Source organism: Bactrocera neohumeralis, chromosome 6 (genome assembly GCF_024586455.1).
Source record: "Bactrocera neohumeralis isolate Rockhampton chromosome 6, APGP_CSIRO_Bneo_wtdbg2-racon-allhic-juicebox.fasta_v2, whole genome shotgun sequence".
In the NCBI taxonomy this organism is placed as follows: domain Eukaryota; kingdom Metazoa; phylum Arthropoda; class Insecta; order Diptera; family Tephritidae; genus Bactrocera; species Bactrocera neohumeralis.
In genome coordinates, this window is record NC_065923.1 from 10,926,016 (window position 1) to 11,070,194 (window position 144,179).

Genomic DNA, 144,179 nt, shown 5'->3' on the forward strand with positions numbered 1-144,179 from the left:
AGGAATTTGAATATAGATCTTTACTATCACCTACAAAATTTCTTTAATTTAAGGTTAATTTAATTCTTCATGCAACCGAAAAAACCCGAAAAAGGCCAACTCAACCGGGACATCTGGTTTCGGCTCGCTTCGTCAGTTTGTTAAACAGTTTCGACGTCATATTCTAAAACCTAATTGATGAATGTAGAACCCTCGGAATCTAATTTTTCAGTATCAAAAACAGAAAAAAGTTACAGGGGACCAAATCTGGTGAATGCGAGGCTGAGTGTTGACTCTTCTTTCGTTTTTGACCAAGATCCAATCACAATCATGCTATAATGGTCCTTTACAACGAATAACTTCATATATACACCTCAAAATGGTCAAGTAGTATCTCTTACTGATCATTTAATTCTATGGAATGAATCCTTGGTGATGCCTGCCGATGAGTATTACCTTAATTTTTTACCGTCTTTGACGTGTTTTTTTCGGTCTCCGCCCTTTTTGTAGTTCGGTTCTGGCATTGACAAGTTTCATATCCAAATTTTATCCAAAATGTGTTGAGTCTGTACAAAACAATAGAAATTCTCAATACCCCAATAATATTTGTTTATTTTATAGAGATTTTTTAAATTTCACAGACGTTCGTTCCCACGTATGGAAGCAAGACAGAGTCTTGGGAACCTTATTTATAAATTGAAATATAATTTCATCTTCTGTTTAATCAATGTCACAGCAAAAACCTCAAATTCAAGCAGTTTTCAACGACACTTTCTTTTTTCCTTGCAAAGATTTTGGATGGGAAGGCCCACTCAGGCATATTTGAAGACTTTCGTTATGAATGGTTCTATTTCCAGTTACTACACTTAAAATTCGACAATACAGTGAGTCAATCGGAAGCTGAATTATATGTTTATGGTTTTCGCCAGGTGAATGGCAAATATGAAGATCTTAGAATAACGTTAGTTTTACTTTTCTTTATCTAGCAAAATAAAAATAGTCTCACTTCTACTTTATTGACCTCGGTCCACATTCTTTAAGGGGTTATCTACAGTAAGGAGCCGAAAAAAGCGTATTTTTCATAATTTTTTCTGAGAAAACTTTTAAATTTACTCATCCAAAATTGTGTACAAATATTATGCTATTTTTAACTGTATTTTAAGACTTAGTATTAGGAAAAATATTTATTTGGAAAGGAAATACAGCTGATCTCTGAGAGCTCCTCTCATCGCATTTTGCGGTGATCACTATATCTCTGAACTGGACGCTCTGAAAGAAAAAAACCAAACAGATTTCGTTAAAGTAATATTATATCTGGTAAAGCAAGTCGAAGTAATAAGCGAAATAGTTTTTTTAATGGCAGTTTCTCAAAATAAAATCGATTTTTGGCCAAAATTTCGGCTTTTAATTGTTTATAAAAAAAAAATCGGCGAGAATAAATCGCGATTAATTACTAAAAAATGTATTTAAAAAGCTCGTCTTAAAATTTGAGACAAAACGATTTAGCCGTTTTCGAGTAATGTTGGTCGCCGACTTTGAAAACACCATTTTGAGAAAAACGCGTAAAGTGTGGCCTTGTACTTCCCAGCACTCTGAAACGCCTTTTCAAATTTGCGTGTAACTCTGAAAATATTCACCGGAACGATATGCAATTTTTTTTGTGTATTTTTAAATATACGCACATTTAAAAAATGATTTTTTGAAAATTCTAACTGTATATAACCCCTTACTATCTAACTTACATGATAATACATAAGCGCTGTAAACAATAGCATTCAAAATTAAAGTTGTTTTGTTACTTTAAATGGATTAGTTGGACAAAACATTGCCACAAATCAACAATTTTGAATTCGCAAAATAAAATTTTCGTAGATTTATTCATAAGCCCAGCAGCTTAGCTCACTTCAGTGTAAATTCGAGAGTAGCTCAAATAAATGTTATATTTTATCAGAGATAACAGTATTTTAGGCAACTTCGAAATCAAAATGTAACATGCAACACACACACATGCAAATTTTTCAATTAAAAATATTTTTAAATCCATTTTCTGTTTCGCAAAATAAACCAAGGCGCTTGTGCGTGCGTGTATATTTCCCTGGCATATCAATGATCAGTTCATTTGCTGGATATGCGGAATTAAGTGCAAAGCAAATAAATAAAATGCAAATTTCAACAAAACAAGCTCTGCTTCTTCTTATTTTGCAGCAATGTGTAGTTTTCATAGAAGTTTCAAAAACTACAAACACACATACTAACACACATGCATGTATCATTGCGACGGTAATGCGCCGCTTTGGGGAGCAACAGAAACTACAAAAGTTTATCTAAATGGCTGATATGCTAAATGGGATTCTCACATTACAAGCGAGCGCATTTCACTCCACATTTTTGCACGTTTGCACTACTTTTTGCGCAAGCTCCTGTGTCCGTGTCAGTGTGTGTGTGCGTTTGTGTGTTTCTATTATTTCATTTAAATGCGAATGAAAAATGCGAGATGCGAAATTGATTTATTTCGATTTTCCAAGTTTTTGTTTATTTCATTTTATACCGTTACTTTGTATCGCATGAATGTGGAGCAAAATAAAAAACGAAAATAAATTTACTCATATGCAAATACAAACACACACACATAGCTGTTTTTGCATTTACTTGCATGTATTTGTGCATAAAAAGCTTATCTCGCTGCCAGCGAGCGCATGAGTGAGCAGGCGTGAACTCGACTCTCGTCGGGGTATGCATGTGTGTGTGTGTGTTTAACATATTTATAAAGGGCAACTCGACTTTGTTGCTGCACTGGCAGACGCTTAAAAGGCTTTGTTGTATCTCCTGGATAATTGAATGATTTGAATTTTTATATTCAATTTATTTGCAACTTTCTGCTACCGCTGATCAGCAGCGCTCTACTTACGACTCAGACTTGAGAACCCAAGTAGAGGGTGTATTTTTTGGAGATGTGGAATTGGTGGTCAATATTTTGTCTTTCTTAGCACACAAATTTTACGAAATTAAGTGTTTGAGCTGGGCTTTGAGCATATGACTTCACGAATGCATTATCGAAAATAATTCGCCGACTGTCGGTTACTAACTGGTTAGTAATAACTGATTCCTTAGCTTAAACTGAAAAAAGCCTGTAAAACGACAACAAACGTAGTATAATCAAAAGGTCTAAGCGACTTAAAATTTTGTCCATTAGTTTAAGCTTCACCTACTTAATGGTTTGTCGATTCATTCTACAGCAAGTAATTAGCACTTAACATCGGTTGCACTGATGCTATAATACCCTTAACAAATGAAAAAGTGTCTATACAACGACTTGGTTTTGATCGTTCAGTTTGTATGACAGCTACATACATATATACTATATTCGACAAACGTTCTCACGCAAATGATTCAGTACGGCCAAGTAGAACTCCTTAGTAACCGGAACAAATTCATTATGCACCAAACCACGAATATCGAAAGAAACAATAAGCATCACTTCGATATTTGAGCGGCTTTGGCTTCCAATTTTTTCTTGTCACAATGTATACCTACATATATATAGTATGTACACTTCAGGGCTGTAACGTAACCTTCTCGATATTACAAACTTCGTGGCAAGCTTAAATACCCTGCTGAGAGTTTGACGATTTTCGTACTCAATTAAACCATGAATTCTCACTGCCAGGCAAAAATGTTAACAAACAATATTATTTGAGCGTTATGTGTCATAACGTTAAACTATTTGTTTGCAACTACCGGAATGAAAGGCAAACAACTCTTGGTTTCCTGATCACGACAGTGCACTATGTCGTACTGAGTTCGTTTTTCGCGACTCTTTTTCCAAAAAACACGACTCAGATCGTACCGCAAGCATCGTTTTCAAAAAAATTAAGAAGCAGATTTATGGACGACTTTTTATCACGATTGAGGAGATAAAAATCGAATAGAAGAAGGGTTTGAAGGCTATACCGTAAAAAGCATACTTGTTTTCCAAAATTTTCGAGAACTGGAGAAAGCATAAATCAAAGTTCGTTTAATAAAACTTGAATTACTTTGAAGGGGATGAAATTGATTTGGAGGAACTTACTTTGTGACCAATGCATTTCAATCATCAGTTGTAGAAAATTAGAGCCATCGTAGAATCGAAAAGCAGATTGTGATGAGCAAGTAGCGAAGGATATTATGCACTCAGCATTAGAATGGACTTCGCAGTGCAATATAAATTAAGAAATGCGTACGAAAACTTACAGAAGAACACTTTTCAAGGAAATCGGCTTATCAGAACTGAAGACGTTGGCACGAAACAGAGAAGTTTGGGAAGTTTTTGTGTATAGACTAAGTTCGTAATTTGCATTTTCGGTTAAAGAAAAGGTGTTATTAATAATAAAGAAAATGACGAAAAAGGTTTTGAATTTCCCTTGAAAATTTGTTTCAAGTCTTTTTTCGCTAAAATTATTCGGTTGTAACCTAAAATGTTAATAACGTAACAACAAAAAAGTGGTTTGAATTTCCCTTGATTTTTAAACTTGTTTCAAGTCTTTTTTCGCTAAAATATAAGTAATACTATATTGTAACCTAAAATGCAAAATAACGTAACAACAAAAAAGTGGAAATTGAGTTTTTATTGCTTACGATTCAGTACTTTTTGAGGGAAAACTTCGGAGAACACCCGTATATATTTAACGCCTTTAGACTATTTTTTGAGCAACTATAAGAAGAAATTCAAAATGCAAAAAAGTTGCCCAAAATTGAGTTCAAATGTATGTCCGTTGGCATGAGATTTTCAAATTTTATCGGCTATCAGATATAACATATATGTAGAATAAGATTTTCAGCGTCCGTTGGCAGATATAACCAATATATAACCATTGCATAACCAATATATAACCATTTTATAACCTATATATATAACCATTTTATAACCAATACATAACCAATTTATAACCAAAACTCAAATTTTCTTTGAATATGAGTTGCTTCTATTATATCGTTTTTCCTCGCCTTTGAACTTATGAAAATTGATGTTACTTTATTTTGCATTTAAGGTGACGATATGCTAAAGACTGTCGTTACTTTGATAGATAGTTTGACAGTCATCATTTTAAGAAACTCTATAACTAAAAAAGCACCCTATTTAAACATAGCGTAGTGTATGAACATCAGTCTGCCTCAGCTTCTGTTTATCATAAATTTCTTTTTATTCGCCTTCTACTTTTACTATTTAAATGGAAATGTAGGTGAATTGGAAAATTCTTATCCTGGCACACAACCTGCTATATGGTGTATATATACATACATATATCTATCAAATGTATATGTGTGTGGTGAAATGCAATGCGATTGATTTAAGGCTTAAAATGTCGAATAAATGTAAAACTCAAGCGATGCAAAAATAAAATACGCGAATGTGTGTGTTCAAGTGAATGAATTCGTTTAGTGTGCGAAAATCTTCCAGCTGCCAGCTCGCTTTAAAATGAAGCATATGCAGGCATTATTTGAAGCTATTTGCCGCATTAAAGCATATTGGCTCGCAAACATTTGATAAACCATTTATGTTTCTGTGAGTATGTATGTGTGTGTGTGTGTGTGAGTGCATTAGGCAGATCTCTTTTGAGTGTGGCGCCCTGTTGTTGTCTGCGCTTTGTAATTAACTGAAATTTAATTAAATTTCAACACCACTCAGTTACTTACATAATTGCAACTCGTCACGGCTAATGTGTGTGGCAAATGGTTTTTGCTCTGCCGCCACACACCGATACAGTTGTTGCTTTCCGGTCGTCGTCTCTTGCTCAGTGAAAGAAGCAGCAGAATGTGTAGTGTTATTAAGTAAGATAAGCGTAACAAAGAGCTGTGGGAAAATTTACAATAAGTCTTGGCTCATTTAACAGCGGTTTCACTTTCCTTTCGATTTGAGCTATCTTACAAAAACAACAACTGACTCGAAACCACATGCGTGTAAACTTTGAAGAAATACTTTCATTATTGCTGTATAAATATTGTTTGAAAGTGGTTCGGATATGTTATTATGTAGTGTCTTATATATGATGGATGAATGGAGTTATAGTTGAAGCGACTCATGAAAATTCGATTAAAGTTTTTTTTAGTTGGAATTGAATTTGTATGTTTCTTATTTATCATTTGCAAACCAATTTTACATTTTATTGCAGCCAAACATAGAAAACCCTACTCACAAGACGAAGATTTCATAATTTGTTTCTTAAAAAGCTTTATTGGTATTTAAAACTTACTTTTAGTATAGATCTTTGCAGTTTTGTTGTTGTTAGAAACATGAAGTTACTATTTTTTTCTGTACCTTCACAACTTTGGCCTTATTTCGGCAAAGTCCATATTCCGTCAAATATCAAATATACTAGTCTGAAGAACTTGAATAAACATATGTAGATCTGCAAGTGAATATTATCGAAGCTACAAGAATTATCTACTATTTCATCGATTAATTGTTAAATTAGTTAGGTTTATTAAAGAAAAACATGTCCATCCGAAGCTATAATATTTTCCCATCTTTCTCACAGTTTGTGGGTTTCATCACAAATGGCGCAGAACTAATCCAGCAGATTTTTGAATACCCTGTTTTGATGTGAGCCGTATTCCATTGTGAGTATTTTGTATCGAGAGGAATGAATGGTGTCCAGAAGGAGCAAGGTCTGGGCTATTAGTCGAGTAAGGCATGAAATCCCAGCCGCTGTTTTTCAAATAGTATTTAATCAGTCTTGCAACTGAAGCCGAGCGTTAACATGACAGAAAATATAATGACTTTTGCTTGATATTTTGTCTTAACTACATATATTAAAGCAATGAAGAGGAACTCCCCGTAAAAACTGAACTCTTTTGAACTATGAACTTGCCCTTAGCAAAGTTCATCTTAAAGCAATAGTAGGGATTCTTACTAAATATTGTTCAATAGGCATTCATGCGGTAAGGCTAAATATCTTGACAGACACAAGTTATCAAAATTATTTGGAGGAATGTGAAGTGGACACATTCAAGCACGTTTTACAACAGAAGATATGGCCGGAATTGATATTAGCCGTCGCAAAAAATTTGTGAGCGACTCAAAGTGCTTTGTCTATTTGAAGGGTCTTATAATCTATTATATAGGAATTGCAGGTAACAAAACGGACCGACGTTCTTAGCTGTCCAAGTGAAATTCTTTTAAGGATCGACCTCTTAACCTAACCTAGCACTCCAACAACACTAATTCTGGTTGAAAATTTAAGAAAATATAGTTATAGATGCAATAAATTCATGACACAGGGCACATTGCCGGCATCAAAGCTCGACTTACGCATATATGTTGGCTCATTCGCTGAGTAATTTCGCTTTTTAGTGCAATTTAAATACAATATATTTATTTATTGTGACGTTAGAAAAGTTTAATTTTTCAGCAATCTCTCTAGTTATTATTCGCCAATTTGTATCGACAACCGACTTTACTTTACTCACATGGGCTTCAAGAAGCCTTCCAGGCTGTGGTCCATCGCCAATATTGAAATTTACGGAATTTTGCAAACCCATTTTGGCATTGGTGTTCGGTCAACACATCTTCTTGGTGCATATCACCTATTTCACGTTGATAGTAAAACAGTAAAAAATGCCAAAAATGCTTATTTCGTTCTTCCATCTTCGATAGAGCACCAGATTAGCTGTTGTCATCAAACGAAATTACTTAGCGAACGACTAAATTCTTCTAAACTTAGTAGAATCTATTACTTTGCAGAGAACGCAGGTCAAAATATGAATTTTTAATTTATGTTTCGCGTGTTTTCGAATTGGTAATTTTTTGTCTGTAAGTTGGTAGTACTGTAAGTGCCATCTATGCTAAATTTCACGTCAAAATATTCATTAGCATTTGATATATGCGTCGTTTTGTAAGGCTCTAAAGGTGAATACTTCGATTTTTACTATGTCTGTATTTATTGCACAAAGAAGTGCGATAATGCACCATCTCATACTCCATTGGCTATTTGTGATCATTTCGCCACATTTTTAACTAATATCGTGCCGCAACCACCGCTATCGCCTGATTTACTTTCGTGTAACTTCTGCCTTTTCAGCAAATTCACATGACCACTCCGAGAACACCGTTTTGACTCAATTGAGTACATAAAAGCTGAATCGAAGAAGGCTCTGATGGCCATCACGACGGAGGATTTTTCCAAGTGCTATGATGCACTAGAAAACTCGTTGGCATAAGTGTATTGCAGCAGGAGGGGATTACTTTAAAGGAGATGAGATGGACAAAATTCACCTTTCAATTTGATCACAATAGTATTTCATATTCACCTGAGTTCTTGGGCTTGCAATGGGAAGCTCTTAAAAAAGTATCATTAAGAAATTGAAGAAATTGTTGTATTGTAAAACATTTAGATGTTTTTATACTATAAGGAATTAATTCTAAAGCCCTTACCAAGGAATGCCTAATATATTAAATCAGGTTATGTTTTAGATAATAACTAGTTATGAATATAAGCGAGATGTAACTCTTTGAAAAAAGCTGGCGACGATTATTTATATTCGTACGAACTTTTTGTTAAAATGAAAGTGTTTTGTCATAAGTCTTCAGCATATAGTATCTGGCAAAGAAGCTTTCAATACTAAAACATTAACGAAGGTCAAGGAAGTGGTCTTCAAAAATCAGCACTATGTTTGGATCAAAAACCTTGACAAAAACTCAAAAAAGGTCATTTGTGTCGTATAACAATATTCGATTGAAATAAATGGTTCATTCGAGAGAATTCTTTTCAATAACAGCCGCTTTATAGTAGCATCAAAGTGAATGACCTGCTCGCACCACAAATTTTTCCGTAACATTGCATCATTATTATAATATACTATATATAATCAAAATTATCAAAACATAACTACAAGACATTTTGTTAGTTGAGCTTTAATCTTTGTCTGAGCAATTAGATATTTATTACTGAATATACTCAACAAGCATAATATGATGAAAACCCTTTTAAAACTCTATTTCCTGCACAAATAGTTATATAAATGATGAATAATAACATAAATTTAACAATACCTTATGCAATGCGTAAATAAGGCGACTCTGTCCTGCGTAATGCAACTTGAGATCCTTGAGTGTAACTCTCGCGCCCCACAGCTACTGCAACACCGCAAAGCAGCTTTGCGAAATGCTCTTAACACACACAGATACAAATCAGCGCGCACGAGGTGGCACAATTTAATGCACTTTCCATGGCAGTGTTGCATGCGGTAAGCGGCAAGTCTTTGAAATCTTTCACCTACTTTCCTTACAGCCACCAGACGCATTGTTGACAGCAGGGGCGGCAACAGGAACAGCAACGGCAAATCCGCTTAGCGATGTCCAAACTGAACTGATGCTCAGCATCTTTGATGTCTCTCTGTTCACTGTCATAGCGAATGGTCACTAGTTGCCGTTGCATGCCTCCTACTTCAGGATTTACCGGCAACGCATTGTTTGCTTATTAGTGGCATGCACCTGGTGTGCTGAGTGTGGCACACAATAAGAACGTTAAGCAACTCGAAGGATGTTTGTCCTTTTGTGTATCTGACGGTATCTCTACAGCAGAGATTTATCAGTATACACACTCACATTTACAGGCATTTATCCGCTCAATATTGACTCATGCAACTCAGTTGCATTGTGTTGCAACTTCATTGTCTATTCTGTCACATTACACTCAGGACGCAAATCTGCTTTGAATCTTTAGTCTTTGCCGCTTATTTGCTTGTTTGTTTGTGTGCTTTGCAGGATTTTCATTAGCGTTTACCTTGTTCGGCTGCTTGAGAAGTCATTCGAGCGTGATTTTGTTGAGAAATAAAAAATTCAATGCTTCGAAATCATTAAGAATCTTTTAAGTAGTGAAACTCGAATTTCACTTTGCCTTTTGTTGCAAATTTTTAAAGCGATTTTGGTCGATTAGCTGTTTGGAGCGGCAGTTGCATTTATTTACCAATACTTGATTGAATTTTCAAACAACAACAAGCGAGAGAACTTTTATAATTTTTTATGCAATTTAATTAATTTTTTTCTGGCTTTCATTTCATTTTCAAATCCACACAAATTAATCACTAGTTTGCGTTGTTTTCGCACGACATTTCGTCACTAAATATTGGATTAACAGTTACATTTTATTGCAATTTCGACATTTGTTTATTTGCTGTCAGTCTGCTGGCCCTTTTGGTTTTTGCTTAGTTAGCCTTGTATATGAAAATGCTGAATGCATTTAAAATATAAGGTGATTCAGATGATAATGGAACACTAGTCGTTCCATCTAAAGTGCTCACTGAGTTGCTGGAACCTTAAGTTAAATTTCAACCGTGATTCCTCCATAAATGTCAGCGGATCACAAATTTTGACGGTGGATATATCTGTCCCCTAAGATACGAGAAAAAGTCTACGTCGATTACATTAGGAACTCATGATACTTAAGCTACCATACAAACACTTTCAGGGGAAATATTTTACTTGAAAGAACTGGAGAAGTCCGATGTAGTTTCTGTAATTTCAATGCAACAATTAACTAATAAAGCAGCGAACGCGCAAAGAACCATAAATCTTCCGCAGAACTATTCTCTCGAAAACTCGTAACATCGACTCACCGGATGTTGTCATCGTCCATTGCTCTGCACCATATATCAGGACGTTAATAATAAGTGTCTTATAGAGTTTGGTTTTTGTTCGTCGAGGAGGACTTTACTTGTCAATTTAAGTTTTAAGTAGAACCTGTTAGCTGGATTTATTCTGCGCTGATTTAAGACGAAGTCGAAGTTATGAAGTCGAAGTTATGACCGTCAACAGTCGCGAGTGTGACGACTGTTTGTTTGAAGATGAAAGATATTTCGTCTTGGTTTCGATTAAGCTTTACAGCTCGAATTATTTTCTCCATGCAGCTCGATTGAAGAAGTCACACGAGAGGGAGTCGCCTTGTCTGAAAACTCGTATGGTATCGAACGGCTCGGAGAGGTTCTTCACGATCCTGACGGAGCTTTTAGTATTGCTCAAAGTCAGTTTACGCAGCTGTATTTATTTTCGGGGATGCCAAAGGCAGCTCATTTTCGTGCTGTCAAAAGTAGCTTTAAAATCGACGAAGTGATGGTGTGTGTCGATTCTTTTTTAACGGATTGTTTCCAAGATTTGGCGCATGATGAATATCTGGTCAGTTGTTCGTTTTCCTATAGTCGCACTGATAAGCTCCGATCAGTTTGTTGACGGTGGGCTTTAATCTTTCACACAATATGCTCGATAGAACCTTATATGCGAAGTTGAGGACGCTTATCCCACGGTAGTTCGCGCAGATTGTGGGATCTCCCTTTTTGTGTATTGTGCAGATTCTACATAGAAGCTGATGCATACCCCTTATCAGTTCTTCATCCCCGTGTTTAAATAGCTCGGCCGGCAACCCATCGGCCCCCGCCGCTTTGTAGTTCTTGAAATGGATAATCTCAAAATCATCGGCTAAATAAGTCGACTTCTTTACTAGTGAGGATTCCGACGTAGAAGGGTACAACTCGTGTGAAAATTAAAAAAAAAAATAAATCAATCCATTCAATAGTGTCTCCTTTTACATTCCCAAGAATAGACGTTTTTTTAGGCTGACACGGTAGGTGATTAAGAATATATGTATATGAAAATGAATGGAGTATTACTTGAAGAGTCCAAAAATGTGAGATATACTCGAAGTAATCAAGAAAAATCTAAGGTTGGTTTGAAAAAATAATTTTCGAAATCACAAAATAATCCCATCCGTCATCGGACAAGTTCGGAGCAGTAAATGCTGTTACAGGGCACTCGAAGTGTAACCCACTTCAGACCGTTCACGCAGCTGTCGCACAGGAATAAGCTGTTTATGAATTTGCTGAATGACAGTTCGGAGTATTATTCACAACTGTACAAAAGCGTTTTGCCAAAAGCTTTCCAAAAAAGTGATCAGCAATGGAATTCAAATTGTGATTGCTTTATATTTAGCTTGAAAATCACAGCCAGCATAAAATAAAATAATAAATAAAAATAATTATCCAAACCGAATTAATGCCTTCTTTAATTGGTTACACTTCGAGTGCTGGACCATGTAGCACATAACAAAATAAATGGTCTTTGGGTATTCGTTTCAGAAATAAAATTCAGAGATATTCCGAAGTTATAAACCAAGTTTTTAGAGTAAGAAAAAAATATAATATTCACAGGGCTTTAAAGTGATTATCGGCATAATCTCTCTTGAACGCAGAATAATCCGAATATGTCATTCGCAGAACTTAATTTACTGGGAACTTTTGTAGCCTCTATGGCTTTAAGTTGTGATAGTAAAAAATAAAAACTTGCATGAAATAAAACTAGGATTGTTATTTGATATATAAAAAAATATATTTTATTTGAATTTTTTAGTTTTTCATTTTACTGTACACCGTTTTCGTGACTGGCACGTGTTTGTTGTGCTCAGTTGACAGACAAATAGTTTTTCGTTGCGCTCGAATTGCCACAGTTACACTTTGTTTGTTTTGAATTTCATTTATTTACTTAGTATGTGATGCAGACATGCCACTGCCGTTATGTAAATAAACACACATGCCTGGATATCGTATACCTGTAAATAAAACAAAATCGATTGGCGTAAAAATTAAAGACAGAATATTTTGATAGTAAGTTTTTTAAAGATAGAGTCAGATTTTTAACAAGAAACTGTGGGGGAAATTTTGTGAGGTTAATAATCTAAAAGAATGGAAATTATTAGAAAGAAGCCATAATAAATATAAGTATGAAATATTTTTTGGAATAAAATTATCTGGAAAAATCTGTAACCAAACGATGTATCAGAGACTTAATTGTGGAAGCAAAGCTCGTTAATATGATTTTTAGTAATATCTCGGCTATACAAAATTTCAGAAATGAAATCTGTTATTAACATTTTCTGTGGTTTTTCGTTAATATAATATATCAAGGATACTGGTTCCCGCGATTTTAATTTTTTGTTTTGCAGGAAACCACTACGCAATTTCGGAAATTTTTCAAAAGAAGGCAAAATATTGTGATCACATCAAAATGTTTGCTGTTAGCAAAAGAAGCTAAAAAACAAAAAAAAAAAAAACAAATATATTGAAAACACATAAAAGCACTTACCCAACATTATTTAATTTAAATTTCCCTCTGGTGAGAATATCGAATAACTTATTTAAAAGTGCTGGGCAACACACCCCCCACCGTAGCAGCTTAAAGAAACTCGATAGTTAAATAAAATTAGAATCAATGACACGTAAGGGAATAACGCCGGTGAAAAAAGTATGCCACGAAACGGAAAGCAAACTTTTGTAATAAAACACCAGCCATTAAATAAGGGAAATAATTCGCAACGCAGCAGCAGAACCAACAAGTAAGCTAATATCTAGAGGGCAACTCGCACAACCGTAGAAAAAGTTGCGTTGGCGGCGGAGAAAGAAGGTGGATAAGCAATAAACAAATATTGATAAATCATTAAAAATTCATTGACAACAACATTTTGCTACCAAAATGATAATACATTTGATGATAATCCAATTACTGCGCAGCAGAGAAAGAAATTTGAAAGAAGGAAATGAAGCTAAGCCAAATTTTGGCGGCAAGTTTTAGTTGAGAGAATAGCTTTCAACATCTACTTATATTAAGACATCAATGAAGGGCTTTTATAAGCTTTTAACTGTTGTGGAATAAATGTGCTCAAAATTAGGCGTGGATAAGCCTCGTTGTTCGTAAGAGTCTAAGGAAACGTTTACATTTTGAGGATGTCAACGACGTTTTTAAAAAAGAATAATACTTTTTGAATGATATGAATATACACATTATTACTCAAAACTTTAGTATCCTTCAGAAAAATATCGATTTCAACGACCGATGGTACATTCCAATGTCACCACTTATATTCTCGTATATCATACACAATTTGTATGCTGCTGGTTGAGTCGGTACACCTCAGTAGTGCGTTGCGATTTTTTCAATGCATAAAAAGATCGAACAAAGAATTTGTCTCAAATTTTGTGTATCTAACCAAATTTCGTATGCAAATCGTTGCGAATGTTGGAAAAGGCTAACGGTGATCCACTTTTATCAAAAGCACAAGCCTACGAATGGTACAAAACCTTCAAAAGCGGTCGAGAAATCGTTGAAGACATGCTTCGTTATGGCCGCCCAACCTCCTCAACTGATGAAAATATTAAGAAAGTGAAGGATGTGATGCTTGAAAATCGTCAGGCAAGTGGTAGAGAAATGACAAAAGAGCTCGATATCTCTTTCGAGTTCGTTCGAATAATTTTGTTGGATATTTGGGTATTGAGCTTCTAATTAAACGTTTTTTCTCGATTCGTCCCGATAAAGTAGAATATTTTCTTCAAAAAGAGTACCGTATACAGGTCTCTTTGGACATACTTGATCGTTCGATTTTCGATCCCACATTCACGGAAAGCATTATTAATGCCGATGAGACATGGGTTTTTGAGCTTGACATGCAAACAAGTGAACAATCATTGGAATGAGGGGAAAAACCGAGCCGAAACCAAAAAAAAAAAAAAAAAACCACGCCAAAAATCAAGGTGATCTCATTGTTTTTTTTGATAGTCGTGGTTTGGTGCATGGTGGACTTATTCCGGAGCGACATGGTTAATAAGGCCGTATTGAGTCGTTTGCGAGAGAACATCTGTCGGAAATGATTGAAACTGTGGAAGAACAATTCATGAATTTTACTCTATGATAATTCAACATGCACCATCGGACCGAGTTTAAGGTGAAAAACGCAATGAATACCATCGTTCAACCACCAGATTTGACTCTGTGTTTTTTTCTTGTTTCAAAAAGAGATAAAACAAAATGCGCAAAGGACTGTAAAAAAAAAGGTTGGCATAAGGGTATTACCACTGGCGGGGATTACGTTGAAGGGGACAAAATAAATATTGATAAATAAATTAATATTATATTTTGCGTTTAATTCATAATTTCCGGGTACTTTTTTGTCACAATGTAGTTGTTTTTTTACCTTACATATCGGCCAATCTATGAAATCTAGGTTTGAAATTTTTTGTTATGTTATGTATTATTTGTCTTTATAGGAGGAATGGGTAAAATCGGGTTAATACTTCTATTAGCTTTCACATGTCTGATATAAATAGTTTCGAAGTTCCGCTTTACTTTATATTGAATTTGGAAGTCAATATGTAAGAAATCTTAATGAAATTCAGAAAAAGTCTCTTTCTAATAAAAATATATCCTCCTTTTCTAAAATGTATGAAAAAAATAGCCATACTTCCATTGGTCCTCATATACCTAATATACGGCTTTTCAAACATCATTGGTTGTAGACCTTATATGTATTGGTCAGTCTGTAAGGTTTGCTTATTTGCAAATTGCGAGAGTATGTAGTTCAAATAGCTTTTTATTTTTACTTCTGTGTCCTCGTTATGAGGTTACAGCTCTTTGTGTAAAACTGCTCCCTGCTGTTCATTTCAAAGAGGCAGCGTTACCACTCTCGTTCTTTTCGCTCTAAGTTTTGAGCTTCAGTAATTATAGTTATTTTCTTCCAAATAAAAACAAAAAACATTATTAATTTCACTGAAAGCATTATTCAATATCCTTATAGTATATAAGAAGTCCAAAGCATTTGTGACCCACAAACTTATGCTGAGCTGATTTCACAATATTAGCACAACTGATAAGCGTCTGTGGTTATCAAACACAATAACTGTGTCCTTTGAACAGCGCAACCACCAGTTGCATTCAACAGCTTAGAGTAGCAAAACCACACAATCAGCTGAGAGTTATCTACAATCCCAACACAGGGGCTCCGACATTATCTATTATTGAAATATACACGCAGAGAGCGCGCTTTGTGTATCCTGGAAGTTTAGCGCCTGCGCAGCACGCAAACACATTCAAAAGTGCAGTGGAAGCCGAGTCTTGTAACTTGGCATTGCGATCCACAAGCTTCAGCATAGTCTCATAAGCGCCACACCAAGTTTCGCATAGGCAGCATGCCACCAGTGAAATGTGCTGCTGGTGTTTATAAAACGTTGTCCTGGCGCAAATTGGCGAAACAGTTCCTTACGTGCCGCGAAGTGAAGCAGTCCGACGAGCTGAGTGCATTCGTGTTCAAGAGAAATTTTGGCAGTTACCGTTAACTTACGACAGTTACTGTAAAGAGCGCTACTTGCAAGGGGTATTAAATAATAAAAAAAATAATTGGCCGCGAATTTCCACTTGTTTTTGTTGTGTTTTTTCAATATTTTCAATTTTGTGTTTCCATTGGCGCTTATTTTTAGCTTTTCCCGCTTTTGTTGACAATGTAAACTTCCATAAGCGTAAATGCAACGGCAGCTGTTTGCCGAAGCGTTTGTGTGATAAAAATAAACATAAAACGCGTGTGGGTGTGCGTGTGTGTGTAATCAAATAAATAAAGTGACAAGAAAAAAGAAACAAAAGCGCGCCACACAAATCGCTTGGCGTGAATTTATTGTCGTTTGTGCAGCAATTGTTATCGCCTGCTACGCGCGTGAAGCTCCTCTGTGTGTTGCCCCAAATTTTATAGCCTACATTCGGGCGCGCAGCTGCTGATTTGCCAACTGTGCGCTTATCCTTGCGAGCGTGTGTGTGAGTTTCGTAAATTTTGGCGCGCAAAGCAAACGTTTTTGCATTGTTATTGTTGTTGTGATTTATTATATGTGACTGTTGTTGCGCTGCAATGTTTATTGCCATTTCGACGCGTTCAATTGATAAGCCAATAAAACGGCTGCCGAACATTCCGATTTGCGTGCGGAGACTGTGAAATTTAACGGAAAATAAAAACAACACACTGCTGTGCTGCTGTTGTTGTTGTTTTCGCTGTGTGATCGCATCAGCGCAAATGCTTTGCATTCCTTAGCATTTTTCCCCATGAGTGCGTTGACTTGCCTTCAGGGCTGAAGGCTTTCGGGCAGCGAGTGAAAGTGAAATATCAACAATAAAACCGAAATCGTTTGTTTGATAAGTTTCAATTACTCTCGGCAGCCAGTGCTGACGGCAGTGTGTGTTTAAATGCGCACATGCACACATACACACATGCAATCCGTGTAGCAGTTAACTCAATGGCGCTGCCAAAACATCAGTGACTCAATCAATTTAATGGAAAGCAATCAAGTAAGTGTTGGAATAATAGCGCAGCAAGCTCAATTGAATTTGTTCGGAAAATTGTTCTTGTTGTTGGCTTAGAAGTAATTAATATGTACAAAGAACAAAAAAGTATGTGTGCGGGTTTCTGACGTATACTTCCAAAATTTTTAGATTTTCAGATATTCTTGCTATTCTTCTAATGAAAAAAAAATTTGTTTTTGAAGAAAATGCTGACGCGAAATAAAGAAAAGCTATTTATATATTACAGAAAAGCATTCCGTTCAAAACTCGTTGTTTCTTTTGGCATAAAATTACTCAAAATAAATCTTATTCTTATAGAGTACAAGTAAGGAAGATCTAAGTTTGGGTATAACCGAACATTTCATACTCTTGCAATGGACCAGGATAGTACCTTTACAAACATAAGGCTTATTAGTTATATAGGATGTAGGGCGAGTTTCCAACCGATTTTATACTCGCTAAGCCAGGAGCGCATTCAGAAATAGCTCTTGCGAGGCAGTAACAACTACTTGAAACATGAATTTTACTGTATTAAATATAGTAGTCTTTATACAGCTTAATATCATTGTGGAAAAATTTCCGGTCTTCAGCAACACCTACCTGAACGGCAGCAATATTTTGCTCATACTCTCTTTATCAATTTTTGTTTGTAAATTTTGCAATTTTTTAGAATCGTACGTACTTTACTACTAAGTTGTATATACATACATATGTAGATTAGGTATATACTATATATAGGTTGGATGACAACGTACCTAGGCTTTTAGGAAGTCCATCTGCTTCACAGTTACCAGGAAAATCACTATATCCTGGAAACCATTGGAGGTATACATACATTGGGTAGTTAGTATTTTGTCAATTGATGTCGTTGAAGTCGTATATCTCCAGTGCTACCAATCTCGCAAAGTTGAAAAAAAGTTATAGCTGTTAAAAAATGAGTGAAAATAATGAGGAAATTCTCTATATTTTGAAATTTTTGATAAAAAATGGAAGACTGCCACGTAAGCCACCAATGAAATTTGTGAAATTTACGGAGGCGATGCTGTATCAGTTCGTGTAGCAAAACAAGGGTTTGCTCGCTTCCGTTCTGGAAATTTCGAAATCTCGATTTACATTGTTGGAATAATGTCTCCAGAAAAATGGCAAAAAGCGGACGACTAAAATGGTACACATGTATTTGTTTATTTGTTTTTATTTATTAATACAATATTTAAATTGTTTTTTTAAGAAAAATAACTTTTTTTTAAAAAAAAACGCATAAAATTTGCAAACTCTCATCGGTTCTTTATTTGAAACGTTAGATTGGTTCATGACATTTACTTTTTGAAGATAATTTCATTTAAATGTTGACCGCGGCTGCGTCTTAGGGGGTCCATTCGGAAAGTCCAATTTTGGGCAACTTTTTCGAGCATTTCGATTGGAATAGCCCGAATTTCTTCAATTGTCTTATAGTTGATTAAATTACTTTAGACTTGACGTAGCCCCACAAAAAATAGTTAAAGGCGTTAAATCGCATGATCTTGGTAAAACTTACGGGTCCATTTCTTGAGATGAATTGTTCTCCGAAGTTTCCCTCAAAATGGCCATAGAAGCGCGAGCTGTGTGGCATGTAGCGCCATCTTGTTGAAACCACATGTCAACCAAGTTCAGTTCTTCCATTTTTGGCAACAAATTCCTGAGCATCAAGATTGCGATTGATGTCGCCATTCACCGTAACGTTTTCCGTGTGGACAAAACAAGGGTTTGCTCTAAGACGCAGCCGCGGTCAAATTTAAATGAAATTATCTTACGTCCAACAGCATCTTTGAAAATACGGTCCAATATTCCACCATGCGTTTGATTAAACCATGCCAAAAGTGCATTTTTCGGGATGCATGGGCAATATATTAAGATAAATTGGTTTTATGCCTGTAAAATGAGTTCGTAGAATCAGCATCGGCCGTCTATGTTCTCTCGAAAAAGTGTTTTTGACAATTTGTCAAATAAATTTAAATTGTCGAATATAACTTTTCTCACAAAGGTCCGCTTAATTAAGCCAGAATGAAGAGAGAAATTTTATTCGCTTATTCTTACTCACGCAAAATATTGTTAAAATTCGGTATTTTTTCATTGTTCTAATATTTTAAGTACAGTACAAATGTTATTTTGTTACTCAATATTACTTGAATTGAACATATTATTAAATTTCGGCCACTATAACGGGTGATGATTATTATTATAGGCAATAGAATAAATTGGTCGAAATTTTTGTTATACTAATGAGCAAAAATAGTAAGAATAGGTTTGCGCCAACATTTTTTCCAATCCTCGAAACAGTTGCTAAAGTCAATTTCCGGAATAGCCTTCTCCTCTATTGTTTTCAGTTGACTCAAAACGGTTTCCCCGGAGTGATTGTTTGACTTTGCTGAATTGCCAGAAGTAACAAAGAGGTAAATCAGGCGAATGCGATGGTTGCGGGCAATATTGGTTGAAAGTTTGCCAAAAGCTCACGATGAATCAATGCAGTATCAACAGCAGAAGAAATTAGGAATGCACAACACCTAGATAATGGAAGTAAACTGTCAACATAACCTTAACCTGATTCGAAGTGGTTTTTTCGGCTTCCGCTCACCTTTGTCACGATATTCGGCTGACTGATTTTCTGTTTCCAGGTCATTAACATAGATCCAAGGCTCGTCCCCTTGTCGTCATGACATCCTGTTAGTCGGAAAGCATTGTTTCACAGAACTTAACGCGACGTTGTTTTTTGAAAAAATTTAGTGATTTTAGAACCAATCGTGCTTTTACTTTTCTTAGGGCCAAATGATCTTTCAAAATGATTTTCACCGATCCTTCCGATATTCCAACGATTGCTGGACCTCTGACTGTTAGTTGGCGATTCTCAAGCGCCAATTCATTTATTTTATTGACGTGTTGCTCATCAGTTAATGCTGATGGTCGACATGAACATGGTTCGTCGTAAACGCGTCCTTGCGTCCTCTTGTACCAATCAAAAACAGTTTATCGCGACAAACAATTACCACTGAAGACCTTTTCTAACATTCCGAACGTTTCGACGCCAGTAATTTGGTTCCTCACACAAAATTCAATGGAACTTCTTTCATCATCGTAAAAATCGCCGAATGTACTTTATGAACTTCAGAACGACAAGTATATAATCAACACCAATGATTATTTTGATGTAACATTTGCACAGATATCACTGACAGTCATACAAGCCTAGAAAAAAAATATTTCGAAGAATGGGTTTTTGGCGGTAAATTTAAGTTAAGAAGTCTTACCACTCTTTACCCACATTGGTACTGAAACCATTTCAAGGATATGCTTCCAAATGCATATATATTTAATAAACTGGAGTTTTTAATTTCGAAATATATAAACGCGAAAACACCTTTAAAAGTATAATAAAACCTACAAACCTCTAACGCCTATAAAACACCAACAAGGATATGGCTAAGATATGCAGAAGTCATACTGCAGTGGCGCCACAACGCACATACACACCGCGAGAAAGAGTACCGTGAAGCACCACGAAGCATGTCAACACCGCAGATATTTAAATAAGCAAGCGTACATACTTTTAGACGCCTGCAAATTGCGTTGAGCGGCAGAAAGTTGCAAATAAAATGAAATAAAACTTTATAAAAAGCGCAAGAGCGACAAGTTGAATGCCACAGTGGCAACTGCAGCGCAACAATGCGGCTGAAAGTGACTGTCACACGTCTGGTGGCGCCCCCGGTCCCAACGGCGTGGATGTGTGGCATTTTGCAAACAGAAAATGGAAGAAAAAACTCAAATATAAATTTCTCACAGCAACGGCACCCACACACCGACACATACATGCGCACATACATACGTACTGCTTAACAGCTCATTTCTTTAGTTGCGCACAAATAATTTCATACCCCAGTTTAAGGTGAGGAGCAGCGCCCACGCAGCGTGGGGGCCAGGCTAATCAACTTCGCACACGGTTCGCACTGTGGTTTCCGCCGTCGCTGCTGTTTTCGCCGCGCAGCCACTTGCTGTTGTTGACAGTTTGTTGGCGTTGGCGTTGACGTTCCACCGCACCGTCGCGCCTTGATTTCCCCGGCAACAAACTTTCTTCCCTGTTGCTGTTGTTGTTATTGTTCATTTTCTATTTACCTTGGCAGCGCGGCGTCTCCGTGTAACTCGTTTTATTTACAATCTTCTGTTATTATTTTTGTTGTCATTGTCAACTTGTTGTTGCTGTTGGTAAATGCATTGCTGTTATTGTTGTGTGTGCTGTCGTTGCAAGTAATGACAGCGGCATAGCCTTCACGCAGCTCATTGACAAGCAGTTTCAGTTTTGGAGCGATATACGCGCTTATTAAATTGTGATCTCTAAAGCTAAACATTGAAGGGTTGCGCTGAAAGCCTTTAAAGTTTAGAAGTAATAAGTTTGCTTTGAAGTGCAGAATTTAAATCGAAATTTCTTTGAAGATATTGTAAACAAAGTATAATTCTGTCCGGAGAAATCAAATCGGGTTTCAGTTTTTCAAAGATTCACTGAAATTATATAGTCAATTTGCTTTCCTTTTCGTTCCTACCTTTGTTGAATATTGTTATTACCTATTGTTATTATTCGTGAAGTTCGTCCAAATAAAGTATTTCAGCTGTCCAAAAATATAATGTTTAAACCAGAAACGATTTTTAATCATTTTTACTGACGAAAATGTATTAACTATTTCAAAAATATGGAATGACTCATAGCTTCACCTTATACATCATACTCATTTTGTTCTTCTACTAATATTTACACTTCAAAAATAATCTTTGAGAAGAAATGAGTGTTCTTTCACTGAGAACTTTGAATTCAGTCTTTCAGATTTTTCACTCTCGATTTCTCATATTTTAAACAAGAAACGTTAGACACATCCACATTGTAGATTGAAACTAAAATTTACTGTTTCTCTAATATTCACGATGAACAAAACACTTCGAAACACTTAGTCTAGTCAAAACAAAAACACATGCTTTAGAATGCATCAATCGTTTCTAGATCGTGATTTTCTTTAAAGTATTTTGTAGTTAAAACATTTCTGTGTCGATGCAAATTATTATGTAATTTCCAAGGTTTCTTATATACACATATTCAACGAAATAGTACAGGAATTTTGCGAGCGCTCTAAAATAATGTAGAAACCAACAGAAGACTTGTTTTCAACACAAAAGAATCATGCAAAATTATACTAATGTTTGTGTAGTATTAAGCTCTAAGATATATATACTATATATCTTAAGAAGTGTAATACTATTATTTTACTTGATAGAAATCTGCCCTAGACGTTCTGTAAAGATCCTGTAATAGGTGTAGATCTGATCTGAGTATGTTTATGGTAAATTAAGCTATGTTTATTGACCTTAAATGGTGCCTGAAAAATTAGTTAGTGTTTCATTATGGACCCAATTTATTGGAGAACACACATCACTGAATTTACGATATTGGGAGGAGCTGCAAATACTCTGTGCCCAAAAAATAAGGTGACATTGTATTTATTTTGAAAATTCTTTATTTATTCTTCCAAATCAATTTCATCCCCTTCCATTTCCAATCTTCGAAACACTGGTTGTAGTCACTTTCCGGGATGGCCTTCAGTTCCGTCTTCGCTGCGGCTTGAATCTCCTCTATCGTATAAAAACGGTGTCCCCGAAGCGGTCTTTTGAGCTTGGTGAACAGCCAGAAGTCGCACGGAAATATATGGGTTGAGTTTTTGGCGAAATGATGACGAATTACGAGGGCAGTATGGGATGGTGCATTATCATTGCGTAAAAACCAAGAATTGTCTTTTTACAATTCCGGCCTTTTTAGACGGATAGCGTTACGCAAACGACGCATAACGTTCAAATAATATTCCTTGTTCACTGTTTGACCGGTTGGAAGGAATTCATAATGTACAATACCACGATAATCGAAGAAAACCGTCAACATGACCTTGATCGGTTGTTTCGGGGTCGTAAGCATAGATCCAAGTCTCATCGCCAGTTATAATGCGTTTCATGACACCCTGGTAGTCGGAAAGCATCGTTTCACACATTTCAACGCGACGCCTTTTTTCCAAAAAATTTCAATGTTTTCGGTACCAGTCGAGATTTGACGCGCTTGAGGCCCAAAACATCCTTCAAAATGGTGTTGGCTGAGCCTTTCGATTTATCAGCAAGGTCTCTAATTGTTAATCGACGGTTTTTCAACACCAAATCTTTGATTTGTTGAACGTGAGCTTCGTCGGTTGAGGTTGATGGTCGCCTTGGACGCTCTTCGTCTTCGACACGTTCACGGCCGGCTTGGAACTCACTATACCACTTGTAAACATTTTTTTTAGACATAGCCTCATCACCAAAGGCTTTCTGTACCATCCTCAACGTATCCGCAGCAGAAAATAGATTCCGTAAGCAAAATTTAAATTTTTTAAATTCTTTACTCAACAAATTTCGACATCGCAAAAAACGAAAAACTCACTTTTATCAGCTCACAAGACGACACGTATCTCAAACACTAATGAATATTTTGACATGAATTTTGACATAAATGTGACTGAAGTACTTCAAATGTCACCTTATTTTTTGGGCACAGCAGTATGTGTTGATCGAAAAGCCGTCGCTCAGGATCTATCGAATATAGCACGCTTAATCGCTTTGTTATAATTGTGTAATCAAATGAAGTTGAGATCGGTGATTAAATATTTTCTTGCTTGGATGTTGGGGAGTATCGGGCGTGGTGGTATACTGTATTGTGTTATGGAGGTGTTCTTGAGTGCAGCGTGTTGTATTAGGGTACGCCAGTTATTACGGATGGATAGTGTGCAAAGGGTTTTTCAATACGGCGCTACAAAAATAGACCGACAGGTTCAGCGAATAATGCCATATTTTTTTCGTTCTTTTGAGATTTCTCTTCAGTAAAGTTTGCCATTTCATCATGGAAAGATACAGGATCCAACAACAAGTCAAAACTATTAAAATTTACCATCAAAATTCGTAGTCAGTGGCCTCAACTTTAAGAGCGGGTTTTTCAATAAGGGCGCTTACTAAAACAAAAACGGTTTGCGATATCTATGAAATTATTTGTTCTAGTGAAAGCACATTCGTAGCTACTCCATGAGTCACCATTGGATTCCGAAAAAATTGCGGTTTGGTGCGGTTTATGGGCCGGCGACGTCGTTGGGACATGATTCTTCCGTAATGATCAAGATTCGTACATTACTGTGTGAATGAGAATCGCTACCGCTCAATGAAAACCGAATATTTTTGGCCCGAATTAGATGATATCGGTTTGGATAATATGTAGTTCGAACAAGACGGGGCCACAAGTCACACAGGGAATGCCACAATCGATTTTTTCAAAACCAAGTTTGCTGAACGTGTTATCTCACGAAATGGCTTAGTCAATTGGCCGCCTCGGTCATGGGATTTGACGCCGTTAGATTATTTTCTGTGGAGCTACATAAAGTCTATGGTCTACGGCAACAAGCCAATGTCGATTGATGAACTTCGTACGAATATCGAACGTGGAATTGAAAAGCGTCGAAAATTGGGTTCAGCGTCTGGACTTCAGCAAGCGTTCCCGTGGTGGCCATGCAAAAGAAATCGAGTTCCATGCACAATGGCATCGAATGTACTTTTGTAGCGCTCTTATTGAAAACCCCTATACATGGAGGGCGACACTCAGCTCATTTGAACAGTCAGTTAGACCTATATACTATGAATATATTGGGACTATAACTATATTCGTTTTTTTTTTTCAAAATTTGAACGTTTAATTAAAAATAACTTGTATTATGGTATTATTCAAAGCACATATTGCCCTTCGGAAGCTATAACAGTTTGTAGATCTTTCTGTAATTTTTTTTGGAGTCCATCTTAAAAGAACTGTGCCGACTTGACGATGAGTAATGAATCAAGTCAGTTTTTATTACTCTGTTCTGATGAGTTATAAGGCGGATGAGGAAAGTGTTTTCAAAATAGTTTTAACATGAGGCTGTGTGTTGTAATGATGAAAAATTATTGTCTTGTGACTAGTTGTGATTTCGAGCTGCTTTCGACAACCACTTGTTACAATTTGATAAGTCGTTGTCGGTAACCTTCACCATTTATCGTTTTACGTGATTTTAGAAGTTCATAATACAATACCTATTGCGGATCCTACCAAAAACATACTCGTAGCATTACATTGACGTCATTGATATTCGGATTTTCCGTTGATTTCGCTGTTTGATCAGGTTTCAAACATGATTTTTTGTACTAAAATACATTTATTTTTAATCAGCAATCATCACAATCCGATGCAAATATTCTGCGCGTCCTTTTCGTGTTTGACAACAATCATCATCTTCCCTTAAAGACCAAGCTCTTAAACTCTTCAATTAGTTGCTCTCAATACCAAAGAGTTGAGTACTACGATTTTTAAACTCTTTAGAAATTTAAATCGAAGTATGTTTTATAAAAAAAATAATCAAAATCCCTCAAATTAAATTATGTGTTACAAATTGTGGAAGGGCCACAATACCAATTAATTTGAAAAATATGTTTCTTTATAATTTTGGGGATAATTTTTGCTAAGTCCACATTTTTAACTCAAAATTTATGAAACATTTTAATATGCGGACTTGCCTTAGTAAAGAGAATTATAAAATTATATGCCAAGTTTCTAATTAACAATTTGCTGTTTATTATTAAACATTTTCAAAACTTCAAATTTAATACCTTAACACTCGTCTATGTGCACTAATCCCAGCGACTATTGGTTGCATGCTACATTTTCATTACTCATTTCATTCAAAATACTCATTCACTCAGCATTCGTGCTCATTTCAACAATGTCGTTGTTTTGGATAATAACGGTTGGTATGCAAATCTCACTTTCAAAAGCAGATTTAGCCGCTTTATTTCACTTTCCCCACCCACCAATCCACATATACACACATATGTGCATTTGTGTGCGTGATAACCCCTTTACATCTCGAGCCGCGTGTGCGCTTTCACTTTGCCATTGTTTTGCTGTGCTTATGCCACAGCTATCTAGAGTTAGCGCGTATGTAATGACGCTGGCATATGAGTAGCAATCCCTGCACGTTGCTGCCACGTGCAATAATTCACTGTTATCCCGCTGACATACGTTTCGAACTCTTTTGTCGAAGCCCAAACCAAAGCCATAGCTAAAACTGAATCTGAAGCTTCTGCTTTCCCAGAAATACGGCGGTGTACTTTCCTTATTATTGCTGTGTTGCCATCGCCGCCACCCGCTACACGACCGTTATATTTGAACTGCGTTGCGTCGAGCGCCCGCAGCAGCGAGCGAAGTCTTACAGCGAGCTTGCTACTCGTATTATTGCAGATTCACGAGCTCACCGTTGACATTTCCATTCATCGTCGTGGCAACCGTAATTAAAATCGCTTTAATTTACTTCTACTCAATACACACTCAGCGGTGTACTTGGCTGTTTATGTGTGTGTGTGCGTGTTTGTGTGGGTATCAGCAACATTCCCTTGCCATCAGGCCAAATCCTCGCTGTTGCTCGTCGATACAACTTTTTTCATTATACAACTGCTTGTTTGTGTGCCTGTCTGTCTGTATGTGTGTGTGTGTGTGTGTTGGTGGCATCAGCACCCATACCAATGTTTTGTTTTGTGTTATTTGCGTATGTTTGCTTTGCTGGCAGTCAACATTGGTTGTCACGACGTTTACATTTTGAATTGATAGCGCCAACTCAGCTGGCGGGCTGCCGTGGCAAGGTGCAAGGTTGCACGGCAGCTGAACGAGTTCACCTCGCAACCGTAGCCTAGCAAACAGAAGCAGATTTCGAGCACACAACATGCACACATACAAACGCAAATGCGTTGATGGTTGCTTGGCGGATGGATGTCGGTGCCGCCAATGCGCCTGGCGCCGCGCCGCTTTTGCCGGTTTAGTAGCTGCTGAGCATTTAATAGCGCAAACTCTGACGTAAGTTGCGTTAATGAAGTATCGTCATGGCGATGATGTCATAACCACCAACGACAGCACCGCTCATCCCGCTGTGGCAACTCCATCGATGAGTGCCATATTTTCTACCTGCGTTGCCATTGCTACAAATCCGTTGCAGTGCTTGCCGCCGTTACTCACCCTCCATCTTGTTGTTGTTGGCTGCTTTCATCATGTGACTGCTGCGGGTTGTTGTTTGCCGTTGTTGCAGCTCTGATTGCGTTGGTATTTGCTCTGGCCATGCGGCAGGAAATGTCGATTGCAGTGCGAAATCGAAATGGCAAGCGCTGTGGGTGGCTGGTCACGTGGGTGCATGTGAGTATATGTTGTGCTTATACCGTTGTGTTTTTGTATTTCTATGCGCTTACATAAGGAAGTCTGTTTGCGGAGTAGTAATCTGCCAGCGGTGTGGTAAAGAGGATACAAATGTAATCCTTCAAGTAATAGAACGGATTACAACAACGGTGAACGGAAAGCAGTGTTATAATTGAACAGATCGCCAGCATGGACGCACGCTATACACGATGAGTTTCATATATGGTGATGATAAGTTGGAATGGACATGACGTTTCGATTTTTCAAGTTACTAGAGCATCCGACTACTAAATTTATCAAATAATTTAATAATAATAATAAATATTTAGCACTGCTACTGAAATTCAAAATCACCCGGACTGAAAAAAATTACAACATTTTCCCGTTTTAATAAACAATTTTACAATCGCATTCACTATCCGTTTCCCTTGAGCCAATAAAATCTAATTTCCCCAACAAGTGTTATAAGACTCGGTTGGGATGGCATTCAGCGAGTGGCGTTTAAAGGCTTCAATAATTCATTACGCTTTCCAAGAAACGGATTCTTCAGTTTCGAAAACTGAAAAAATCAAAAGGCGCCAAATCGATCAAACACGCTGGCCGAGCAATGTGCCTCGATTTGTATCTGACCAAAAGTTAGTCATAATCATATTGAAATGGGTTGGTACACTTAAGTCTTCTAAAGTGAGTCTAGCATCGACACGCTTCATACTCAAAACATTAACAGAGCTGATCGTTTCAGAAGAGTTTCAAGCATGGTTTTTGTTGTAATTACATGGGATAGATGGAAGCCTTTGAAGCGGCAATTTTTCGAAGACTTCACGACTTGGCCCTAATGCCTTGTGGCACTCAGTTAGTTGTCTTTATAATAAAATGGACTTCACAAAACATTTCTGCGACATTTTCAGCGTTTCTGTAGCCGTGAATCCATTGAAATGCAAAATTTCAAGCAAACTCTTTCTTCAAAATTTTTTCTATTGTAAAAATACCCAAACAAACAGCTGCCAAACACACGCCAATTGACATTTGGAGTTCAAACGTTAGACGAATATAAAAAGGCTGTAAACAGCAAACAAAGAATTTGTATCGTTTCGGTTTGTGTAAGCAATTTAAATGGACCTTCCTGATGCATTCGAATGTAAAATAAAGAACTTCTGGTTTTAGTGAGATTTGGTTCCATACCATAAAATACCAAGAATTGAAAGTTTAGTAGAAATATGTCTAGTATGTAGGTAATTTTGTAATCAGTTGTCTCAAAGTTTCTGAAATGGTCTTTAATGTCATTGATATCATCGATGTCTTAGTAGAAGCAGGTCCAAAATCGATTTTTCGATTTTGAAACATTTCGTTCTCAGAAACTTTTCAGCAATTATGTCAACATACTCACAACCCTTTATGCTCATTCAGTTATTGGATTTCCAATCATGAATAAAGCTTGGGATCAAGAGTATATAAGTCACAACTTGTATGCAATATTTTGCTGAAACAAAGCTTCATTATACCCTCTAAGACATGATGAGCTCTCCAAAAATGTTATTCATAACATACATATGTATATGTGTTAAGTCTTTCCCAGGTTTGTCTATCAAGAACTAGTTCTTAGGAGCACTTTTTTATCATCCGAAATTTCTCACAGTTATAACCCCAAAGAAGCTGGCATAAGCGAGATTGAAAAGTTATCGGACTCTATAGTCTATGAACAAACTGAACGATCAAAATCGTGTTCAACTTGCAGTTGGGAAACTTTTGCTGGAGGGCAATTATAACATTTTCCATGGTTTCTAGGTAATTTATCTCAACCAAAATAACGAAGTTAACATTTTCAATGAATCACTTGTCTTGTTTAAATCAAACGAAAATCATTTCATATACCGGTGCTCATAATAAGGTTCAGCTTATGTTATGAAATTAACTAAAATTGGTTAATGTCGAACTGAATATTATTTCGCTATAAATGCAACATAAGAGCCACTTGGTAGCCAATACTTATTGATAAATTTTACTATCTTCATACTAATAACAGAGTAAAAAACTGTATGAATTAACCGATACACATTTTTTAACTTAGCCCTCCTTGATACTATTTCTTTAAGTATTGTTTAAATAATTGCTGAAGAAAAATTTGTAAACCTTCGAATAAAGCTGCTGTATTATTTCAGATCATCGAAAGACTTTTTTAACTTAGCCCTTGTACACAAAAAATTTGAAATTATTTGTATTTTTAAAAGTACGAGCATATAAGATATTTACTCCTTGTACACAAAATTGTATCAAACAAAAATTTGACCCATATTCTAGCTATAATATCTATGAATTTATATGTACATATATATATATACATTCATATATGTATGTATGAGTACTTCTGTTTGCAAACTGCGTGACAACGTCATCATCACTGATGGCAACACCCACACAATTGCAGTTTTCGGCACCAGGCAAGCAGCAAAGAGCAGAAAGTGAAGCCCAAAACGCAAATGAGGGAGAGCAAATCGGCAAAAACAACGCTGGAGACTGTGCGAAAATCCGCACTTCTGCGTGCATACTTGTGCAAGTGTGTGTGTGTGTGTATGTTTGAGTTTCACGGACAAATATAACTAAATGGGGCAGTAATAGCCTTGTACCTGCTACAAATATGCGCTTTAATACAATAATATAGCTGACGACGAAATTCAGCAGCCTGTTGAGAAATTTAGTTCTAGGTATTATAAAAAGCATTATAGACACTACTGGAGAATGTGTCAATAAACATGGTGCACTGTAGCACACAATTTTCCAATACGATTTTATTTAGTTTTTTTTAATTTTTTTTATCAATAATTAATATAACAAAATTGCCTACATTTGGGCGTAATTGAAGAATAATCAGTTTTCACACAAAAATAGACTAACTGGCCGACAGGCTCTTCGGGCCTTAAAGTATCTGTCCATGGGCTGTAATAAATAGTTTTGTAATTTGGAAAGATTTCGAGCAATTTAGAGATTTGTCCCCATATCTATCTGATTAAAAATGGCGAGTCGGCAATTAAGGCAATAATCTTACATCGTATTAAGTCAGAGAATGTCCTTAGAAAGAAGGAGGATGTAGATGTGGTGGCTATCGGAAAGTGGCTGAATGTACGTGTACCGGAATCCAGGCCATTAAAGTCCCATAAAGTAATACTTTGTCCCGTGAGAGAAACATGAGATGGGAGTAGATTAGGTTTAGCGGATTAATGTCCGACATTCAGGCTTTCAATGCTTCCTTCTAATTTAAATAAAAAAAATGCCACTAAGGTATGAGGGGAAGCAAAATTGCTGATGAGATTGCCGAAGTTCGTTTGACTACCGAATCCGTTGAGAAAATACGCACGTCGCTGAAAACTGTAAGTAATGACTTTTACGAAAGACAGAGGGACGGATACAGGTGAAATGGAATGTCTTAAGAACATGCCAGATTGCCAAGATCAGGAGCCGCGGAGTAGAATGTTTTTAACTCACGAAGTCTCGAAAGAACTGTAAGACGATTGTCAACCTTAAAACTAACACAACCTATTGGCGTCAATTGCGAGTTGAATAAGCAGAAGTAACGACCATATATGCAGAAAGTGCAGAGAGGTAGGCTTATGAGAGACGCTGGAATACTTCTAATGTTTCTGTACAGTCTTATCTACAACTCCTCTAAGATATCTACGAGCTTCGCAATGCAGTCAAGTCGCTCTTAAAGTTCGCAAAAAGTTGACATCCTGTATACCGAATGCTTTAGCTTCCATTAAACCAGACTTCCATCTGGCATTACCACGGACCAGTAGGTCTATGTACGGCGCCAGTATAATCTAGCCCAACCTAACCTGTCTGATTAAGGTTCAAGTCGATCGGGATTTTTATTTAACGCATTTTCACTAATACCTTCACAATTGACGACCAAAAACCCTTGAATCCCTCAAAATGGTTCCAACCAAGCACCTCATTAAAAATATACGTTTGTATGCTCCAACAGGGTCACTGCAAGTGCGAGTTAACGACCAGCTCCACAGCGTGCGAATTTTGGGCAAAACAAGCGATATCAAGTTTGTTGCGGCGCAAAGGATATGTGGCAAGAGGACTGTGTAGGTGTAACGGAAGGATATACGCATGAATATGAACTGGCATGCGAGTGAAACAAAACGCAAACACGCACGGGTATAATCACATACATATGGAATGTGTGTGTGTTGGTTTGAATGTGGCAATGTAACAGGCAAAATTTTACTGTTGCTTTTAATGTTGCCATTATGCCTGTTACCCTTGCGACAATTTCAATATGAGCGCACGCATAACTGCACACACACACACACACAAACACACACATTTATATATTAAGTGTATGCGTGCGTGTAATTTGGCTCTCGTACGAGTGGAAAATGTGTTTAATCTTCCATTTAGGCGCGAATAATGAAGTTGCGCCTCCACGCTCCTCCGTGACTGCCGTTGTTGGGCTGTTGGGTTGTTGGCCTTACAGGCGCCTGCTTTAACAACAACAACAAAATAAATTAACACACGTACATACTCTCATGCAGTCATTTAAAGTAGCGACTATGTTAAAATCCGATTTACACGACATGAACATAATACCGTTACTCATGTGTTTCCTTGCTTCACCACACACACATACACACATATGTTGAAATATACTTGCTTTTTGGCATACTTTTAGACAACATTTTGCTGAAATGGACAGCGTTCGCAGTCATTGTTGTCGCTTTAATTTTCTCGTGTTGTTTTTGGTTGGGTTTTCAGTTTCCTCCACAAGTTTATTACTTTAGATAAACATTTGTTGTGCTTATGCGAAAAGCATGTTGAGTTAATTTTCAAGCTTCGCTGGCTTAGAAATTGATTGTGATCTTTATGCGACAGCACACAAAGTTCTCACTAACTGCTCCTTTTGTTTGTTGTAAATTATATTCATGTGTTTTATATAACAACGATATGTTTAATAAAGCGATTCTATTGCCACAAGTGGTAATTAAGTTTCAAAACACTCATACAAATGCATATATATAATATAAGAGTATATGCACTTGTGTGTATGTAAAGCCATGGCAGTATTCTTATGACACTTATTGTGTTGTTAACATTTTATCTGGAATAACAAATGTTTAAATGAGAAATTATAAATTTATTGGCTCACAATTTCGATTTAAGCAACATTAGAGTGACTCAGTATAAACTATTTATCAAATTTTAGGATTCAAGGATTCCAAGGCAGACGTTTAAGTTTAAAAGTAAAAGATGTCGAAGAACATGAAAACGTTCCAGTTCAAACAATACGTAAAAAAATCCGTTTTCTTTCAAATATATTATAACTCTTCAAGAGTTTGTGGAGCATAAAATTTCCACCTGCATTTACCTTAAACGTTTTCAATTGAAAAACCTATATATTTGAAAGCTTTAAAAATGAAAAATAATCAGAATATGCAATTAAAGTATTTTGGATTAATAACGTTTTTTTCTAAGGCCATTTTAATGCATAAATTCATTGTTACTTAATTTTTTCTTGGCTGACCCTAATGCAGAATTAACATAATTGATTCAAGTTGATTCTACAATGAAGATAAAAGCTAATTTGCTATAAAATTGTTTCTATTAAATCAGAACTCTAATATGCTCTGATACTTGTATATATTATAGAAAAGTAGTTCACATTATTATACTCCAAAATGCCTTTGAGTTATGGGCAGAAAATAGTAAGACTTTTCTACTTTAAACCATTTGTCGAATTTTATTTCTAAGTTGGTATGATTGTCAGTGACATCTGTGTCAAACGTCACATCAAATAATCATTGGTGTTTAGTATACGCTTGTCTTTCTAAAAAGTAAAATTATTCAACAAAGAAGTTTCATTAAATTTTGTGCGTGGAATCAAATTTCTGGTGCCGACACGTTCCGAATGTTGGAAAAGGCCTTCGGTGATAATTTTTTGTCGCGAATAAGTGTTTTCGATTCGTAACAAATTATTCAAAGAGGGTCGAGAACGCATGGACGACGAACCACCGGCAGAACGGCCATCAACATCAACTGATGATCAATACTTCAATAAAGTAAAGGAATTGGTGCTTGAGAATCGACGATTAACAGTCAGTGATGTTACTGGTATCATTGGAATATCGAGAGGATCAGTGACAACCCTTTTTAAAGATCATTTGGGCCTAAGAAAAGTGAAAGCTCGATTGGTTCCAAAATCAATACATTTTTTCGAAGAGCAGCGTCTCTTTAACGTCTGTGAAACAATGCTTTTCGACTAGCAAATGTCATGAATTTTATAAGTTTTGGATATATACATACTTACGACCCGGAAACAGGCGATCAATCGGCCGAATATCGTGCTAAAAGTGTGCCGTAGCGAAAGGCAGGTGGAAAATCGAGGTTATGTTAACAGTTTTCTTCGATTATCGAGTTCTGGTGCAGTCCGAATTGCTTTCGACCGGCCAAACTGGTAACAAGAATACTATTTGAGTGTTGCGATTCGTTTGCGCGAAGCTATTCGTAAAAGAAATCGGAATTATGGGCCGACAAATCCTGCTTTTTGCACCTCGATAATAATGGGTTGTCAAAAAAGTCTTGCGGTATTTTTATTGATTTTTTTTTATTGAAATAGAAATGAATTTTTGATGACTCATGCCCAGCTCTTGACCGATGCTACGGCTGCTACTATGCCGGTCTCTTTCGACCAATTCAGCGATTTTATCGCAATTTTCGACGACAGGCCTTCCGGAGGGTGGCGCATCTTCGACCACCTCTATACCAGAACGAAAACGTTGAAACTATCGTTGTGCGGTGGAAATGGAAACTGTATCGGGTCCATAAGCTGCACAAACTTTATTGGCGGCTTGAGATGCATTTTTGCCTTTATCGTAGTAGTACTGTAAAATACGCCGTATTTTCTCTTTATTTTGCTCCATGTTTGTGACGCTATAACTACCGAACGACTTAAAAGAAACGACAATCAATCAAACACGTGTTAGCGCGTGAGATACCGCAAGACTTTTTTGACAACCCATTACATCTTAGCATACTTCCTTGCTTCTTCGTGAGTTTTTCGCCAAATTTTCAACCAACATCGTGCTCAACCAATTGATTTAACTCCGTGTGCCTTCTTACTATTCGAATAGTCGACAACGAATGGTTAACCGGATAGTCGTAAGTTGCCTCTGCTCCAGCTGCTGGTGCTGGCGCTGCGGCCGACAAGAAGGAAAAAGCCGAAAAGAAGGTGTCGGAGTCAGAGAAAGACGACGACATGGCTTTCGGTATCTTCGACTAAACAGCTCCACCGAATTTAATATTATTTGAATAAGGCACTATCCGGTTAGTCGATTAACAAGAGCTCTAACATGGACAATACGTATGTATATTTAAACTTATGTTCGATTGCTTTAAAATTTAATTTTTAAACGATTTACTGCTCCTATAATAAGGTTATCGAAATGGAAATTAAAATATTAAAAAGTAATTACCTCTATTTTATTTAATTATTCCAGGAATTTAAATTAATTTTAAGCTGATTTAACTGATGTGTTGAACTTTGTGAATATGCACTCATAGGGTTAGTTTGATAAGTCAGGAGCATATTAAACAGTTTTTGCAAACACTAATAATTTCTTTAAAGTATGCCACCTTAAAATTAAAAATTGTCCAAATCCAACCAGTGTGTGGACTTCATTATCTATCGTTGGCTTTTGACAGAAAATATCGGTCAATGTATGAGATACACAATTCAATTTCAGACATAATCTTTTCCTGACAATAGCTATTCTGTGTGTCAAAAATGGGTTGAATCGGGTCAATATTTCCCTTAGTTCCCATATAGCTAATATCAGGATTTTCGAACTTCCAGGTGATTTGACATATGTATGTATATCGGCCAATATTCGAGTTATCTCAATGAAAATTACAGAACATGTTTTGCTCACAACAATATATCTCTGTGCCTAAAATAAAAAAAAATTAGCGAAAACTTGACTTTGCCCCCATAAAACTATTACCAGGATTTTCGAACATCCGGCTGACTATGCTCCATATGATTGGTGAATGTATGTGAGGTACTAGACAAGTATTAGACTAAAGTAATCTCGACATTTTTACATATCATCAAGTTCTTAATTGCACTGAACGACCCATCAATTAAATAAATTTTCGGGTAGCACTCGTAGTTGGAATTACAATATTATATTTAAATAAAATTTTTCTCACCATTCATATTATTCCCCATCCAACGCCGAGTTCATGGAGCGTTTATAGTGTCATGTTCTCATTCAAGCCATTCTTTTTAATTTCATTTTCCAGCAGAGAAGTCAGAAAGTCATTGCAACATTTACTCGACAATGTTGGCTGCCGCAGCTGTTGCTGTTGTTGTTGGTGGTGCATGCATGCATACATATACATAAATATTACAACTGTCATTACGCCAGTTGCTGGCAATCACAAACACAGTTACGTGTTTTACCATATGTATGTATATGCATGTGTGTATGTGTGCCTTTGCTACTGTGTAAGTGTGCGCATAATTGCAGCAGTGGCAGCAGCGACATTGGATATTATTGCATAGCATTAAGTTGCATTGTTGCCGTCGGATGTTGTGGTTATTCTATTTGCATTTTGTTGCAGTTGTTTCTGTTGTTGCCGTTTGCTTCAATGGTGAATATTACAAAAGCAGCGCTGCTTGTTAAACGACATTTTCTACGTCACACTGGGTGTTGTTGGTGCACTGCAAATGTGTTGTTGTTATTGTTGTTGTTGTTAGCAAGTAATTTCACAGCAGTTTTTGTTGTTGTTGTTGCTGATACTCTTGTCGACGCCACTGTTTGCACTAGCTTATGGCTGTTGATGTCTGTCGCCAGTGTATTTGTTGTTGCTGCTATTGTTGTTGTTCGCGTAGCCGTCGGTGTTGTTGAAAGTTTTTAATTCATGTTGTGAAGTGAAGCCGACAAAGTCAGATTTATAACGTGTTGAAATGTTGCTCGCAATTTTGCGCCCCTTTAGCGCTTTCACATGCACTTCGCCCTCCACCAACACGCCAACCCACCGGAGCCGCAACCCTCACTGTTGTCGACTAGAAGCCGGCGCATTTTCTCTTGGTCGGGTGTGTGTGTGTGTGCGCACTGATGTTCGCTTAACCAACGCGGTTGTTGACTTTCTGCACTTTCAAGTCACTTCAACGATGAACTTTACGCAACTCGTCTTCTGAATTTAATAATTTCATTGCGAAAACAAAGTTGATCACTTGAATGCAGTTTACGGGCAAAACTGATAAATGTTTTCATTTAGACAGGACACTTGCGGAACAAGGAAGTCATGCAAGTTCGCATTTTGACTACAGAATATTTGTTTGCGGTAGTAGAAATATGTCTTTAAGCTTTGGAAAGCACAAATGGTTGCCTCAGTAGACCTCATGCACCTAAACTCATCGTAAAACTTTTACGAGATTGGTATATTGATATATCGTGGTGTTTTTAAGGCTTATATAAGAGAGATGACCCTACTATAAATATAAATGGCCGGCTGAAAACCTGGAAACCACATTTAGGCGCTTTTATTATCCAAAACAGCGAGTTAATTAAAGTATTTCCTTATCTTTCATTTCTTTGCAACAGGGATTCTCTTCAAGACTGAGAAAAGGAAAAACCGCTGTGGGTCACTTGCACTTAGCTGCATTTTACTCAAATTTTCATGAAATATATATCCGACACGTTTCAGTGCTATCTACATAATATAAGCTATCTCAATAAATATCATTTTACGGCCAGCCGAAAGCTGTTTTTGGGTTATATAGGGTAGTCGAAAAGTCTTTTCATATTTCTAATCAAATTTCAACTTTCTTTTTTTATATCGGGTGATTTTTTAAGAGCTTGATAACTTTTTTTTTAAAAAAAACGCATAAAATTTGCAAAATCTCATCGGTTCTTTATTTGAAACGTTAGATTGGTTCATGACATTTACTTTTTGAAGATAATTTCATTTAAATGTTGACCGCGGCTGCGTCTTAGGTGGTCCATTCGGAAAGTCCAATTTTGGGCAACTTTTTCGAGCATTTCGGCCGGAATAGCCCGAATTTCTTCGGAAATGTTGTCTTCCAAAGCTGGAATAGTTGCTGGCTTATTTCTGTAGACTTTAGACTTGACGTAGCCCCACAAAAAATAGTCTAAAGGCGTTAAATCGCATGATCTTGGTGGCCAACTGCCCATGCATCCCGAAAAATGCACTGTTTGGTGTGGTTTGTACGCTGGTGGAATCATTGGACCGTATTTTTTCAAAGATGCTGTTGGACGCAACGTTACGGTGACTGGCGATCGCTATCGTTCGATGCTAACAAACTTTTTGTTGCCAAAAATGGAAGAACTGAACTTGGTTGACATGTGGTTTCAACAAGATGGCGCTACATGCCACACAGCTCGCGATTCTATGGCCATTTTGAGGGAAAACTTCGGAGAACAATTCATCTCAAGAAATGGACCCGTAAGTTGGCCACCAAGATCATGCGATTTAACGCCTTTAGACTATTTTTTGTGGGGCTACGTCAAGTCTAAAGTCTACAGAAATAAGCCAGCAACTATTCCAGCTTTGGAAGACAACATTTCCGAAGAAATTCGGGCTATTCCGGCCGAAATGCTCGAAAAGTTGCCCAAAATTGGACTTTCCGAATGGACCACCTAAGACGCAGCCGCGGTCAACATTTAAATGAAATTATCTTCAAAAAGTAAATGTCATGAACCAATCTAACGTTTCAAATAAAGAACCGATGAGATTTTGCAAATTTTATGCGTTTTTTTTTTAAAAAAAAGTTATCAAGCTCTTAAAAAATCACCCGATATTTATAATAAACTTTAATGAACCAAATATGTGCCATTTTGGTCGACCACTTTTTGCCATTTTACCGCTAGAGATATTATTCCATCAGTGTAAAACTTTTCTAATTTCTCGGCGAAAAACTGGGACAAGTAATTTTCACAGGCTTCTCTTGAAGCCAACTTTACTCCATTAAGGGAATTCAGCATTGACTGAAACAAACGGTAGTCCGATGGTACAAGGTCAGGGCTATATGGTGGATGCATCGAAACTTTCCAGCCAAGCTCTCCCAGTGTTTGCCGAGTCATCAGAGACGTGTGTGGTCTAGCGTTGTTCTGATGGAAGACGAAGCTCTTTCTGTTGAGCAGTTATGGCCAGTTTTCCCTTTGCTTGCTTCAATCTCATCAGTTGTTGATAGTAAAATGTGGGATCAATCGTTCGACCAGGCTGGAGCAGCTCATTCCTTTTCAATACCACCAAACAAACACTCAGCATAACATTTCGAGTGATCAAACCTGGCTTTGCGTTTGGTTGCTCAAGATAATTAAATCTCTGCCGTGTTGCTTCAGAGTCATTCCATAAATTTACACAGGATATTAAGAGTACCAAATAATATTAAATCCTTCCTTCTCTAACCCAAATATCGAGGTTCACTCTTTCTATAACTTGAAGAAATCATACTTACTCGACTGCCGAACTTTACATTTTATCGCTTGCTTTTTAGTTAGCTTTTAAAATATAAAGTTTATACATATTAGGTTCGGCGAGATTATTGTGGCTAGCAATCACGTCTTATCACAGAATCTTTTGTAGTTTGAGGTTCATCTTAATAACAGCTGATGCCATGCAGGAAGCTAATGATTTTTGCGAAGTTTACTAACGACTTTACATCTAATCTTGATACATCATCTAATCCCTTGAACTGCGAAGCTCTTAGATATCTAAGCCGAGTTCTAAACATAGCTAGGCAGAACCAGCGCAGGTGTTCCAGCATCTTTCTCATACCTACTTCTCAGTACTTTCTACTTGTGTTATCGTTAATATTGCATTTGTTGCCAGTTATTTGTGACCTGTGACTAGACCAGTAACGGTCGGTTCTTTTCGAAACCGAGCGATTGTTCGTTCCGCTGATCTTGACGATTTTGTACACACCTAAGGCATTCTATCTTACTCTATTTTTAAAAGAGTGGTAGCACTGATATGTTTGTTAGCCTTTTCCAGAATTTTGTTGTGTGTCGATTTTAGAAACTTGCTTCAAACACGTTATTTTCAAGGCTTAACTGATGGATATAAGTAACAACTTCAGCAAAAAGAAGTACTTTAACTGGTGTGATGCGGACCTTAAATCTCTATTAAAGGTCCATTATGCTTTAGAGCTCGATTTAAAGATTATATTATTGAAATTTTATATATTGCTTACAATATTGTAACCTTGCTTTTTTATATACGGTCTCAACATTTTTAGAAATAAGTAAAGCTTCTTTTCATTAGATTAAGAAAGCTCTAAAATTTACTCACCTATATTTAACAATATTGTCGCTTTATTAATAAAACTTGGAACATATCGAGCTATTACATGCCATATCAGTAAACTATGTATAATGCCTTCAGCGATTTTTTCGTTTTTTTTTCGGTTTCAGTTCATTTTTGATGTGCCATTCGCTGGATTTTTAGACAGTTCCGAAGTCATATTCATAAACCCAAGTCTCGTCACCAATAATGGTGCGTTTTAGGAATGTAGAGTTCTCACTTTCGTTGTTAAGCATCACTTCTTCGACCTCTGCTCGGCGTCCTTTGAGGTTGGTTGGTACGAGACCAGAATTTACATGTTACTTACCCAAAACAATAACCAAAATGTGTTGAGTCGATACATAAGAGATATTGGAATCTTCTGCTGTTTCTCTTATACCCACACGAGTGATTTCTAAACACTGTTTCTTCAACTTTTTTAATGTTGTCTTCCCTGAATGCTTTTTGTCACTCAAAAACTTGTCTTCGTGACAAATAATATTACTTAAAATACTTCTGTAACAGTTTGAACAATTTTACCGATTTATTTAGGAACACAAAACTTCAAGTGAATTATTTTTTCTGTGCTAAAAATCGGCAGACAACCCATCTGATTCGCAAACAAACGGGTCATTGACCTATGGTAATAAAGCTTTAAAGGAACATAAAATAAGGTTATACCAATTTGGGATTTCTTTTATGGAGTCAGTTTGCGTGCGCAGTTTATATGGACTAGTCCGGATCAAATTGTTTCCGTTGGTACGGGGCTCTGCGATTATCGGCATGAATTAGACGCAGTGTTAAAGCTTGACTACTTTTTATATAAAGCAATGTCAAAAGATCTTAATGACTTCCATCGAATATACTCCAATGAACAGCTTCTAAAGCACACACACACACAAAGTTCGAAAGTTGGCAACTCTGCCAAACTGAAATTTATTCATGACCATATTTAAACTGCAGATGCACCGAGCTTTTGCAATGCAAAGCGCATCCTTTGGTCTGTCATGCCAGAGCCGCAAGTGAATGCAGCAATTAATTTTTAATTAAGCATTCAATTTGGTGCAATTACAAGACTGAATTCACAACGCTCCTGTGCATTGTTGACTAACTGCCGTCACTTTGAGAGTTACGCAATGCAAAGCAATAAGGCAACTATTAATGAAATGCAGTTGCGAAATGTCGTAAATACAATAATTATCCTGATATTTACTACATAGCGCTGACATAATAAAGGGTGACGCTTAAACGAACTAATTGCGACATTTAATTTGTGTGGCATCTCTTAAAATTTTATTATGCAAATAAAACAGAATGGCGAATTGGTGCAACATTGCGTTTTTTACTTTTTTGTATTTTCATTGTTGTTGCGCAATAGTCAGTTAGCCTGCTGGTGGCAAGAAATCGCAGTGACTTGCTGGCGTGTGGCAGCGACCGTGCCACGGCCATCAACTTGAGTAGCGGCCAAAGTGTCAAAGTGTCATAAAATGCATAAAATGACGTTAAAATTACTCGCACTTGCTGTTGACGCGTCTTGGTTGTGCAACGCGTGACGGCTGCTGCTGTTTGTTGCCACATACCGGCGGCACCGCAGTCGCGCCACAAACTTCGCCCGACAACTTTGTGCCACTTGCAGGACTTGTGGATTGCCGTCGTAACGGTTTGTGCAACTTGCAGTGTGTTTGTTGTTGTTACAATTTTTGTTGTTGTTACAGCTGTTGCGCTGTGCATAGGGACACATGCAGCAATTTGGCTCGTAGCCGCGCAAGTTCGAGTGCGTTGACGCTGCTCCACTGCCCCGCCCACAACAATGATGTAGAGGGTGCAATGGAGGGAGGGGGAACTCTGCAGCAAAGGTATGTGGCATTACATTTGTTGCTTGAAGACAGTTTTTAACTTGCTGTTGCTGCATCATGCCAACGAACGCCTGTTGACCTACTTAAAACACACACTTCGTTGACCTGACAGACTGCGCAACAACAACAAACACATATTTGGTGTGTGGGTTCTGCATTTAGACAGAGCGGAGTGGTAAGGTAAGGAGGGCAGAGGTGGAGAGACACCATACATTTTAAGATTATTACATACATATGTAAGTTTGTTGTTGGAACCAAATGTTGTTGTGCAACTGTTTACAAATAAGCTGACATCTCACTTTGGTGGTGCGGTGCAGTCGACTGCAGCGATTGGGGTCAATGTATGCATTTAGTGTGTTGCTCTTGAATTCACATATGTACATACCTGCACACACATATGTATTTGTATGTAAATAGTGTTGTTGACTTGACCTAAGCACTTCGCCACAAAACCACAATAACAACAATGTTAAGTGGCAGCACAATGGAAGGGTGTTGACTCGCTAATTATTAAAAAAAAATATATAAATATATTTGTTTATTAAAGACGTATTTTAGTATAAGTATCACGGGGCGTATGAGTAACATTACGTGCTATGTGTTGGCAGAGGCAACTTGTATCAGATAAAAATGAGAAAATTGAATGCAATTCGAAAAGAATTTAAAAGAAAGCAAATATTCAGAAAAATTTAAAATTAAAATTAAAATGCTGCCACCTTTTTGAAAAAATTTAAATTATTTTAAAATTATTAAAATTATTTTTAAATTATTTTAAAATTATTAAAATTATTTTTAAATTATTTTAAAATTATTAAAATTATTTTTAAACTATTTTAAAATTTTAAATTTTAAACTTTTTTACAAACTGAAGCCTTTTAAGAAAGTTCAAGTTTGAACATATTTTTCAAGCATAGTCGCCACCTATTTGCAAAATTTAAATCAATAAAATTGAGCAGCAGATCATATTACTATAGCATTAGTATAGACCCAAGATAGTTAAGAAAAAATTGTTGAAAATATTATTTCAGAAGTGTTGCCAGCTCTCAAAAAAATTTTTTTCGAGCAAAAGTATAAATTAGAAGCTAGATTAGATAATATGGACAACAAACTTAGCAAATAGTAGTAAGATTTTTGTGAAAAATATTTTTAAAAGAGTGGTAAAAAAGTGGCAACATCAAAAATATAGAACAAAAGTAAAATAAAGTTAGCGGTAGTTACAAAGTATTTCATATACGCTCAAAAATTTCCACTTTCTATTAAGTATTTTTGAGAGAAAAAAAATGTGGTCAGTGTTGCCACCTATTTAAAAACTTAATTCAATAAAATTTAGAGCCGAACGAATTATTACACGTTGCGTATAAAATCAAAGCAGTTTAAAGCGACCAATAATTTAAAATACATAAATTGCACGAATGTTGCCATCTGTTTAATAATTTGGTTAAATAAAAATGTGTAATTTAGTAGGTACATTAGGAAATGAACAACACACTAAGCAAACTTCAGTAAGACTTTTGTGAAAATATTTTTGAAAAAGTGGCAGCACGGAATTTTTATATATAATATTTAGTAATAAAATAAATGTAAAATAAAGTTAAAGAAATTTTAAAGATTTTCGATGTACGCATAAATATTGCCACTAGAGAGAGCAATCAATAGATCGAACTTGCTACAAAATTATGAAAATTCTTTATGAACTACCCTAATGCAGATACAGTTTAATATAAACATATGTGTATATCTCACACAACTCTAAGGAACTTACAACGCACACCTAAAATACTGCTAAAACAACAAAATTCGCGCTAGAACAAGCTAGCGATTCCTAAAAAGTAATTTAACGCAGTGACACGCCTGCAACAAAAACTAAAAATAACTGTTTAAACAACAGATAGAGTATATGAAGTGCCATGCGTGACACACATTTCTATTTTTTGTTTTTTATAAAGTATTTCCGTTACAAGCCAAACAACAAATTGTGCTGGCGTTGCCTACTTCAAGGCGCACATGCACAGCGAATATATAAGTGTGTACACAATCACGTTGCCTTTTGCAATTTTCGCGCACCACACACCACATAAATGCGCTTGCATGTGCGTGCGTGTAAACAGGCGTTTTTTCGCCGCATTTTTCGTGCAACATTAACTGCTGCCGCCAGCAAACACCAACTGGCAACTTGCAGCGCGCAGCTCGCACTGCAAGAGTTGCGCAATTTGCCGTTAGTGAGTGCATGTTTTTGGGCACTTCATGCAGTGCTGCCCTATTGCTTAGCACTTTTGTACACGCTCGCACTATTCAAAGTGTTTATTTTCGCCGCTGCTATAACAACTGTGGCTAATGCTGCCGCAGCACGTACTCCATTTTAGTGTGGCTTCGTTTTTTCTTTGTTTTTGTTCCTTTTTTGGTGGCATGAACACATGTATCAGCGTTTTTTCGCATTCTGGCTGTGCGTCTGCATATATCAAACATCTCAGCTGTCAGTTTGGCTTGCCATTGCATGCCATTGCCGTTGCCAACTGTGGTACTTCTACATTTGCAACAACTGCAGCCACTATTAGTCTGCCTTAGGTACACTAATATTTGGGGTAAATGTGTGTGTGCACGTGCCTGTGTGTGGTGCATGCACGCCGCGAGACATTTGAAATTTCGCACAATATTCCACATTGCACAGCTGATGCATGGTTGCTCGTCTGTTGCGCGAGCTGGTGCATGCGTCATCGTGGCAGGTTCGTACATATTTCGCAAATATATATATAGATATATATATAACTTTACATACATACAGCTTGTAACACTCTGGCGTGCCTTCCGGCATGTTATTGCAACCGCAAGTGGAGTTGCGTATCTGCTCTGCATATCTGTTATTATTCTTTTAGTGTTACTGTAATGTTTTCCACTTTTTTGGCGGGTAAGGACCGTTAGCATACAGCGTTAGCGTTATAAATTTTGTGATAGGGCCAAACGCTACCAGTAGCTTCAAATTACTAGTGTTATTATAGCGTATATATTATCTTCACATTTTCTTACAAGGATATTTTATATAATTTTTCTTTTAGTTGGGACCTGAACCCGTAACATTCCTTAGCTAAGCTAACCACGTTTTTATCTCAAATCTATTAGAAATAAATAAACAAGATTTAATGACTTCTGATCTTCCGTATATGTATATGTCTGCCTACTTCCTAACAACTTTTCAACCCAATTTTTTAGCAATTTCAAAATTTTTATAAACCTCCGTTAGAGCAGCCTCTATGCAGGTGACAGAAAGTAGCAGCTATATTCAATTGTTTTCTAACAGTAAATACGAGTAGTTTGTCGTGAAATACTGTGATACTAATAAGGTCGAGGTCAGCGGTCACTAAGCCTGAAGAACCTATATAAAAGCACAGTTCTAGTGAGTTTCCAGAGTGAGGTAATGGTTGCAATGAGAATTTTTCTTCCAATTCTCAATTATGCATCAATATTGCATCTATAATAGACTGCAAATCCAAGTTCTTGGCTAATTCTGGCTCTAAGCCCAGCGTAGCTAGTCCGGAAATCCTTTCTTGAGAAGAGCATGTCGATAAAACCTTCTGATACTTGTTAAAGCACAAAAATAATATTAACCACTTGAAATAGAAACACAATAGAAAACAGAAAAAAGTGAAATATATTCTCAAAGCGATGCAAATATTTGAGAAAGGGCTTTCTATATTTCAAACAACAGCGTCGATGGTAGCATTGATGTCTTGAAGAACCAAGAAAGGAACGATTTTAAACCATATGGAGGCCATCAAAACGACATCAACTGTGCCCATATATTTCAAGTCTCCCAAGAACATCTCGACGAGTTTCTGTTTTAAAGATAAGATTTTTAAATTCTTTCAAAGCGATTTTGTGCATATGGCTTGACGGCATCGATATTGGCAGACCACCTCGGTATTAGAAGAACACTGAGGTGAATTGGTATTGTGGTTCTCAGAATTTCCCAAGATTGTGAGCTGCTACCGAAAATATTGAAACATTTTTGAAAGATCCGAAAAAAGTTATTGTTCAAGAACAGCATTCAGCGAGTCGACTCCAAGGAAATTCCGCGTGTTGGCACTATAGGGCGGAAAAGTTGCTCATATTACATTAAAAGCATTCTAATTTTTAACTATTCACTTAATTTTTTGGAAAACACGGACCCCTTTGACAACTCCAGGTCCGTGGGAATCACCCCCGAGCTATCTCCATGTCGTCTATCTCTTTTACTCAGATACAGATGAGAGTATTTTTTATATTCCAAAGGTACTTAAAACTAAAATTCTTTAGCCTTAAATTGCTAAGAGCGATTTAAGTCAGATAATGCAAGAAATATTTCCATAGAATTATTAGTCAGTTAAAAATTCATTACATTGTAGAAATATACCTAATAAGGCAGTGGTAGTCTGATTTCTTCTTCATATATTGCTTCTAAAAGGAATTATTCGACAAGTAAGCATATATTTTCGAAGTTACCAAATAAATATTCGAAAATGTTGACATTCTATTAAATCATAAAAATTCCGTCATACCATAAGGTGAAAATCCATGACTTCTTGCCTAAGAGTGAGCTACAGAAAACTTTTAGATCACTGTTTCGATCGAACTCCCGATTATAAGTTGATTGAATCCACAGCTTCAACAGTCTGTCGGCCATTGTATACATACATATATAATCACACTTATATACAATTATACATACATGCATTTGCAGTGTTTAACATTTGTTCACATGTTTTTGCAAGTGTTAGCTACCTAAATATGCGCAAAGCTGTGTGTGCCTAACTAAGCTTAGTCAATCTGCTAACCGCCCAATCAAACTGTCTAGCAACAAAGCAATGATTGCCTTTGGTTACTTAACTTAGTTTGCCGGCGGTTATTCAATATTCATGCTACTGCGAATTTCTTGTCCAGCTAAGCAACGCAAAGCCTCAACCAGTCCGTTAGCAAACTTTTTTGCCCTCAGCGTGCTTTCCTTCTTAAGTTCACTCACAATTTGGGTTGCTTTGCTGCTGGCAATATTCGCTTTTCTATTAAGTTCCACTGTAATGCATCCATCAATGCGACTTTTTTTTGGTTGTTGAGCGGGTGTGGGTGTGTTTGCGGCAAAAAAGTTTGGGTGTGCTTTACTTTTATGGTTTATTGCGTATTGTTGAATAATTGGATTAGATTACCTGCTGGCTTAGTGGGTGGTTCATATATATGTATGTATGTCTAACTCGTACATTTGTAATGCAGTGTGGGAGGGTAATATTACTTAAAATGGTTCAAATGTTACGCTGTTACCCGGCCTGCTTGTTTGGTAGGTGTGTTTTGGAGTTAATATGGCCAGTGGCTTTGTTGTCAACATTGATGGATGATGTTGTCACCCCAAATGTCTGCGCCTCCGGCTACTACAAATAACTCACACCATTTCAGTGAAATATATAATTTTGTTTGGTGTAAAAGTAAGAGAGTAAAAACTTGTACGTGGATATTCTTGAATACTTTAATTTCCATGCTCACATATAGTAAAAAAAGCATGAGCTAGAAATGACTTAAAGAAGACAGTAATTTATTTGCCGACATTTTATCTATAAAATAAAAAAGAAAAAAGTTATATAAATCGTTATATATTTGCCATAAACCTCTACTGAAATGACCTCTTTTGTCGCCATTGAATTTTAGTTTTCTCGGTTTGGACACATACTATTTGGAGCGCCATTAGATAAAGTGATATACAGCGTCGACGATATTTTCATAAACTCATGTACTGTCATTAAAATGATGCGTTTGATGAATGTAGAATCTTCAGCAATCTTGTCAAGCAACTCTTTTGCGACCTCTGTTCGGTGCGGTTTTTGAAAAATACACGCTTCAAATCGAAAACATTAACCAAAATGTGTTGCATCGATCCACAAGAGATGTTGAGATCCTCTGAAATCTGATGCCAATACGACGATTTTCAAACACTGTTTCTTTTTAACTTTTTCGATGTTATCGTCAGCACAGGATGGATGACACGTATGAGGCAATTTTTCAATGATTTCATGATTTTAACTGAATGCTTTGTTCCAACCAAATTCTTGAGTTCATGATGAAGTAGACTCCCCAAAATACTTCTGCAACAAACAAAATTTCAAGAAAACTCATTATTATTAGAAAAGTAATAAAATAAACACTTGCAACTCTTCTTAAGTACACCATAGCTTATTGACTAGAAATTGTTCCAATGTTCCCTTCTTGATAATTCCATCCACAAACCCACAATTATATAATAGACGTTTATGCTGCGCCACAAACTCAGGTTTATTAAACATTTTGGTGTTTATAGTTAGGCACAAGTCTTTAAAGCTGAGTTTATAGCACAATGTAAATGAGATTTCAATGAAAATGATTTTTTTTTTCTATTTCTTCAGGCAACAAACTGAATTTATCTAAAACGTGCTTGTTAACTTAGAACTATATTTCAAGCTAAATAAGCCGAGTAATTGAATTGAAAAATTTTGTAAGAAAAATGTATTCAATTGAGATATTTTTTAAGGCAAACCCATTCATAGTCTATATCGTTACATATATAATCAACTTCTGCATCGGTATCTATGAATTATTCTTATTTTAATTCAACATCTTCAACTGATGAAAATGTTAAAAAATTAAGGATATGGTGCTTGGGAATCGGTAAGATCGACCAAGTAGAGCTTTTTTCAAAAGGGGTAACGCAAACAACTGTCTTTGGATATGGTTGGTGCGAATTCATGGAGCGTATTATAATTGCCGATGAGACATGGGTTTATGAGTTTGACATGCAAACACGCTAACAATCATCGGAATGGAGGAAAAAAGAGTCGAACCAAGAAAATCACCCCAAATCCACTCAAAAATTAAGGTGAAGTTCATTGTTTTTTTTTTTCGATATTAGTGGCTTGATGCATCCTGAATTTGTTCCGAAGGAATAGACGATCAATAGGTGTTTTATTTGAATGTTTTGAGGAGTTTACGTGAGAAAATTCGTCGAAAACGGCCGGAATTGTGGGAGAACAATTAAAACGACGGAATTAACGACGGAATTTGAAGTCAAAAACGCACTAAAAACCATTGATCAACTACCGTATTTACCAGACCTGGCTCCGCGTGATTTTTTTTGTTCCCCAAACTGACTGGATCGAAGAGGCAAAACGAAATTCGACGAAGGAACTGAAGGCCACCCAAAAAGTGCTTGTCAAAAGTGTTTCGAGGACTGGAAAAATCGTTGGCATAAGTGTATATCTTCTGGTGGGGATTACTTTAGAGGCAACAAAATTGATGAATAATTAAAAATTTTTCTTTTGTTTACATTTTCTATGTACTTTTTTGTCACAATGTAGCATAAATATAACCATTGATGCTTGTACATATGAGAAATCTTCAGCTGCGATTTTTCTTGTATACAAGTATGATTCCGGGTTAAGCCAGTTTGGAAGCCTCGAAAACGGTTTTTTTTTATTCTGGGAATATGAAGAAAGCAATCATATTTGTCTGCTTAAAGTTTTTTTTAACACGTCAGATTATAAAATTGTTTATATTAATATTTCGACTGAAGTCCCTTGGCCATGAGCCAATCTTCGGTATTACATTTTTCAAGAGCAGTAATTTTTTTATTATTTTATACAACTAAAAAAAAACAACAAATATTTAGAGCCCTAAAGTGTACTTTAGAACTTTCTTTTAAGTTTTTTAAGTGACTTAACGCCAATTTCTAATATATGACAAAAAATAAAATTCTTCTCAACACAATATTCTATCTGAAGATTCTTAAAATCGTTTACTTAAATGCAAAAGTAAAATTATCGAAGGTCACCGCAACCCTTTCCCCATATTAAAAGGCGAGAAAACCCAACACTCATTTTTCCGTGTTTGTTATTTCAATATATTTCCGCATTTAATTCTGCCCGAGCGTGAAATCTTTTATAATTTTAACGCATTACCCACCGCCGCGGAGTGGCCAACGTGCCAACGCATACATTTTATAAACGAAAGCAGAGATTTAATTTTTTGTTTGCCATTTTCTCTTCTGCCAGCCGCAAACAATCATTTTAAGCCGGTCAAAAGAACCGAAAATCACTGCGCTGTCCATTAGGACAAGCAAACGGCATGCGCCCACAACAACGAGAAAAAGCAAAACCAAAAAATAAATTAAAATAAAAAGCGTCGAATAAAGCGTCGTTCTGATGGCCGCCGCAAAATGACGCAGTCACGTGTGTGACCCTTTAAATTACGACTACGCATCGACGCCTTAAAAGCGCCATCCATTGTCCTGCGATTCATGCGAATCAACAACAACAACAGCGACATTGTTGTCGCCTGTCTGCTGTGTGTGTGCGTTGCGGTTTTGCACTTTTATTGCGTTAATGTGTGCGTTCATTTGTTGCCATTGTTTTTATCATGAAAGCGCGTGAAAATCGTGATTGTACGAAGGCCTTGCCGAAAGGTCCAGGCAGCATTCACAAACCCAAAACCCCACACCCGCAGACAACCTTTAAACATTCGTAATTTTGACCGCAGTTTACACATAAAGCCAGGCTACTCGATCCAACGCCTCCGCACACTTTGCCAGCTTTGCTGCTCCCCGCTGACGCCTCATCCTGCATGCATTGTAGTGCGGCATTGTCATTCTCTGCGCGGGTTCAGGTATCACTCGTTGCCTTTGTTGTCCGTTTTGTCCCATTATGGGTTGGTTGCCTGTGTGGTTGTTTTAATTGCCGCTTTTTGTTGTTGTACTATTTACCGCCCAGTGTTTGTGGGCGCGTGGTGAGCTTATTTTGACTGTCAACATTGGTCGCTGTGCCCTCACATATATTCATACTCATATTTATTCGTGTATGAAGCAAGTTGTGGCGCCGTAAAATTTCAAGCCTTTCACCGTTCGCACCGTTCGAACTATTAAAAGCATCCATTTAGTTCGAAGGCAACCCATCGCATTGTCCACCATTGTTTGTGCTGCATAATTTCGTTGGTTAATCTTTGGTTTTAAGGCTGGTGCACGCACACGCTTGTGTCTTTATTTGCTGGGAGCAGCGGGGAAAGTGACAATTTCGTAGCCAATATTGAGGGAGCTTATAAACGCAAACGAATACAAACAAAAGCCAACTAAAAGCTGTGTAGGTGTGAAATACTCCCCACACATTTCTTCTTCATTAGTTTAGAGAATTGTGCCGTGAGTAATACCAATAAAAATAACTATCAAATATTTGAAAATATCGATAGAATAAAGTGTGTGGTCAGATTTCTGAATATTTGAGTTTATGTGCATTTTTATAAGTGAAAGTAATTTAGGGACTCAAGTGTTCTCTTTCATCCAAACAACATGACCTAGACAGCACATCCGCTGTCTCTTGATTCGCTGAACTATGTCGTATATTCCGTACAGATCATCGTTTCAATGTCTGCGGTACTGTTACCAATGCGCAAAGAACCATAAATCTTCCCCAAAACCTTTCTCTCGAACTCTCCTAAGATCGACTAATCAGATGTTGTCGTCGTCTATACCTCTGAACCATATAGCAGGACGAGAGTAATGTGTGAAATATAGAGTTTGGTCGTTTTCCGTCGAGAGAGGACTTTACATTTCAATTGCCTACTTAGTCCGAAGTAGCACCTGTCGGCAAGAGTTATTCTGCGTTGGATTTTGAGGCTAACGTTATTATTGCTGTTCCAAGATGGACGAAATTATCTACGACTTCGAATTATCTACGATGACTGTTTGTTTGATGACAGGAGGATTTGATTTTAAATCCATTCGCTACTCTTACTAACCAAATAAGTGAGGCAAGCTTTGCACATAATTTTACAAAACCATTTCGAACATCCAAATAATTAGATTGTTATTTACTAAGATCAACCCCAGCAAGCTTTCTAGATCAATATGCATATACTAGCTTCTATACAAACTGGCCCGTCAACATCTTAATATATTATAACATAAGTGTTTAAATATTTGATTGAATTGAAAATATCTGTGTTTTTGGTTTTTATTTAGTTGCTTGGATCGTGGTCGAATTGCATAATCCGGAAGAGTAGCGAAACAGTATCCGGCTGAAATGCTGCGCGCGGGATTGGTGTCGCAAAACAAATGTTGATGTGATGTTGATAAGATGTGTAATAAAATGTGTCTGGTCATGGTGAGTTGTGTTGCGCTGTTCTCAGCTGTGGTGAACTAAGCTGTCTTATTAGCGTGCGCCAGTTTTTCCCGGGTAGAGTGGGTGGATGCTTAACTCATTTAAACAATAAGGATCTTAACGAAGTTTTAGTCCAAAAAAAGGTATCTTTTTCTTAAGCTTAACTATTCAAGAATTAGCTTTCCAGAAGTTTTTTCAAAATTCATAGTATTGTTGAAGTTATGGATATTTTACTCACCCGGTATACAAAAAAAAATAATTGTCGAATATTTCCTGTAATTTTGTAATATTAACAAGAAAAAACGTTAACTTCGGCTACACCAAAGCTAATATACCCTTCACAGGTGCATTTCATTTAGTAACTATGTGTCCAGTTTGTATGGCAGCTATATGCTATAGTTAACCGATCTGAACAATTTCTTCGGAGATTATGTTATTACCTTAAGCAGTAATCCATGTCAAATTTCGTGAAGATACCACGTCAAATGCGAAAGTTTTCCATACAAGACCCTTGATTCCGATCGTTCAGATTGTATGGCAGCTATATGTTATAGTGGTCCGATATGGCAGTTCCGACAAATGAGCAGGTTCTTGAAGAGAAAATGACGTTTGCAAAATTTCAAAACGATATCTTAGAAACTGAGGGACTAGTTCGTATATATACAGACAGTAGGATAGACAGACGGACATGGCTAAATCGACTCAGCTCAACATGCTGATCATTATTATATAGTACATGTATGTATAGGGTCTCCGACGCTTCACTCTGGGTGTTACAAACTTCGTGACAACCTTAATATACCCTGTTCAGGGTACTTACATACTTGAATTGTCTTCATACTAGCACAACTGTTTATAATTCAGATACATAATTTTTATGAAAAATCTTCAAAACTCAGAAATGATCTAAGTCCAGGAATTTTAACTCATCCAGTACTTAACAGAATAATATTGATCCGAATGAACGAACAAGAGAAAAAAAGTAACTAAACCTAAATCAAAATTTAAAAATTGGTGAAATTTCAATATAAAACAAATTTGCATTAGTTTTGCGACTTCAATACTAGAAGCTGTAGCTTACTAATTTTCTTAACCCGTAAATAATAGTAAGCATTTCCTAGCACGTGGAATTTTTTGGTTTGTAGTCAAGTGGTGTAGAGTCCCAAATTTTTCTTACGGAATTATAGTACAAATAAAAAAAAACTTTATCCAAAACTGATAATCCAGAAAATATTTAAAGGGTTAAAGAGTTTAACTTTGATTGCCTTAGACAGACATTTATAACATATAACTTCACAGAAGTGTGCTAAAACTTCAGCCATTTAATGATAATACGAGTACGAGCACCTAGCTGAGCAAATATAGCCGAGCTTAAGTTGAGCAAAAGGTAAACAAACAAGAAATACCAAAGAAAAATAAAAATAAATCCGTCTAACGAAATGACAGAGCAAATAGCTGAAATTAAATAAAGCAGAAAATTCCAGGCAATCCAAGAAGATGAGTAAAAGGCATAAAGCAGAAAATGACTTGATTAGAAAACATTGATAAAGCCGATCAGGCGTGCGAGCTAACAAGATAAGTAGAAGAAAATGTGGAGCAACCTAAAAATTTGCTGTGCCACACAAAGGCAACAAATGACGGACTAACGAGCAGCCCAACAAGTTAGCTCAGAGCCACCGAAGGGCAGTGATGGGTAAAACAAATGTGTGTGTGTATATTGTAAATAAAAGTTTGTGTGTATATTGGTGCAAAATAGATAACAACATTAACTGTTGGCGTATAGTGTGTTTGTGTGTGTGGTATTTGTACGCAAGGGTAAACGGCTGCATGTGTTTGTAATGTTTACACTGTAGATGGGCTGTTGATGTTGCTTTTTGTTTTTTTTTTTGATATTTTTGGGTGTCAGAGCTTTGTTGTGACAGTCAAGTGTCAAAAGTCCTTGCGTCGTTTACAATGTTTCTCTCTTTTTGTAGATAAGCCGAAGTGCCTTAAGATAGGACATGGTCGCCAAAAATAACAGAAACAGCATTGGAGAGCACAAAAACAATGTCACGTACAATTATGTTATATTAATACAAACATATGTTTTTCAGTAAATATGTATGATTTATAGAAACTTGCATATAGAAGTTTTGAGAATTGCAAACCAATTTTGTCAAGTGATACTGCTGTGCCACAAATTTGTACTGGAATTTAAGAAAATTTTATTTTGTCAAAAGAAAAGTTTATTTTAGGCGGGATTTGATTCGAAAATGTTCAGTTATATGGAATAAATCGTAATGTTTGTAAAAACAAAAAATCTAAATTTTTTCGCTTGGAAAAGTATTTTTGTGACTAAAACCTTAAATATTAGCATTCCGTCTGTTGGATTTTCCTTTTAAAATACAGCATTTTGAGCGATTTTATGTGGGTAGTAAATATTAACAATATCTGAATGAAAAGTATCAATGTTCGTTCAACTTTTTAGATTATCAAAATCCCTTTACCAAATTCTTTTGAAGCAACTGCAGCTTAGCTAAAGCAAGTTATGTATTTATGGTAAAGAATTTTGTATTTTTTGATATTTGAAAGAAAGCAAAAATTACTTCAGTTTACGATTAAATTTCGCACATCTTCTCTTCTCCTCAAGAAGTCACTCGTTTGTCAGAATTGCCGTCATCAGATCACTTTAGCATATAGCTGCCATAAAAACTGATCGATCCCAATCAAGTCTTTGTATATAAAGTATATTTATCGGATAAGTTGTCATCAGGAAATTTGGTATAGATTTTTTTCAAAGGCCCCGTTATAATCTTCGTAAATACTGTTCAGAACACACTACTATTAAATGTAGCTGCCATACAAGCTGAGCAATCAAACTAAATGCCTTGTATGCAAAACTTCTTTGTTTAACAAGATATTTTTGAAAAATGTTGGCACAAATTATTGTCCAAGGCAACTGGACAATATTAGAATATATTGCTCAGTTTGGAACACTATAACATATAGCTGCCAAGCAAACTGACCGATCGAAATCGAATTGAAGATCTTTTTATACACTTTTATGCTATACAAAAAATTAATTTTGTAAGGTATTATAGATTCAAATCAGTTGGTGTTAATTTTTCTTTACAAATATCTTGCCTACAAAGTTTATACGAGCTATAAACTAACTTTATTTCACTTTATTTTAAAATGAACTAAAATTATTCAACAAACTAAGACTTGATTTTTAATTGTTACGAGTTTTGTTGAAATATTTTATTCATCAGTTTTCAATAATATTATTACTAAACGTAAGTACAATCAAAAAAATTATGTTTAAGTTTAAATTTTCTAACTCTGCTCACACATATCAATATTTTTCACACCTACAAAAATATTACCGCTTTTACTCAACGACAAAACACGCCAATAACAACAATTTTGTCATATGGACTTTTATTGATTAATAAATAAACGTAACGAGACTCATTACACCGTTATTAAATGTGCCTACACACCTGCGTGTTCATGCAGTGCACCTCACATTAGGTTACGTATACGCAACGTCAACCAGCAAATTAATATTCACTTCACCAGCACATGTGCGTTGCTCATACTGAACTCGCCTTTTCAAGGACGCAGCTGACATAAATGTGTGTTTAATATGAGCAGCTACAAACCGCTTGCTCTCATGTATGTTCTATATACATACATATATGTATGTATGTTTTAAGGTAAATAAGCGCTTATTCAAAATGCGTGCCACGAAGCCATCTGTGTGAGCGCGGCAAACACTAAGTGGCACGACTGGCTGATGCGCTGTAGTAAACAAAGTCATAAATAATATTGGCTATAAAATAAACAGAATGTTAGGCGCACGCACACACATACATACATATATATATACATATTAAATTATATTTGTATATGTGGAATATTAGTATTATATATAGAAATACTTTTCGTTGCGATTTTCGTCATATACACCAAAGTGTAGCTTGTATACGCTTTAATACGACGGCCACTGACCTAATTTACTTAGCTGGTGTTTAAGTGGTGCAAAACTTTACTTAACAGCAGTGCTTTAGTTGGCGTTGCCTGTGTTGTGCTTGTGGTGTTTTGTATTTTGGCTTATATTTTCTGCTATTTTTTTTGCAATTTGCTCTATTTTTGTTATCTGTCTAACCACTTGACCACTGAGTGCCACTCAGTAGCATGTTTTATGCGTTCATATACTATATATTTATATATATGTATCATTATAAGTATAACAACAATTGCTTGTGTGTGCACTTGTATTCGCTCGAGAGAGTGACCAACTGCAGCCATTTGCAGCACATGTGGTTTATATATACACATATACATATGTAAGACACTTATATTGGTCAGTTATTTGCTCGAAGCGCCCAACAGCACCTTGGGGAGCCAGCAAGCAAGCAATAATCTATGAATGTGTGTAAAATAAGTTAGTACATCTCTGCAGTTATAAACGATATAACTACATATATTCATACAATTTCTGAACGAGTCTTGGTTGCTGTGCTAATTGCCTTCAATCTTCTTATACTCTTATATACTTGTATATACACAAATAAATATATTCTGTATTATATAGTATATGAGAACGTAGACACTCATGTACAAGTGTTTACTTTATTGCAAACATGCTTATCTATTTTTACTGCAAAATTCCTCCTTACTAGCAATTATATATAATCATAGAAGCAGAAGTAATTACTTACGCCAATGTGTGGCACTTGCCCATACATATGCATGAACAAGAGAAGTTGTGTGAACACCACCTTGAAACACACGTCATACAAAAGTGTTGAGTGCCCAAATGTTGCAATAATTGTTTACGGCACTGCAACTAAATGCTGTTGTTATGGCAACCTTGTGCAGCATTGATGTTAAGGCTGCTTAATACTATTTTAATTATGTTTACATAAATAATCGTTAAACATATTTAATATCCAATTAAATAGCTGTTGTGCTGCTATATTACAAAATATTTCAATTTCTCGGTGGAAACAACAATAAATATAGCTTCGTGATTAACAACGTTCAATTGAACTAGTTTTTCCAAGTATACCACAGAATTGTGAAGAAAACTGTAGAAAGTTTGCCATTATACCCGTTTGGGTTTTGGACCTAAATATACTATTACGTGTGATTAAGTCATAAGAGAAAAGGTAATTTCTACGTTTTTCGATGCTTCCCTCAACATTTGAGTTTGTCAATAATTACACCAACTGCTGAAAACTGACCCGGACGCACAAAAAAATTACATTTTTACGTTTTCTAATGCAGACTTTTGTTATTGTCTCACAAATATTGATTAATTAAATGTTTCGTACATTTGTTATAATCCTCGGTTGGGATAACCAATGACTGTGACTTTTCGGTTTGAATGATTTTTCGTTTTAATTTACATTTTTATAGCGCCCTTCACTACTTCACTAGATTGTTGTTCCATTTCGATATCAAGTTAAAAAAAACTACGCCATTTCATAAATAACGATACGTTTGGTGCATGAAGGGTCCCCAGCTACGTTGTCAAGCAACACTTTTACAAACTTCAACCGATGTCATTTTTGCATTGAGGTCTTTTGGTACGTGTCCAGCAAAAATACGCACTGTAACAAAAACATTAATCAAAATTTGTTGAATCGATTCATAAGATATCTCTATAATACCAACACTATGATTTTCAAGCACTGTTTCTTTAATTCTTCCGTTATCGTCATAAGCAGAAGTGGATGGATAACTCATATGAGACAAGATTTCGATGATTTCACGACCTTCACTGAATACGCTGAACCTTTCAAATAAATATGTTTGGAATAAAACTGGATCCTCAAAACACTTCTGCAATATTTTAAATGTTATATGATTATACATATATTGCAATTCCTTTCTTTGGAAATATAAAACATAAAGCAACCTAGTCGTTATATTTAATTCAATCGAAACTGTTTGCATCGTAAACAAACATCTGCAAACATACAAATATTGGCATATGGAGATAAAAGTTCACACAAATATAAACGATTGTAATATCATTCTTAAAACCGAAATCATTTTTTTCTTCAATAAATTTAATAGACCAGTCCGGGTCAAATTTGAACAGATAGTTAATTCGAAATATAATAAAAATTTAAGCCTTATATGCATTTTTCTCTTACAATATTGTTGTATAAAATGTTTTGGTCAAGCTTTCACGACAGATGCTACCTTGTAGTGTGGACCAATATTTTGTAAATAAAAATTTTAAATTTTTTTTGTTTTACCGCTTGAAAAGATCAAACGTTGAAATCTTTATCTTTCAAGTCCTCACGTTTTCAGAGTACTACTGATTCAGGGCTATTAATAATGGGCGGTTGGATTTCTTTAAAAAAAATTCTTAAAATTAAAAAACAGATTCAGCATCAAAAACAGAAGCCTGCTAGTGGTACAAAGCTTTCAAAGACGGTCGACATATTTATGAGTTTGACATACAAACAAGTCAGCAATTATTGGAGTGAAGAAAATCAAGGTGATGCTCATCATTTTTTTCGATATTCGTGGTTTGGTGCATCATGAATTTGTTTCGTTGTGACAGACGGTCAATAAGAATTTCTATTTGGGCGTATTAAGGCGTATGGGCGAGAACATCCGTCGAAAACGGCCGGAATTGTGGATGAACAATTCATGGATTTTAGACGTTGATAATGCACCATAGCATCGAGCCACGATTATGACCATCGATCAGCCATCATATTCACCAGATTTCGCTCCGGCATATGTTATTAATATGAAGGCGACAAAGTAAATATTGATGAATAATTAAATATTTTGTGTTTAATAAATTTTCGGTTACTTTACTGTCACAAAGTATGTTCATTGACGAACTTAAGGGGTAATATCCAACTGTGAATTTCAAAATCAATTTTTGTATTAGTTGATAAGTAGACAAATCGCTCCCACGACCAGGCACTTTTTTCCGAAGGTCCTTCTGGATATCGGCTACGTAATCAAGGGAATCCAAAATTTTCCAAAATGAATCACCGATTGTCAAAGTACACTAAATTCAGTAAATGCACTTTTATTTCATTTATTTATTAAACAAAACTATCTTCAAAATAAAAAAGAAATTAACAAAAAAGGCGCATGTTCTGATTTGCAAGTGGATATAAGCCTTTAAACTGAGCACATTGTCCCGCTAAGTTTGATAAATGCATATTTTATAGCCTTTACAAGCATTCTGTTTTCAAAAAGTATTATTTTTTAATATTTATGAATTTTTATATTTTCCACAATGGGACCACCCTGTCGCATCATATCAATTGGTTATTTAAATAATTAATTCGCTTTGTCATTAAATTCAATGAGTCACATTAATTGCTTCAATTATGCATAGTGTTTAATTATGTAAACACGCTCAATAATATCAATTAAAAAGTACAATTCAATTATCAAGCGGCTTGCGTCAAAGTATTATTGTGTGTAATTTGATAATGACATAAGCGCGCGAGCACACTGAGAAATTGATATGCGTGGAAAAAATGTGGAATTATTTGAATTATATGCGTGCGTCATATTTGCATTATTCATTCGAAATGGTAAATATTTTTTTCGAAATTACGACGAAATTAATACTTATTTTAAATAATTGTAAAAAATTTAAATTATGAGATTTACTATTGGTTTTTTTCAACTTAAGGGGAATATACTACTTTTGTGTTTTTATAAAAAAAATATTAAATTATAAAAAATATTTTTTTTATTTTCCGCAAATACTTTTAATTATATTTCGAGTGAACCTTAAGATATTCTTTGCTGTGCAATAAAATTAAATTTTTAACCGCTCTTTGCATTCGTTGCTCAACATTGCCTTCATTTTCGCACGCGTGGAAGTGAAACTTGTATTATAAACATACGAGCGTATATACGAATACATACATACCATATATGTATATATGTACAATATGAACATAATATAAGTGCATATACATACATATATATTGTGTTGCATTTCCGCAATTTGCTCGCATTTTCACGGCGCTGACTGTTGTCAACTCACTTTAATTGCTTAATTGCAGAGCGTTTTTAAAGTTTTATGGCATGATAAATGCATTCAATTAGCCGCACTTATACATGTGTACACACGCACACATGTTTGCATGCTTGTTCAGGCGGTTCAGGCGGTTAAATGCATTTATTTAAGAAAACAATGCAATTATTTCACGAAAACAAATAAGCAATTTGTGTGGATATTTCCTTTTAAACACGCATTCACGCATCACTCTTGTCGCTTTGTTGACCTTTTAATAAATACATTTAAAATAAATGAAATAATATTTAAATTTTAATGGACTTACAAGCAAACGTTTGTTTAATGAATTATGAAAATTTGCGATTTTAAGTTGTAACCGCTCACGCCGAGCTGCGTAGTGCTGCGTTATGCAACAAGAATTATAAATTTTAATCTCATAAGCGGATAATAATGGAAAAAATTTAATAAAAGCTGTGAAAATTACCAGGAAAAGTATGTTAAATTCTCATACGGTTATTGAAAGCAATATACATTTAATATACAGCTGTGTTCATTGAAGTAGCAGTGCAGATGACCTGTATGTTTTATATTGATAAATTCTGTTGTAAAGATGATTTAGAAGTGATAAGTTGTTTATTTTTACATGACTTAAAAATTCTTTTGTGTTAATTTATTCAATATTTTTTAAGTATGAATGAATAATAAATAACCTACTAAGTCCTGAGCGCAACTTAAGAGCTAAAAATTGTTAAAAACAAAAACTTTTTTCATGCTTTACATACGTTCATTTGAAGAAAAAGTTTGTTCCAGGACATAAAGGATAACAGGACTCAAAGATAATGCATGTGCAGGCGGCTGGACACTTGTAACTAACTTAAATAAAACACATTATAATACAAGAACATTAATAATATATTTATGCTTCAAATTACATTAGAAATTAGATGCTTTTAAATTAAAAATTTTTGACAGAAATAGCGCATGTTGATTTCTCGATACACCTTGACCTTTTTGTTCTCTTTTGCAAGGGTTCAACTTTTTTCTCTGATGGATATTGTGTTCGTTTTCCTGGTACTGCATCAGCATAACAGTTAAACAATTAGCAAAATACAATTTAAATTCGAGCAGTTTCATAAATATTTTTTGTTTTCACTGCAAGCATATTTTTTTTTTGTACATTACACATGAGTTGCATGCCGCAAGATCGACAAAGTGCCAAAATACCTTCAAATGCCGTTCTTTCTTGCGAATAGAAATTCTGTAGTATGATCTGTCCGCTAAGTCCACTCCTCCCATGCATTGAATGTAGCGTGTACTCGCATTTGGACAATCAACAGTAATATATGTTTTATGCACTTTATCCCATCGCCTAGCGGATCGGAGAGGAAGAGATGCAGCCGATGTTGAGGCTATTAATACGGAACGGCTATTCATCCACTTGACTAAACAAATTTTGTCATCCTCTCTAACAAATTCTTCGTAGCTTCCTCTTCATTTTTTAGTAATGTTTTGTCGCTTGAGAGCTTTGAGGCAAGCTGCTTTGGCACTCTGTTCAGTTGAATCGTACCTGTCGCAAATACCCCTTTATCTAACAAATGCTCCAGGATATTTATTGATGTAAAATAGCGGTCAATAAAAACCTCACTACCTTCAATAAGGTCTGCAGCTAGTTTCTGTACAACAGTACCACCAATTCCCAAGTGCTTATTTGACTTTCCATATGGCCATGTGTTTGCTCCTTGGTATATAAAAAAGTCCAATATTAAGTCATCAGTGGACGCTAAAACAAGGTTTTTCAATCTTATTGGATTCAGTTTGCCTTTTACGAACATTTGCTCGTCGATGCAATGCAATTAGGAATCAATTTGCATCTTTTCAACAAAACGGGTCTTTCAGATTCCTCTTCCTCTAAAATTTTTGCAGCTGTTTGTTTTTCTACTATTTATATACATTTTTGGCTCCAATAGACTCAACTCTTCATGCTGAATATTTATATATATAATTTATAGGGTCTCCGACATTCCCTCTCAGGTGTTATAAGCTTCATGACAAACTTATTACACCCTGTGCAGCCATTCGATTTGAAAAATTTTGAGTTCGCTTCATCCCGTGGCCGGCCTCTAGGCGGAGCCCTGAACGAAGGTTTGATGAGAAAATTTTCTCTACCAAAAATATAATTTGATCCAGAAATCAAAAATCTTTGTGCATTAGATGAATACAGATAATAATTTAAGAACTAAACAGAATCTAGATTTTTGGTAAAAAAGTGTCGTTTCGAAAATTTTGGACATCGAGTGACGTAAAAAATGAAAATCGAAACAAAACTAAATGATTGTCAAAATTGTATTCTTTTGATCATTACATGAGAAATATATCTAGGAAGATTTGTAAAAATTTCAAGCCGACCCATACAGCCGTTTGGGAGAAATGCTTACTTACTCTTAAAAGCGATTCAAGAATAACATACCTAAAGCTTTTTACACGCTCCTATCTCAGAAACTATTTGTTGTATACAATTCCAATTTTCGGTGAATATTTTAAAATATATGTACATTCGATATACATACTTACATGCAAACAACGTTTTTTTAATACCACCAGAGGGATTCTCTAACTCGGTTATAATGAAGAAAAACAGTAATTTCTGCTCAAAAAAGGTAATACCATGATTCACACGAAACTTAGTCGAGGCTAAATTTAATGTTAATTGCTTATTGTATAGATATTGATGTTAATTTCTTCAAAGAATTCCTAAAAAGAAAAAAATTTTAAGATTTCTCAATATTCACGAGGTCTTTTCAACTCACACCTCGCACATGCAAATCTCGCTAATTAAATCTACAATTCACCTTTAAACTAAATTCTAAGCTTGAACACCACAAGCAAATGCAAAAACTTACTTTGCATATAAAATAGGTGAGCAAACAGACTAACGGAAAGAAAATCACCAATCAATTGGGCCAAAATCGCTGCAGAAGACTAATCCGCTCACATTTTATGGCATGCCTGCGTCGCTGACAGTCATAAAATTTGTCGCACAGATTTTTACACATTCACTCATTTGAACACACAACAACAATAACGACAATGTACAAGGCACATTCACAGCATCGAAGCAAAATCTGAGTTCCTGACAATAAATTCCCCCCGACCCCACGAACAACATGACAATTTCAAGTTCGGCAAAGCCCCAAAGTATCCGCATTGCAAGTGAAACAAACCTAATAGATAAGCCACACCAACACAAACACAAATTTAGATGGGTAGTAGTGGCAGTTTATTTACATTTCCCACCCAAGCCAACGATTACCGAGAGCAATAAATGCCCAAATCAATTGAAATGTTTTGGAAATTCACAATTCTTTGTATGCAAATGGAAATGTAGTGTCACCGCTTGTAAGTATGTAGACAAACTTGTATTTGCATGTTTCGAACAATCGAAACATTTGCTAACATAGAGCTGGTGTAGGCAAGTGATAGTGAAACGTAGACATAGTTAGTCGCAAATACACACATCTTTCCTGAAATAGAATATACATACATATATGTTTGTATATGTATAGTTATTGAAGGATGTTTGTTGAATGCGAGGCGAAAAAATATATATCGAGTAAAAAGTGTTGCTGAAAATCAATATTGCCAACGAAAAATGCTTGCAGGCAAGCAAACGTAAAATTTGAAAACATATTCATGCATATAGGTGAGAGCAGGGAACGCGGACACTTAGGTAAAGCATAAATCGGCAATGAAAAATTTGCTGTGTCGGGGAGAAAATTGCTCAATACCTATGTCGTAGGTAAAGGCATTTTCATGTCACACTAAAAAAAATTGGGAAAAACAAGTAACTTAAAGGTATGTGGTAACAACAGAGAATTCCTGCATAGAGTAAATACCAGGATGTTGTTATTTTATTAGGAGAGTTAATGGGAGATGAATCCTATTTCGTTTCATAGCTAGAAAGTAGTATTGAAATTATTTGAAAAAATATAAAAATTTTATTTTTTTTGTGTAGAACTATTTATAATCAGTTGATTTTTGAGCTTTGTTCCATTGCTTGTTGTTGAAAAAAATACATTATTGTATTCAATGATTTACGAACCAATATCCAACCAACACTCATCTGCACTGGAGATCTAATATAATTTATGGAAGCAATAAACAAAACTATTGCTTACAGAAGGATAAAAAAGATTAGCGCGTATAGTAACTCGCTTAAAGAAACATCGAAAATATAAGCTGAGACTTGGTATAAATATATCACAGCAGTTTCCAGTCAGACCAGTCTTTGCCCACTGCATTGAGATTACTTTTATTAAAATCCCCAATAACTATAACAATAACCATTCACATATGAAAAGTCGAAGTTAGACATCACATCGCATGATAAGTGTAAGAGATTTTATAACTGCCACAAGTTTATCCCGCTTATTTCTTTTCTGAGGGTTTAAGTATTGCTTCGGAAAATTAAGCAATATATCTCACTAAGCTAATAAATAGATACCCTTGTTGGGTTCTGAATGTGATATTTTTTACTAAGTGTTCAAACATAACATACTCTTTGAAATTATTATCGAAATTCTAAACAATCTTTTTTTAATAGACAACAACACTAATAGAAATGTCCTTAAAAGGGAACTAAAGGAAGAACTAAATCGCTAACTAAACTAAAGTTCTTCTTTTTTATTGGCGTAGACACTGCTTTCGCTGTTATAGCCAAGTTGAGGATGGAGTCATGTATAGAAGTTCACGCAAGTAAGAAAAGTTCTTTGTGCGCCATTCACTTGAAAGTGGCCAGAACTGATTCTTTTACATATGGCTCAAGAAGATCACGACTTCCGGTCTTAGACCAAGTCTCCTCTGGGTAGCCAAAAAACATCGGTTTGAAGGCGAGCTATAGGAAAAGGGCCCGCCACGTAAAACAGCACACCCAATAAAAAAAATTCGGAAATTACTCACAACTAAATGTCTGGGTTAGATCTGAGGCTTGAACTTCAAATAAAAATTGAAATTTTGTTAAGCATTTTCAGAGAACTGAAAGCTAAACTGAACGATCTCCTAAAATGCTATATGGCGCAGAACATAGTTTTTTAAGCATTTTTAGAAACTACTAAATTTAAGAGAGTTGAAATTAGCTTATGTTGACCCAGCAAATGATTTCGAAGATGTAAACACTCTATTTGAAAAAAGTGTATTTATTTAAATTTCTGTATATTAATTTTTAAAATGAAATGTGTAGTGGCTATTTGTTGCCAAAAAATTGTTTTTAGCTCTGCAAATTGTTGCTCTTGAAATTCGTTTTTGCTGAAACACTTTTTTCAATGTTGTAAGTCGGTGAAGAATTTTTATCCGAAATGGATGAACCGATCGACAAGGAATGTTCACACGATCTTTTTATATGTATTTGCCAGATAATTTTCGATAATACTTTCGTTTTTTCAAAGGAACTCTGAAATGTTCATAGTTTTTTTCCACAAAAAAACTACTTTTTAATTGGAGAAGATGGCATTTGTGTAAAATTTAAATTTTATCTAGTCCCTCGGTCATGCCCGGAATCGTCAAATTTGATAATATTTTTTTGATATCTGGGTTTGAGCTAATTTTATGCAGAAAAATCTTTCTAACCCCACACATCTTTTTCGAAGCTCAAAAATTCAGAATTTGTTAAAATTTCATTTATAGGAAACATTAAATACTGAAATTGTACATTAATTATATTTATTTATTAAATCAAATATGTCACAAAAACACAAATAAAAATATTTTTATTCCGACTTGCAACTGGATCTAACCCTTTAGGGGTTCAGGAGTGGTTCTGCAAAAAGTGGCTATTTTGTTTCATTTTAGACTTGATTGGATTCTGTATTTTCAGTCGGTGTTAAGATGGCAGGCGCAACAGAAAATCGCCTCGTACCTCATAGTCAACGACGCATTGAATATCTGATTGAAAAGTTTGTGTCCATGAATATTTGTATGTAAAATTCTATGTTCGTGCAAAAAATAATAGAAAGAAGTCGCAATTTTCTCGGTAGAATTTGAGAGCTGCGAAAAGATCGTAATTGGTCGATTAAATTAATGGAATTAGCAAAATTGCTGCATCGCAGGCAATGAGAATGCATTTAAATAACAAAAATATCTTAATTTTTTATACAAAAACTTTGAAAGTCAAAAATCAATGCGTTGTTATATACATATGTACATATATACTACAACTATTTATTATGTACAACAACTTGACCTACATTTGGTATGTCAGCCAGAACTGTACAACAACAGAGCGGATAGAAAAATTGCCAACAAGCAAAGGGCTTTAATAAAGAAGAACTGATAAATATGGCAAAAACAAAGGATAAAAAGCATAAAAATGTTTGTAAAACTGCCTTGCAGACGGCTGTGTCCAGCTTAAGCAATTTTATTGCTGCAATATAAACAACAAAGCGCGGCAGCAGGAGGGGGCAGCTTCAACGGTGAGTGCCAGCACAGACAAAACGAGCCACTGACATGGCAGAAAATGTAATAAACTGCAATTCGGTCGTAAAACTCACACGAGACACAGACGAATGGACGGCCAAGTGTTTAGCACGACTGTGCACACCAACACACATGCAAACATATGTAGCTATGTACGTGCAAATGCATGTGTGAATGCAAGGAAGCACACATGTATATATTTATGTATGTATGTGTCCTTGCCAGTGTTGGTGCTTCAGCTAGACAGTTGAAAGTTGGCATGCAAAAGTAATGGCAATTTCAGTTAGCCGCTGAGACATTTGGACATATGAAATGCCAAAGCGCTCCTATTTATAAAGAGCAGTTGGCAGCATTTCGAAATACTTGCGCTAGGCGAGTGTGTGTGCGTGTGCATGTGCGAGCATATATCAGTATTGCTTTAGCATAAAGTGAAATTTTGGCTTCTGTGCTTGCTGCAGGTATCTTTGTTGTTTTTGACATTGTTTTTTGTGCATTAAAGTTTGGCCGGCACCTTTTGAACTTGCAGTTGCTACTATGCAGTTGTCCAAAACATATTTATTAAGTATTTTGTGTAACCGCATTTTGATGTGTCTATTACGATGTTTGTTGTAGTAAACTCATTTCCGCTTGGTTAAAGTTGACTGGCCACCAGTTTCACACTAACGCTTGGGTTAAGCCAAATTGAAAATGTAAGTAATTTTAGAATTTTGACTATTACCTGAAAATTAATATTCATAAATGAAATCAAATGTATATAAGTATGCTTGAGAATATATTAAATGTTGGATTTATAATCAGAAAATAAAATATTTAACCTTTGTGGGAGATTATCTGTTAGTAGTTGAGTCTGTGTGGGCTTAGTATGATGCGATTTCTTTATGATATTCGCACACAAGTATCTGGTGTACGGTGGTTACGTCATATCTGCTCAAACAAAATATTAATGGGCAATAAAATTATAATTTTGAAGCAAAAAAATATCATAAATTGATGATTTTTTATGCCATACTTGGAATATACGCCGTTAGACATAAGTACTTTCAAATGTTGAACAAAGGATTGTAGAATGATAATTATTTTTCCTTCAAAAAATAAAAAAAAAAAAATATTAATAAATAATAAATCACTAATATCCAACCCTAAAATCTGTTCCTTTTATGAAAAACTCACGGTCAGAGTTGACAGATGTCTCCATCTATATTTCTGTTATCTACCGAACATAAGTGAACGAGGGCAAGACGAAATATCTCCTGTCATCAAACAAACAGTCGGCGCATCGCGACTTGGATGGGCGAAAACACTCCAGCTCTGAAAGTATTCGACGCAGTACTCGCCGGGGAAAGCAGAGGAAGAGAAAGACCTCCACTCCATTGGAAGGACCAAGTGGAGAAGGACCTGGCTTCGCTTGGAATATCCACGTAGAGAAAAGAAGAAACGACTGGCGCGCTGTTCTTAACTCGGCTATAATCGCGTAAGCGGTGTCTACGCTAGTAAAGAAGAAGAAGAACATGGAAAACTTTAACTTCTGCTGCCTCGAATCTATAATACTTCATGGTATGCATTTCTATAACCTAAAAGGATATAAAAAGATCTTTATACCCTTCATGTGTGCATTTCTAAAGCGTAAAATGGTATAAAAAGATCTTTAGCTTGATTTTGAGTAGTCATTTTGTACAGCAGCTACATGCTATAGTGATCGGATATCGATGTCCCGAAGAAATGAACAACTTCTTGTTTCCAAAATTTCAGATCGATAGCTAAGAAACTGAGGGATTTGCTGGCGTGTATACTGGCTGAGAAGAGGCTATGACAAACGACTCAGCAGATATTGCTGATATTTATACTTAAGCTTTTAGAGTCTACGATGCCAACAAATTTCGTAGCAATACTTAGGATACCCTGTTCAACGTATAAAAATTACAAAATTCTACATTTTCACAAACTCTATGCATAGTTAAAAAGCCGCATTTCTATAATTTTTCAACAACAAACCTTTATTCAAAGTATAATCTGCAAGCAAACACCTCCCACTTATCGATTTTTTCCTTTCAGTACAAACCCTTACAGATTATTTCTTATTGAATTTCAGCAATTTTATCATTTTGCCAGTCAATTTAATACAGGCAATTCGATTTCCTTACATAATGCTCATCGTCACTGAGGATAAATTTGGCAAGCATGTAATATACATAAATAAATACCTACAGCACCCCTTCCGACTCAAACGGAATGAATCAAGCAAAGGCAAACAGATTCCAATCGAATTATGTCAACTCAATTCCACCTCGACGCTGCAGCTTAACGACGCACAGTTGAACTGCCAAATGCCGAATAGGCTCCCGACGAAGCGTCAATAACTGCCTAACGAAATTGTGTTGTCAGTTTTGAGGCGGGCACACATGTACAAGTATGTATGTATTCTATATAGAAGGTAGCAGACGGAGAAAATTCGTACAACAGGAAGTTGGAAGAAGGTTGAGAAAATATAAAATGCTGAAAAATAATGCCTGGGATGGGCGCATAAAAGTAAAAGAACTTACATACAATTGTATATTATGTATATGTATACAGATGTGTCTATAGTTAGCATGCAGGAATCAAATATGACGAAAAGGGTATATGAAGTAAACTTTCGAGCTTGAAATACCTAAGAAATAAGCTGTAGTTTAGTGAATATGTGAATATTTTTGAATGAAAAATGGAGAACGACACAATTTGTGAAGCGAACTAAGAGCAGAGATTTTTCTTAATTGCATTTTACTTGATAAAATGAAATAATAGCGTACATGGAGTATTCCAGTCCTCAGGCTAAATCCATTCTTACCACAAAAAAAGTTTCTTTAGAAGCAAGCGTACTAATAGATATCTTCTCAATAGTTTTCAGGCCAATTCAAAACCCAAAAGAGAATAATTTTCATTCTTATTGTAACTACCACATTTTGTCTAAGTTTGAGCTTATAAATATAACAGATGTAGATAATAATTTTCTTTCTCCTAACTCTAAGCTTTTTGTTCAGGCTTTTCCTTACTTTTAATCGTTTTTTAAATCTAGATAGCCTAAAAACGATTCATGAAAATTTCCTAAATATTCGCAAAAATAAGTTTTGCATAAACCCATAAAAATTTCAACCAAAAAAGTAAAACTAAACGCCCAAAAAATGTGGTTCTAAAAGAGAGTTCAAGTTGGCACTCAGACTTCCTTTTTATACATTTCAAGTGGCGGGGGAAATTTGAAGTGGGATTCAGGCGAGCAAACACTAATGAAATTTTAATCAGTTAGCAAAGGCTGTAAAGTAAAGCTTCAAGCGAAGTGCAGGTAGGCGCACAGAAAGAAAAAAACTGCGAGGCAAACCACCAAGGAACGCCGATTGCAGCTACGCCGCTGAACTTGCGGCAAAGTCTATGAATATATTACTGCATAGTTTTAGGTGCTGTCAGCAGGCAATAGCATGTCATTGGGCAAATAAGCGCAAGTTAACTTAAGTAAAATACCTGCGAGGTTCATTAGCAGCGAGCACTGAATGAGCACAGCCAGCGGCAAACGCCAAAGGTTGAAGAGCAACAACAAACATAATAAGCAGTGAAGATATGGCGGGAATTACAAGGTGAAAGATGAGTAAAGGCTTGCGCGTCGCGGCACAGTTCGTGCGGTGGTTGACGCTTCGGCTGTTAATTAGAAAGTTTCATAGCAGGCGAAGCGCGTGCGCCCGACGTGGCGTATAAGTAACCAGGCATTCATATGCAGAACTTCCCAGCAGGCAGCAGTGAGTATGGAAGTGTGGAATAATTTAATGCCAGCGACTTCAAAGGAAACTAAAAGTATGCAAAGCAGCTTACTCTTACATTGTGTTGTTGCTTTTGTTGTTGTGCTCGCCAAATCGCTGCTATTTATGCCAGCTGCCTTGCATTAAATCACATTTACTGAGTTTAAACGCTCATTCAACGCTGACATTTATCACTTTTTATGAGTGCGCGGAAATTCCTTTTCAACTTTTTTCGGTGTGCTGTGTTGTTTTTCAGCTTAATTTGCTGGCTTATGTTGTCTTTACATATACATTGCATGTACATATGTGTGTATAAGCACACAAGCGACAGCTGCCGCATAGACCACATACGTTAAATTCTCATTTAATTTTCATAAGCAATTTGTGCCAGACAAAAACAACATAAATGCTTTATAAATTAATCGCAGACATGCAAATCGTAAGAAAGTGCCGGTCTAAGCTGCGCCTGTCAGTCGGTGCGCCCTCAAATAGCTTTTCTTTAAAGACACTGGTGAAGAAGTGGCGCGAAAAAATGGGTGAGTTTAAGTGCCGAAGCGAGTGACTTAGGCGGCGTAATGCCTGTGGTGTGGTAAACGTAAATTAAGCGAGATATGTTTGTATGCAAAATATGTGGTTATTATGGCCGGCACTCTAGTTTAAGCCTCGCGTGCCGGAAATTTTGATTATGGATTTTTTTTCACCATTAACTTAATGAGAAATTATTTGCTAAAATGGCGTTCAAAATATATTTAAGCAATTTTTAGGTCAAAAATTTTGAAGACTGATTAATTTTATCAAAATGTTAATATTTACGATATTATTGTCAAAGCAATTTTCAAAAAATTTTCAAGTTAGTGGCGTTGATATAACTTAAATCACAAACGAAATCATAAAAAAAACCTAAGTAAAATTTTACGATTATTTACAACATTTAGTAGCTTTAAAATTTCAAAATTTGACGAAGAGATCTGAATTATGTAAAATTCAAAGAATATATTTTTAGAAAATGCCCTTCAGAAATATCTTATTTTACTTAACAGGACTAAAAATACATCAAGCATACATATACAAGCTGAAAAAATATCCTACAAACAACAAAAATTGCAAACATTTCCTGTAACACTCAATTCGCTGGCACTGCCTGCACCGCTACAACACTCACACACGCACACATATTCTAGCTTAACCTTTATTATTGCTGTGTTTGTTTTGATTTTTTCTAAGCACCTTCCTCCGCATTCACTTCCTTTTGGCGCTTAGCCCTCTTCGCAGGTGGAGTGAATAATGTTTGCTCTGCACGACAAATAATTATTTTTCCACGCGCCGCCGGAAGTCGCGCACACCCAATATCCCCAAATGAGGGAAAGAGGCGCCTTGCCAACCGATCCTAAAGCTTCTGCCAATTTCAATGCCTAAAAGGAGTGTCAGGCGGTGCCAAATAGTGCCACAGCACGCCATTTGCGTACGAAAGCCATTCGTAGTACTTCCTTCGTGCACATGCACACGCACACACAGACACAGCGGCACAGCGTGAATTAAATAATGTCGGCAGCGCTGCTGTGCCGTGACTCCCAAAACTGGACTATTAAATTTCGCAAACTGCTTTCGGCACTACTTGGCCCCGGGCTGCCTTTAGTCATTCTTATGTTTTACTTCGAAACGCTCTGTAATCTTTCTTGCTCGCACTGTTGATATTTGTTGTTGTTGTTAGGGTTTGTCGATGTTTAGGAAATGTTTTAAATGGGTTTTGGCAGCCAAGCAACACAGTGCTGTCGAAAACGTTTTAGGCCATTCTGCATTTTAGCACGTTTCGAAGTGAACTCACCCACACTCTTCCAATAGCTAGGAACGAAGGCGGAAGCGAGCGGTGGGAGTAGCGCTTTGGTAGGGGTTCATAAGCTCTACACCCACGAACAAAATAAATTATTGGTACGTGTTTATGAAATTTAAGGCATTTTTAGGATTAGTCTAAAAAAAATCAGGAAATTTTGAGTAAAGGTGATGCAAGGATATTTTTAATAAACTTTCGGATTAAACTTTGAAATGTTGCTGTTGCATCAAATGAATTTAATGGTGTTAGGTTGTATCAATCAATGCAAAGAACTATTAGTCGATATACCCTGTGATCAAATATGACCCGGACTGAAGTAATTGAATCGCACGCAAACCGAATCGATGAAAATGATTAGTAAAGTATTTTGAGAGGTCTACTCTACCACGAACACAGGTACTTGAGTGGCACAAAACACTCAGTGAAGAACGGGAAGCCATCGAAAACTTGTCTCATATGAGTCAATGGCCCAGCTCTATTCACTATGTTCGAGAATATCCAAAAAGTTAATGAAGCAGTAATTAAAATGATCCTGTTGGCATTAGAGAGATAATAGAAAATCTCAATAGCTCTTATGGTGACCCACATTTTGTGCCGCTGAAGGCACTGAAAGGCATCCTATGTAGTCGAGGCTTATTACAAGTTTACGGAAAATTATATTAAGCGTTGGCTTTGCTCGTCTTAGATATTTGTATTACAAATGCGTGAAAATGTAGCTTTTTTGTCAGTCCAAGGAAAATCACTATTTGATGGATTTGGAGAAAAATTAAGATAAGTGTCTTACGATTCACTTGGTACTAATTTCTCGGTTCGAAGGAGATATATAAACATTTTATACTTTTAACTTTTAAATTCTTTTAGGAAATGATTTATAATCATTGACTAATTCTCTGCTGCAAGGAATTGATGTCTGAGATGGCCAGTATACGTGACTGAAGTACCGATGCTCTCAAAATAATATTCCTGCTAGTGAAAGGACCAAATACATGACGAGAGAGCCCAGGCCGAATTCAAGATCTTCAATAGCTAGAGAATGAGGAGTCTAACGACTGATATCAGATATGTATTTCGATATCCTAGATAGATAGATAGTCAAATTGAAGTTTTGCACTGCGACCTACGGTCTATTATGCCCTATCCTATATTCGATATGGTCACCAAGGTCCAGCATTCCGAACAATTTCATTACACTGCTGGGCGCGACTGAGGTGATGTGATACCTGTCCACGTAGATGGCACTTAGAGCTTTAAGCCTGCTTCTGCAAATTGCTGGGCAATCCAGAATCAGCCATTCTGGAGTTTCCTACCCATGTCACATAACCGGGCAGTTTGCGCAAGTTTGGTACTAAGGAAGAAAATTGATAGTTCATAACCTAAACATTTTCGAACGAAAAAAAAAAATCTATTACAATATGTATCATCGCCACAAAGTCGATCATAAGCAATAAGCAATACTAAAGCCACCTTATTACCTTTCCTAAGAAAAATTATAATACGAGTATTTTACTACATTAAAGTACAGAAGCAATCCTTGCACTCTTTGCACTTCGGTGCCATTTTATGGTCATGTCATTGACTTGCTAATTTTGACCCATAAACGCCAACGCTGTCTCTTGGCTGTAGTCAAATAAGCAGCCATTCTCTCTCAAATTTACAAACTTCGTTTTAGAGCACTATTACTATGCTCTCCTATTCCCAAAATAGCGCCACACATATCTACACAAACCTAACGTAGCTTTTATGATGCTTTCCAACAACCGTCGTTACTTTTAATGATGTTGATATGAGCTTTTTGACACTTGTTTTTGCTTTTAATGTCAAACAAAGAATTTTTTGTCATTTTAATTGCCTTGTGTCATTAACAACTCGAAACAGAAGTATGTGTATTGTCTCTGCACAAAATAATGAAAGCACCCACTCACACACACACACACACACAAAGTGTGCAAAAACCCGTTGTTTCCGCCGAACATCGTCATTACCCAAACCTCGGCGCTAAGGAGCTGATGGACGGTTTAATAGTGGGCAAAGGAACAATGGCACCTGTCAACATTTCGACACCTACACACAGCACTACAACTACAACACGATAGCAGCAATAACAAGCCAACAAAACATAGTTAGTGTCAAGATAATTGCAATTCCAGCAAAAAACGAACTAAAAGCGCCTAACATCGTATAACAGCGTTTGACGGGATGGACGGGTTTAACGAAGAGTGCAGAGGAAGACCATTAAACGCTGGAAATACTTGCTGCTATCACAACATACTTTGCACAGTCACGCAATTTGAAAATTTGTTTAAATACCCGCAGTCATTACTACAAACAAGTCGAGGCGAATGGCATTTCCAGGGTGGGGACACTCTCTAACTTTCCATCATTCAGGCGCGTTGTGGACGCCAACGATTTTTCATTTTATTCTCCCAAAACTAATTTTTCCACCCACAGCACTCTCATTTAATGGCAGCGTTGTGGGTTGATAGTAGAAGTGCGATACTTAGGTTCCCACCTGGGGAGTCATATGAAGGGTGGAAAAGCAAAGGAAAGTGAAATTTTGCATTTTACTAACGCTTCTAAGCTTAATTATTACATAAATATAATTAAATTGTCTTAGTTACTTTTTGTCATAATAATTTAAGTTTCTTAAATTTTCTAAAATATTTTTTAAAAGTCAATATTCATAACACAAATATATAAATTCATTCGTTAGTAAATTAAATATAAAGCAAAGTCTTTTATAATAGTCCAAGGGCTAACTGCTTCCCGTGGTACCAGATTTAAATCTTCGGTCAGACCTTGTAGCTTTTGCTACTACCATTTGAGCACCCATTTAACTCAATGACTGGTAACATTTGTCGCTTAAACTTCAAATGTCTTTTCATTAGAAGGAACCTCATTCAAAGTCTATAATAGTACTAGTTCAAACGGAGTATAATAGAACTATTTTTGACTAGACTACGAGTATACCGAAATTTTGAGGCAACCTAAATAATATAGACATGGGATGACAGTCCATCAAAGACAACAGTCTATTCGATGAAAAATGCCTCAATATTTCCGAGCTTAGGGAACTGTCCTATCGTTGCTGAGACACGCGATGAGAAGTGATTGATTGACTGTCGAAGGGAAAAAGAATAATCGAAACCCATAAGTTACTGATATTGGCGATTTCTATTAGAAACTGACTGGCTTATTCACGGAAGATTATCAGCCACCTTGAGACATTATTCATTAAGCAGTGAAGAAAATATAACAGAAGTAGTTGAGAATGTACGCGAATACCAGGGAGAGTCGATTCGGCGGCGTTCGCAGCAACTCGGACTGACATATGAAACGCCTTGACGCATTTTACGTCGAGATCTTAAATAGAAAGCAGCTCGACCTTCCCAAATGGCATCGCTTCACTCAAAGGCTCTTGAGAAGTTTCATTTGGGACGAATAGCAACTTGATCAATTTCAAGAGCGGCAATTTCATCTAAAAAAAACAACGGTTTGGTGGAATCATTGGTCCATATTTCTTCAAAAATGATGCCGGTGAGAACGTAACCTTCAATGGCGACCATTATGGCGCCATGACAACAAACTATTTGATGCCTGAAAATGCAGTTCGTGATCTTGGCGAAATTTGCTTTCAATAAGACGGTGCGACTTTCCACTCATCGCATCAGTCAATGGATTTATTGAGAGAACACATTGGTGAGCAGATAATTTCACGTTTTAGACCGGTCGGTTGGGCACCAAGATCGTGTGATATTACACTTTTAGACTTTTTTCTCTTGGGATATGAAAAGTCGAAGTCTATGCGGACAATCCCGCTTCGATTCAGGGCTTGAAGCAAAACATCATTTGTGTTATTCGCTAGTTACCAATCGAAATGCTCGGAAGGACCATTTAAGATGTAGTGGCGAACATTTAAAAGAGATAATCTTCATGAACTAAATGCCAAAGAATGTTTTTTTCGAATGATAATAAATATTCTGTATTAAATTTGAAGTTCTTGGTTTTTTCTTCAAAAAATTAGGGAACCTCGAAATGGATCATCCTTTATATGGTTTGATAAGATGGTATATAATAAAATCGAAAGCCTCTTCAAAGAATGAAGGATTTTCTTAAGTCGAAGATGAAAAACGACAAAAGAGAAATGTAATTTCCATATTCCTTAATAGCCTGATGAGCAGAAGCTCAATAGAATCAAGCACTTATAGAAGTTCTATAATTTAGTTGTCATTAAAAGACAGGCAGAATAAGAAGGAGTAGTACTTGCCTTTAACTTTCTTATTCTTAATCTAAAATCTTCATAATATGGTGCAGTAGTGGGTATTGATAAAATTTAATGAAATGGAATCGAGGGTGTTTAGACAGCGGATGTGAACTCTCAATATAAAAATTTAGAGAAGTTTGGTGATAGCAAAGGAAGGTTAGCTCCTGTTGAGAATAATTGTGGTTTAGTAAAGAAAAAAACATTTAAAGTAAAGGGCCGCAAGTATTTATTTCGCTTTGGTTGCAAGCAAACAGGTACAATCTTCGCTGTGTATAATGAAATTATTTTCCTATTTTTAAGCTTCAATCGTAAGAGTGTAAATAAAGTTAAATATTTTGCCTCTATAAATAAAGAGCATACCTTTTAAGCTTGCAATAAATCAGTTAACTACATTCCAAACGATTAAGACACAATCGAATGCAACGTGAGGCAAAGTAATATCGGATTTTCGTTTTCCAAAGGTTCACCAACACTTTCATACACATAAACAGGCATACCCAGAAGAATTTATAGAATCGAGGTAGCCAACAATTGGCGTGCTCGTCAGTGAAACTGAAGCAATTAAAGCTAAATCTCGCATTGGAGCAAGAGCAGCACTACGAAAACGAAATATACAAAACAACATATAAACACAACTACATATGTACACGTGTGTGTGTGTTTGCATAAATAAATGTTTTGCCTGCACAATCAGCAGGAAAACAAGGCGCGCAAAAGCTATTGCTTGTGGTGTTTTGAGCACATCGATTGAGTTGCCAGAGAAATGCACGTGCTTGTGTGTTTATATATATATAAAGCTCTGTGTGTGTGTGTGTGTGTGACGCTCGTCAGCAATTGCGTACAGCCATTGCTGGAAGCTGTGCGGAGTTTCCGTTTCATTTGTAATTAATTAAATTACTTCCGTTTGAAGGCTGTCGTGTTGGCAGGCGTCTGTCGGCACTTGCCAAGCTTACCGTTAACCGTTGATTTCCACCATGAACGCTAGTGTGCGCGTTTGTTGTTGTTGCACGTTGAATTACTTACGCTAAAATTGTTGCAATTTTTTGTTAATTTTCTCTCCTTTTTGCGCGGCTTCACAACTTCGCCCTTTACCGTTATATTGCCTGGCCTTTAGCCCGGTCATTGGCTCGCACACTTTCGTATGCCGATGTACAAGTCCAATACTCGCTGGCGATCGCTCGTTCCGCCCTTTGACCCGTCAGTCACACACTGATTTCTCTCATCGCCCTTGAAGCGTCGCCCGCCCTCACCCCGCCGCCACAGCGCTGCTCGTTAGCTCGTTGTGAAGTAATTAAGAAGACATTTGCGCCGAGTATCCTTTAATCTCTGCCAATTTTTCTATTTTCTCATTTTGCATTTATTTTTCACACAAACTTGCACACATTTTATTTGTTGTTGTATGTTATGTATATTCATTTGTGTGGACTGTGTGTTTTGGCAACAACATTCTTTGTGGTTATTTTCCACCGTTGCATTTTTCGCCTTTAGCCGCATTAACGCTTGAATGAGTTCTGGTTTATTCATAGTGCCGGCCATTTACTCAACCGTTAACAACCGACAGCCGACTCGCTAGCACTACATGCCACATATACATGTGCGCATTCTCCATCGGCTTTGTGCCGGTACATCCTTTGGGACTTGGTGTTAATGATTGCGGCCGTCGCAACTCTTCTTTTATTCACAGCCAGTTTCATTAACTTTGTGGCGGGTTTCGATGGGGTTGCACGACCGTTTACTCACGAACTACAGATGATTATTTGTAAAGAACTATCTTTTTTGCTTTCGAAATTATTTGCATGTGTTTGTGGGGCTTTTTCCTCCATAAAAAAGTGTATATTACACGCTTACAATCATATATAAGTATGTTAGTATGTATGTCTGCCGCAAAGCCCTGAAAAGGTTGTGATTTCGTTATTTTGTGCATGACACAGCTGATTAACTGCCCAATGAGCTGTTCGTCGATTATACCAGGCAACCATTTCGCCAAAAGAGCGTGCATATTTACTTAGGCATATTATATTTGTTATGTGGTGCTCAAAACAAGTTAGTTTATGCAAATATTTATTTTTCGGGTTTCTGTTCTTATTATATCCCAGCCGTTTTGTTGTTTCCTCAGCAGACTTATATACGGATATTGGTATATGCATAAGTATTAGTATTAGTGAATTACTAGCCTATTTTAAAAATACACACCAGACTATTTAATTTAGTTATTTATAAATATAATATACATATGCATAATAATATCAATTAAAACACTTGAAAGCTTGGAATGTTTTGAGGAGAATATGGAAGATATCGCCACTAAGTTCCAGCCGACCGCTTCATTAAAAGTTCAAAACTTTAGTAGATTACATTTCTTACATCAGCCATTACTATTTGTTATGCAAATAAATATTATTTTGGAAAACTGCCACAGGTCATCTAGTGACTGATGCTAAGAGCATACTAAAATGCTGGAGGGAACACTACTCCAGGCCATTGGCAGGCCATGATGAAGTTCGAATAATAATTACCCGTCTGAAGAACAAATTGCCGGCCGAACAATTCAAAGACGGCAGCGAAGAAATCATAAGGAGCATGCATCAGCTTTTTTGTAGAATATGGTCAGACGAAAGCATGCCGGACGATTGTAATTTAAATGTGCTCTACCAAATTCACAAAAAGGGGGACCCCACAATTTGCACCAACTTCTGTGGGATAAGCTCTCTTAACATTGCATATAAGGTTCTATCGAGCATAAAGATTAAAGCCCACCGTCAACAAACTGATTGGACCTTATTAGTGTGGCTTTAGGCATGGAAAATCAACAGCTGACCTTCATGAGTCGAATCTTGGAACAAAACCCGTGAAAAGAGAATCGATACATACCACCTTTTTGTCGATTTCAAAGCTGCTTTTGACAGCACGAAAAGGAGCTGGGTTTTTTCCACTTTGTCTGAATTTGGTATCCCCCCAAAACTAATACGGCTGCGTGAACTAACTCTGGAAGGACCTCTCCGAGCCGTTCGATACCAGACTAGATTTCAAACAAGGCGATACCCTTTCGTGCAACTTCATCAATCTACTCTTGGAGAAAATAATAATAAAAAGTTAGTTCTGCTTTTTCCAGACTGGATAAGGAAGCAAAACAAATGGGTCTGGTAGTGAACGAGGGTAAGACGAAATATCTCCTGTCATCACACAAAAAAAATCGTTGCACTCGCAGTTTGGCTCCTATGTCACTGTTGACAGTCATAACTCCAAGTCGATGGTTTCGTCTATCTTAAAACCAGCATTAACACCAACAACAACATCAGCGTCGACATTCAACGTAGAATAACTCGTGCTGCTTTGGACTCAGTGGTTGGAGAAAGCGGATCCGCTGGCTTTATCAGTCGTCCAGATGGTCGGAAACACTTCAGCTTAAAAAGTATTCGACGCAGTACCCGCCGGGGGAAGCAGAGGAGGATGAAAATCTCTTCGTTTGAAAATACCCTTTGGAGAAGGACTTGGCTACGCTTGGAATCTCCAATTGGCGTCAAACATCGAAAAAAAAGAATAAAGAATAATGAACCAATTATGTTCGAAAATAAGAAAAATATTATAACTTCGGTTATAATACTGGCAATTTTTTCTAGATTGGTGCAACCTTTTATTATGTTCAATTGAAGTTTGATCTTTTCATAGCCATTAGCAATTTTCACCTTTGAAAAAAGTTTAACAAATAGTTTGTTTGAAACTTTGTGTTTCCAATAAAATCAGATTTACGAAACCCTTGAAAATAATGCAGAAATGTTTTGGGGAGTCAACTCTATCACGAACACAAGTACTTCAGTTGCACTCAATTACAAAAAATTATATTTTGATTTAGTTGATTCCAGTTTTTTAATTTTTCTACATGATAGACCGCTTTTCTGCATTTCTGCTTTGATTTTACCCTTACATGTGTGCTTGTCTCCTGCGTCTTCGACGTGTTTGAGGACGCCTGTCTGGGGATGTTCTGGTTATGTCATGCTGCGGTTTTCCCAAAATAGTGTTTTCTGGCGATCATTTTCCATTTGAAGCGTCGAATCTCAATATGGCCTTGTAAAACAGTTTGGTGACGATTCTGAGTTTAGCATTGATAATAACGTTGGTCAGCATATCCGGTAAGCTTTCGGATTCAGAAAAGGAACATATGCGGTTGAAAAACACTCACTGCATCACTCCATGTCTCACTATAATATAAAACTTTAGATTTCACAAAATATGAAGATGATCAGAAATAAAAACAGTTTATAAAACAATTATCTGGTCGCAGTTTATTTTAAGAAACTTCGTTTTTTTTGACGTGGAAGTCAAAATTTGTAACAATATTTTTAATCAATTTACTTATTTTAGTTGTAAAAACTAAAGATTAACTAAGCAGCTTAGTTAAGTTGAGACGCTGCCTCACCAAGCAGTTTCAGATTTAGCTACCAAGTACCTAGTGGATATTTACTGGTTGTAGCAGTCTAAGATTAAAGTAGAAAATTTCAAAAATTGTTCTGGTAAAAATTAAATATTTTCTTAATACACTAGGCAGTTGGTTTTCTTTTACTAAAATAATTGAAGAGTAAAATTGAATTAATTTTTTTGGGTCTAATGTTGAAAACCACAACTAACGACACCTTTGTTTTAGCATTAATCTAAAAATATGCACAAATAATTGCCTAAATAAATATTTGTTGCACGAAAAAATTGTGTGAGCGGCAATTAATTGCTCTCACTCTCTATAAAAAAAATTATTAACATAAGTACATACAAATATCACCTTTTAATAAAAACCATTATTTGTTTTTAGTTTGCCAAGAACAATATGCACCGAAACTTACCAACACAGAACGCCTCTCCCAGCGCCACATATCACTTTTGAGCCGGCTCAATTTCTAAAACAAAAGTGTCGCGTGCATCAATGAAGAGCTTGGACCTCACCGATCAAAATCAAAGGTCAGTATGTAAGCTTGTCGTATTTTATTTGAAATTTATTCGCATCAACTTTTCAATTTCACACTACATTGCGTACATAAATACGTTTAACCGCTATGCACTTGCAAAAACAAAATTTAATCAAATAATATCGCTTTTATTTGTCTTTTCGTTTTCATGCATATCGGCTGCCTTTTATACAACAACAACAAAAATAAAAAAAACACATGCAATTGGACTCCAGTCACCCAAAAAAAATTTCAAACAAACAGAAAACAGCTGCTATATACTATAAACGACAACAACAAATAGGCATTGAAACGCCGCAACACACAACAACAAGCATTTCATCAAAACTCAGCAAGAATCAAATGAAATTGGTTAATGTCAAAAAAATTGCGCACTCAACGCTCGCGCAAAAAGCTGACAGTTGGCGGCAAAATTAATGAAACGATTTTCGCACAACAAATACAAAAACAATTGGCTGCCACATACACATTGGCATTGAAACGCAAAATTTACGAAAATATAATTCGACAAAAACACTTGAGCTATTCGAAATGTGCCTCAAAATTGCAAAAACATGTGAAGCCAAAAAGTATGCAACAAAAGTGCAAAAGCGAGTTTCACAACCAAAAACAAAAAACAATTAATTTGCAATTCATAATTTCGCACAAACAAAAACATAAAAGTTAACAATTAAAAAAATTGCAACATTTCTGTGCACAATATTTAATGCAAACAAGTATTCAATAATTAATGAAAACAATTTTGCGAAACACTAGAAATATTTTAATTAGCAAACACGCTTAGCACACATTGCTCAACCACTTATTGCAATATTAATGTGCGTAAATATGCCAACAATTTACGCAATTTATTTAAAGCGAATTTGCAATGCTAAACAATGTGAGAAGCGAGTTTTTTTTTTTTGGTAGCAGGGCAAGGGAAAACTGAGTTTGAACTAAAATTAATATTGAAAAGGTCTATAAATGCACACAATTTGTTTGGAACGGTAGGTTAGGTCGTAATACCTGGAACTTCTTCTTCTTTATGCCGAGCTAACAACAGCACGTTAGGTCTTTTTCTTCCTCTGCTTACCCCGGCGGATGCTATGTCGAATACTTTCAGAGCTGAAGTGTTTTGATCCATTCGAACGACAAGACCTAGCCAGCGTAGCCACGCCCTCTTAATTCGCTGAACTATGGCGATGTCGTCTTATATTTCTAACAGTACATCGTTCCAACGATTGCGGTATTCGTATCCATTTCAATGCGCAAAGGACTATAAATCTTTCCCTTGAACGCTTCTAAGGCCGACTCATCGGATGATGCCATTGTACATAAAGATTGTACCTTCTCTATTCAGATATGCAGCTCGAATTATTTTATCCAATTGCAGATTAAAGAAATTGCACGATAGTTAGTCGTTTTGTCTGAAAACTCGTTTGGCATCGAACGGCTCAGAGAGTTCCTTTCTGATCCTTTCTGGAGCTTTTGCTATTGCTCACATCAGTTTACACAGCCGTATGAGTTTTGTGGGGATACGAAATCCAGAATGCAAAGAGGCAGCTCCTTTTCGTGCTGTCAAAAGCAGCTTTAAAATCGACGAAGAGGTGGAGTGTGTCGATCTTTTTTCACGGTTTTTTTCCAAGATTTGGTGCATGGAGAATACGTGGTCAGTTGTTGATTTTCCAGGCCTAAGGCCTTCTTCATGGTCGGGCAGTGGAACATTTGTTCCATTACCATCGTATGGGGAATCGGGTTCGCCCTCTCCTGGCGTTGTACTTTCACTGGCATTCAGCAGGCTGGAGAAGTGCTCCCTCCATAATTTTAGTGTGCTCTGGGCATCAGTCACTAGATCACCCCTGAGTGATCGCATCGCCACATCTTTTAGTAGAATTTTCGAGCATTATCCCTGTCGGCCAGCTTATCAATTGCAACGTTGCGAGTTAGGCAGTCTTTTTTCTCTCCGCTGCGACACAACACGTCGTATCAGCTATTCTTTTGCCGTTTGCAGTTCATTACAATGAGCTGCGTTCCACAAAAATAATAAAAAATAGACAAAATTGGGTATTTTGAAATAAATTAAATTTACCTCAAATATTAGTCGTTTTTGGCATGTCTAAGATGTTTGACAACAACACTTTTAAAAATAAACTTATTAAAGTGTGCTTCACTTTTAGAAGCAGCAACTCTAAAAATATTTGAAATAAACATTTAAAATTCTAGATTGTTATTTTTGAACATACTGATGATGCAGGAAAAAAAAATTCGAAATTTCACGCTGAGTGTGCCTGTATGTATGAGCAACATTTTTTTGATTTCTTTTGTGCTTGAAGCAATTGCTATCACTTCAAATGTTCTATGCGATTGTGTTTTCAAGAACTCTTCATTGATGTAATGTTTCACAAACGGATCCCAGCATCTAAGTCGAACACGATGAGTTCCATGTATTATTTCCTGCAACAGCACTTTACGTTGACAATAGCATCTTTTAATAAAAAAATTCTTTGATGATTTCGGTGAAATTTTTTACCAAAAGTCCTCCTAGAGAATTTCTTTTAATCTATCGTGTTTACTTTGCCAGCGTGACTAAAACACCTTTCGAACAAGGCCATATAGCCTTAAAACGCCAACTAAGAGACCAGCAGCAAAGTTATTCTCTGTTACGCTTGAATACCCGACTTCAGTTGTGAAAGTATTCAACGCGTTGCCAGCCGTGGCGTGGGATAGAAAGAGAGTGTTCTCTCCCCTGTTTTAAGGAACAAATTAAACGGCATCGAAAGTAAGAATTCGATTACTGTATCCAATTAGAGAAACTTGGTAAATAATGGAGTTTCAAGGGCTTGTTCGAACAGTTAAAATAACTCAGATGTTAGAGCGTTAATCAAGAAGAAGAAACTAAATACCTCTAATCAAAAATTTGGTTCTATATAATAAATCTGTTCTATGAACCTATTCTATGAGCTTAGTGGTGTATTTTCACAAACTTAATTTTCATCATCACACAAAATGAGCACCAAAGTTTCATATTTTTATGTTTGATTTGGAAGGTTCTGTGGTGTGAAGGTTCATGTTAAATATAGACACGTCTTTATAAATTTAATTAACGTGTTGTTTTTCTAGTTTAAATGTATTAATTTCCTAGTGGATCCCTTTATAATCAAACACATTGGCAGGCAGGGAATTATACTGCTTTACTTTTATACAGTTAACTTCTTAATGAATTGCCAACACCTTCGTTGGTCTGGAACCCAACTTAGCAACAGTGATTTTTAGGTGCAATTTTCTGAATATTTTGGCCGCCATTCATCTTACGTAGATGCTATTAATCAATAAATAGCTAAATTATATTAAGGATCTAAGCCGTGCCTCCCAAAAATTTTCAAACATTTCACTTTGCAATTGACTTGAAATGTGAGTGCTCGATTGTTGACGCGGAATGACATGCATTCGCTATATAAATTTAAAGCATAAATGCCGGTATATAGCGAGTAATCAGTTTTATATAATATTAGCCATTACAAAATCAGTTCTTCATTAAATTTTCCCTTAATATTTCAAATAAATATAGCAATTAGAGTCTAGACTTCACTGCAACTAGTTAATGGAGAGCTGCAGAAGCATTGAATTTGAGCTGACAGCTACATGCTATTACAGCAACGTTACCGCTATTTTCGAAATTTATAAGCAATCACAATGAATCTGGAAATATATTTGAAAAGTGAGGAAAGCTTTTATGCCCCTGGGCCACTCATTTTGGCGCAATCGATTACCACCCTTGTCCACTTAGCGAACAGCTACCACCATTTAAGCATGTTTTGGCAGTGACGCAGTTACGGTCTCCCCCTTTACTCCCCTTTACACACCGTATTATTTTTGCTGTTCGTTTCCCTTTGCGCACTGCATCACTGGCTTGGCCTTCGATGCGACGCAACGGCTCATTGCCATTGTTGTTTGTGAGTTTTGCGGTTTGCCAACGCTCGCTTCCTTCCGGCTTAACGCTTTGGTTGCCCTTGGAAGCGAGCCATTGTTTTTTGTGCATTTTATTGCTGTTACGGTATATTTGTTTGTGAGTATTTATGTGTGTGTTGTTGTCAGTTTACGCTTGAATTAACTTTGGTAATGTGGCATAAAATGTGGTTGAAGCAACAGCAGGAGCCGGCGGAAAGAGGAGCACGTAAAGCGAGAGCTTCCGAAGCTCTGAACGGCAATTGCCAGTTATCAGTTAAACTGTTAAGCCATACAGCATAATTTAAATATTTTTCTTTTTCGCTCAGCAACAATAACAAAAATAACTTGCAACAAATATATATAAAAAAAAAACAATATTGAATGAAGCAATAATGAAATAAAATGTATCAAAAAGTGGTGTGAAAAAGTTCTATAGTGAAATAAGCACAGCGAAATCATAAAAGCTTAAATCGCCGCAGGTGTCCTTCGGCGCGCCAGGACAACCGCATAATCGACGCATAAACTCATTCAAAATGATTAACAATAATTTGGATTATGAGCGTAATAGCAACACAACGCCAGCGGGTGTCGACATCGATGTCGCACCAGCAGCAACAACAACAATGCCGCCAACCACAATATCGCCAACCACGGCGAACAGCAACAATCGCAATAGCAACAGCAACAGCAATCACGCGAACGTCGACAACGGCAGCTACTTTAATCGTTTCGACAATCGCATTGCCGCCAATTTGGCAGCTGTGCTGACGGGTTCGCGCTTCCGCTCATCCTCCACATCTTCGCCCACGAAGACACTGCAAAAGACGAAGAATGCGAACATTCTTCGCAGCGCGCAGGGTCTCTCCAATTCAAGTACAAATATGCATGCCGTCGGCAGCGCAGTCACGCCGCGCTACAATGGCGTTTCGACGTTGGGCGGTGGCCGGAAACCACCCGCGCATCTGCAGCTGCATAACGGTGGCAGCGACTCGCGACCCTCATCGCCCCAGCTGCACGGCTCGGTGGGGCGCAATCGACGTCCGTTGCATTTATTCACGCAAGCGAATTTGAAGTGAGTATGCTTTCTTTGTATTGTTTTTTATGTTTAGCTTAAAGCAGCAGTGAAAGCGATTCGGCACATTATAAAGATTAGAGCATAATAGCAGAAATGCTGAAGTGGAACGCGCTGAAACGCGCAAATTGTCGGGACACGTGTTCCGCGCATAAAACGCAGTGAATGCGAAATTTTGTTCATAAACTTGTTGGACATGGTGACTCATACCAGTGGTTTTGAAAAAAAGTTTTAGGGTTAGTCTAAGTGCTTAAATTCACTTTTATTGAAGGACAAAATGCCTTACAGATAACAAAAAGGCCATAAATTAGCGTTTTTTGTTTTTTGGTTTAGTTCTATATATTTATATTGATAACAGAGTACCGAAATTGCGAAAAAATATTAATATTATTGCAAAAAGTATTACGTATTCAATGTTCTTTATGTTTTTGAGATTTTGCCGTAGAACCGCTCCCTAATATATAGAGTTCCTCCTTTGTGAAAATAAGTTTAATCTGTGAAAACCGCGTCCACCTCCCAAAAGACATTATTATTCACAACTAGCAATGGTGCGGTATGGATTTTGTATGGAAAAACTTATAGTAAAATATAAGGTTGGTTGGCTGGCATTCGTGCTAGCACCAAAATTAGAGCATAGAGTTGTAACCGCTTACTTTTCAATGAAAACTTTCTTAGATTCATTTCATCAACTTTCACGATAATTTCAAAATAGTCACAATCCAAAATATATATTATATGTCTGCTTCATAAAGTTCTTAAGGCACCCATAATGTGACAGTTCGATAAAACCCTCTTTTTCCAATTCTCGAAACAGTCAATAGTATTTTTCCAGTGTAGTCTTCAAGACCTTTTTCCATTCGGTTTTTACCTTCTCGTCGAGGCGTTTCCGCATTGGCCTTTTGAGTTTGATGAATAACAGAAGTCCCACAGAGCCACCAATTGAGACGCGTTTGAAAAAAAAATCTTCCAAATGTTTTGTGCTGAACCAAATGGTACTCGAACAGTGTCAGAGAGATCTCTAATGTCAATCGACGATTTTCTATCACTGATATTTTTATAATAGGTAGACGTTGATGGTCCCACTTTGAATTCGCTGTACCACCAAACTCTTACATCCTGTGCCATAGTTTGATCACCAAAATCCTTCCTCAATATTTGCCACATGTCCGTACAAGAATATTCGTTTCGCAAACAAAACTTGATGTAAGTTCTTTGCTCAACAAAATCAGGGATTGAAAATCAGTTTTCGAGAGTCTCGATAATATTAATATCGCTGTCAGAAGCATAACTGTTATCAGAAAAAATTCTTGTAATATTATTACAAGTTCTTGTAAGCAGAACTCAGTACAACTGTGGTAGTGCGCAATTCCCATCTCGGCAACGGAGAAAGTCAAACAGTACGATACTAATCTGGGCAAAAAATAGTGGGACTTTTTAATTTGAATTTCGGGCGAAAACACATTCGTCGAAATATCTGTTTTCTAGATTGGTATAGTGCCAAATGTCACATTAAAATAATCATTATTGGTTAGCATGAGCTTGTCTTTCTGAAATGGGATGAGTGAAATTATTCAACAAAGAAGTTCCGTCGAATTTTGTGAACGGAATCAAATGTCTGCTGTCTAAACGTTCAGAATATTGGAAAAGACTTTCGGCGATAATTGTTTGTCGCGAGCAAGTGTTTTTGATTAGTGCAAATTATTCAAAGACCCCGAGAACACGTTGACGATGAACCACATCCATGACAACAACCAACATCAACTGATGATCAACACGTCAATAAAGTAAAGAAATGATGCTTTAGAATCGACGATTAACAAGCAGAGATCTTACTGGCACCATTGGAATATCGAATAGATCAGTGAAAACCATTAGGAAATATCATTTGGGCTTTAGAAAAGTGAAAGCATGATTGATTTCAAAATCGCTCAATTTTTTCGAACAGCGTCACTTTAACGTCTGTGAAACAATGCTTTTCGACTACCAATTGTCATGAATTTTATTAGTTTTGGATGTTTGCTTACGACACGTAAACAGACGATCAGTCGGCTGAATATCGTGGCAAAGGTGAGCCGAAGCCGAAAAACCTTGGCAAAGCGGGTAAAAATTAAAATTGTGTTGACAGTTTTCTTCGATTATCGAGATGTGGTGCACTATGAATTCCTTCAGACCAGCCAAACTATCAACAGGAGTACTATTTGAGTGTTATACGTCATTTGCGCGAAATTGTTCGTAAAAAGAAGTCGGAAGTATGGAACAAGCACTTTTGGTTTCTGCACCATGATAATACACCGTCGCATTCTGAATTGATTCATCGAGAGTTTTTGACAAATTTTCGCCTATTCAGCAAATTCAAACGACCGCTCCGGGGAAACCGTTTTGAAGCGTTTGAAAACTTTACACGTGAATCGCTACGCGCATTGAAGACTATTCCGGAAATGACTTAAACAACTGTTTCGAGGATTGGAAAAAACTTTGGTACAAATGTATTGGGGCCAAGTTGGATTACTATGAGGAGGACGACATAGATTTTGAAATTAAAATTATGAACAAATTCTTACAATTTTTTACTCATAGCAGTATATATTTTCCTTACTTCCATAATTTTTCAAAATCTTTTGGGTTTTATTATAAAGGGTGCCCAAAATTTAATGTAAGATTGGAATGAAATACAGGGTGTTAAAATTAACGTAAAATTTAAATTTCCCGTAATTAGTATAGGAAACTGTTGGCAACTCTAAAAAGACAAGTCGACAGCTGAAACCGGTTTAGGTTTAGTAAAAATGTAGAGCCCCACGATAGAACAACGTGTCTTTATTATTGAACAATATTTAATTGAAGTTCAGCGGCCGCAGTTCGTAATTTTCATAAAAAATATGGTCGGTATAGTGTTTTACTTCATCAACTATAAATAGATTTAGAAATGACGGCAAATTTAATTATTGCATTAATTTTGTGACACCTTGTAAGTATAATATATAATTTTCATAAGTTTTTTGAAATAAAATAACACAGCACTTTTCTTAACTCATAAATGAAGGAATACATATAGGACGGGGAGCATAACTCCTTTGCTTCAATAAATAACTATACAAAACACCACCAACCACTATCAGACCAAACAAAAAGAAATGAAAATTCCAGCAGAACCCTCATTTGTTGGCAAATTTATATACATATCTACAAACAGCTGCACTAACATGAATAATCGCACGAATTACAAAAGCATTTGCTGCATGCAACAACCCCAACAACCCACAACCATTTAGCACATAAACAATGCTGTCGCACATACATACACACAAACGATAAAAAAACATGCACACACATACATTTTCTTGCAAATAAATACCGAAATGTGCTTTATAGTTTATTGACTGCAGTTGTCAATTGCGATTATCTACGAAATGTGTGCGACAGCCAAAGCCCAATGAGGGGCGAAAAGGGCGCACAAAATCACTTATGCACTTTTTAAGCACAGACAAGGCGCACTTATGCATATGCGTCGGTCGCATGTGTGCGCCACCCCACTCATCAACCGGGGGGACGGCAACCGGAAAATACACACCACAAACATTTACGCAATTTCCTGTACACAAGTCGGCCGCAACTGTCACCCACACACACACACCATCCAATAACTCACACCATATCTCACTAGAGCTCCACTATAAATATTTAACTACGCCATTATGCTTAGTCACCAGAAGTCAACATTCCATTTTTCCTTATTTTTCTTTTTTTGTTTTTGTTTTTGTATTCAGCACCATATGTATTTCACTTGTACTTGTGTCTCGCTGTGTTCGCACTTTACAATAACTAACGGTCTTTTTCGTATATTTTTCTCCCTTTTCTGCATCATTGTGCCCCCATATATGTGTGTGTATGGGATTTCATGCTCGATAATGATAATATGTGCATATATACACATATACACGCACACAGCTGCAATGACAACGAGAAAGCCGCGCACACGCCACCCAGCTCGGACGAAGACAACTCACCCACAGAGCTGAATAATTGCAAGCGTTTGGTCGACAAACCGCCCCTGGTAAGTACGGACATGCCAATAAGTACTGTTATAAAATGTAAATATGTATTTGTATGTGAAATCAAAATACAAGGCGACTGCGTAAAGCGGGTGAGAACGGGAAATTCTGCGCGCAAAATATTGACAGCTGAGCAAGTGAAGAATGCGCATTTCTACTATGAAAATATATGTAACAGTGTATATGTATGTGTGTAGTTGAAAAGCGCTCAAAGCGCAAACCTAAAGTGAATTGCAAAAGTTTTGCTTTCCCGCTATTATTTTTGCATATTTTATGCGATATTGACGTTGATAAGGGTGACTGCGCTGCCGCGTCTGGCAGTCGCATTTGGTTGCCTCATCAACTTTATTGCTGATCGATACATTGAAGGCTGCTTTGCGTCGCTATTGTCAAGAGAATGGGTGAAATTTTGTTTGCCGCTGCTTGCTAGTGACTGCTTATGCAACACAAGCATGTCTGTGTATTTGTGTGTTAACAAATTTTCAGTAATTTTATTTCGTTTTGGCTCAAAGCAGCTTATTTGGGTTGCACGATTTCAGTGTCACTGCGTTAAGGCCCATTGGGGCAGCAAACTTTAATTTAACTAAAATTGCTTTGGCGCTTTGGCGCACACACATACAAATTTAAGGTTCGACTCTAGTTGTTTTGTGTGTGTGTGTGTTCGCAAGTAAATACTTTGAATGAGTGATTAAATTGATTGGCATTGCAAAATTGGCTGTAATCCCCGTGAAGATCCCATCGTGTTTCATTTTAGTATGAAAGTTTTATGAAGTTTTCTTTTAAATTAAGCAATTTGTAAAAAGTTACTCCGATATTGCGTTTGTTTACTATGAGAAAAGCTAAACTACTGGGTTATATTTAAACTTAAATTTTACAGTCAGAAAAAAATCATTGTAAAATTTTTTTGAAATTTAATAATATATTACGAGTATAATATTGTTCAAAATAAAAGTTTAATTCATCGAAGTTTTTGTTATACCGTACAAGAAAAGAAGTCAACTTCGGTTGAATCGAAGCTGTAAAACATTTTACAGAGAAGTGAGAAGGTTTCGGTGGTTCTAGCAAATGAACGGATTTTTGATGAGAAAAGAACGTGAGCAGAATTTCCGGTCGATATCTCAGAAATTGAGGAATTAGTTCGCAAATATAGAGACAAACGGACAGACAGGCGAACATGCTAAATCTCGTCACGCTGATCAATATAAAGGGTGATCCATTTCAAGGTTCCCTACTTAAAAAAAAAACACAGATACTTCAGTTTTAATAGGAAATGATTATTATCATTCTTTCAGATTTATTTTTTTGAGATTATCTTCTTTAAATTGAAATGGTAGCTCTTAAATTTCTTCAGATTGCACTACGTGCCAATTGCGGCAATTTTGCTTCTTTTGCATACCCATGAGCTAGATGAACCCATAGAACGAAGCAATGTCGCGTTGGGAGGTCGAGCGGCTCCAGTTCTCGCACAAGCTGTATATTGTACGCTGTCATTTTAAGACTTGGACGTGAAATGCGCCAAATCATTCCCTTCGGCAGTCCGAATTGACTCTCCACAGTCATCGTGTACGCTCTCAGCTACAGCTGCCATATATTACTGGACATGGTCTATTCGGTCGAATATTATTCCATAATGAATGCTGGGCCTCAATATGGGTGATGGCGTTGCGAAGTGTACGCTTAGTTGGCCGATTATGGTGACAACAAGTTGACCGAAGTGTGCGGAACATATTTTTTACACTACGTGAATTTTCGTTATAAAGTTGAACGACTTGAAAACGTTGTTTAGGCGTAAGTCTTTCCATGATGAAATGCCAAATAATACTGAACGAAACTAACATAACAGCTTGACATGACTCACGCGTGAATTCTCAAAAGAAAGTTATTGAAACACGTACTGTATCGTGCTTTTACCGTGACATTGAGTTATGTGGTAATCTTCAACTCAAGCGTTTAAAAAAGAAAGACACTTCCTCTACACTTTCTTCTACTAAACTGGTTATAAAGAATTTCTTTCACAGCTCCCAAAAACGGGATATTTAAAAATAACTTTTATTTCTGAAAAATCGTGGTATAAAGCAAATTGTAAAAACTATCCACTTAATTATTAAAAATGCATATGCAAGCTGTATTTTAGTCATATATTTTTAAAACTGAGGTATTTGCTTGACTTAACTTCTTCAAAGAGATACACATGGAATTCGGAATTAACTGAAACATTTTAATTGGCATCTAAGTTTCCTTTTGAACTAGATTTGATTTGAATAATATCCACGCTCTCGAATTGGTATAAAATACATGAGACATTTCTATACACATATACCCGTCAATTATATACTTACTCTGTTTGTTTGTTTCTTTATTATAGATTCTTAGGCTGCTTCTTCTTTTTTTGAAGATTGTGGAGCAATATTATCTATCAAGCAGTATGTATGTATGTTGCTATTCTACAAAATAACAAACCGTTCTCTCCAAATGAAGTCCTCAATGCACTTGCAGAGGCTTTCATCAAACGTTTTACTTTCTCAAGAAGGAGTTTGCAGTTTTGGGGTTTATAGACCGAATACTTGACCTTCATGGGTACATTAGATAAATTTCTAACTTTTGAATCATTCCTTAAATAATATACATCCATTGGAAGAATTATATATATACTAGCTGACGCCGTAGCCGTTGTCCTGCGTGAAATTATGTGTTTTGAAATGAAAAGAAAGTTAAATTTATGATTTAATTTTTTTTTTTTTCAATGTAACGCAGCTTGATAAACAACATTTTTTGGTTTCTGTTCCGGTGTACAGAAAAGATGGTTTTCCAAAAAATCATTAAAATCCCGCGGGATTTAAAGTAGGATCGGTCGTTATTATGTTTCGCAATCATCATGCCACGAAACTGTGTAACGGAACCCGACTGATTGTGACGCACCTATCGAACACAAGGGGCAGAATGCTTGATTCTACGAATTCCTTTGAGTTCTAGCGATTTCCCATTTCAGTTCAAACGTATTTCGTTTCCGGTGAAAATTGCATGTGAGATGACAATCACCTAAAGATAGTCGCATAGTGTGAGGCATAAATTTTGAAATGTTATGTTTCTCACACGGCCGTGGCGTGCTCTCGAGTTGGAAAACCATCTTTTCTGTACACCCGGAACAGAAACCAAAAAAGACATTGCCGAAGACATTTTACATGGCCTTCGCTAAAAATTGGAAATGGTAGAATTTCGGTTGATACTTCCGGTGGTTCGATATCAATTCCATCTTTCCTTTGTCAATTCACGAAAGATGAACTCATCACAAATGTTCGGACATTGGCCAAATTATCGTAACTACGATTCCTTAAGTGCACGCGCAATGTTAGCTGCCAAAAATACCGATGTTATTGACTTAAACTGGAAGATTCAAAGTCAAATTCCGGGAGACTTGCGCTCATATAAATCGATCGATCGTCTTGACAATGAAGACGGCGCCGTGAATTATCCAGTGGTATTTCTAAATTATTTGGAATTTGAAGGCTGATATGTTGAAATGATTATAGCGAAAAGTGTGCGAACTTCATTTTCATTCCAGTGATTAACGTGTTCTAGCAATTGTAATTGCTGGCTTACTTGTCCAAACCTTGCACACGCCGTACCATTCACAGTACGCAATGACTCAAATAAAGTTGAACCGCGTACATTAATCAATAGCAACCGAAGGTAGAAGCAATCGTCGTTTTTCGGGTGGATTGTGTAATTTCGTCCTAATGCATTAGTTGAGAACACTGGATTCTGGATTTCAATCTACTGGTTGGCCTTGCTTTCCGCGCAACTATTTCTTCGACGATGCATTCCGTGTATAATATCAATAATATTTCCGAATAGAGCAATGTTCTCGCAAACGGATCACTGACGCAAGTTGAGAAAAAACTCGTCAAGGTCAATTTTGTTGCTCACGGTGTTTCCACTGGCTATAATGCATTCATTGGGTTGAAATACACATTAATATAAACACATAAATAGCATGGTTTGAGTTTGGTTAGCATTTTCATTAATGTTTAAAATGAAAAAAGTTGTTGTAGTGACATAACTACATTATTTGGGCATTTGCTACCGCAGAGTTTTTGTAGACATTATAATGTTCTTCAATATTGTTGTACATTATTTTGTTGTATCGCCAATAGTTTCGGCAGCGCGTTCGACGAAACACATTTTAAGACTCATTTTTCTACACCTTCGGTTACATTGTTCAAATTTTACCAAGAATCCCTAATTTTTTTCAAAATGAAATGTAGCCGATGTCAAATTGGAGGAATGTAGCATTCTACTGGTGAAAGAATTCTTTAAATCGGCCCAGTACTTTTTGAGCCTATTCATTACAAACATACAAACATACACAAATAGGTACAAATCTTTCCTCTTTAAATATTAGTGTATATATACATATAATTTAAATAAAATGGCCATCATTTTGAATAAACTGAAACAAAATAAAAGCCAAAATGCAATCTTTTTCATTAAAGGAGGTTGATTTTCTGTTAAAATATCATGAAATGTGTGCCTAATAGTAGTATAAGTAATATAGCTTATAGGCTAGTCAAAGTTTTCCAAAAAAGAAAAATTTCCGACTTAAAGTACCCTCTAAGGTTCTAAAAAATTAATACATTGTTAGAAGAATAGAAAAATTACCACTTCTCATTAACTGCGTAACGGCACTCCATATGGGATCGTCACATAAAAGCACCAAAAGTGGTTTACGCGTGGCTGACGAGCCTACCAGAGTAACCTAAGCTCACCAAGAAGAGTGAAAAAAAATTTTGTGTTTAATCTGCTATAGTATCGATGAATACGGGTTGGTCAGTTTCCGCATGTAAATCTTCAAAAATTTGTTTCCAAAAACTCAATTTTTGAAATCGGACAGAGATTGTGCATGAAAATTGCTATAACCTTTTACACAATCTTAAGAACTGTTACATTTGTTTTGTTATCACTGCAACTTGTTTATAAAGAGTACATTTCCATATTGCATAAAGTTGACTCAAAGTTAAAACGTACGTAATGGGATACGGGCAAGTGTTACGTAGACTAAGATTATGTTTTCTATTTTTTCATACAGTACAAATGCCTAGAATAACCGTCGCGACTCTTTTAAAAAGGTTCTGAAGATTGGCATAGTACATATTATTTTTAGTCAAAAAGTCAGTTTTGTTCGAAACACAAATACAATACAAATTTAATAAAACCTAACAATATTGATTCCGTATTCATTTTTACATATGTCAAAGTATTTTAGAGCTCAATACTAATAACCGATTTTAACCAACCTTTTTAATAAAGAAATTAAGATATATTTTTTTTTTTTAATTAGTATGATTTTTATATTAAATTATAAAAAAGCTTAGCGTTAGTAAATAGTTTTACATTTTCAAATTTCTTTTGAACACTTGAAGTGTAGATAGACTCTGAAATATTTTAAGCAAAGCCCACAAATTGCTTTATATAATTTACATTTGTATGTGGTATTTCTCTACCGGCTTCGTTTCAATTCGAATTTTATAAATATTAGTTGGAACATATCTCAGATACCTTCTTGAGTAATTGTTCAACATTAACATGTCATTAAATAAACTTTGTAATTATTTTCATTACATGAATCTATTAATTTATCATTATTTTGTTTGCTTGTTTTCGATTTCATAGCACATTTTAAGTTTACATAATGAAATCAGTCAAAATACATTCTTATGAATATTCAAATTCATTTTAACAACTAAATTTTTTCATAATTTTAATTTCCTGGTATTAAAATAGCCAGAATATTCAAATTCCTCATAAGTTAGCAAGGGGTCTGCCACCGGAAAACAACAAAAATATGTAGAGAAAAGCTAAAAAGCAAAACAATGTCTTCAAACGCAAACTGCGAAGATATAAATTCCTTCAACTACATATAATTAACAGCAAAGTGTTTTCGTTTATTTTTGTTTAACTACTTCGACACTGAAAAGTTCCACGGAGACAACTTCATACTTTTGCTTACGCATCTCGCACTTCGCATTGTCGTTTGTGGTGCTTATAACTATGCTAAAAGTATACTTAATTGTCTGCAGACGAGTTAGACAAGAAGTTTTCCCAAATACTTGTGTTTACAAGTGCATCAAATCCTTTGTTATCTTTGCGCCATTAATATATACACGAAAACAAGTCTGCACATATATATTTACATACTTGAATAACTGAACTTTGGCATATACATATACACAAATAATATAAATATATGTGTGTGTGTGTGATTCGGAAGACAAGATAAAGCAGAAGTTTTTGCAAATAAGCTAAATATTGCTTTGCGCTCCAGGCCAATGATAAATGCATATGTATTAGTAAATATGTACTTTTGTAAGCGAAGGCACAGCCAGATAAGTGAAATAGGTGAGCGTAACGGTGAATGTAACTTATGTGCACGTTTTGGCCAAACTTTTATCATACGCAATTTTGGTGCGTGTGCTTTTGCTCTCGTGTATGTACGTATATAAGTATGTATGTATGTAAGTAAAGCATACTTTGTATTAGTGCTTATGACTTAAGTATAAATATGGCTGGTGCTTTCGCGCGTCACGTGTTGGCGCAACATTTGTTTCGACTAAACCAAAACACTTGTGAAAGTTTCACCCAATCACGTGGCGAAAAAAGTGCTCATAGCGATTTACCTCAACATACGTAAGATTTAGAGTGTGTTCGGGAACAAGTTTTATAAATATTTATTGTTGTTGTAATTTATATGCCAGCCAACAGCAAAACACTTTTATCGAGTTATATGGGGATATGAAGAATAAAAAAAATATTTCAGTCAAGACTGAGCGTTTGGATTTGAGTCTTCTCTTGCTATTTATTTGTTCTACGTCTTAATAAATACACAAATAACTACGTTATCATAGTTAAACGAAAATTAAGTGACTGATATAATTTTGAAACCGTTTTTATCATTATGTTTTAAAATAACATCAGTCAACTAAAAGCAAATCAGCTTCAGCAAAGCTATGAATATTAGTTTCTGAATATAAGTATTTGAACCATGTTAAGGCTTACACCAGAATAATCATTAAGAATTAATGATTAATTTTCAAAACTTATTTATAAGCGACTAACCTTCAAACTGCAACATAATTGGAATGCCAACAATCTTGATTGGGGATAGGAAATGTTAAAGTCAATAAATTATATTCTATATTCTATATGTATATAGAAATTACCTCAACTTGGCGCACAAAATAGTTCTCCGGGCCATTCTCATATAACTTCAAGTGGACAAGTTCAGAGTTAGCAATTTTGCTAAGTTTTGAATTCTATATTACTGTTTACGAACCATCATAAATTCAAAGTAAAATCGTTCACACTGGCAGTCATAGTTTTTAGGTTTAGAATGAGTTTAATAAAATAAAACTATTAAAGTCTAGTGATATTCTATATATGATGTAAGGGATATTTTATTAAATTGATATTTTCTAGTAAAAATATATGCGCTTTCTTTATTGGAATTTTGGAAAAAATTTTCTTCGCCGACTCTAAAAACAAAATTTCGAAGAAAATATATACGTTTAAAGTTTTGACAGCCGACTAAGGTAAGGTTAATCTGGTAGGCCAATAAGCCACGCATAGACCAGTTTTGGTCTATTGCGATACCAGTTGGAGTTCAGTTGGTAGTTCTCCACTTTATCATACTGTGGGTAGCCCAGATGCTTACAGCATAGTCTTGCTAAGCCGTGACAAGTACAAAATAAATGCTCCATTGTTTCCATAGCGCTTTGCTCTAGACATTTTATGTAGATTTCTCGCCCATTCTACGGCTGTGTGTCGCCACCAGACAGTGACCAGTTAGTTTTCCGATACTTTTACTACAGTCTCTTCTATAGAATGCCAAAAGAAATTGTGTGTGCTTCCAAGCTACCGTTTTGCACATGATCTTTTCAGTTTTGCACCCTGGTAGCTCGTTCCATTGGGTTTTGATTTTCATTACCATGCTTCTGTCGTGGTATAGACAATGCATGGGTATTCCAATGTTTATCACTTTTTCGGATGTTAGCCGTACACCATTCTTGACAATATCGTCCACTATTTCATTATCCTCGATAACTCTTTGGCATGACCTGGCTCAGTAGAAGTGAAGTTGCTTGCTTCTGACAACCCTTTCCACTGCTGCCCAGCTTCTCAAGATACTTCTGGCCGATATGCGATACGAGGTTACTGTCTTGATTGCTGCTTGGCTGTCTACGTAGATGTTAACTGGAATTGCCTGCAGCGGCATTAGGGACCTGCTTCGAGGCTTTCACAATAGAAAAACTCTCAGCTTGAAATATACTTCAGTCTTCCGGCAACTTAAAAGGCTGCCTTATGCCAAACGCTGGACAGTATATTCTTGCACCAACTCTATCGTCCACTTTTGAGCCATCCGTTTAGATGTTTAGAGTGTTGCGCATGGCTAACATACCTTTACGTTAGCCATCTTTTTCTATATTTACTTTGAACCTTATTTCCCAGTTGAAAAGTTGGGTCATGTAGTCGGTGTTTGTTCAACCGCTATTACCTACCGAGCTATGCCCGCAGGTTCTATATGTAAATTCTTCTGCCACCAGTAGTCGTCCCACCGATTTTGCTACGCGGTTTTCAGCGAAGATGTCCATAGGTGACAGGTTTAGTACCAGTTCAAGAGCTGCCGTTGGAGTTAAAGCTTTAAGTCTTAAAGTGCCCGTTATGCACAGCGCAGCGAGCCTCGGAACTCTTTTCATTGGTTTTCGGGTTTCCGTACGCCTGTACACCATATGTACTACTGCACTGTAGAAATTAAGTTAAAAAATATTTACGATCATATCTCCGAAACTATTTATTTGCCGAAACAACTTCAAATTTTCAAAGATTATCCTCCAATGTTTTAGCATTCTTTGTACATGCAAAACAGAAAATTGGTTTTTTGAAATTCACTAGCGAAAGTAAGAACTTAATAATAACATTTTGTATATAAGTACACAACACTAGATAAATCGGTATGGTAGAGTCTCGGAATGTGAACAAAGTGCTTGCAATTCAGCAGATGGAGGTAAATTTTTCTCATTTTCATAAAGCAAATTCACAACACGTCACAACATTATCAACGATCTATAAGAAAAACTTAATCATAACATTTTTATTATCTCATATCTATGAATGCCTACAAACCAAAATGTGAAAAAAAATTTCTAGAAAACAAAAATAAATTTATCACACGCGTTAAACACAGAAAGAAGAAAGTAAATGCAGAAAAAGTTAACTGGAACGCAAGACGAAATATTAAAGTTAAGCTGAAATAAACAAAACAGACAATCCGTTTGCCTAATGGTGGCTATAAATCCTGTCATGGGCAGCACTGTGACACATATTATAACGATATAAGGAAATAACTCCAGCTGAGGTCTAAAAATTGCTTTCTTATTGCATTCGTTTCCAAATACATTCGTTCGAAACACATTTGTGTGTGTAGTGACAAACTCTCTGCTCTGTATACACAAGAGACTAACTCAAAGCAAATCAAAAAATGCGAAGCAACTAATCCTGAAAGAAAGTTATGTGAGCACTTCTGCCTACTTCCCCTTGAACTTTTCAGTTTCTAACGTTTTTGTTATGTCAATAAATCAATTTTCTTTATAAACCCGAAATGTGCGTTTGCAAATAAGCACACACGCTCTCCACGCACACAATTTAACCCTTCTAAGCAACACATACATTTATACAAAGTTTCGTCTGTGTGGGCGTACGCTCGAATCGTTTACTCACACCAATGACCGGCAGTTTCATAACTCGTTTGCACATCGAAAGAAATTTAATATGCCACTACACAAACAGCTGACACTGCCACTGCCACCGCCGCTGCCGCTGCAAAGCAAACACACAAATATAAACAAATCAACACACATACGCTCACACGCTAAATCAACGCAATTGCTGGTTGTTTGCTGTAAACTGCTACGGTGTTGTGCAAATAAACAGATACAACCGTTAGATGGCATTCGCCGTTAGCTGTGTATGTGCCGTTTAATGTGTGCCTAGCGACAAAACTTCTATTAGCGGCGTGTGCGCAGGGCGTATGTGTGTTGGGCGCGCGGGGGCGTATGAGCAACATGGCCTATGCTCAGCCTTTCGCTGCCATGTCGATGTTGATGTTGATGCTAATGCCAGCGGCAGTCTATTGAACTGTATTGATGTTTGCGAGCATTGTGTTTGTTTGTGCTGTTTGTTTTTGTTGCTTGTTGTTGTAGCTGCGCATGTTGTTGCCGTTGCGGCATGCTTCATTGGCAGCCTTTTTAGCGATACGCAAATTAATTTCCAGAAATAAATACTGAACTCCGCACCGCCACGGTCGCGCCTGTCAAAAGTCAGGCGAGCAGCTAGTTCACATATGTTTGCATGTGTGTGTGTATTCGCAAAATAAGAGCTAAAGTGTGAATCGGTGTGCATGTATGTGTATGTGCGTACGAGCGTGCGCTTGGTTTTTACGCCAAAGCCTTATCAACATTTTCTCGTTTTGATGGCTGCTGTCGTTGGCAACTAAGCTGATTGCCCGCAGTGTTTGACTTCTATACACACACACTTGCATACATGAGCATATTGTATATGGCAGTCGCGTTTGCAACTTTCGTTGCTTAAGGCTTGCATCTGTGAGTATGGTGTGCGCTGAAGTGTGGTTAGTTTTCCTTGTTTGTCGCTGCGAGAGATTCAATTTCAGATACGTGTGTCTAGTCAAAAGTTCGATACAACCGCGCGCGCGCTTGCATAACTCAAAGTCAAATGGATTATGTGAAGCATGTACCAAGCTGCAGCGATTATAAAACTGATTTCATACAGAAAGGATGCAGTGAGAGATAGTGAGTAGTGCGGCTGGGGTTAGGAATTTGCGAATTGTATTGAAAATGTAATTTTAAATTGAAAATTTTTTAAAATTTTATTCTTTATATATTATAAGTAATAACATGTATGCATTGCCCTACTTTTTTCTTAAAACTTTCCTAGATTTATTTACTTAGTAAATTACATTTAAAATAAAATATATTTATACGGAATCCATCATAATCTTTTTCTTTAGAAATTCATCGAACCGTTCCCAAGTTATTGGTATTTATATATATATAGCTTCGAGGAAAGTGAATTTCACGTTTAATAGCCTCATAAGCAACAGTAAGCCTTAAAAGGATCCCGAATATTAAAGAATTTATGTAAATGATCATAAAATGAAATCAAGCGATTAAAAATCACACATTTAAAGCATATTCTGGAAATGAAGACTTCTTCGACGACTTACAAGTATGAAAATTGATATAATGTCCACATTGGGGCAAAAAAATACCCGGAAATTGTAATTAAATTCCCCGGGTGAATGATATTTCAAAAATAAGTATGTATTTTGCTAAGTTGGTAAGACTGTCCTTAATTACTATGCCAAATATGAACGCGATCTGTCAACCAATTTGTTGACAGCAGCTACTTAAGTCAGTACCCTTCAGAATTGCGTTGCGATTTCTACAATTCATCGTTCAAAGAATTTGTCTCAAATTTTATATTTCTAATAAAATGTTGTCTGCGTAATCATTGCGAATGTTGGAAAAGACTTACGATGATTCAGAAACACAAGTCTAAGAGTCGTACAAAGCCTTCAAACACGGGCGAGAGATCATTGAATACATGTCTCGCTCAAGACGGCATTCCACCTTTTCAACTGATGAAAATATTAAAAAAGGATATGGTGCTTGAAAATTGTCAGGCAACTGATAGAGATCCGTTCGAATGATTTTGGTGGATATTTTGGGTGTGAAACGCGTTCTTGCTCGACTCGTCCTGACAAATCTGAGTTTTCAACAAAAAAAGTACGATTGTGACAGGCAGGTTGATCGAATTGTAACGGTTTTTATAACGAAGCAATGCTTTTTCGGAGTTAGTCTTGTCATTTCATGATTAACAAACTTACTTCGGAATAATTTTTGCAAATCATGCAAGCTTATAACAAAAACAACAGTTAGGCACGCTGTTTCCAACATTCGGTCGACATAATCGCCCAGCAGAGTTAGTAATTCAAGCAACCATTAAACGGTCTCACACTAAAATTACTCTGGATTTCCTTTCAGAGACGCAGTCCACACCAGCAATGATGTGCAGTAGAGGATCGAAGAAATTAATACATTCCACTCCCTCTATGGAAGATTTTGTGGAAAGATCTTGATTTACAATACCCAACTTATGCCATAAATAAAGTCAAACGAACAAAACGAGATGGCCACCGATCCCGGTTGTTTGAATGGACATGTTAATAAACGAGAATGTGGCATTTGGAGTGATGATAATACACAATCCAATTTTAAGATGTCGTTACGTGCTAAAAAATCTGTGGTTGGTGTGTGATCTTCTAAAACGAATAGGACCATATTGTTACGGTCAACGGAGAACGCTCTAAAGCCAAGATTGCTGTAACGGGGGTTTGTTGATGTTTCAACAATGACGCCATTTTTTTCTTTTGACATTTCTCTTCAGTAAGGTCTGCCATTTCACCATAGATTGTTATACGATCCAACAACGAGCCGAAACTATTAAAATTTACTACCGAAATTCGGAGTCGGTGGCCTCAACTTTAAGAGCGCTACGTCCAATTTATTAGTACAAAATTTTTCCAAACCAGTGAGACAAAGAAATGCCGTAGTATCGAGAATATTGCTGCCGCTAGCGCGTTAATTGAGGAAGACACAAATCAGCCTCTCACACACGTCGTTCTCAAGCATTGAACATTACGCAAGAACAGAAGACGCTTGACGACCAGATTCGACGTATGTTCATGAATTGGGCTGAGCAACAACTTGAAAATTATCCATATTTTCATCTTTGTCAATAAGCTAAATATGCGTTATTGGTCAGGTAGCAATCCACTCCATGAGTCTCCACTGCATCCCGAAAAAATTACGGTTTGGTGCGGCGGCACGTTACTGTGCATGGGAATCGCTGCCGTTTAATGATAACCGAATATTTTGGCCCGGATTGGATGATAAAGTGAAATAGCAGCAGTATCGGCCGATTTATATTTGAAAACTATCGAAAATTGGGATCTGCAAGCGTGTTCGTGGTGGCTATCCAAATAAATTGATTTGAACAAAATGTATACTCGATACATTGGAGAGCACTCACCACTGCGTTAATTTTTTATTATTATTTTTTTAACATTTGGGTTTTCAACAATTTTATTTAAATTTAAATTTATTGATTTTTATATAATATTCTTAATATAATATTATTAGATATAATATCGACGGGCGAGGCGGCGATACTCCAGTTCCGGGACACGGATCGTAGTTGATTTTAATTGGAGGAGAATAGCGTGAGGTGTTGACGTGCGGCTTGTGAAGATCGAATTGAATCTGCTGTCAGATGTGTTGAGTTGTGCTGTAGTAGTGACATCAGCTGTGGTGAATTGCAATGTAGCATTAGGATGCGCCAGTTTACCCAATTAGAGGTGGTGGATGCTTATAATAAAGAATTTCATTGATATCTCAAATAATTTTGTTTTATTTTAATTTATTTATTAATTTTTTTATAGCGCTCTTATTGAAAATCCCTTATTATAAAGTAATTTTGAACCTTTTAAAGCCAATTATCTATATTTAAATTAAAACAAAAATGTACATACTCTTTTAGTGAATATGGAATGTCGGTATACCATCAAAAAACTAAAAAAATAATAAAAAAACATAAAGAAATAATTATGAAAGATAAAATTCTCCAGTACCAGTTTTATAGCTATAAGCTTAAACCACAGTGTGGGAACCAGAAAATAATAATATATTTTAAAGAATTTTCGTGAAAATAGATTATAATCAAAGAACTGTCAAAAATTTACTTAGAAAATTAATTATTAATTACTATAAGACAAATGTAAGCAATAATTAGGTGTTTTTGGTCACAGGCTTCATTAATCGGAATCTGCCATACTTTTGTCATAATTACCATTATGGCCTTCATATTCTAAGCATAGTGTCCTCCTTCATAATGATGGGTATGCGATTTGCTGGACATACTGCTTCATGCAGCTTCAATTTCACCACACTTACGCAATATAAGAGTTGTCACTTCGATATTAACGCCACAGACAGCAACAACAAAAATACAGTGATACCGCAAATCAGTCGCTACATGCACCAATCTAATCAAATGCAGTGCAGAAGTCGACTTTGGTCTACGCCGAGACTGCCCGTCAAAGCACGCAATGCGTAACGGTAATAAAAACCATACAACGCAATGCGCCGCAAGGATCGTAAAGCACAAAATACAAATGCGCGCATCGATGACACTGAACGACACAACAGTTGTTGCAAGGATTTTGCATAAATTTGCGAAAGTGGCTGTCGATGGAGTAGCCTGCAGCCAAGCTGCTAGCTATGTGCGTTGCGTGCGCTTTTCTTTGTGCGCTTTTCGAGTGCAGCAATACACTCACTCACTCATGGGGGCCCCGCAGCATTAAGCCATCAATCAGTGTGGCAGCAATTCGACTATGCGCCACACAAAATTGGTTGAAGTACGGAATCGCACGCATTTATAATGGATGTAGGATGCGTGTGTGTGTGAGTACACAAAGCAGCAGGCACGTGCGTGACTGTGCAAACAAGTGGGCAAGGGGGTGAGCGGGTTTGTGCTGGAGTAATGGACTAACAGTGACATGTTGCATGAATGACTGCGGCAGCAAAACAAATGCGTTCAATGAGAAAGCTGTGTGCAAAATGTAAAGAAGAAGGATATTTGCGACCAAACGCACACACACGCAGAACCGCCTCATCAACATTTCCACTAGAATGTTGTCGGAAATTCCAAATATATAACGAACATTAAAAGTCAGCGCTACAAAATGTGCCTAAACGACCGAAAGCTCTCATGTGTGTGTGTGAGTGTGTACAGTGAGGTCGACAGCAGCATTTTATATGCATAATTCTGAAAATTGTTGTTTTTGATGTTTTCCTCATTTACAGCCCTCTTAGTATGCGCCAAAAACAAAGCCAGTGCCTAACCAGCAGTGCTTGCCACACAGCGCAGCTGTCAATTCGGTTGATGCGCTGAGTTAGTCACACAGTTATTGTGTGGCATTGGCTTGTATTGGCCGGCCGTTGGTAGCAGTTGACCAAAAGAGGCACTTCATTAAATTTGCATACATTAACAAAATATGCGCCAGTGTGCATGTATATATGTGTGTGTGAGTTGACTGTGTACTCGTTTGAGCCGTTCATTTAAGTGGACGATATGCTGTGTGTTTGCTTGCTGCCCTAAGCATATCTGTGCCTATGCTGATGAGGCCAGTAGGAATTTTTACTGGATTGAACTTCAAAGGTGGTATACATATATACATATCTTTGATGATTTCTTCGATCATGTAAAAACAGGAATATATGTGAATTTCGACTGCATCAAAGATTTATGGTAATACTCTTCACTAGCGCATTATTTACAGAAAGTGTGTGATCGACCCGGTTGTATGACAATTCAGGTATATGTTGATCCGATCTAAGTACTTTGTTCATGGATTGTAGCTTTGACTTTGACGATCTTCTTAAACCAAAAAGTTTCCATACGAGAGAGTATGCTTCCTATACGAGTTTGTATGGCAACGGTATGCTATAGCAGTCCAATATGAACAACTTGTTCTGAGATTGAAGCGTTGTCTTAAACAATAATTCATACCAAAATTTCATGAAGAGAGCCACTCAAATGAAACAGTTTTCCATACACGGACTCGACTTAGAGCGATCAGTTTATATGACAGCTATATGCTATAGTGGCCTGATCTGATCAATATATCCTTAGGTTATACCCTTTTCTTGAATAACAATCTGAGCCAAATTTCGTGCAGATATCTTTTCAAGTAAACACATTTTTCATACAAGAACTTAATTTTCCGGTCAGTTTGTATGACAGCTATATGCTATACGGATCTAGCGATCAGATATTTCGAAAAATGAGGAACTCAGAATCATATCTCAAAAATTGAGATACTAAGTCGACTCAGCTCGTCGCGCTGATCATTTATATGTGTGTACTTGTATATACATTAAAGGGCCTCCGTCCTTTCCTTCAAGGCATTACAAACATCGTGGCGAACTTAATAAATATATCCCGTTTAAAATATGATTATACGTGATTTGAGTATGTCCTCCAAACTCATGACGGCAAAGCTACATAGCAAGCTCCGAGCAAAACGACAGAAAATTCCTGCAAGGCAGCTATGTGGTGCAACAGCTGTGGCAAATGTGTGGCCTAAACACATACCCATCAATATGTTCAGTATGGCTGTGTTTAGGATGAGTATTTGTTGTGCTATTTGAAAGTCAGCGCTGGTTGTTTACCAGTTTTCAATTAGACCATTTTTGGCTTGCGGAGGCATGGCACTTTTTCCGGTCGCCATCCACTCACCCTAATATATCTGCGCAAGTGCTTGCGTCTGCTGCCATAGTGATTTGGCTGTACTTTATAGCGGTGTATGTCTGTGTGTGAGTGCTGATTTGTATTCGCCTGCTACTATGTTGGTAATGACTCTTGTATGCTACATAAACAAGAAGCCAAAAATAATTTACCGAAAAATAATTTTACAGACAGCAGCTGACAAAGAGAAAATGAAAATGTCAGTACGTCAGTCAGGCAGTCAGGCAGTCATGCTGTCACACTCACAGTCTGTGCGTTATTACGGTTGAAGTATGTGGAGCAAATACAAAAGAATGAGAGAAATGTAAGTGCATATAAATGTATATATATATTTTGCATTTCTACTGGAGATTATTAAGGTATAACAGCTTTTCAGGGGGCAATTTTAAAAGAAAATATTGCACAAAGTTTTAAATTTTGTTTTATGAAAATTTTATTTAGCAAAACTAAAATTAATTTTTTGGAAGTATTCATAAGCATATTACCAATAAAATTGCTGAAGAATAATTTTAAAATAATAATAGTTTTATTTACACTCAAACCATAACAAATTGAATATTACTTCAGAGTGAAACTTTTTGGGCACTGTGTTTATAATTTCTCAGGTAAAAATTGTTCTACAAAGGTTTGAAATTGGCAGTTGTTTGTAGGTCGGCGGCAATATGACACTATATACTCGAAAATATAATTTTTGAAAATATTTGTTGTTATTAAAATATTTAAAAAACAAAATTTTAATTAATAAACAGAAATTTTCAAATTTGGAAAATGGTTAAAAAATATTTTATTTTCAGTAAAAAATAATTTATTCAATATTTTTCGACCCGAGCTAATGCGTGTGTACAGCTACTTTTTCACAGTATTCGTTCATATAAATTCATGTATTTAAATAAACAGATTAGTATGTCTGCCAGTACTCTAATATGACTAGATATTTATGCTGGATCAGAAATCCTTTTGACATGTTTGAAATACTTGCCGCTTTAATAAAGCAAAACCAGAGAAGACACACTTCTACACATACATACTGCTTACACACATAATATATAATGTATCGTCAAATATTCATTTTATGAAACAGACAACAAAATAACTCTCCTTTTAATATACTTGAAACGTAAAATATTTTGTATGGATAATAGGGTTGCCAAGTAATAAAGTAGTGTTGGAAAAATATTTTAAATTTTTTTCTGACAAAAAAATATTTTAAAGAGTATATTTGTATTTTTTCAAAAGTTTGTTTCAGCTTATAAAAAAAATTATAAAAAAATTAAAAACTTTTCAAAAAAAAAAAATTATATTTTTCTTTTTCCAAAAATATGTATCAGCCTGTGTTTTTTTTTTTAAATTAGAAGTTATCCGACAAATTTTCCTCAAATATTTATAGTTGTGGAAATATTTTTGGTATTTTAAAATTAACCTTTGCTTCTTTAAAACATATACACTTGACAACTCTATGCAATATTCCCATTAAATAAGGTTTCTGTTTTCCAGAAATGCCATATAATTTTTATGATTTCAATTTTAGCAAAACATTTCTAACACAAACACTCACACATCACGCTACAACTCCATATGTATGCGTGAGTACCAAATGCAAGTACATTTCTGCTCCGCCCACCGTGGCGTATGAGTAATGAAGCTGAAAATGTAGAGAATATTTTTGCAAATTGTTTTCATTTGTGCAGTCGTGCATAACCACACGAAAACACTTCGTTTTGCTCGCACACTTGTAAAGACACAAGTACACACACATAAGCAGACGGACAAAATTAAAATATCTAATGGCAGACAGTGAAAAGTGAGCGAAAAAATACTGCTGAACATATGCATGTGTGTGTTTGTGTGAATATCGGTATTAATATACTTGTATTAGTGCTTCAAGTTCAATACCATGAAATTGTAAGTTACACGCCATAAAATGCGAGAGGAAAAGAATTTCACTTTAATGGAAATGAAAGTGAATGTGAAATCCAATTGCTACTGGCATGACAAATGAGGCGTAAAAGCAATGAAAAATCATCGTTACTTTAGAGCACGTGCCTTAAAAAGAGGTTGAGGCTTTTGCATTAAAGAATTTCGTGCGCTTTTATCAAATTTTGAATCAATATTTTGTAACTGTTGTTAATAAATATATGAATTAGATTCATGTCATGTAGAGCTTTTATGAAGAATAGTATTGTATAAGCTTGCCATAAATATAAATATAGTAAAGATTCTGCACAAAACTCAGATAATTGCGAAATTTAATGTGGAATATATTTGTGTTGGATATATATTACATCGATAATTAAAAGAAAATACTTAAAGCCATCAGTCTATAAGCACATTGCCACCTTTAATTTAGTAGATGTTTGTAAGTCTGAAAATTCTCTCTTCAAATCTGTTTTTTTCATATTCTATTATTGAATGTGCTATAACGAAAAATTAAAAAAAAGTCTATTGTGATATAAATCGATACAAGATTTTATTTAAAGAACTTCAGCCAAATATATGTTAAATAAATAAGAAATATACCATACATTATATGCTGTGATATAACGAAGCATCCTATTCAGAAGCATATACTTGGCCGATGTTTTTTCACTAACAGGCACCGAAGGTATGCTCAGCCCATAGGCAAATATACTGAAGCACTAGTAAAATCTCAGATCTTAATCCAATACTCCGTTTTGTACACGTACTTTAAGAAATATTATTTGCATGCATTACTAAATAAAAATTTGCTTACATTCAACAAAACTCCCTGCAACTAGCCAAAAATTATCAAAAATATACATACACTATTACTATTACCTCTTTGCTTGCCATATTTAGGTATACAAATCCAAAAACTTATGTTATAATAAAATGTTGCCTACATTTTGGCGCGGAAATAAAAAAAAAAGTATTAGAAAGTAAAATTATAAAAGTATAGAAGAAAGAATAAAGTGGTAAAGAGAAAATTAGCGGCTGCAAAAAATTTGTGCATAGAGAAAAATCTGTGTGGGAGAAAATATCTGGTCAATGTGGTCATAGGTCCCATAGCAATGGATAAGTTGCTATCAATAGCTTTCCCATTAATAGTTTTTTTTTTTTGGTTTAGAAGCTCATAAAGGAACATAGTCTCTTGATCCCACCAAAATACAGAGCATTACCCTAGTGTAGATATTCGGCTTTGCCATTGATTTGGCTGATTTTCCAGGTGTTATGTGAATTTTTGAATTTAGGTTTGTCTTAAAGGGTCTATGTTCCAACAAATGTCACAACTCGTTGCAAAAGCGACTTCCTTCTGTAGCATTTGATTAGCAATTTTGATATCCAACTTCGCCTTTTAAATGCTTTTTCTTCGATTTTCTTGCTTTGAGTGCATCCAGCTGCTGTTAAACGTTTTGAAATGACTGCTGCAGTGAATCAAAAAGGTTCTGTGAGCTCTTTGCGTGTTTCAAAACAATTTTCATCGAATATTGCTATTAGTTTCCCATTTTCAAGGCTTTTGGTAGCCTAGGAGTTCTAGTTTTCCAAATCAAAATCACCAGTTTTATATAGTTTTTATCAAATACGATTACATTTGGCTGAGGTTTTTTTCATATTAAAGTAATGAGTAATAACTACCATCAAAACCCTATTTCAGGCGCAAAATTTGCACTATTTGACAGAATAATATTATTGTTTTTCACACTTCAAATGAATGACATACATATACTAAAAAAGACGCATAGAGGCAGTAGCTTTCCAAGTCATGTCCAGAATAAGGGAATAATAAGCAAGTTACGTCATCTTTCGGCAACCGTATATAATTATATACCCAGAAACAATATTTCCAGATATTATATCAAAAACATTTGGAAGTTATGGAATTGATAAGAAAGTAAAAATCTTGTAAAACAACTGCTTCTAACCGTTTTCTATTGTCCATAAAATGATGCTGGTCTTACCAGTCAAATAATATTCGTACTTATCTTCAAATAGATAACGGACGTACTTTCTTTGCTTCCCAGCAACGTTTTTTTTCTAAAAATAAAAAATAATAATCAACAATTCTTTGAATTGCAAAGTGCCCGCTGAAAAGAGAATAAACCGATTTATTTAACACCAAAATAGTTAGATCCGGTGATACTCACTTTTCGGAACAAAAATGTATGGTAAAGTGCTTGGAAATTAACTTCAGCCGAAAGCATAAGAGCTACCGCCAAAGACACAAAATCATTCATCACTTACTAAATAAAATCATTGCGGATCAGTTGCTATCAACGTTTCATCTAAGTTTCATGTGACTTGAGTGGAAGCCGCTGACCCCAAAAGGTCCGCTGAGACGGCTTGTGCGCCAGCGGCTGCTCACCCACCTGGTTACACGGGTACTCGAGTGGCGATGCTGAATAAGCTTTAGCGCAAAACTTTCTCTAAATGCCACTAAATTATTGCATTGTCATGAGGTGCGGCACAGCGCAGTTGTTGTTTGCAACCACAACAACGTAAATAGAAAAACTCATTCGCAAGCATTAACTTATTGTCGTCTTCACTCAGTAAACTCACACCTGACAACAACGAATGAGCATAAGATGCACTGAACAGCAGCGAAGAGGTCGCATATCGGAGTAGCCAACAGGCGAGCGGTTGCAGCATGCCACTTAAGTGCGGCAGCAATGACTAAGTCAAATAAATTCTCTTCCCACTTTTTGTTTTCGTTTTCACTTGTGGGCGCCACAGCAGCTTCGCATTGCCGCCAGTGTAGTCTCAGTCACTTCCGCCGAACTGTGACTAAACCGCAGTCGTGTAAAAACAAGTAGACTTGAATTGGAAAGGACACGGCGTACAAAAAATTATCGGTTGAAGTGCCACCGAGCAAGTTCAGGTAAAAGCCACACCGTTAGTCAGCCAACAGCCAACACGAAATGGAGGCAAGATACGCTGTAGTCTGTATGCCGCAAGAGTAGGGGCGGTTTCGTCTGGTTGAGTGGGAAAAACTTTTCGCTATGCATTTATACTACTTCGCACAGTCGTTGCCTCTACCCGCTCCCACTCATGGCAGCCCTGCTACCAGGCGCTCTCGCAGGTATTCGTATTATTATAGCCCACTGCACTGCAGTTTGTTGCTATGGTTTTTGGTAATAAATTTCTATAGCCGGAAATTTATTCGCCCACAAATGTTGGGTTGTGTACGACGACTACCGGTCGACTTCTCACACCTAAAGTCGCGTAGGCAAGGTAACAGCAAGCAAAAAATTAAAAAAAAATCCGAAAAAATCATTGCATGCATTACGGCGCGTCGAGTGAAACAGAGGAATAATGCGGAAAGGCGGTGCAAAAAATGTGCGCAAAACAAAAATCAAAGCATACTTTACGGCGCGTAAGGCTGTACTTAAACTTGAACACTTCAGCGTGCGCATTTTGTTTTGCTTTTTGTTGACTTTGCGGCGCATATTTTAGTTGGCGCTTTCAACATTTTTCCCACTGCACTCGCAACGCTGCCAAACCGTGAAAAAGTGCATTTTTGCGGCTTAACCTGGTGCTTACAAAAGCGCACCGCGCTGCCTGCTCGCAGCCAACTTCAGCCACTACTTCACTACTACAACTGCTGAGCACTTGACTGTACTTGTGCGTCTGCTCTCGTCAGTTAGCGTTAAACTTTGAAGTTCAAGGATAATTTAAAGCGCAGGCAAGCTGAAGAGCCGATTTTGGGCCACACTAGCTTAAGCTGCTTAAATTTTGTGTAACATACTTTAAGGCTGGCTTACGGTTTGTTGATAGCTACAGTATTTACATAATTTTGCATACTTTCAGGTGACTTTTAAATCAATCCAGTATTTGTTGCATACTTTTAGGTGAATTTTAGATCAATATAAGACTAGTTGCATACTTTTATGCGCCTACATAATTTTTGTTGCTCTTTCACTTTTCAGGTCAAGCGTTTAACCATGGGCCTGCTGCGTGCAAATGAGGAGTCACGACCGCTTGTCAGTATTGGCACACCCACGAGCACAACAAATACAAACACACTGTGCAACGCCCGACTGCACAGCTCGACAAGCAATAAAATCTATTCGAATGGCTATATTAATGAGGAGGCCTTTGAGCCGGAGAAATTTATTGCGAGCAAATTCGGTGATTCGTGCCGCCAATCGCTGACGGCTATACCCATGCTGGACACGGTGAATCTGAACGACAACAGCGAGTTCAATCTGAAGAAGCGTTATTTGCGCGAAACAAGTAGTGGTGGGTAGAAAATTTAATAACGGTATTAAATTAAGAAATGCTTCCCTTTAAGTACTTTAAAGCAAAATTTAGCAAAATTTTTCCATAAACTTTTCTTCTTCTGTAGTAACTTTCAACAAAAATCCGCAGCATTTCTAATCTAATAAGCTTTTCCCTCAATTTTAATTTTTACTGCAGCAAACTCCAGCCCGAAGATTTTCGCCAATCGCCTGCGCAATAACACATTATCGGCCGCCATACGCTCCAGCGCCACCTCCAATTCCACCACAAATACCACAACCACAGCGGATGCCTTAGACGAAAGCGAGGAAGCTGATCTCAAGGACGCCTCTTGGTTTCAAGCTGGCATTTCACGTGACATAGCCGTCGAAGTGCTGTCGAGCAAAAGTCCTGGTGCCTTCTTAGTGCGCAAAAGCACATCCAAGCCGGGTTGTTTCGCCTTAACGCTGCGTGTGCCATCGCCACCTGGACCAAAAACGGCTAACTACATTATACTGCGCACGACGAGAGGTTACAAAATAAAGGTGAGTAGTTAAAAATCGTTAAATTCATTAATTTTTTTTCAAATTCTTATTCTTCAAAATTCTTATGCTCCAAACCACTTCATTTCTCTATTAGGGCTTTCGCAAGGAGTTCTCCACGCTGCAGGCCTTAATAACTCACCATTCCGTTATGCCAGAATTGCTGCCAGTGCCGTTAGCCATGCCCCGCCCAGCAAATATGACCTCATCGCGGCGTAATATCGATGATTTTGACACTTACGATTCACTGCAAATGCTGGTGAAGTATTTGCGCGCCAAAACTTTGGAAAATGAGTAGAGTCAAATTGAGTGATAGCGTTTAATCTTAAGTAAAGTGGCTATGGTTTGGTCTTACCTGATGTGAAAAAGCACAAAGCAAGCACAAAGTACTATGCGAATTGCGAAAATTGAAGAATAATAAGCTAAAAAAATACCTTACTCGTACATGCATACTCGTTCATCCCAGCTTCGTACTCTTAAACCACACAATTACTTCCGTTTACGCGGTGCAGTACTTTAACAAGCTTCATTACCCAACAATTACAGCAGCTACAACCAAAAACTTTTCACAGTCTAATTTATAATTTCTCATTTCTCCCAAAAGCACACAAAATTGTTTCAAAAAAATAAATATATATTGTAGATATGTATATGTAGCAGCATATTTGCCTATGTAGTATGAAATAAGAAAGCAAAAAAAAAGAACAAAAACAAAATGTCTATAGAAAAATGTGATATCATTAAGTGACACTAGGGGTGACTGCGGCGCACGGGGATCCAGGCTCCAGTTGCGAAACTACTTACATAGTTTACTTAGTCTGTATGTATTTAATGTTAAAGTTGTTTTGTGTAAAACTGTTAAGAGTGGCGAACGTACACTATTGCGCATTTATATGTATGTGTGGCTATGTACAAATATTAATTATAATTAATGCATTATTATTTGTCTAAGGAAACGCCATGTTTGCAGCAAACTTTGAAAGGTTTTCTGTTCATTGTAAATATTGTTTATTTTGTGCAAAATCAAAAATGTGAGACATGCAAAATAAATTTGTTTAGTTTTCATAAAAAAGCGTTGGTGTTATTATTTTAGCAAATTGCTGGCGGTGGTGAAAAGGTGAGTATGTACTAAGAGCAAAAAGTAGTAAGACTTTGTTCATAATTTTAAAACTCTTAATTTATTTTTCAAAATCTCCCCTCAAACTAATCCCTCTTGGCCCCAATACACTAGTGCCAATCTTTTTTCCAGTCCTCAAAACAGCTGTTGAAGCAACTTAAACCGTATTTTCACTTTTTTAGGCACAAATGATCTTTCAAAATGGCTTTCACTGATCCCTCAGATATTCCAACGATGTCAGTAAGATCTCTGCGTGTTAACCGTTGAATCTCAACCACTATTTCGTTAATTTTATTGACGTGTTGATCGTCAGTTGATTTTGATGGCCATCCTGGCCAGGTTCTCAACACCCTTTGAATAATTTTTATACTCTCGCAACAAGTTGCTAAGGAGAGTATTTATAGTTTTGTTCACATAACGGTTGTTTGTAAGTCCTAAAACTAAAAGAGTCAGATATGGGGTTATATATACCAAAGTGATCAGGGTGACGAGTAGAGTTGAAATCCGGATGTCTGTCTGTCCGTCCGTCTGTCCGTCCGTCCGTGCAAGCTGTAACTTGAGTAAAAATTGAGATATCATGCTGAAACTTGGTACACGTATTTGTTGGCTCCATAAGAAGGTTAAGTTCGAAGATGGGCAAAATCGGCCAACTGCCACGCCCACAAAATGGCGAAAACCGAAAACCTAAAAAGTGTCATAACTAAGCCATAAATAAAGATATTAAAGTGAAATTTGGCACAAAGGATCGCATTAAGGAGGGGCATATGTGGACGTAATTTTTTTGGAAAAGTGGGCGCCCCGCCCCCTACTAAGTTTTTTGTATATATCTCAGAAACTACTATAGCTATGTCAACCAAACTCTACAGAGCCGTTTCCTTCAGGCATTTCCATAAACAGTTCAAAAATGGAAGAAATCGGATAATAACCACGCCCACTTCCCATACAAAGGTTATGTTGAAAATCACTAAAAGTGCGTTAACTGACTAACAAAAAACGTCAGAAACACTAAATTTTACTGAAGAAATGGCAGAAGGAAGCTGCACCCAGGCTTTTTTAAAAATTGAAAATAGGCGTGGCGTCGCCCACTTATGGACCTAAAACCATATCTCAGGAACTCCTCGACCGATTTCAATGAAATTCGGTATATTATGTTTTCTTAACACCTTGATGACGTGTACGAAATAGGGGTGAAATCGGTTCACAACCACGCCTTCTTCCAATATAACGCTATTTTGAGTTCCATCTGATGCCTTCTCTGTATAATATATACATTAAGAACCAATGATGATAGCGGAATAAAACTTTACACAAATACGGTATTTGAAAAATATGTAAATGACGTATTATGAAATCTCGATTATCACTTTACCATGCGAGAGTATAAAATGTTCGGTGACACCCGAACTTAGCCCTTCCTTACTTGTTACCAATCAAATAGACTTGCTCGCGGCAAACAAATATACCGAAGGCTGTTTTCAACATTCTGAACGTTTCGGCGCCAGAAATTTGATTCCGCACACAAAATTTCTTGGAACTTCTTTGATACATAATTCCACTCGTGGTGAAACTCGCGAATGCACCTTATGGATTTCAGAAAGACAAGCGTATACTAAATACTAATGATTATTTTGATGTGACATTTGACACAGATCTCACTGACAGTCATACCAACCTAGAAAAAAAATATTTCGACGAATGGGTTTTCGTGCGAAATTCGAATTAAAAAGTCTTCCTATTTTTTATCCATATAGCAAACAACTGGGAATTTGAAAAATGCGTGTTAAAGATCCTTTCCATAATCTTTTCTTTAAATATTACTCTTCGAATCTTTGTTAGGAAAAAAGTCAGTTGTTCACCATTGGTGATAGCATTTCTTCTATCTTCATTAAGCTTAGCGTTGCTAGGATTTTATTATTTTGTACAAGTCTGAAAGCCATCTCACCGCCGTGGTGTACGAAGTATTTTGTAATGTTTCCTAAAAAAAAGTGAACTTCGATGACGAAATTTCATCATTTTGAAACAATTCAATGTACGTGTTTGCGTGACAGGTATGTAAGTTGGAGTGCAGTCTTCCTGAGCTAAATTAGCGCCGGATGCGTCATTTTGAACTATTGGTGAACCATTTTAAGACTTTCATAATCGTCCTTTATGATTTCAACATTGTTGCCCAAACCATTTGTTCGCTATACTTTTTGTAGACAACCTTTTCAAGTTTTGATGTCCATTTTGAGACAAATATTTTTTTCAATGAAAATAGAGCTCAAAACTTTGAAATGTGTAAAAAAAAATCATTTTCAAAATCAAAAATTTCCATATGTAAAGTTGGTCTGATATGCCAAAATTACGCTGTTGTGTTGTGTCTTTCTGAAAGATGAATTACTACATTTACGATTACTAAGTAAGTTCTGTTCTAGTTTGAACTAGTAAATATCTGCTCTGCTTTGAGAATTTGCTAAAATTAGTATAAATTATTTTTTCACAAGTAGATCGATTTACTGCAGGTATGGTATTACTCAGTCTCGAATTCGTAAAAAGAGGGTGCTATTGACCCGTCTGCTGTTTCATAGCGAAAATGTTTTGTTGTCAGAAACACGACATTATGGGCAAGTAGCGTTGACCTTTTGCCGGTGAGTTTAAAAACTCCCACATATAATTGATTAAGCTGAATTAATCGCGTATATGATTGATTTAATGCTTTATACTTTGCTCTGTTAAAACGAAATGTCTCTCAAACGTGGGCTGAGTTTTTACAAATAAAATAATACAAATACAATTAAATACATTTCCAATATTCAAGTAAATCGGTAAAACCGTTCTATACCTTTGCTAACCGACCTGCAAAATATCGTTTTTCAAAATACGTATTAGCATTAATTGGTAAACAAGATTTTTCAATTTCATCATTATTTGAGTAAGTCTATTTATATTTGTTAGATTACACAATTTTTTTCGTATTCATGCACTTGAAACCCAGTAGGAAAAAATATTCCATAGCATGAAGGTGACCAAGTCACATGTGGATCCACAAAAAATATAACCATTTCCTTACGACAAGTTGGTCTGACGGGCCAAAATCACTCTTATTCCGTTATGTCTTTCTAAAAGATGAATTACTACATTTTCGATTACATCGACATGTAATCTAATCTGACTAGCAACAATTTATTCGAACACTAAAAGGTAATTGACAGTTATTATTTAAAAAAAATTTATTGACCTTAAAAATCAGAAATACACAATGTGGAAACTATGAAAGTTTCGATTTAAGATTGAAAAAAATTTTATGGATATTTTTAGACACTTTATGTCATTTATATTGTAAATATAACTTGATTTGAATAATAACTAAAACTTAACTTAAGCCAATTGTACTTTGGTACTTTAATATAATTTCTTACAAAGCTTAGACTGAGTTATACAATAACATGAAAACAAATACAAACTATAAGTGAAAGATTGGAGCGTTTAGTAAGTATATTATATTTAGGGTCGTTTCCTCAATGTTCCGTGAGCCCAGCCTGCTTCTTACGATAAAGAACCTAATTTTTAACCAGAACTTAACTGATTGAGAAAACGGTCCTTAGTGTAGTATTGGACATTAATGTTTACTTTGAAATTTCTTCACAATATACCTTCATCGATTTATTGGCGTCTTAACGAGTATACCCTGACCTAATCTATAACTATTTCAAAATGATATTCTTAACTCCCTAGGAACTGAATATTTAGTATACTAGACTCATAGATATGTATATACTGGTTTGGTTTATAGCTTCAAGTTATTTTACTGTATACATTTCCTACTGGGTCGCGCAGCGAATGTGTTTTTAAATACTCACACACACACTCAAGGAAAAAGCTACGAATATATATACATTACAAAGCATTGTTGCTTGTTTGCTTCACTGTCGTCTACGCCTCGACAATGAAATCGAAAAACTCTGCTCATTAAGAAAATTGTGTTCATTCAATGTTCAATTAAAAAGTTTTTCCCGCTTACACAACAACAAAAGCAACGCCACACAACTGAAATTTATAATGGCGGCAAAAACAAGAATAACAAAAAATCAAAATATGACTGCAGCACACAAAAAACAAAGTGCTGGCGGCAGCATTTAGAGAAGTCGAGGCGCTTATATTAAATGCGACGAAAATCATTTTTGTGGCAGGAGAGAAAACAAAAAACAAATGTAGAATAAATGCCGCACACACACGCACGAGCATAGCTCCAAATGCTTTGAAATATGTCGCAGCAAAAAAATAAGTAGGCGGCACCAAATGGTGGCTGCGGAGTGTGAGCTGCAATAAGCTGACTCTGTTACTTTTGTATTCGTTGAAGACTCTCCCTCCCTGTTGTCTTTCATTAAGTAGCATTTCAGATTCCCTCTGCGTAGTCTCAGTTCCCTGCTCTACCTTGCTGTTATAATTGATTTCGAGCAGCGCTCAAGGTCTCGGCGGAGACGCAGCGCTGCCGAATTGTTTATTTGCTTTTTAAATATTTAATGAGAAATTGGCAGGAAGGACTTATTTTTTCAATGGCTGTTGTCTGCTGCTAAAAGTTTGCTGTCAGCATGATGTGAGAGACAAGTAGCGGACCCCCGAAGACGTCAGGTACTCAAAGCTGTCACAGCTGACTGAAATGTGTCCTTTATTCGTTGACTGCGTCGCATTATGGAAACTCGGCACATTACTTTTCATTGAAATAATTTTCAGTGCTCCGAGTTGGTAGCCTAAAAAACAGCGCTAATTTGTGTGAAAGAAAAAGCAACAACAACAAATATCATATGATATACAAGTAAATGCGACTTTGACGTTGACTTTGACTTTGAGTGCGGTGCAATTTTTTCAACTAATTATTTAAATGTGTCTTTTTTAGGTTAAATGCCTGCAAGTTTGGGCCGCGCATTCATGTGTAACGGAGCCGATAATTGCAAAATGTTGGAGCAAAACTTTTGCGTTGTCAATAGCTGACTGCCGAAAGGGGTTGGAGGGGTTAATATACACCATATATACCTAATATAATAATTGCACCCACACACTGAAGCGTCGATGCTCAACACTTTGGGATACGGCTTCAAATGAAATGGAATAAAAGCGATATTATAAAAAGAAGCTAAAAGAAACTTGAGAAAATGGTTTGGAAATTCTTCGTTTAGAACAATTGCTCTTTCATCGAAAAACCCTTTTTGAGAGCAAAGTGTTGCCGAAGTAAGTGTTTCAGCTGATATGCAGAATTAAACACATATGAAATCTAGAAAAATTAAACATTGTTTGATATCCTTCAGTTGTTCATAACATTTTCGCTTACCGAAGGGAAGTTTGAACCATAAAACTAATTTTTTGCAACCTTAAGATCATTTTAGTGTAGTCGTAAGCCTTGTTGTAGATAAAAATTACTTAATTTTTTTCCAAAAATCTAATATAAAACGCTTATATATATTCAAACTGAAATAGTTCAAAACTCGCATTGTAAACCTCCTCTCGCATCTTGCCAGCACATCAATGAAATAAAGAAGTCACGAAAAGTTGAAAAAAAGGCAGACACTCGCAACGTCTTTGAAGAAATTGGCAACTTTTTAATGTAATTTGTTCGCCAACACGCGCGTCAATGACTTAAGCAGCTATCTGCAATAGCAAGTGCTACAACAACAGTCAAGCCCAGCAACAAACGGTCTGCAGCCCAAGAAACACACAAGCCAACTCACACGCCCAACTCACACCACAACAACATTCATCGCGTACAGCTGTTCGCCGGCGCAAGTTAACTTTATACACGACAGTTGGAAATGTGTACAGAATTACCGCAATTAAAAAGGATTCCAACTAGGACAAGCAGCAAGAGGAAATTACTGGTCAAAGGATACAAATTAAATTCCAACTTTGATTTGATAATACTTTTTCTCTTCGCCGCCTTCCTTCATCCGTGCGCTTACAGCATTTTTCTTCATTTGATTTTCACGCTTCGTGGCAATTCGTAGAAACCCTTTTCAGTTCTTATTTTCCTCTCGATTTAATTTTCTCTTCGTTAGCTGGCTTTACTACGTGCATGCCGGGGCGCTCGTTGGCAACAAATTAAAATTGGATAATGTCGGTGCATCAACATGAAAAGTTGCAAATTGTGCTGTACTTCGCTACAAAGTAGGTGATTAGGGAAACTAGGCGCAGCACAAAGGGTGCGTGAGGCAGAGAGAGAAAGAGCGTAGCATGTAAAGGGTATAAACGTTTTCATGGCACGTCCATAACACTTATGGAAATGCGAGAAACGCGTAATGCGCACGTTTTAGAAATACGCGAACGTTTCGACGGAATTTGCATTGCAGGTTTGTGTAATAGTTCTTTGACGGAATCGAAATTTAAATATTTTTTTTTTGAAATTTTAAATTTGGCACGTTTGTACTAAACAGAAAATAAGACGGAAGTTACACAAATTTCCACAGGCTCTTTGGAAAGTAAATAGAGGCACCCTCAAGGTGGCATTCATCCCCTTTGCTCTGATTCCTATTGGTGCAGCTTGCGGAAAGAGGCTACCGAACAGTTACCTTCGCAGGCGACGTAGCCCTTTTGCTAGAAGGATAATTCTTGAACACCGTTTACGATCTAACTCAAGGGTATATAAGTGTGGTTACCAAGTAGGCAGGGAGTAATTAGCCATAAAAAAAGCCGAAATAAAACTGAAGTAGTGTTTTTTGCCCGAAGATTCAAAATACCTGAGATTACTCTCTCCTCATTGAGGCTTTATTCTGCATCCTGTGGACAGGCTGAAGTACTTGAGGCTCATCCTTAACAGGAAGCTCTCATTAAAGCCAAACGTCGAGGAGAGAGTGAGAAGGTCCTCGCTTAGAAGAGCCATTGGAAAGATGTGGCAACTCTCACTAAAAGTGGTGTTCTGGCTCTATGAAACCATAGTTAAGCCAATATTTTATGCGGAACACACTGAAATTCACCACTGCTTCAATTACATTTCTTACAATCTACATCACAGCATCGCAGAATCTTCTCCTAGGATTCCTTCTCAGTTCACGCACCTGTGTGGAACTTATGAGTGGAGAGAAGTCATTGTAGTATAGCTTTCTGAGCTTTTTCAGTGATGAATCGAGGTTAAGAAGGAGAATAGGAGTTGGAGTCTTCTGTCGGGAGCTCTTTATCAGACTATCGAACCACTATAGTGTACTTTAAGCAGAGATGGTTGCCATCAAGACAGCAGTGGTTGCTCGCAACTGTAGCTTCCTTCAGAGAGGTATGCATTCACTTCGATAGCCGAGCAGCCATACTGGCTTTGAGCTCGCTGATTATGCGTTCAAAACTTATGAAGCAGTGCATGATGTCAATGGAAATAGTTTCAATTTTCTTCTATATTGGATTTGTATTGAAACCTGATGGACTTACTACGGAGATCATCCGTTCCCCAATTTCAGTCGATTGGAAGCATGTCAATTTTCCAATGTCTGCCTTCGTTCTGGCGTTTGACTTTTGGACCTCCAGTGAGCTCAGTGAATAACCACAATTTTGCTTCTTCGAGATCTTTCAGGCCAAGAGTGAACTGTACGATGTCTTCTGAACTACTGGCTCGTGTCAAATGCAATTTCGCCGCAAGTGTTGATGCGAGGTAGGTGCAATAGGTATCCAAATTAATAACTCACTTTGAGTTTTGTGAGCAACTACGGACAACTGCCCGTGGTCAACTGCCGTGGGCAACTCCCTGTGGTCAACTGCCTCGTTTTCTTTATTATCTTTTATTAAATACAATATTTTGCTTAAGCCTAGATACAAATATTAATCTTACGTTCTAGGAACTATATCTATGTACAATCCACTTGAGATAGGACATAAGTTACAAGTGGAAAGATTCATCTTAACATCTATGAGTTACATTTTGGGACCACCTAAGGCGGACAGTATTAGCAAAGTACATATAATGTTTCGATTCGGACCATATGGGTCGTAAGTGTCATGTTACATATTTATGACAGATAAAGAATATGTTCATGTAATATGAACTGGTGGTATTAACTTACACGCGACCCAGCCGATCATTGCCAAAGCTGTATGGAGGAAGGCGAAGTGGAATCATCTTGTCACTTCCTCTTCTATTGCCCGCTTTTGCCAGACTGATATTGAAATACCTTCGTAGACACCCCTTTGGCGAACCTAGCGAAAATTTCAATTAGATGTAAAAAAAAAATAATTTTAGACAAAAATTGTAGATTTTTGCAGTATACCTGTGTCACCTATGGCGAGGGCACAATAGACCTAAGGTCGCGGTGCTTTCTTCATTTATCAATCTAATCACCTATGACAACGTCAAACAAATACGGGCGTGTTTGAGTCGTCAAAACGATGTCCAAGCGAGTAGGCTTTTGCAGAAGATAAGCTGTCAAAAATTGAATCGCCAGGAGAAAGTAATCGCCCAGAAGCGGTCAGCTTTGACCAATAGGACGCACCGAGAGTAGTGACCCGACAGTAGCTACGGCAACCACCTAATAGTACGGACCTGAACCCAGGAGATTACTACCTGTTCTTATCTGTGTCGATTGATTTTCATGGTGAAACATTCGATCCAATAGAAGTTTGTGACACTAGTTTCACTCAGAGCACACTTTTCATAGGAGTTCAGATTCTTATACCTTAGTTAAGCGGCTTTGTCGACCAGTATAAGAAAAATTATTAACTTGTTCTTATCAAAATAAATGAATTTCAAAAATAAATTTAGTAATCTGTTGCCGCTTTGTTTGGCTAAAGTTGCTTTAATATTTTACATCCACAACTATGCTGAATATCTTTCGGTTACAAAGGTATTATTGCGGTAAGTTTTGCCTACTAACTTTATTACGTAAGACATAGAATTTACAAGAACTAGCCCATACACATACACGCACACACACATATGCACGAAAGCATATTTTGGAAATTTTTAAGCTCCACGTCTTAAGGCATTGTTTGCATTTCGTTGTAAGTACTTCGAGTTTTTGCTGTTTGCTCAGCTTTTGTTGTTGTTTATGTTGCATGCAAGTTTCTGCTCTTTTTGCTAACTCAAGCTATTGTTGTTGTGCTTGCTTGTACACAACAAGTTAGTTTTTTGTAAGTTTCTTCTTTCTGCTTTACTCTCTCTTACTATGCTGTTTGCAGCTCGCATAAATTGTTGTTGTTGTTCATCTTAAGCACTGCAATTTTATGCCGGCACGCAGATTTCAGTCAGATTTAAAACTTTGGCGTAAATTTCGTTGCCAGGTTTTTTTGCTGTTGCCTTGCAGTGCAATGAATGGAAGCTGCGATGAAGCTAATGTGCGCAGAGAATGGCCAAGAATAGGCGAGGAGCGAAGCGGATGCACGCGAGTGCATACATATTAACGTTGAAGTGCAAAGTAAACGCTGGCGGCGCAAGTATAGAAAAATACTATACGCTGGGGAAAAATGCGAGCGAAAGGCTGGCAAAGTTGCAAAAATGCTGGCAAGCAAAACAAAAAACTACACCAACAACAATAAGAAAAGAAAGCAAAAAACTGAAGGAAGCACAATAAAGTAGGTACAAAAAAGAAGACGCAAGAAAAGTAGCTGTAAACAAATATTTTGTGGATGCTGGCGCGGTGGCGGAGACGCTGACGCTGAGGCAGCTGGAAGACTTATTACATTGCCACGTTGCCAGGAAGGAAACAACACAAAAGTGGCTTCCGTTAATAAGCGAGCAGTTCATTTCTTTTTTCGCCAGGCATCAGATTGGCTGCTCGCTGCTGCAGTGTCTTACTTTTCGTACTCGCTTACCAACATCGTTTGTCGCGCTGAGCCTCCGCTCTTCATTGCCAAGGCAGTTGCCAAGGATGCGTTTAAGTGGCAGTAACGGTTTTCATGCAAAAGCTGCTTAAACAAACATGCTACGGCAATGAATGCGCTTGGCGTAGAGGCGTATTGAAGAAAAGCGCGCTAAATGTGTGTGTGTAGTTGTTAGTAGGCTTCTGGGTGTGGGTGTAATCTTAAGGAATATATGACATTGTTGCAAGTAGTTGATGTTATGCAACAAACTAAGAAGGCATTGAAAAGAACTTAGTAGATCTACAGAATACAAGCTTAAAAAGTAGATGTGGGACACCTTAGTGTTTTGGCAATGACAATGAATGTGAAGAAGGTATTCAAGGCATTATGTTCGTAATTGTGTATATTCTTGCAAGAGCTCTATTCAGCAGTGACGCATATTAAATTTGAATACAAAAATATTCATTATCAAAATGCGTCTTTCGTTATTCTTAATTATTAGCTTCCTATATTTTAATATACACAGTGGTGGTTCGACACATAAAAAGAGTAGATTAAATTAAAAAATTTCTCGAATATCGAAACTGGATAATATATTTGACTAAGAAATGTTTTAATATGAAAGCTCATCGTCCACATCAACAAAAAAAAAAACAACCAGAAAAAAAGGAAGGGCTTTCTGTGTTTTTGTTTTAAAGTATGAAATTATCTCATTTACATCAAATACGATTTGTGTAAAGTTTTATTCCCAACATTATAAAAGAATAAAAACAAAAAACTTAATATTCAACAGTACCGAAGCCATAATTGGCTCACAGCTTCATTTGTATACCATTAAAGGGTGCAATTTTGATTGGTCAGAGTCCAACCAGAGCAATAGGTCTAGCGATTATGGTGATGTCTTGGGTAATAATATTTTTTATACCAGTTGCTACACAGTATTATAGTTTTGTTCACCTAACGGTTGTACGTATCAGCCAAAACTAATGGATAGAGTAAAGTTAAAAACCGGTTGACTGTCTGTCTGTGCGTCTGTCCGTCTGTGCAAGAGTAAAAATTGAGATATCTCGATGAAATTTGGTTTGTAAGTTCCTTAGTACAAAACAATTTCGAGTCGTAGATAGGCGTAATCGGCCATGCCCACAAATCGCCATTAATCGAAAACTTTATTAAACTGTGATTTGGTACGGAGGATCCCATTAGCAAGGGCACTTGTGGACAAAATTTTTTGAAAAAGTGGTATTGACCCTACCTTAACTTGTTAGAAGTTTAATGTACATATCTCCTAAACCACTCAAGATACAACAACGAAATTTGCTGAGTACAAATCTCGCTCACTTCCCATATAACGGTATTGTTGAAAACTACTAAAAGCGCGATAAATCAATAATTAAATACGAACGTACCAGAAACGTTAAAATTTAACGACGTGTTAGTATGACAGGGCGTTTTAGGGGCCGGGACAAAATTAGACAATGGGCGTGGTACGGCCCACTTTTTGGTGAAATCCCATAACTCGTGATCCGACCCGATTTCGACGAAATGTGGTATATGGCATTCTTCTTTTATTCTCGTGTTATATTGTGAAAATGGACGAAATCGAACAACAACCACGCCTACATCCCACATAGCACAATTTTAAATTCCATTTGATTATTTCAGTTTCCAGTACCCTAACTAAGAAGCAATTAATATAATGGGATAAAACTTTGCATGAATAATTTCTTTAGTGTATGTCTTCTTATGACGAAAAGTTATTGAAATCCAATAGCAACTGTTTAAGATCTTAGGTACTGAATATGCGGACCCCAATACCTATAGTTGATTTTTGATAGAAAATGTCGGTCAATGTGTGATATACAAGGTCTGTCGCAAAAGAAACAGAACTTTTTAAAAATAACTGTTTCTGGTGGCGCCACCTTTTGGTGGTAATATGAAATAAAAAGTTTGATCTCTTGTTGACATTTCGTAAAAATTTTAAGACAATTAGATAACTACAATCGATGTTATCGATCAAAAAGTGACAGCTTTTGGTCGTCGGTCGTAAAATGCATTTTGAGCAAAGAGCAAATATTAAATTTTGGTTTAAACTTGGGAAAACGTTTACTGAAACATTTCAAATGATGAAAAAAGTTTATGGTGATCAGTGCCTTATCCCGTAGTAATGTGCATGAGTGGTTTAAGCGATTCCAAGAAGGTCGTGAGGACCTCTGTGACGATCAGAAGTCGGTCGTCTTCAGAGGTCAAAAATAAAGACAATGCTGATTTGTTTTTACGATTCCGAGGGTATTGTACACCGAGAGTTCGTCCCACCTGGCCAAACGATTAATGCTGTGTTTTACCTTGGTGGTATGAAGCGTCTTTTGCCACGCATTCGTCGTGCTCGACCACAATACTGTGAGGCAGGGTCCTGGCGCCTGTTGCACGATAATGCGCCGTGTCATCGGTCGACGCTTGTCACTGATTTTTTGACAAAAAACTCCATATTAACCATTAATCACTCACCCTACTCACCTGATCTGGCACCCTGTGATTTTTACCTATTTGAAAAACTTCATTTGCCCATGAAAGGACACTGGTTTCAGGACATTTCAGCTATCCAAAAGGCGGCGACCGATATTCTCAAGAGGACTCCGAGAAATGATCTTAAACACTCATTTGAAATGCTAATTGGCCGGGCTAAATGCTTTATCGAAGCACAAGGAAACTACTTTGAATAAAAAAATATAACTTTTGAAAAATATTATTTTTTTGTTGTTTTTTTAACAGTTCTGTTTCTTTTGCGACAGACCTTGTATATAAGTGAAATTAAGAGATAATCTTTCTGTTATAACGGTATGTCTGCATGTCCAAAATGGATTGAATCGGACCAATACCCCATATACTTAATATAAAGATTTTCGAACTTCGGGGTGACATATCGGCCAATATGTGAGTTATCCCAATGAAAATAAGAGAGTGTGTTTTATTCATAAAAGTGTATCTTTATGCCTAAAATAAATAAATTTGAGCGAAAATTTGGATTTTCGAGCATCCGGTTAGCTTTACTCTATATGAGTGGTTTTACACCTTAAAATATTTCCTTGGCTTTGATTCTTGAAAGTTACAAGAGTATGGAATCTTCGGTTGTACCCGAACTTAGCCCTTTCTTACGTGTTATTATATCGTTTTTCTTTCGTCTTGAAACTTATAAAAAGTGGTGTTATGATATTTTTAATTTTAGGTGACGATATACACTTCATAGGGTCTCCGACGTTCCCTTTTAGGTACTATAGATGTCGTGATGAATTTAATATACCTGTAAAGGAACGATTAGACAGAAGCCGAAATTTTATAAAAATCCCTTTAAAAAATATTGACTTTTGAAAAATTAATAAAGAGTTTGTATTTGGCTCATTCTTCAATCCATCGAAAATATGGATTACGTTAGTTACTATTCAGGCTATTAATACCTGATGAGATGAGATGAGACCTCGCCGAATCATTGAAAAAGGAAAAGCTGAGAAACTGTCCAACTTTAAAGACCTAGAAGAGGGTTTCGCAAATTCGATAATAGTTTTCAGACTATATTTTTAATCCTACCACGCAAGAAACTTGCCATGACGTTTTGCTAACAATTCTACTGAGCTTATCAGCTGGACAGATAAGAGATGTCTCGAACATAAGTCGGACTAACTTACCACCAATTAATGAATGGTATGTTAATTATATCGCACTTAATAAATTTTTTTCCAGTACCAGTTTATAAATAAGTAAAAGTAGTATGAAGCTTAATTTTCTTTTTATTTCTTTTATTTAAAAACATGTCTTTAAAGTTTCTTCATCATTATGTTTTCATATTTTGACATATTACTATTTAAATACCTGCAAACTTTTGTCTCAAAAACTCCTGCTGAAGTTAAAATTTAAAGTTACAGTTTAAAATTGCTCAACATAACAGCCCTTCAACTTTTTATCGCTCGCCATATGCACGAAACACATTTAAATCGCATTAATTAACATTGATTTTTCGCAGTCGTCATTGTCATGAGCAGCCGCATTTACAAGCGCAATCTCAATGACAATCACAACGGCAACCTTGGCAACCAACACCGTTATTATTAACTCTTTGCAACGTGCATCAACAACACACACACTCACCTGCACACATATGCACATATGTGTATGTAAATGCGCGCAAATATGCTCATTTAATTGCAACAGGCGTACGTGACGTATACGTAACCTATGAAGCGCCAAGCCGCCGCCAATGAATGATCAATAACAAGCACACACACACATGTCTGCTGCACTAAATCAACACGAATGCGAATAAAAAACACATGCTGATGAAAGATAATGCAAATGAAATTAACACGAAACTGCTTAACGAGCTCCACGCCGCCGAACAGCCAACAAAACGTGTAAAACGGGAGCGGCGGTGTGCGGTGCAGAGGGGTAGGAAAAAAATCGCATCGTTGAGTGATGCGTTACAGCGAAATTCAATTCAATTTACGAGATATGCGCGTTGCACACATGCATAATAATCAATAATAAATTTTCATTGCAAAATTCCAACTTTTTTCCAAACAAAAAAATTTTTGTGCCATTGGTTTTTCTTTTTGCCTGCGCTTTTGCGCTTTTCCACGTATTTCATTTGAGTTGCCATTTCGTTTTTGCTGATTACAGATTTTTATTCGCCACTTAAACGCGCAGCGCGCTGCTGCCATGTGTGTGCAGGTGTGCAAACGTTGGCTGCGTTGCGCTCAGTTCTCTGTATTCGAGCCGGCAGGCATGCACACACACACACGCCTACGTAGTATGTGTGCATATGGCACATGTTTACATTCCTCGTACACACACTCCAAGGCATGTGCAGGTCGGCGTTTGCACTCATAATATCGCTCGTGGTACGTGCAAAAGCAGTTCAGCTGCAATGCAGTGCAATCGAGCGCCCCCTTCGGCCGTGCCTCCTTGCTGCTGTCGCCCACAGCAGGATGAGGATGACGCTGCTGCTGCTGCTGCTATTGATGGCAATGACGTGTATGAAAATCTTATGAATTTTTTAAGATTCAATGTCGCATTCGCTGATGTGTAAAGTTCGTCGATAAGAGCAAAGCGGTGAGACAGTGCCAGCGCATATTGCGATTTATGTGGGGAATTAAGGTAAAAATCGATGAAACTTAAATGCTTTTCAATCGAACTCATCATATTTGTGGAGAAAAAGAATTGAGTTATTGAGTTAAAATTTAAAAAAAATATATGTATATACTAAAATATTGAGAACGAGATTTGATTAAGAAATGTTACTACAGCTTCTTCAAATACGCATTAAATTATGTTCATTATTTAAAAAAAAACTTTAGTTTTTACACTTGTGAAGTTCTGTATAATTCACGGCATCACTAGATAACAGTAAATTAAAGCTTCCTTCTGTTTGTGAGTAAAATCGATTAACTACGACGAACGAATTATTTTTTTTTATTCAATTAAATTTTTATTCAATTAAAATGAGAAGAGAATAATAATAAATAAAGAACTAAAAATACGTATTCTGGAAGGGTCTTAGGGTGGGTTTTTAAACTTTATTCAGAAGATAAAACACCTTATTTTAACAGATTATCAGTTAAATGTAATAAGACAGAACTGATAACAAAAAGAAGGTATTCAAGAATCTTAAATTTAGATGAGAATATTTACAAAATAATAAGTAATAATTTATATCAATTTTAAATAATTATGCACTAAAAATTAAGTAAAGACTGGGTGGTCCACAAAAAAATTAATTTTTCTTTATATACCTTCAAGATATCGACCGAAATAAGAAAAAAAACATTTGTAAAGTTCAAGCCCTTAACCCTGGAACGTCATCCTTATTTTACGTACACAAAGGTCAACCTTCGTTATTTTCAATAGATAAAAATATCGAACAAAGAACTTGTCTCTAATTTTGTATTACTAATCAATCTGGAAAAGTTTTATAGTGATACAGTTTTATCAAAGACGCAAGCAAGAATGGTGCAAAGAATTCAAATATGAAATTCTATCTTTCGACCTCTTAAACTGAAGAGAATATTAAAAAAATAAAGATATGGTGCTTAAAAAGCGTCAAGCTATGGTAGAGAAATTGCAAGAGAGTTCGGCATGTCATGCGAGTCCAAATGAGTTTGGTGGATATTTTGGGTATGAAACGCGTTCATGCTCCACTCGTTTCGATAAAGCAAAATTTTTTCGAAAAGAGTACCGTAAACAGGTCTCTTCGAACATGCTTGATCGTGTGAATTCCAATGCCGCATTCATGGACAGCATTATAACTGCCGATGAGACATGGGCTTTTGAGTCTGCCATGCAAACAAGTCAACAATCAACGCAATGGAGGAGAAAAAACAAGCCGAAACCAAAAAAACCACCCGAAAGCTACTCAAAAATCAATGTGATGCTCATTGTCATTGTTGTTTTTTCGATATTCGTGGTTCGGTGCACCATGAATTTGTTCCTGAGAAACAGACGGCCAATATGTAGTTCTCTTTGAACATATTGAGGCGTTTGCGTAAGAACATCCGTCTAAAACGGCCGGAATTGTGGGAGAACAATTCATGCAGTTAACACGATGATAATGTACTAAAAAGTGCTTATGAAAAGTGTTTCGTGAACTGGAAAAGTCGTTGGCATAAGTATATTATATCTGGTGGGAATTACTTTGAAGGCGACAAAATAAATATTTGAGAATAATTATATATTTAGCGTTTTATTCACAATTTCCGGGTACTTTTTTGTCACAATGTATATTATTAATAAGCGCTGCACGAAAAATCAGAACAAAATAAATAAGGAAAACATATTCTCAAACGAATTTATAATCAGGCGTTCCTTCTGACGAAGGATGACGGAACGTCAATATTAATACTAAAAGGTGACACCATCTATATTATTATAAATTACTTCTTTACTGTTTTTTTCGATCATGATATTTGGAAACCTAAATTTAAAAAAAAAGTTCCAAAAACAACAACAAATTTTGTGAAATTTTGCAAAAAAATTTTAAAATTATCGTTTACGATTGAACTTAGAACTTTGGCCTTCAATAGTTTTTGAGAGGGACGACTTAGTGAAACATCATCTTAGACATCATTGTAGATCGTCAAATTTGCTGCAAGAAAAATTTTTATCTTCACTATACAACAATTTTTTACAAATGCATTAAACAACCTAACAAAATAAGAAAATATAACTCTGTTATTTATATAGGACAACGAAAATCACAATACCACCTCTGGTTATTAATATTAAGAATTCATGCTCTACCATAACTTTTTTCGTCACTTCGGACGCTATCTGAAATAAAAAATTGGCAAACCATACTAAAGTCTATTTTCGGTTTCTTAAAATTGTAATCTCGAGATAGCAGTAATTTGTCTCTCCTTACTGTAAACACATGTTAAAGCAACTTAACTTATATCGCCAATACTTCCAGTGAAGACTGGGGGAGTAACTCGAAGAATAGATTAATGTTTCTAGAACTATGGATCTCCACAAACCCATTGAACATTGTTAACAATATAACAAAAGTCAGGCAATATGCAAACTTATATTTTATATTAATTTTTTCTGCATTTCAGGTTTACTCTGGAAATAAACAATATCCAACTATAGTCTAAATTAATCAATCTTCATACATCACTTAATAAACTGCATTTACTTTGCAGTCAGGATTTTTTTGTCGACAATTTTCTTTCAAATATAAAAAACACATACACACAAACACACTCAGTTGAAACATGAACTTGACCAACATTGACCGCCCGTCAATACTAATTGAGCGCCTGCGATATCATCAAATATGGAAAATTGCTTGCAGCACTGCGTCGCTTTGACCGAGACAATGATTGTTGCAACGCAACAGAGTAATGACAGCAGCGGTGGCAATTTGATCATCTCAATTACCACTGTGGGCTCATTTGGCCATATTGTGGCCGTGCGCTCATTGCAAGCATTGCTGTGGCTCATGTACACTGTTGTCATTGTTGTATTTGCAATTGTTGCGGTCAATTTTGTGGCGCCAACTGATAAACAAGCGAATGTCCACAGTCTATGTGTTTGCCGGTTTGTACACGTTTAAGTGAGTGTCGGTATTTGGATGCACACGAACTTCAGGCCATTTGGTGCATTTTGAATATTAGATGCACATGCGTAGTTAGCGTTTGAAAATTCTTAGATAAGAAATTTATTGGAATTTAAATATTTTATTTATAGAATCAATAAGTTTGAGACTTAAAATTTCTCATAGCACATGACTGGTCGAGAGGCCTCAAAGAGGCCTTTCTAGGATTCTAATACCTTAAGGCAGACACTCTCTAAGCCTTACCGCTTAATATAGATGGGATTTGATTTCGCAGAGTAAGAGTGTAAGCATTATAATTTCCAATTTCCACTATTGGATTTCCTGCTTGGTCACTTGGCATAACTGTATGTCTGGCTATGTGATATTGTGTCCAAAGCTTTTCAGAGCACAATACGGATTACTCGCAAATCCATTGCTCGGCCTGTGTGTAACCGTGTTGAAAAGGAATGGATGGTATGCGTGTGTATTTGCAAGTAATTCCTGTCATAGCGGAACACTCTAAAAAGATTACATTTCGATTCATATGTATTTAGCCAAATCTCAATAAAACCTTTCTGAAACTAACGAGTTCACAAAATAGTCATAACATTTCTAGTCTGGTCACAATATGCTGGATACTACGGCAGGAATGAGACTATGCTTATTAACTTATTAAATAATATAAATCGTAGAAAATTATTTATGTGTCATAGCGCATACTTAGGAACTCTGGCAACACTGATTTTAATTAAAATTCTCAAACTATGAATTTTTAATATTTAAGAAAAAAATTCTGAAACTTTAAATATTAATTTTACTATTTTCATATAGATCCAATATTAATCAACAGCCATTTGCTCATTCTGTGTGGTTCTCACATACTCAAACATCAACACTCACACAACCACAATGTGCTGCCGCTGACAAAAGCCAATATTTGCCATACAAAATGCCGTAGCAAAGTTGCACTTGTTTCCGCAGCAGTGTTTAACATGCTTGACTTCGTGATATTCATTTTTCTAGCTTTTCTCATTCAGATTTTTCATATTTTTTGCACTTGTAAAGCTGCACTAAATCCCGATGCCATTGTTGCTCATCGTAAACTGTTACATAGGAATTTTTTAACAGCCATGAGCTGACTCAACTCGGCTTTCGACTTGCTTGGCTTTGTTATGCAGATTTTTCACGCACAACCAACACAAACTCGCACACCCACACACTGAAATGGAATACCGGATGTAAGCCCTGTCTCTGCTGCGATGAATTATCTGTGTATATAGTATGTGTTTGTACGTGTGTGTGTGTGTGTGACTGAGTCTATTTTAGTTACAATGATATTGCAAAGTGGACAAAATACATGCTGCACATACGCACATTTATATCTATGCACATCTTTATACTCATACATCCATCCATCCATACATGCACATGTACAGTTTATACTTGTATGTGAGCGTCTATCCCCTGCTAAGTTATATTGTATTCAGTGGCTTAGTAGCTTTATTAATATTTATCAGGCGGACTTAAGCAAGTGTCAACGAAAGTGCGGTGGCCACAAAAGAGATAATGTCACATGGGTTTACTATAAAAGAAATATATGCACATTTTTCGGTGTGAAGAGTATAAAAGAAACTTTAAAATTGTTGAAGACACTCCATCTATGGTAAAAGTGCTGAGGAAATATTTAAAGTGGCTTAGCTATTTCAGATAAAATGAGGTAGAAATATTACAAAAAGTAGGAAGGAATAAATTAAGAGTATAGAATTAAATGGAATTAGTCGAATTTTGGTATTTTTAAATGAGTAAAATAAATCAAGGAAAAAACTAAAAGATGATTCAGTGCAATACTTAATACTAGTAGAAGTGGTAAATAGTTTTAGAAAAAATTAAAATAAATTCGTAGTATATTAAAATCTATTGTAAACGAGTGATAAAATAACAACAATTAAAGAAAAAATAATTTACTGGCAATCTGTCGTTGAAAAAAGGAAGGACAGGGTCGTGGCTAAATTTTTAAGACTTAGGAACGGTGTATCCCTATCCGGTGAAGCGGGGCTCAAAAATTAAATTTTTTGATAAATATGGTGTGAAGATAATAATTTTTTATGTGTAAAATTCGATTAAAATTAACTAGGAATCGACATAGAAGGTTAGGTTATATTAGGTTAGGTTAATCTGGTAGGTCAATAAGCCACGCATAGACCAGTTTTGGTCCTTTTCGATACGAGAAGGAGTTCAAATTAGTAGTCATCCTTTACGATGCCTTCACTTGACGTGAATTAAAACAGACTCTATCTCCTCCAGTGTATCGTACTATGGGGAAGTCCCCCAAATACTTACAGCGTAGTCTTGCCAATGTGGGACATGTATACAGGAGTTGCTGCATTGTTTCCCTGATGCCTTGCTCTAGACATATCCTGCAGTATTATTGACTTCTCAACCCCATCCTGCGGGCGTGCGTCGTCACCAGACAGTGACCAGTTAGTATTGCCAACATATTTCTGCAGTCTTTTCTTTCAAGTGCCAATAGGAGCTCATTCCATTGAGTTTTGACTTTCTTTACCATGCTTTTGTAAAGATCGTCGTATAGACAATGCATGTTAATGTTTATCACTTTTTCGGATGTTAGCTGTACACCATTCTTGACAATCTCGTCTCGTTCATTGCCCTCGATGCCTTTGTGGTCTGGCACCCAGTAGAAGTGGTGTTGCTTACTTATCCACTTTCCAGGTGCCTTGATTTCTGCTTGGCTGTCTACGTACATGTTGGAATTGTCTGCAAGTACATTAGAGGCCGGCTTCGCGGCTTTCGCAATAGCAAAGACCTCTGTGTGAAATATACTGCCGTGGTCCGGCAACTTAAAAGGTTACCTTATGGCTAACTCTGCTTAGTATATTCCCGCACCAATTCCATCGTCAATTTTCGAGACATCCGAATAGATGTATAGGGTATTGCGCTAGCTAACATACCTTTATGCCAGCCATATTTTTCTATATTTACTTTGAACCTTCTTTACCAGTTGAAAAGTTGGGTTTTGTAGTCGGTGTTTGCCCAACCGCCATTACCCACCGTGTTATGCCCGAAGGTTCGATATGCAAATTCTCTTGCAACCAGTAGTCGTTCCGCCGATTTTGCTGCGAAGAGTTCAACATGTGGCAGATTTAGTACCAGTTAAAGTGTCGCCGTTGGAGTTCCTCCTAAAGATTCCGATATGCAGAGCGCAGCGAGCCTCTAAACCGTTTCCATTGGCTTCCGATAGGTGGATTTCCGTACGCCTGAGAGAGGGAGAGCCCCAGGTTGTGCCGAGCATCTACCCACTAGTATATTAATAATTGCTGAGTTTCCGCACTCTTTCTTCCACGTTGTGCTTCCACGGCAGTTTGCTGTCCAGACTACCCCAAGGTACTTGGTCCAGAGAAAGGAATTTTGTGCTTTCTTGTGAACACAAGCAGATTTTTTTTCTCTGGGTTCAACTCCCGATCCGCTTGCAATGCCCTGTTTTGGACTCTACTAAGAGTGGTGGTCATAATACTGCTAATGGACTGTAGACACCTACTCGTTATTAAAATGGCAATGTCGTCCACTTATGCCAGTTAGGGGCTTTTTCTTCCAAGTTCCTTAGCAGTTTATGCACCACTAATTTCCATAGAAGCGAAGATAGCACTCCACCTTGGAGAGTACCTCCACATACAGATAGATTCCGTAGAGTCGTTGTTGAAAGCTCCAAGGAATGCCCCAAGAGCGTATCCCTTATATTCAAGAGCCCTTTCGATATTAAATACCAATGTATGGAGTGCAGTCTCTACTGATCTGCCCTTTGTAAATGCGTTTTGAGCCTTGGTCAAGCTTCTAGGAAACGCTGCGACATAAATTTGCGCGTCCAAGATATACTCTAGCATTTTCAGCCGGAAGGAAGTTAAGCTTATAAGCCTAAGCTCTTTTGAGTAGGTTAGGTTGTTTCGACCTGCCTTCTGTATGAAAACTACCCTAGCCTCTCTCCATGAGTGTGGCACATAGCTGTACTTCATGCATCCCTTAAAAATCGCTTTTAGCCATGGCATGGATAGAAAGAGCGCATTATGTAGCATTGCTGGAATGATTCCGTCCGTACCGGGAGTTTTTATATTATATTCTATTTTATTCTCCTTAAAGATGAGTTCGTGAACGTTTAACGCACTACTCCCTTCGTCGTTAAGACTTACCGCGTCCTTACAGCTTGGAAAGTGCACGCTGACTAGGTCTTCCAATGAGTCCTGGCTGTTGACCGTCCACACTCCGCTCCTTTTGCGAATTAGACCGGGCGAGGATTAGCTTTTGAATGATAGTTTCGCCTCGTTTACCATGTTTGTCTTTTCAAATCCACTATAAAAGACCTAAATTTTACTGAAATACGAAATCAAACCATATATAGTAGTACCATATATGAATAGTTTCGCGAAAGTCTTTTCAGACTTCACACTCTGTACCTGCTTAGTAATTTATATATTCTGAGAGCATTGCCTAGGCCAATTGCACACAAATTGTCGGCATTTATATCTTTTGCGACATATCTTCTCAGCTCACCTGACGCAAGCAATAACTGCTGCATATACACATGTTTTCCTATTTGTACGGACAGAAGGCAAGAGCATATTAAATTTATCGCTCACTCTCACTTCCTCAATTACGCTCACACAGCGACAATTTATGCTTATTTATATGTATCCGTGGTTGCTATTGGCCTTAGTGGCGATAAATTAAAGGATTCCGGTTGGATAGCACATGAATGCCGGCGCTCGTTCACACATACGTTTATCGCACGCACACGCACATACACACACATACACAAATGAACATAACCGATAACTTAACGAGGCAATAACAATTTATCGCTTTCGAAAGCGAATTTTTCAGAAGAAGCTAAAGCGGACAGGTACTTAAATAAGTGAATGGATCTGTATATACATGTATATATGCTGAAGTATAGCATAAAACTGCAGCTAGCTTACAGTTGTTCTACCAAACACATATTGTGTGAATTAGTTCGGAAAAGATAGGTTATGGAACAATCGAATACAGTACTTCAAAGGTAGAAAATAGAAATCTTTGCTTTAGTCATTTCCGCCTGCTATATCTTTCGTCCTTCCTTAATTTTTCGGTGAACTCGAATCATCTACATTTTCCACCAACCACAGTGTTACCATTTTCCATGACTTCCGTATACCGCACAAACCAACGACATTAGCCAAGGTGAACAGCTGTCTTCTGCCTTCCACAACCTGCCATCTGCCATTTGGCAATGGGCAATGACCATGGCCGTGACAATAAAATCGTTTCGCGCAATTGGAGCTCGCAATTCGCTATCAGCACGCTGCCAATAAATTTGAGTGCTTATGTGCACACATACATACGCCTCCGTTGCCACCGCAAATTCTCAATGAGCTCACAGCATGAGCAATATATCCAGCGAGCATCTCAAATTGCTCACGTCGCTGCATTTGATACCCTCGCATTGGCCACTTTGTACCTTTCAACACCTCCAACTTCGCTTATTTGCTGGCTGCTTTGTATGTGTGTGTTCTTTAATGGTAACAGGCACAATGTCACAGCTAAGGGGATTTCATATAAATTATTGCCAAACCATTTTAAGTGTCATTTCAAATAAACGAGCGCCGGAGTGAGCTAATGTACGAATACATCGGACCATATTTACTCTTTCTAGACATTCGAAATTGTTACATGAAGGTTCTGTATTTATATAGTACATATGTATGTATATAAGAGCACTTAGTAGTTGGTGGTTTTCAATTGGCGAAGTGTCCAAGCCGAAATGATTAAAATGAGCAATTAATAATCGAATTCAATATTCTGTAAATTCATTGCTTCTAAGTGGCAGTCTCTACTTGTTTAGCACCAGTATTAATGTGTGCAAATATGTATCGGAACATATTTTTAGACTACCTTTAACGAAATTTTAAAATGTTGCCAAGCAAACTGCAGGATAGTCCTAGAAAATAAATAAAATTGGCGCTAAATAACGTGAAAATCTTATCATTAATCGTAGTCGGTACTTGAAAGACAAAATCACACCCACTATATTGTCATTTCACCACCGGCCACCAAAAACTTTCTTTCAACAAATTGATTATTTTATAAGCTGGATGGTATGTAGTGCCGTCTGGTTGGAATCAAAATCGTCCATATTAACACCCTTCAATCCATGCCCGAAAAGATGATTAATCACGTCTCATGGCACTATAGTGTTCCTCATTAACTGTAACTTTATGGCCAGCATCAGTTTTGAAGAAATATGGACATTGAAGACAATTATGGATAAAGATCACACCAAAAAATGATTTTTTGAGGATGTAATGGAGCCTCAACAATGATTTGTGGCTTATCATTACTTCCCAATTCAAACAATAGTGAGCTTAATCGCTAAAAAAAATGTTTCTTATAAAAATCGGAATCGTTGGCCATCTCGTTTTGAACACACTGAGCGAACCTGCAACTCTCTTGATGGTCGTTTCGTTTCAATTCTTGCACGAATTGGATTTTGTAAGCCCACAAATCAAGATCCTCAAAATCTTTCATAAAGTCGATGAGTACAGCTAGAGTTTTTTCGAGAGAAAGCTGATGAGGACCTAGCAGAGTAGACATGCTGCAAAACTGATCCATTGTTGCTTGAATTAACGAGCCTGCTGGGCGAACCATTATTTTGGCAATAAATTTGCACCATTTGCAAACGTTGTTTTGGAGTAAGTCTATTCATTATAAAATGGTCAGCCGAACTGAGCATAAGACGTCAAGTAAGACCTGTCTAAAAAAGCAATTTTGCAAAAAGTATTGCCTCATTGAAAACCACATGCCTAGAAAGTATCCGTTACATAAGCCATTTTACAGAAATATTTAAATCAAACAAAGTCCATCAAAACGTTTTTCTATAATTAGAGCCTTTCGCCATCGTTTTTCATTTCAGCTTAGCTTAAATTTATGAGACTAACTGAGATTCTTCAATTAATATATAATTTTATCTAACACAGTTTTTAAGCCAATACGCAAAGTAGTCGTAGATATTCTCTATAACACAGACAAAGCAAAACTTGAAAATATTCTTCTATTTTTTCCTTACACTTATTCCAAAATCCCCCCAAAAATGTCAATATAAGTATATTTAAAAGGTCAAATTAATGAGATGCTTTATTACTCTTATTATTTTCATTATACCACTCACTCTCCTCAAATATAAAAGCCAACCATGAGATAAATGCTAATTATAATGTAGTCTTCATCAAAGAAGTCCGCACAACTCTTTACCAAATGATTATCCTTGCGCCACCTTTGCACATAAAAGTCAAAGAAAAACTTAAATTTCATCGCACACCAAGAGCCAGAGAGCCAGAGAGCTAGTCAAACACAATAATCACAGACCACATAAAATCAGGTCAGCAGTTACGCAAAAGCCGTCAAAAGTTTTGTACGCAAAACCGCCACCACTTAGCAAGCACAAGCAACCGAACGTCGGTACTCACGAGTGTGTGTGTGCAGCAGCAGTTCAGCCAGCATTTCGTATTGCTTTAAGCATTTGCTGCCATAAAGACGTAGTGACGGAAGTGCGTGCTGTTGTTGGTGCTGTTTGTGTGCGAGGTGAGAAATTGAAATTTCCATTAGAACAATGGACGAACACACTTGTACGAGTACTTTAAAATGGTTTTCGGTAAGGTGAAGTGTTGGCAAATGCCAGCAAAACTTTTCCACTTTCACGCCTCCGGCGGCGAAGACAGCACAGACGGCGGACGGGCGGCAATTCCGCCGGAGCGCTGTGGTGCCTCGAGTGAGCACAAAGACGTGGCGCAATTACACAGAAGAAGTAACACCGAATGCCTGGAACGCCGCACAATGCGAAGGCTCTTCAAGTTGGAATCATTGAATGCGTGAAAACACTGCAAACTTTGGTGAGTGCTGTGCTGCAGCCTGAAATAGCACATAGAACAACGTTGAGCGCGTGTATTGGTGAGTGGCCCACGCAGTTGCAGATTGGCAGGGCAAACGTAAAACAACAATTCACCGTTGGCTTAACGGCTGAGCAATGTGCGGCGGAAATGGTGAAAAGCTTTGGCGAGATTGCATGGTAGTGGTGGGGTGGGGCGTCAAGCCGTAGAAAGGCAACACTTGCGAAAATTTATCGCCTGCCCACTGGTGAACGGAAATTAAGAGCGGCAGGTCGTTACTAGTCCTGGATAAGCGCTGGCATTTCCTGTGTGAATTGTTTGTTTTCGCCTTCTGCTTTGCCTTTTGGCTGTGCCACAAGTAGCTGATCGAAAATTTTAGTCACGTTTACGCAGTGGCAGCCAACATGCGAAAAAATTGTTGAGATTTGTCTTGGCTTTGTAGAAGGTATGTTTTCGGCGTATTGGTGCTCAATTAAAATGAAATCGGTTTTGAAAACTGCAAATTGTGGGATTTTCCTGAGTTGTATTTAACTAAAACAACTTTCGAAGTTTACGAAATGCGAAATGAACTGTTTTAAATTCTATCGTAAAGATTATAAAGTATTTCAAATGAAATTTTCGGTAAGAATTGGAAATACCGATTACCTTTTTGTCGATGTCAGAAACAGCCAAGTGCTACTGCCATCTTATTTCCTTGTCCTATTGCATATATGTACCTTTCATACAAACTTATCAATCAATTTCAAATCCTTTTATGGAAGAACTTTTTACTTTGCACGATATTTTCACAAAATTTTGAATGGATTATTATATAATGCACTACTGTAATATCTGAATAAATGTTTTAGATCGGGATACTATAGCATATAGCTGACATCCAAACCGGCCGCTCTAAATCTTCTTGTATGGAAACTTTTTTTAATTTTGAAGGGTATTCTACCTTCGGTGCAACCGAAGTTAACATTTGTAGTTCTTTCTGCGCAAAAATACTATGTATTTGGATTACAAATATATTTTGCTTTTGCTTATAATGACTCAACTTTGCTATTTCTACGTATTGGAAATTTCTTCGCCTTTCGATAGAGCGATGGAAGAAGATTTCAAATGACCAATTCCGGACACAACTTCTCGTTTTTTTACGTATATATATCGTATAATCTCGCTTCTAGTTAGGTGAAAGCAGAGGTCTATTCCGATATGATATTTTAAGTAGAAGAGAACTGAAAAACATTACCTTAAGATCTCATCTTCAAGAACTTGGTAAAGTAGATTGCGGTGAATGATAAAATGCTAAACATAATCGCTGTGAATTCCTGTCCTTAATTGGTTAAGAAGGGATATAAGCTACGGATTTCAATGTTTTAAGTTAAAAGATTTTGGGTCAAAGTCAAAAATCATATAACGGGTTATCCAAGTAAAAGTACCTTTTCCAATATCCTTTTTTTTGACAGATCACGTGTAAGTCGTGTTAAGCTTTTTTTATTTTCGTTGAGTATTGTTTGGCATTTCATTAGAGATAGACTTACGCAAAAACAACATTCACAAATAGTTCAAATTTATTACGAAATTTCACGTTCAGTAAATGATGTGTTTCGCGAGTTTCGCTCAACTTATGTCTAACATAATCGGACTACTGAGCGTACTATTCGCAACACTATCAGACCCAGAATTCATTACTGTATAATATTCGACCGAATTGATCACGTCTAGCACGCATCAAAGAAAATATAACAGCCGTAGCTGAGAGTGTACATGAAAACCATAGAGAGTCGATGCGACGGTGTTCGGACTCGAATGGAACGACTTGGAGCATTTTGCTTCGAGATCTTTAATTATGTAAGAACTGAAGCCACACGATATTCCCAATGCGACATTACTTCATTCTATGGGCTCGTGAAAAGTTCCAAGAAGATCCGACGTTATCGAGACAAATTTCGTTAAGCGATGAGGCTCATTTCTGGCTCAATAGGTATATAAACAAGTAAAATTACCACATTTGGGGCGAAAAGTAATTTAAAGAGACTCAAGAGCTGCCATTTCATCCAGAGAAAACAACGGTTTTGTGTGGTTGGTATGCCGTTGGAATCAACGACCATTTGATGATTTAAATTGAAGCTCGTGATCTCGGCGAAATTTGGTTTCAAAAAGACGGCGCCACTTTCCCACACATCGCATCAATCAATGGATTTATTGAGAGAACATTTCGGTGAGCAGATAATTTCACGTTTTGGGCCGGTCGGTTGGCCACGAAGATCGTGTGTATAGTCTAAAGTCTATGTAGACAATCCCGCGATTCAGGCCTTAGAGAAAAACATAACGCGTGACATTCGCCAATTACCAGTCGTAATGCTCGAACTAGTCATCGAAAAATTGATGGATCATCTGAGACACGGGCAACATTTGAAAGAGATAATCTAAAAAAAATATGCCAATGAAAGTTCTTTCGAACATAAATGATAATAAACACTCCCCATTAAATTTAAAGTTTCTGGATTACCCTTTATATATGTATATGTATATAAAATACTAATTTTATGAACTGAGTTAAGTTAATTGCAACTTGAAGGAACAATTGGCTTACTGATGGCTTAAGTACGGCGATTTGCAATCTCGCGTCCCTCTCATTTTAACTAACCAACCCGATGGAGAGACCATACTTAGACGATTTTTAGTGCCAAAAGTTTGTGAAAGCGAAATATACTAAGCTCTGTTGATGGAAATAAGCTGGGAACGATTTTGACGTTACCGATTGGGCTAAAATGCACAATCACACACACCCATATTATTTAATCGGAACTCTTATGATTATAGAGAGATGAACATACCTCTCCTACAATATACTTTGCAGACTTTATTCCAGAAGAAACTTGCAACATAATGGTCTGGGCTTGATTTGCTTATTATGAATTAGAATTAAAATACATTTTTTCCTTAATAAACATTTATGAGGATTTCAATTTTGTTATTAAATTATTATTTTTATCAAAAAATTAGTTTAATAAATATATTTTATCTTCAGCTGCGCTAAACTTCTTTAAATTCCAGAATGTAATTATAAACTCTCTCTAAACGCATTTAAAGCCGTTGGACTTTCTCTTAATAATATTATCGCAGACACTTTTAGCAAACTTTGTCAATTTTATTTTACGAAATTGTGTCAGCAGGAGCAATCCAACGGCTTGCAGACACTAGGCCAGCGGGTAAAAAATTTTAAGCGACATATTTTTAATACCAACAGCAGGCCTAATAAAATTTCATTAGCAACAGTTATGCCATTATGTTGCTGGTGTCAGCAATTTAAGTTGCGCAAAAGTCGCACAAAAAATAATAATCAAAATATAAAATAATATTTGAGCTAATGCAAAGGAGCGCAGCACTTGCCGCAGCTGAAGCGCGTCCAGGCGAGAAGATGTTGGCAAAACTTTGACCCTAAACAAAAATCGGCAATTTGCTGACGGAGCGTGTGCAAGATTATGCCGCTGTAAATATGTATGTGCAAATGTAGGCCTGTAACACAGCTGCGCCAAGTGCTCGCTTGTGCGTTAGTTTAATCTTGAAAATTGCAGAGGACACGCAAATAAACTTTGCGCAGCTCGAAAACCATTCAGGGTGGCCATGTTGTGGTTATGTTGTGTTTGCTACGTATTTTTATGGGTTTAGGTTCTGAAAGTTGTTTCGAAATATATACATAAATAAATTATAATTATTGCTTAAGCTTAAAATTTAAGAAGTGGACGTCCAAACTTCGATAGACTTTTCCAGGAGAGACGTTCTCTACACAATAATACCCTACATCAGCCCTTCGGAGTCAAAAAATTTTGCTGTAAATTCTGCAACTGTAAATTTTCAGAGTAATCTCCTTAATTTCCATTAAAATCAGCGCTTTCGACACAAATACTTGTATATAGGTGTGTGTGTGTGTGTGTGTGTGTATGTGTCTGAGCAAACTCTTACCTCTTCACTTCACTTCAAACTGTTGACCTGCTTTTCAAAACAATTCACTAAAGTCACAGCATGTCGAGACACAAATCATCATTAGTATTTCCGTGCATACATGTGTATGTGTGTGTGTGCGTGTGTATGTGGAAATAACGCCAAACTCACAAGCAGAACCCATCAGTTAGAGTACGTGTCG

General features: G+C 36.6%; 1 protein-coding gene across 1 annotated transcript; it reads left to right on the forward strand.

Annotated features, from left to right (window-relative positions):
- Positions 1-16,006: 16,006 nt before the first annotated feature.
- Positions 16,007-113,885, forward strand: LOC126762546 (EGFR adapter protein). The gene is made up of 6 exons (XM_050479377.1): positions 16,007-16,145; positions 85,222-85,967; positions 89,913-90,018; positions 112,336-112,648; positions 112,826-113,172; positions 113,267-113,885. Exons 2-6 carry the CDS (start codon positions 85,429-85,431, stop codon positions 113,465-113,467), a joined length of 1,506 nt encoding a protein of 501 aa, XP_050335334.1. The 5' UTR covers positions 16,007-16,145; positions 85,222-85,428; the 3' UTR covers positions 113,468-113,885.
- Positions 113,886-144,179: the final 30,294 nt, after the last annotated feature.

Bases quoted from the DNA above. Each gene is read 5' to 3' on its own strand.
- LOC126762546 (XM_050479377.1), top strand. From the start codon at position 85,429: ATGATTAACAATAATTTGGATTATGAGCGTAATAGCAACACAACGCCA. The intron at 85,968-89,912 runs GTGAGTATGCTT...ACACGCACACAG, and splicing joins TTCACGCAAGCGAATTTGAA to CTGCAATGACAACGAGAAAG. The intron at 113,173-113,266 runs GTGAGTAGTTAA...TTTCTCTATTAG, and splicing joins CGAGAGGTTACAAAATAAAG to GGCTTTCGCAAGGAGTTCTC.